General features: G+C 47.9%; 3 protein-coding genes and 1 pseudogene across 5 annotated transcripts; 2 read left to right on the plus strand and 2 right to left on the minus strand.

Annotated features, from left to right (window-relative positions):
• Nucleotides 1-11,804: 11,804 nt before the first annotated feature.
• CRYBA4 (crystallin beta A4) lies at nucleotides 11,805-34,009 on the minus strand. Of its 2 annotated transcripts, none has more exons than XM_055254070.2 (6): nucleotides 20,292-20,322; nucleotides 19,649-19,699; nucleotides 18,928-19,046; nucleotides 16,715-16,856; nucleotides 14,035-14,177; nucleotides 11,805-12,134 (listed from the first exon to the last, which is right to left on the minus strand). In XM_055254070.2, exons 1-6 carry the CDS (start codon nucleotides 20,310-20,312, stop codon nucleotides 11,987-11,989), a joined length of 624 nt encoding a protein of 207 aa, XP_055110045.2. In that variant the 5' UTR covers nucleotides 20,313-20,322; the 3' UTR covers nucleotides 11,805-11,986. The 2 variants fall into 2 exon arrangements, with proteins under 2 accessions (XP_055110045.2, XP_055110046.2); XM_055254071.2 differs by lacking the exon at nucleotides 20,292-20,322 and adding an exon at nucleotides 33,930-34,009 and having other exon boundaries at nucleotides 11,815-12,134.
• CRYBB1 (crystallin beta B1) lies at nucleotides 24,232-42,652 on the plus strand. Its single transcript, XM_055254069.2, has 6 exons — nucleotides 24,232-24,331; nucleotides 25,947-26,145; nucleotides 30,126-30,244; nucleotides 33,971-34,103; nucleotides 39,905-40,047; nucleotides 42,257-42,652. The coding sequence occupies exons 2-6, from the start codon at nucleotides 25,966-25,968 to the stop codon at nucleotides 42,438-42,440; spliced, it is 759 nt and encodes a 252-aa protein (XP_055110044.1). The 5' UTR covers nucleotides 24,232-24,331; nucleotides 25,947-25,965; the 3' UTR covers nucleotides 42,441-42,652.
• Nucleotides 42,653-51,757: 9,105 nt separating this feature from the next.
• Nucleotides 51,758-116,244, plus strand: TPST2 (tyrosylprotein sulfotransferase 2). Of its 2 annotated transcripts, XR_008652676.2 has the most exons (8): nucleotides 75,962-76,142; nucleotides 97,357-97,428; nucleotides 100,312-101,241; nucleotides 105,553-105,751; nucleotides 107,042-107,111; nucleotides 109,292-109,342; nucleotides 113,756-113,804; nucleotides 115,753-116,244. XR_008652676.2 is itself a non-coding variant. In XM_055254062.2 (7 exons), exons 3-6 carry the CDS (start codon nucleotides 100,400-100,402, stop codon nucleotides 113,795-113,797), a joined length of 1,134 nt encoding a protein of 377 aa, XP_055110037.1. In that variant the 5' UTR covers nucleotides 51,758-51,867; nucleotides 97,357-97,428; nucleotides 100,312-100,399; the 3' UTR covers nucleotides 113,798-113,804; nucleotides 115,753-116,244. The 2 variants fall into 2 exon arrangements, 1 of the variants encoding a protein (XP_055110037.1); XM_055254062.2 differs by lacking the exons at nucleotides 75,962-76,142; nucleotides 107,042-107,111 and adding an exon at nucleotides 51,758-51,867.
• LOC129468476 (high mobility group protein B1-like) lies at nucleotides 79,987-80,969 on the minus strand (annotated as a pseudogene).
• Nucleotides 116,245-126,790: the final 10,546 nt, after the last annotated feature.

Raw genomic sequence — 126,790 nt, forward strand, 5'->3', positions numbered from 1 at the left:
ATCATCACTGCTTCTGTCCTTGTTAATAATGAATAGGCATTCCATACAGCCCTCTCTCAGGGGAGCACAAACAAAAGCCTGCCAGTGCTCCTTTTCTCTCTCTTCGCTCTCCCCCCACCTCCTCTCCTTCTTTCTCTCCCCTCTCTCCCCAACCCCTTCTCTCTCCTTTCTCTCCCCCTCTCTCCCCTGTCTCCCTCTCTCTCTTTCTCTGTGTTTCTCCCCATCTTTCTCTCCCCTCTCTCCCCAACCCCTTCTCTCTCCCTCTCTCTTTCTTCCCTCTCTCCTCTGTCTCTCCCCTCTCTCTCCCTCCCTTTTTCTTTTCTCTCTCTTCTCAGTCTTTCCCCCCACCTCCTCTCTCTCCCTCTTTCTTTCTCTGGCTTCTCTCTCCCCCCTCTGACTCCCTTCCTCTTGTTCTCTCCCCTCTCTCCCTCTCTCCCTCCCTCCCTTCCTCTCATAAGCACACCCTAGATGTGTAGGATCTTCAGCTTCTCACCCCCTTTCATGCTAGGTGCTTGTGTTCCTTTCTGTCTGATGACTCCCACTGAAGTCTTTGTCACAGCTTTGCTCTTGGGGATCTCAGTGGAGCAGTAGTGAGAGTGCAGGTGGAGAAGGGGCAGGAGGAGGAACCAGGTCCTTATGTCACTTAGCATAATAGCATAATGTCCTGCAGGTTCATCCATGTTGTCACCAATGGCAGGATTAACCTTTTTTTTTTTGAGACAAAATCTCTGTAGCCCAGGCTGGAGTGCAGTGGCATGATCTGGGCTTACTGCAACCTCCTCCTCCTTCACTGGGGTAGAGGGGGCAGGAGAGGGAGCAAGGGAAGAATAAGAAAGACGTGTGTGTGTGTGTGTGTGTGTGTGTGTGTGTGTGTGTGTCTTATCTGATTGATCTGGCTAGAGGGTTGACTAAAGGTGGTGAGAGTGGTCTTCCTGATCTTAAAGGAAAAGCTTTCAGCTTTGCACCATTGAGTATGATGTTAGCTATGGGCTTGTCATATATGGCCTTTATTGTGTTGTGGTATGTTCCTTCTGTGCCTAATTTGTTGAGAGTTTTTATCAGGAAAATATGTGGAATTTTATCAAGTGCTTTTTCTCTATCTATTGAGATGATCTTATGGTTTTTGTCCTTAATTCATCAATGTAGTGATCACATATTTGTTCTGTTTTGTTTATTTTGGTTTTTGATTTTGGGTTTTTTTGAGACAGACTCTCACTCTGTCACCTAGGCTGGAGTGCAGTGGTACAATCTTGGCTCACTGCCGCCTCCCCCTCCGGGGTTCAAGCGATTCTCCCACCTCAGTGTCCAGAGTAGCTGCGACTACAGGCATGTGCCACCATGCCCGATTAAGTTTTGTATTTTTAGTAGAAATATTTTTGCCATGTGGGACAGGCTGATCTCAAATAATGGCTCCTGATCTCAGGCGATCTGCCCGCTTCGGCCTCCCAAATTGCTGGGATTACAGGCGTGAGCCACCGCACCCAGCTCACATTTATTGATTTGTCTGTGTTGACCCACCCTTGCATCCCAAGGATAAATCCCACTTGATCATGGTGAATGATCCTTTCAATGTGCTGTTGAATTTGGTTTGCTAGTATTTTGTACCTATTCTCATCAGAGATATTGGCCTGTAATTATCTTTCCTTGTGTCCTGGTCTGGCTTTGCATTCAGGATAATGCTGTAAAATAAGCTTGGAAGTATTCCTTCTTCTTTATTTTGAAAGAGTTTGGGAAGGATAAGTATTGGTTTTTCTTTAAATGTTTGATGGAATTTCACCGTGAAGCCATGTGGTCCTGGTCTTTTCTTTAGTGGGGGATTTTTTTTTCGGGCAAAGGACTTAAATAGACACTTCTCAAAAGAAGCCATACAAATGGTGAACATATATATGAAAACGTGCTCAGCATTACGAATCATCAGGGAAATGCAAACTAAAGCCACCATGGATATCTCCTCCCACCTGTTAGAATGGCCAGTATCAAAAAGACAGAAGAGAAGTGAAGGCCAGGATGTAGGAAAACGGAACCCTTATGTGCTGTTGGTGGGAATGTAAATTAGTGCAGCCATTATGGAGAACAGGATGGAGGTTCCTCAGAAAACTAAAAATAGAATTGCCATATGATCCAGCAATCCCACTGCTGGATATCTATCCAAAGGAATTGAAGTCAGTATGCTGACGAGATGCCTGCACCCCCGTGTTCACTGCAGCACTATTCACAATAGCCAAGACGTGGAATTAATCTACAGCCCATTCGCCAGTCCATCGACAGATGAATGGATTTTTAAAATGTGGTGTATATATGCACAATGGCTAAAAAAGGAGATTATTGGGAAGCCGAGGTGGGCAGATCACCTGAAGTCAAGAGTTCGAGACCAGCCTACCCAATGTAACAAAGCCCTGTCTCTACTAAAAATACAAAAATTAGCCAGGCGTGGTGGCAAGCGTCTGTAATCCCAGCTACACAGGAGGCTGAGGCAGGAGAATCGCTTGAACCCAGGCGGTGGCGGTTGCAGTGAGCCGGGATCAAGCCACTGCGCTCCAGCCTGGGCAACAGAGAGAGACTCCGTCTCAAAAAAAAAAAAGAAAAAAAGAAAAAGGAGGTTAATCCTGCCATTGGTGACAACATGGATAAACCTGGAGGACATTATGCCAAGTGAAATAAGGCAAGCACAGAAGACAAATACCTCATGATCTCACTCATATGTGGAATCTAAAGAAGTTGAACTCATCAAAGTAGAGAGTAGAACGGTGGTTACCAGAAGCTGAAGGAGGGGGTGGAGGGGGAAAGGCGAGAAAGGGGAGATGTTGATGAAAGGGTGCAAAGTTTCGGTTAAACAGGAGAAATAAACTCTAGTGATCTGTTGCACAGCATGGTGGCTATAATAAATACTAGTGCATTGTATATTTCAAAATTGCTAAGAGTAGATCTGAAATGTTTTCATCACAAAAAAATAAGTATGAGGAGGTGAATTTGTTAATTAGCCCAGTTTAATCATTCCACATTGTAAACATATATCAAAACATCACATTGTACCCTATATATGTATATAATTATTATTTGTCAATTAAAAATACAATTTTTGGCCAGATGCAGTGGCTCACACCTGTAATCCCAGCACTTTGAGGGGCTGAGGCGGGCGGATCACCTGAGGTCTGAAGTTCAAGACCAGCCTGACCAACATGATGAAACCTCATCTCTACTAAAAATACAAAATTAGTTGGGTGTGGTGGCACATGCCTGTAATGCTACTCGGGAGGCTGAGGCAGGAGAATCGTTTGAACCCGGGAGGCAGAGGTTGCAGTGAGCTGCGATTGATCACGCCATTGCACTCCAGCCTGGGCAACAAGAGCAAAACTAAGTTTCAAAAAATAAAAATAAAAATACAGTTTTTAAAAATAAATCTTTTTTTTTTAACAAAGAAAGAGAGGCGGGCACGGTGGCTCAAGCCTGTAATCCCAGCACTTTTGGAAGCCAAAATGGGCAGATCACTTGAGCCCAGGAGTTTGAGACAAGCCTGGCAAATGTAGTGAGACCTATCTCTACAAAAAGAGTTTAAAAATTACCCAGGCATGGCCCAGCTACTCAGGGGGCTGAGGTGGGAGGATCACTTGAGCCCAGGAGGTAGAGGCTGCAGTGAGCTGTGATTGTTCCTGCACTCCAGTCTTTGTGAGAGAGCAAGACCCAGTCACAAAAAAGAAAAAAAGAGAAGGCTCACATTGTGTATTATTTTCAAAGCATTTTTCCAGGTATCAACTCCTCAAACCCTCATAACAGCCTTCCTCTTTAAGAGGCGAGGAAACTGAGGCTTAGTGGGGCAAAGCAGCTCACTGAAGATCACCTTACCTGGTAAACACAGGATCCAGGATTCACACCCAGGTGTGTGCAACACCCAGTGTCTTTTCTTCTGTGCTGTATCACCTACTCACAAGTGTGAGCACCTAGGGAACAGGCTGCAAGGGGCAACATGGACAGTGCCTACTCTGTGGTCTTGGACAAGTCCCCTTCCCTCTCTGGGCAAAGAGGTTGCTGGTTTGGGATCCGCAGCCCTGGACCCTGTGTTCAGTCCTGTCGGCTGTGTGCATTGTTCCAGGTGATGGGTGTTCCATGCCTACCACTCACTTCTGACCAAATGACATCAATAATTTAAGCTCTCTTTCTTTTATAACCTAAGAAAATTGGTCCCCTGGCAAGACATGAAAAATAATTTCATCCTCTGTTATGTCCCCTCTCAAGATAGCCCCTGACGAATTGTCTCTATTGTCTGTTGCTCTAGCATCAGCTCACATTTGGGCTCCCATTTTTTATGGGTGCCAGCCTTACTCCTGGCTCTAACTGGGGTGGCTCCTGAAATGATCACCACCAAATTTCAATTTCCTTCCTTCCTTCCTTCCCTCCTTCCTCCCTCTCTCCCTCCCTTCCTTTCCTCCCTCATTCCATCCTCCCTCTCTCCCTCCCTTCCTTTCCTCCCTCCTTCTTTCCTCCCTCTTTCCCTCCCTCCTTCCTCCACTCTTTCCTTCCTTCCTTTCTTTCTTCCTTCCTGCAGCAAGTATGGCCTGCTTAGCCCCAAGGACCTGAGGCTTTCCTAAAAGAAACTCCATAGTTGTTAATACTAATGTGTGAAGGGCTTTTTTTTTTTTTTTTTTCTCCTGAGATGAAGTCTTGCTCTGTCACCCAGCCTGGAGTGCAGTGGCACCCTCTCAGCTCACTGTAACCTCTGCCTCCCGGGTTCAAGCAATTCTCCTGCCTTAGCCTCCCGAGGAGCTGGGATTACAGGTACACACCACCACGCCTGGCTAATTTTTGTATTTTTAGTAGAGACAGGGTTTCACCATGTTGGCCAGGCTGATCTCAAACTCCTGACCTCGTGTTCCGCCTGCCTTGGCCTCCCAAAGTGCTGGGATTACAGCGTGAGCCACCACACCCGGCCCCTTATTTAACTCTTTTAAGGGAGGACATGAACCCAGCAACTTATTGTTTATACATTTTATTTGTGCCCATTATCTCTTTCATCCAACCCCCAAAACCTTGCACAACCTACAGTGGGCTCAATGGTCCTGCGGGCTGGGTGGTCTCCGGCAAGTTGCTTGAATTCTCAGAGCCTCTGAGCCTCACGTCTTGCTTTAAAGAGACAATAATTGCATCAAGAAGTTACTGTGAGGTTTTTTTGTTTTTTTGTTTTGTTGTTTTTTTTTTTTGAGACGGAGTCTCGCTCTGTCCCCCAGGCTGGAGTGCAGTGGTGCGATCTCAGCTCACTGCAAGCTCCGCCTCCTGGCTTCACGCCATTCTCCTGCCTCAGCCTCCCGAGTAGCTGGGACTATAGGCGCCACCACCACCACGCTCAGCTAATTTTTTTGTATTTTTAGTAGAGACGGGGTTTCACCATGTTAGCCAGGATGGTCTCGATCTCCTGACCTCGTGATCTGCCCGCCTTGGCCTCCCAAAGTGCTGGGATTACAGGCGTGAGCCACCGTGCCTGGCCCTATAAGGTTTAAATTATATCACATGTGAAAGGGATAAACACAGTATGTATCATCGATATTATTATCATCATTATTCTGAGAAATGTATGCTTGGGTAAAGGGTTTTGGGTGGAGATGAGGGAGGAGGTCAAAGCAAAGGGACTGAGAAATGTACAGTAATACTGATAACAATATTAAGAATGATACTAACAATTTCCATCAACCTTTACTGAGAGCTTACCAAGTTCTTTGTGTGTACCCTGGGCACAGGCATATATATAATATATCATTTAACTTTTTGCAAGCAAAGAGATGAGAATTTCTCCATTAAAAGATGAGGAAACTGAGGTTACATGCTGGTAAACCCAGGATGCAAACCCAAACCTATGATGGCCTCTTCCTGGAGGCTGGTGCCAACTCAGCCTTCCTGTCAAAGTCAATCAGTGGCCTCTCTGTGGGAGGTGCAGCAGAGCCCTCTACATCCAGTGCCTTCTAGGGCCTCGGGGGCTCGGAGTGAGGAAACTTCTAGCTGGAAGATGGTAGCCAGGCCCAGCCCTCATTCTGGGCCTCAGAGTCCACAGAGATTGACTTCATGGGCCTCTCTAAATTGTCCTCACCCTGATGTCTTCCTAATCCCGTTTCCCTAGGACTGACCATGGAACCCGTTCCTGGACAGTACCCCTGCTCCTACAGCAACACTTACAACTTCCAAAGTCCATTTCATAAAGCTCGTTAGGAAACTAATTCATACTAGGCTGTGAGTGGCTATCCCAGCTAACTCTAGCATTTCCTACCTTATGTTCCACAGGCCACTCGTAATGCAAGGTGCTCCACAGAAGGGAAAGAACAAGTTCATAATTGTTCTGTGGTCAAATAAATTTGGAAAACTCTGAATATTCTATTATCCCTTCCAGAGATTCACAATACATGTTAAACTATTGTAGGCACTGAGAAGTCCTGCAGTGTGGACACCAACAATACCCAAAACTAATGCACGTGGTTTTTTTATTCAAAGAACAATGTTACAACATCTGTGTAACAGTCTGAAAAATTCTAACTGAGCAGTCATGGAGGTATAGGGGAAATATCTGTACCCTCAGACGATTATATAAATTCCCCAAGGCAAGGGATTTTATCTTTGTTCCCTATTAGATCCTGGAACCTGTAACAGTGTTTGGTACACAGCAGACATTTGATACATGTTTAATGAATGAATGAATTAATGAATGAATGAATGAACAAGTCTGTGTCTGAATCCTGGCTTTGCCTTTAACTTGCTGTATGACCTTGATCAAGTCCCCACACTTCCCTGGGTTTCCATTTCCCTACATGTTAAAAAGGGATGAAGGCCAGGTGTGGTGGCTCACGCCTGTAATCCTAACAATTTGGGAAGGTGAAGCAGGCAGATTGCTTGAGCCCAGGTATGCGAGACCAGCCAGGGCAACACAGCAAACCCCAGTCTCTACAAAAAACAAAAAACCTGGGCATGGTGTCATGTGCCTGTAGTTTAGTCCCAGCTGCTTGGGAGGCTGAGGTGGGAGGATTGCTGGAGTCTGGGAGGCAGAGGTTGCAGTAAGCCAAGAATGTGCCACTGCACTCCAGCCTGGGTGACAGAGTGAGACCCTGTCTCACACACACACACACACACACACACACGATGAGATAAAATTATGCATTCTCAATATTGTTAAGAATGTTGTTGAAGCCCCAACTGCCAGTATTTCAGTAGAACCCCCAAGAGGTGAAAATTGATCTTGGGAAGCAAAAAACACATCTTACTCTTTATGCATAAAACACAGATGTACATACAGAGTTTGTACAGACATATATTACATACTTTATATTTGTGATATTAAAACTTCATGGGCTGGGATCTGGTGTGGTGGCTCACACCTGTAATCCAAGCACTTTGGGAAGCCAGGGTGGGAAGATCACTTGAGCCCAGGAGTTCAAGACCAGCCTAGGCAACATGGTGAGACCCCATCTCTAAAAACAAAACTTGGAGGAAGGTGTAGGAAAACAACATCTAAAAAGACTCTCTAGGGGGATGACGAGGAAAGACAAAAGGTTGGGAAATGCTAGACTTGATGATCTAGAAGCGTCCTTGTTCTAGATCCAGATCTAGAAGTTCTGACGGTCTATGAATCTGGCTCTATGGGAGGAAGTTGGTGGGAAATAGCAGAGGGAAGAGTGTTCTAGGAACAGGGAACAGCACGAGTTGAAAACCTCAGATGGGAATGAGCCTGGGTTATGAGCTGGACTGTGTGCCCCTCTAGCAGCTGAAATAGCTCAGATGGGAGAGGGTTTGACCGAACTATGTCCCCCTAAAATTCATATGTTGAAGTCCCAAACCCCCAGTACCTTGAAATGTGACTGTATTTGAAGGTAAGGTGTTGAAAGAGGTGATGAAGTTTAAATGAGACCATTAGGGTGGGGCCCTAATCCAACAGGACTGGTGTCCTTATAAAAAGAGGAAGAGGCAGCCGGGATGCACGTGCATAGCAACAAGACCATGTGAAGATTCAGGAAGAGGCTGGGCAAGGTGGCTCACAACTGTAATCCCAGCACTTTGGGAGGCGAAGGCAGGCGGATCACCTGAAGTCAGGAGTTCAAGATCAGCCTGGCCAACATGGAAAAACCCTGTCTCTACTAAAAATACAAAAATTAGCCAGGCACGGTGGCACAAGCTTGTAATTCTAGCTACTCAAGAGGCTGAAGCAGGAGAATCTCTTGAACCTGGGAGGCAGAGACTGCAGTGAGCCAAGATCTCACCACTGCACTCCAGCCTGGGCAACAGAGTGAGACTCCGTCTTAATAATAATAATAATTATTATTATTATAATAACAATAATAATAATTATTATTATTATTATTATAACAATAATAATAATAACAATAAAAGAAGATGCAGGGAGAAAGGGGCCATCTACTAGCCAAGGAGAGAGGCCTCAGGAGAAACCAGCCTTGCCGACACCTCGATTTTGGGATCCAGCCTCAAGAACTATGAGAAACATTTCTGTGGTTTAAGTCACCCAGGCTGTGGTATTGTGTTATAGCAACTGGAGCAGACTCATACACTTGCCCTCTTCTTCTTCTTTGTTTTTTTAAATACAGAGACAGGGTCTTGCTATGTTGCCCAGGCTGGTCTCAAACTCCTGGGCTCAAGTGATTCTCCCACCTCAGCCTCCCAAAGTGCTGGGATTACAAGCATGAGCCACGGCACCTGGCTTTTTGTTGTTGTTCTTTCGGGGTGCTATTTTTTTTTTGATAGAGTTTCTCTCATTGCCCAGGCTGGAATGCAGTGGCATGATCATGGCTCACTTCAGCCTCAACCTCCCAGGCTTAAGTGACCCTCCCACCTCAGCCTCCCAAGTAGCTAGGGCCACAGGTGCACGCCACCAGACCTGGCTAATTTTTAAAAATATTTTATGTAGAGATGGGATCTCAGTATGTTGCCCAGGCTGGTCTTGAACTCCTGGGCTCAAAGGATCCTATCACCTTGGCATCCCAAAATGTTGAGATTACAGATGTTAGCCACTGGCATCTTTAAAGAACAACCAATACAGGGACATGAGATCAAAATAGGTTGTGGGGAGAGTGGGGAGATGCAGATGATGACAAGCTTCACAGGACTGGGAATAATACTGGGTTTTTTTGTTGTTGTTTTCTTGGCATGGTGGGGAGCATGGGAGGATTTTAAGCAGGAGTGTGACAAGATCTGCCTTACGTTTCTAGCAGGACCACTCCGGATGCTGGGCAGAGAGCATATCACTCATGGGCAAAGACAAAAGCAGAGGGACCGTGAGAAGGAGAGAGAAGAGGGTGTCTAGGACCAGAATGGCAGCAGTGGGCATGATGAGTGGGTTGGATTCTAATACATATTAAGAGTAGAGCTAGTGGTTGGGTGCCGTGGCTCACACCTATAATCCCAGCACTTTGGGAGGCTGCGGCAGGCAGATCACTTGAGGTCAGGAGGTCGAGACCAGCCTGGTCAACATGCTGAAACCCTGTCTCTACAAAAAACACAAAAACTAGCTGGGTGTGATGCACATGCCTGTAATCCTAGCTACTCGGGAGGCTGAGGCAGGAGAATCACTTGAACCCGGGAGGCAGAGGTTGCAGTAAGCCAAGATCGTGCCACTGCACTCCAGCCTGGGGACAAAGCAAGATGCAGTCTAAAAAAAAAAAAAAAAAAAAAGAGTAGAGCTAGTAGGAATTGCCAATGGATTAGAATGTGAGGTGTGAGAGAAAGAGAAGGGTTATGGATCATTCCAGACATTTAGCCTGAACAACTTGAAAAGTGTAGCTTCAGTCATGTTTGGTCCAGTTTTGTTTGAGATGTGTATTAGACGTTCACATCGAGGTGTCAAGCAAGTGGTCAGATGTTCAGGGACGGTCTGAGTAGAGGTAGGCACAAGAAGGGTCTGTCCCCCAACCCCATGCTTCCCCACCACAGCCCCTATCATAGAATATTTGCAAACAGCTCTGTACTTGTCTGCATTCATTCCCCATTAAACTGAGTGAGAGAAAAAACTTTATGTGTCATGTTTACCATTGTACGTCCCAGGCAAGTGATCTGTTGAATAAATGGTACAATACAATGAGGAGTTAAAATTTACTGAGGCGCAAATGTTCCTAAACATTCCCCTCCCCTTCCTGAGCCAGATAATGTTATCTTTTCCAGCAGACTGTTCTGGTCCCCACCCCTTCCTGTCCCCATCAGACTGATCAGGGACATTTGTGGGCAGAGGGAGATGGGCCAAGAGAGCCTGAAACAAGAGCTAGAGGGCTCATGAGAGAGGTTTAGACAACCTATAAAATGCAGAGCCAGGAGAAAGTAAGGAGGGGAGGAGAAAAAGAGAGATAGAGAGAAGAGACCAATCCTGCCACTCAGTCTGCAAGTGAAACAGGGGTTTCTTTGTTTTATAGGCTTTCTTTGGAGCATGGAGGGTGTTAAATGAGAAACTCCAGGGCAGTGTGTGTGTGAGAGAGAATTGGGAAGAGAGAAAAAAGGTATGAGAAGTTTTGCTAGGGGAGAGAACTGACTCTTTCCATGCGTGGCTTTGAAAACCACAAGCTAGGAACAATTTATCAAGAAGACATAGCAATCATAAATATATGTACACCTAACAACAGAGCATCACAATTCCTGAAGGAAAAAAAATCAGGAAGCAAAAATAGACAAAACTAAGGGAAGAAACAGATAAATCCAAATAATCAATGATTCTATGTAATTCACTAAAATTGATTTGTTAAAAATCAGCTGCAGTGAACTATGATTGTGCCATTATACTCCTGCCTGGACAACAGAATGAGATCCTGTCTCAAAAAAAAAAAAAAAAAAAAAGCAGCAAGGATATAGAAAAATCGCATCAACACTGTTAACAAATTTGATCTGACATTTACAGAACACTGTACCCAACAACTGCAGAATATAAATAGTTTTCAAGTGTACTACCAAGCCTTTCAAAGATAGACCATGTGGCCAGGAGCAGTGGCTCAGGCCTGTAATCCTGGCACTTTGGGAGGCTGAGGCAGGCAGATGTCCTGAGCTCAGGAGTTCAAGACAAGCTTGGGCAACATGGCAAACTCTGTCTCTACCAAACACAAAAATTACCAGATGTGGTGGCACACATCTGTAATCTCAGCTGCTTGTGGGGCTAAGGCAGGAGAATTGCTTGAACCTGGGAGGTCGAGGCTGCAGTGAGACGAGATTGCACCACTGCACTCCAGCCTGGGTGACAGAGTGAAACCTTATTTCATTAAAAACAAAACAAACAAACAAAAATAAAATAAAATAAAAATAAAAAGACCATGTGCTGGGCCATAAAATAAGTCTTAATTCATTTCAGAAGACTTAAATCTTACGGAGTATGTTCTCCGACCACATTGGTCTTTAAAAACACAACAATAACAATACCTAGAAAATCCTAAAACAAAACACACCTAGAAAATCCTAAAGTATTTGGAATTTAAATAACATCCCTTTAAATAACCCATAGGTCAAAAGAAAAAAAAAAACACAAGTGAAACTAGAAAATATCAAACTGAATGATAATGAAAACACATCAAATTAATATTTGTGGGAAGCAGCTAAAGCCATACTTGAAGGGAAATTTATAGCTAAATGACCATACTGGGTTGGGGAAAGAGAGGCCTAAAATTAATGACCCAAAAGTCTGCCTTAAAAAAAAGCTAGAAAAACTAAGAACAAAGTAGGCCTGAAGTAAATAGAAGAAAGGAAATACTGAAGTTAAGAGTAAAAATCAGTGGAATAATGGTAGACAACACAAGGCTAAAAACCGGTTCTTTGAAAAGATTAATAAAATTGAAAAGCACAACTAATACTGGACTTTCTCTTTTTTATTCGTCTGAGTTTTTTGTGCTGACTGTGCATGGACCAGTTCACATGGGTGCTGGGTTCACACGGGTTACAGGGGGAGGCGGAAGGAGAGAACACGCCACAGCCTCCAGAGCACCTCCATTGCAGACAAGCATGCATGCGCTCCTCCGTGTCGCGCCCCTGTTCACTGCTGGATCCTGCGGATGCTCTGCACCTGGAAGGTCGGGGCATGAGAGCCCCATTCCCGGAAATGCTTGTAGTCACCGGAATGGTGATCGCATTCCAGCACATACTGAAATCCTCGGTAGCCCGGAAACTGGGAGCAAACCCAACTGGAAAAGAGAAAAGGCAGACAGTTATTCTACAGAGACACCAGCATGGTGATCAACACAGGGGCAAAGGGATCTATGCACATGCACACAATTCCAGCCATCCTGGCCTTTCTTCAGTGCTCACAATATGCCATGCTGTCTCCCCTACCACAGGGCCTTTGATCATGCCATTCCCTTTGCCAGAAGCACCATCCCAGCCTTTCTTTTCCTAGACAAGTTGTATTTGTCCTTCATGGCTCAGCTTAATTATGAGGGCAATCTGACTCGTTCCAAATCAGCCCACAGTCCCTTATACCTTTGTAGCACTCATGTAATTCGATATTTTTCAAATTATTTGTAAAATATCAGCCTCCCCTGCCAGCAGGTAAGCTCCTGAGTGTAGGAACGTGTATGTTTTGTTCATCGTTATCACCACCTGCATAAATATATAAAAGTCTAGCACAGAAGAAGGGATCCCTAAATATTTGCTGAATAAATGAACAAGTGAAGGAATGGGAAGTCTTGTTCTTTCCCCTTTCCCCCTCCTTCCTTATCCAGAGGCACTTCCAAGAAAAAAAGCTATCATTTCAATTCATTGATTTCTTTTTTTTTTTTTTTCTGAGACAGAGTCTCGCTCTGTTGCCCAGACTGGAGTGCAGTGGCATGACCTCGGCTCACTGCAACCTCTGCCTCCTGGGTTCAAGTAATTCTGCCTCATCCGAGTGGCTGGGACTAGAGGCATAGCCACGACACCCGGCTAATTTTTTGTATTTTTAGTAGAAACGGGGTTTCACCATGTTGGCCAGGCTGGTCTCGAACTCCTGACCTCGGGTGATCTGCCCACCTCGGCCTCCCAAAGTGCTGGGATTACAGGAGTGAGCCACCGCGTCTGGCCCAATTCATTGATTTCTACTCTGTTCAGGACAAGGATTGTTGTCTGGTTTTCCAAGCCTCCGTTTCCCTTTCTGTAAAACAGGAAGTGGACTCAAGAATCACAAGGGGTCCCTCTTACTCTAAAACAACATGATTCTTTGGTGGTTCCTGAGAAAACTAAAGCCAAAAAAAGAAAAAAAAAAGATGAAAAACCCTACCTCCTATCTTTGCCCCCTGCCTACCAGGAGTCAAGGGGCACCTCAGAAAGTGTCTCTGATGTCCTCCCTAAATAAGAATCTCACAACTTAGCCTTCACCTGCCGCCTCCTGGGTGGAAAGGAAAGGGCCAGTCAGTGTTGAGTTTGAAGCTGGATTGTCACCTACCTGCTGATGGACTTTGAGAAGGTTGCTGGAGCCACACCTGTTTTTTATGGCTGGGGGCATTCATTCTCCCCTCTTCTAGCCAAAGAGCCTGTTGCCTCTCACTCTCAGCCAAGGTGAGAAAACGAAGCTGAATCTAGCAATGACCACATGACCAAACCTAGCCAATCAGAACACCCCATTCCTGTGGGCATGGTGATTGGTTCAGAGTTGAGCACAGGACCCAGCTGGACCAATGAGCACCTTTCTTGGAACCTTTAATAGAATCACTGAGCCTGGACACTGTCTTTCCCTAGGGCTGGATGTAAAGATGAAGCTGCCACCTTTGCCTTCACACAGGAAGAGCTTGTCTAAGAATATAGTAACACAGAGGCAGGCAGGGCAACAGGTTGGGGGTTGTGGGGGGAGAGAGATACCTGCTGTAGCACCTGGATCCAGCTGTGCTTGAAGCTAATTACAGGGGCCGATAAATATCTTTTGGGCTTCAACCAGTTTGATCTGGGTTTCAGTCCCTCAAATTCTGCCTGATACCTCTCTGTGCCTCAGCGTTCTCCTCTGGAATGTGGGCATCAGAGCACAAAAGTCCCCAGCACACAGTTTCCACAGGAGGTACCCCTACCCCTCCCAGTATCGCCTCCCCTGCCAGGTAGAGCCTTGAATACACTTACGCCCCAGAGTGGACGTGGAAGGACCCTACTTCATTGCCTTCCCATCCCATGGCCTGGAGGGAAGGATAGTCATCGCTCAGCTCTCCTTTCTTGCCCAGGAAGTTCTCTTGCTCGAAGATTGTCAGCCTCGAGTCACGGTAGTTCTACAGGAACAGGGAACACAGTCAGACCACCAGGCTCCCAGCTGGAAACCCAGGAGCCTCTCCTGGCCTCCACACTCCCTGCCTTTGTCTCCCAAATCAGCCTTCCTTGCAAACATTTTGGAAGGGCAATAAGGCAACAGGTACCAGAAACCTTACCATTTGCCCTTCCAGAAATTTCCACAAAGAAAATAATCATGGAATAAATAGGCTGCAAGAATGTTCATCATAACAGTTTTTTCAAAAACAAACAAAAAAAGGAGTCAATCTTTATGTCCAAAATTGGGGATCCAGTGGGTAAGCTGAGGTATTACCCTGTGGTTAAGAAAAAGGGTGTAGTGGCCGGGCGCGGTGGCTCATGCCTATAATCCCAGCATTTTGGGAGGCCAAGGAGGGTGGATCACCTGAGGTCAGGAGTTCAAGACCAGCCCGACGAACATGGTGAAACCCTGTCTCTACTAAATACAAAAAATTAGCCAAGCATGGTGGCACATGCCTGTAATCTCAGCTACTTGGGAGACTGAGGCAGGAGAATCCCTTGAACCTGGGAGGCAGAGGTTGCAGTGAGCCGAGATTGTGTCATTGCACTCCAGCCTGGACAATAAAAGTGAAAACTCCATCAAAAGAAAGAAAAAGAAAAGAAAGAGAGAGAGAGAGAGAAAGGAAAGAAAGAAAGAAAGAAAGAAAGAAAGAAAGAAAGAAAGAAAGAAAGAAAGAAAGAAAGAAAAAGAAAGAAAGAAGAAAGAAAGAAGAAAGGAAGAAAGGAAGAAAGAAGAAAGAAAGAAAGAAAGAAAGAAGGAAGGAAAGAAAGAGAGAGAGAGAAGGGGAAAGAAAGAGAGAAAGAAAAGAAAGAAAGGAGGGAGGGAGGGAGGGGAAGGGAAAAGAAAAGAAAAGAAAAAAGAAGGAAAGAAAGGGGGTGTAGAGATACAATCTCAAATCCTTCCTACCAGGAGGCAGCTGCCACTTACCAACTGACTGTGTTAGATAGGATTTCTGAGCCTCTGTTCCTGTATCTATAAAATGAAACTAACCATACCCATTTTTCAGGGTTCTTTTGAGGACTAAATGAAATCAGGAGTTGGAAACTGCTGGGAATGAGGGATTCTATCTGTTGCAGCCCACCACGGGTCTCCATATTAGCACAATATCTAGACTGTTTGCAGAATAAATGAACAAATGGGCATTCACAAAACCAAATACTATGGAGCTATGAAAAATGATGGAAGTGAGATTTAATCACCTGGACTGATGATTGTGACACATTTGCTCAGTGAGAAAAACTAGTTTTCAAGCCTTAGATTCATTATGATTCCATTTTTATGACAAAATTATGTGTACAATATAGATAAGATATATAGATTATATAGATATAGATGTAGATGTTGATTTGGATGTGTATATACATAGAGACACAAATGTATAGGTTGAACATCCCTAACCTAAAAATCCAAAATCCAAAATGCTCCAAAATCTAAAACTTTTTGAGTGACGACATGACACTCAAAGAATGCTCACTGGAGTATTTCGGATTTTGGATTTTTGGATTCAGCCTGCTCAACTGTAAGTATTACAAATATTGCAAAATCTGGGGAAAATATTCAAAATCCAAAACACTTCTGGTCCCAAGCATTTGAGAGAAGGGATACTCAACCCTGACCATAGCAGAATTTTCCTTCAGAATTTTGGATGGTAAATATGGTGACTTATGTCATTTTAAATCAATAAGAGTTGAAAAATAAAATACACTTTTTTTCTTTTTTTGAGACAGAGTCTTGCTCTGGTGCCCAGGCTGGAATGCAGTGGCGCGATCTCGGCTCACTGCAACCTCTGTCTCCCGGGTTCAGGTGATTCTCCTGCCTCAGCCTCCTGAGTAGCTGGGACCACAGGCATTTGCCACCACACTCAACTAATTTTTTTGTATTTTTAATAGAGACAGGGTTTTGCCATGTTGGCCAAGCTGATCTTGAACTCCTGGCCTCAAGTGACCCACCTGCCTTGGCCTCCCAAAGTGCTGGGATTACAGGTGTGAGCCACCATGCCCAGCTTAAAATACACCTTTCTGAGCCTCAATTTTTTCACTGGTGAGATGGGAATAATAATGCCCACCTCCACCCACACTCCAAAAACAGCAGTAAACTGTAAGATCAGAAGCACTGATACTGAATTAGGAGCAAGAAATGAAAACTTTCCTCCCCACTTGGCCCTACCATCCCTGGTACCCAGATTCTCTCAGGGTCCCTGAATCACAAAAAAAGGGGCACAAAACTGGCAGGGGCTCCTATCACAACCAGGGTTGCTGTGAGCAGAGAGTTTAAGGCAGGCTCTGGCCAGATGTTATACGTTCTTCTTCCCAATAACATTGGTACTATTGCCCCATTTCAAGATGAAGAAACCCAGGCTTGGAGAGAAAAGAGACTGAACAGCCCTTGTCACACAGCTTGAAGTGGTGACATGAGAATTTCAACTCTGGGACATTTGATTCCCAAGTGCCTATGTGAGGGGCTTGGGCCTCCCCAGGACACAGCAGTGGTAGAACTCACAGCACAGGCCACAGGCCGGAAGGAGGTGAGCCTCTCGGCGGGGTAGGCAGTATTGCCGCCCCAGGCATCCCAGCTTGGATATTCGCCCCGTTCCAGAATGTACTGCTGCCCTTGGAAGCCAGCGTGCTCGAAGCCCACCCACCTGCAGACAGAGGGTAGAGCATGCAGGAGGTAAGCATCCCCCTCACCCTGCCATTCTAGACCAGCAAATGGGTCTAAGACGAACGGTCACAATCACAACCATTCAGGGGTGATTGTGCCCCCAGGAAACACTTGACGATGCCTGGAGACATTTTTGGTTGTCACGACTAGGGGAGGGACTGCGAAGGCCATCTATCAGGTAGAGGCCAGGGATGCTGCTAAACATCCCATAATGCACAGGCCAGCCTCCCCTGCAGAGGATGATCCAGCCTGAAACATCAGTAGCGCTGGAGTTGAGGAACCCAGCTCTAGACCTGACTTGCTGTGTGTCTCATAGGTAGGGAAACTGTTTCACACAGGTGCCCTGACAACCTTGCTCCTCTGTCCATGTCCACAGAGGCCACGGAGGTGAGGCTGATCACAGACTGACCTCACCTTGGTGGAATTCCCTGTGATCCTGCCAGGGTGTGGGAGACGGGCAATCTTGCGGGGAGCTACTGCAAGGCCATCTCTCGTTTTCCTCCCTCTCTTGTGGGATGCTGCCATGAGGCAGCCCCTCATCTGCCTCTCTGGCCACTCTGAGATGTGGGGCTTTCCACCTCGCTGCCCCACAGGCGACAGCAGCAAGCTATCGTTGAAGCATGGAAGTAGCTCTTCAGCCACGGGGTTCCCACCATTCCTGCTGCCTGTCATTCAGTCGCCTTTGTTTTGGTGTCATCTCACAGGAAAAGGGACATAGGAGGCTGACACCATGTGCACTTTGCCTTTACTGTCTGTATAAGTAATAAACTGTCTGAATCTATCCGAGCTCATTGTCTGCTTACTGGCTGAGTCTGTCAGCCTGCTGGACATATCCCTAGAAAGCCTCTGTTCCCATCTGACCCCCATTCCCCACCTGCACAAATCAGAAGCTAAAAGGGTATTTACTAAAGCATGAGATGTGCAAAAATCACCCAAGATGACCTCAGGTGGCACTCACAGGCATAGCATTAAGTGACTCCAAATCTCCTATCTACTTTCTAAACTTCTACAACCTTCTATCCAATATAGTAGCTACTGGCCACATCTCCTTTCTACTTTCCAACTTTCTAGAACCTTCTATCCAATATGGTAGCTACTGGCCACATCTCCTTTCGATCTATTTTCCAACCTTCTAGAACTTTTATCCATATGGTAGCTACTGGCCATATCTCCTTTCTATTTACTTTCCAGCCTTCTAGAAACTTCTACACAATATGGTAGTTACTGGCCACATCTTTCTAACTACTTTCCAACCTTCTAGAGCCTTCTATCCAATATGGTAGCTACTGGCCACATCTCCTTTCTACCTGCTTTCCAACCTTCTAGAACCTTCTATCTAATATGGTAGCTACTGGTCACATGTAGCTAATTAAATTTAAACTTAAATAAATAAAGATTAAACAAGATTCAGTTCTCTAGTCATGCTGACTAACTTTCAAATCCTCAATGGTCACATCTGGCCAGTGGCTCTGAAATGGACAGTGCAGATGTAGAACATCTCCATCATTGCAGACAGGTCCACTGAATGGCACTGGTCTAGAAAGTCTTGGTGTGTTAGTGTGTCCTTAACACCTCTCTATGTCTCACTAATCTCTCTCTCTCACTCTCTTTTTTGTTTTTCCATTTTTTTTTTAACAAAAAAATGATTGGGCCACATGCTTAGCAACAAGACTATTTAGCTAAAAATTAATAGCATTAAAACATTTTGTTTATTTTTACAGTTACCTTCTACTTTTGGTGAGTGATGTTGGCTTTCAATTTATGGCTAGGAGGGACATTTTTAGATCCAACACTGGATTCTAAGGATCTTCTCCTGCAGAGCTGCCTCATCCAGTGAGCAGGGTCTGTGTAAATGGCACCCTCCTACTGTTGGGCAGTGTGTAACCTGCATAACCTTACATGGCAGTGCTGCACACTCCTCAGCACTTCAGGAGGGCGCAACAGTAAGAGCCTAGGAAGAGAGGACCTAGAATATCTAAAAGTCCTAGCACCCGTCTCTAGGTCCCTTCCTGTCCACCCTCTACCTCAACTCAGTATCCCCCTAGACTCACGCTCCACTCAGCACTTTCAAAGATCGCACAGTCTCGAAGCCAAGCTCCAGCACGCTGGGGCACTCAGCTGTGAACTCCTGCCGCCGGCCCTGGAAGCCGTCCTCATCCCACACCACCATCTGTGCCAGGAAAAAAAAAAAAAAGGTGGAGATCCGCATCAGAGTCCCGTGGAGGGTGAGAGGTTGGGGGCTCACCCCAGGATCTGGCAGGTAAAGCAGGGATTGCAAACTCAGATTCCTCCAGGAACCAGGAAGGCAAGGGCAGTGAGGAGTGTGAGATACTAGACAGCACAGGTGCCAGGTAAATGGGTGGCCTCTTCCCAGTGCCATCAATGGTTGCCAAGTGAGAATGCAGGCCAGACCTTCCAATTTCTCAAGACAATCACTAGATCTGGACTTTTATGTGGTTCTTCCAGGCTTTTAAAGGCTGATGACAAATCCAAAAGCTTTATAAAACAAACAAACACACACAGAGATGGTCAAAGAAATCATGCCCAAAGACTGCAACCTCTGCCAATGAGTGTAACAGGTCAACTTTGGGAACCAGAAGACCCAAGTTCACATTCATCCTCCCTGTATGTGACATACAAGTCCCTTCTTGACGCTGAGTCTTGATTGCACCTCTGTGAAATAGGCATTTATAATGTCCCCCTCCTAGGATTCATGGGGACCTGAACCCTCCCCATACCCCCTGAACACCCCCTCCCCATTCCTCTTCCTACCTTCCAGGGTCCCGCTGACTTTGTGCATTGCAGGGTCATCGTGGCCCCTTCCTACAGAAGAGAAGAACATCATAATCTTCCACCCTGACCCTCCGCTCTCCTCTTTATGGAGATGGCTGGCTTGGACCTGGTCAGGATCCACATGGGGAGTCCAGGAGAGACTGGGCTAGGGACAACGTGTGGCTTTGGCCTGTCCCTCCTTTCCATCTGTCACCAATGCCATCTTCCATCCTATCACCATCTCAAAACTCACCCTTGCTGGGTCTCATTGACTCTGAGCCCCACTCTGTATTCTCTTATCTGCTTGTTATGGGAAAATTTCTGTGGCTGCCGGTGGGTGGGTGCATCACCCCAGCGATTGCTAAAATGCTCAGCGTAAGAGAGCCCTTCCAAAGACAGCACCTAGCTCAAAGAGGTAGCTCTAATGGCGGAAATTTAGGCAATAGGGCTACAGGAATAATTTTGTTTTTAAATGAAGGAAGCAGGTGCTGGTCTTGATGGTTTGGGCTCATCCTTGGTTAGGATGAGGATGGCATTCAGGATGACACAGTGACATCCCTAGGACTGGGGACCTGGGCTCCTCGCCTCCCAGGATGCTCACTCAGAACTCTGATCCCACCCCTCCTCCAAACCTGGGACTTACCGAGATAGGCCCAGGGAACATGTCAGATCTGAGACCAGCCGAGGTCGGGCTCTTATAGGCAGGGAGGGAAGAGGGGCCCCTGGGAGACAAAGCCCCGACTCAGCAACTGGGCTGCAGAAACAAAAGCCAGCCCTGGCTGAAGAGCCAATGGCAAGCTGTCAGCAGCTCTGGCTTTAGCAGGGAGGGAATGGACCAGATCACCACCCCCAGGGATCAGCCACGAAGAAGGAGAGAGGTGGAATATTGGCCATCATCAGCCCCACAAGGTTCCTGACTAGAGCAGGAGAATGAGCACTAGATGAGGAGTCCAGAAGCATCCTTCCTAGCTATGTGAGCTTCAGCGAGTCACTTCCCCTCAATTTCTGCCTATAAAATGGGGTAGAAACAAACTATATCACAGAGTTGTTGTGAGGTTACGTAACATGCCTGGTACAGAGTAAACATTCAGGAAATGCCTATTCTTTTCCTCCTCTGTTTCCCCTTTCTCTTCCAGTTGAAGCAATCGGGATAGGCTGCCTGTTGGAGGAGGCATTTGAACTAGACTCTGAAAGATGAGGAAGATATGTACAGAGTGAGATGGAAGGAAAGGCACTCTAAGAAAAAGTTCAGAGGTGGGAACTTGGGGCACATGTACAAGAAAGAGCTGGTAGCCCAATTGGCCTGGAGCTCAGGGGACCTGAAGGGAAGTGAGGCAGGAGAAGAGGGCCAGGCCAGGACCTGCCAGGTCCACAAAGCCTGAAGATGAATCCAGATGGCACTGTGGGCAGCAAAAAGGAGCTGTTAGTTGCAAACATGCTTAGCAAACTGTAGCACACTTGCCAAATATCCAGGACTTGTGCAATTTGCTGTACGCCTCTTGTCCCGAAACCCTGCCCTCTGAATTGGCCTATGAGGGACCTCTTACATACAGGTCCCTCATACATACATACTTGTGTGTAAAATGGGTGTAACAAGCATAGGAAAACAGCATGACTGGAAACCAGATCATCTGAGATGAAATCCAGCCCTGCTTCTTACTTAACCATCTGTGTGACCTGGAGGATATCTGAGTCCTGCTCATGACCTGTAAAGTGGTCACACCAGTTTCCTTTTAAGAGGGTGAAATGCAGCTCTACCAAACGCATGACTTTAGTCTGGGCACAATGGCTCACGCCTGTAGTCTCAGCATTTTGGGAGGCCGAGGTGGGTGGATCACCTGAGGTCAGGAGTTCAAGACCAGGCTGGTCAACATGGTGAAACCCCATTTCTACTAAAAACACAAAAGTTAGCCAGCAGTAATGGTGGGTGCCTGTAATCCCAGCAACTAGGGAGGCTGAGGCAGGAGAATTGCTTGAGCCTGGAGGTAGGGGTTTCAGTGAGCCAAGATCTTGCCATTTCTCTCAAGCCTGGGTGACAGAGTAAGACTCCGTCTCAAAAAAAAAAAAAAAAAAAAAAAAATGTAATGCATGACTCTGATGAAGGGTTGGCATGAAAATTAAAGGTTAACAATGCACCCTCTACAGCCAGACTGCCTAGGTTTGCTTTCCACTCTTGCTGGCTGGGTAACTTTTAAGCATGTTACTTACTCACTCTGAGCCTCAGTTTACTTGTGTGTAAAATGGGTGTAACAAGGGAAGTTGGGATTAGCCTAAGAAACAGGGGTGTTGTGAGGAGAAATGTGAATTGCACATGAATAGCAGCTGGAATTGCTCCTGGAAACATAAAAAATATTACGGTATTTGCATCATCTTCATCATCATCATTGCTAATAAGAAAGATGAGTATTATTAATTGTTGATGAAAAAGCAGGGGTGCATAGTTTTTCAGAGCCTGGGTACATGAGTAAAGAAGATGTGAGTTCCAATGTTATTTTACATTTCCATTTTTATGAGAAAGTGGGCTGAGAGAGAGGAAGGAAAGGGAGTTGCTTCAGTTTCCTTATCTGTAATTGGGGTTAATCCCAGAAACTTCATCCTTACACTGAGGAGTACAGGAAAATGCAAAAATAATAATAATAATAATGAAAAGAAAGAAAAAAGAAAAAAAAGAAAAAAAAGAAAAAAAATTGGCTCTGTAAGTGAGCAAAAAAGAGAAAGATATAATGAAGGATACAGTAATAATAATAAATGCTCGGAGTGGAGCCATCAGCACGGTGGGCCAACCCCCTTCTCTGCCCCCACCCTCTGGCAGACAGCCCATTCCTAGGGGTTTAGGGGGGGCACGGAACTGCCCCAGATGACCTGGCTTTGAAGCCCAGACTGGTGGGTGGGCCCCCACCACAGGCATCTTGGCCCCAGTTCCAGTGGCTACCCCATCTTGCTGTTCCTGCCCACACCCCACCCACCTAGTCTTGGCCCAGGATAAAAGGCCAAGGAGAGGCTGGGAAGCGAGGGGGTGCTGGGTGGGTGGAGGGACAGAGGCAAAGCTGGCTCCAGGCCATGGAGAGCTCAAGACAGAGCTGGGCTCCACGGGGAGCCCAGACCCCCGAAGAAGAGGCAGGAGCCTATCCAGACGCTCCCTCAATACAGCCTGCCTGGGACTGGGGAGCCGACTGCAGGTGACCTAGCTGAGCAGCTCCCCAGGCTCCCTCTGACCCCAGCTCTACTGTGAGTTCCCGCCGTGTGACTGTGTTGAAGTCATTTGTTCCACCTGGGCCTCGGTTTCTCCACTTGTGAAATGAGAGGATTGGGCCCTGTGATTTCTGGCATCTGTTCTGCCGTCCTGAGGCTTGATCACCCCACCTTGACCTCTGTCTCTCCGTCTCTCGCTCCTTCACTGTCCATGTCCCCTGTGCCTCTCTGTGTCTCTATCTCCACCCCTCTCTTTGTCTGTTACTTCTATCTGCCTCCTTACTTCTCTCTCCTTGCCTTGATTTCCCTATCTCCCCCGTACCCTACCTTCTGTTCCGCTCCATCGGAACCACCATTGAGTCACCAGTTATTGACTGAGAACCCATGATGTGCCAAGCTCTACCTAGCCAGGCGCAGCTAGGTGCTGGGGCCAGTGGTGAATAAGATGTGGTGGGCATCTGGGGCTTCCCAGGGCAGGAGGCTCTGAGACAGGCAGTCATATTCCTGGCCACCAGCACTGTCCTCCGAGTCAGATAATGTGGCCTGGGTAGAGGCGGGGAACTGGGGTGGTGAGAGGGGTCACTATCGATAGGTCAGGAAAGGATGGGGCCCAATGTGGGTAAAAGAAAAAGACCCAGGTCTCCAATATCCAACCCAGCTGAGCACAGTGCGACTCCCCCATTCCCACCCCAACCTACGAAGAGGAAGTCAGGCCAGGGGGCCTCAGGCCAAGGTCAAGGCTGGACAGCAGGAGAAGGAAGCACACAGGCCCAGAGCTGGCTGGCCTGGGCTGGCTCTGACGTCTCTGTGCCTTCACTTTCCTCTTCTGTGAAATGGGCATAATGAAAGTACCAAATAAGGCAGATTGTCCTGGGGACTGACCGAGATAACACGGGTTCGGCACACAGTAAGCACTCTGTAAAAAAGGCTGTCCATATCAAACCCACATCTGCCTTTACGAAATGCTTCTACGCTCATTGTCACCTTCTTTTCTGTGCAGCATCCAATAGGGACACGTGACCACCTTATAATTGCAGACACAGAGGCCCCCCTAGAGGTAGAGACCTACCAAAAGCCACACAGCGCACAGTGGCTGAGTCAGGATTCAAACTCTGGTCTCCTGCCTCCTAGGGGCTCCCCTTTTCCCCACTCCATGTTGGCAGCCAGCAGGGACCCTTTTGGGGGCCCATCCCTGGCTGGGGTTGTTGAGAAAGGAGTCGGGGTAGGGTTGGAAGGTGAAGCTGCTGTGGCCAGGGTTTCTGCTGTGTGTGCTGGCCTCACAAAGGAAAGTGCTGCTGTCTGCAGTGATCCAGGCGAGGTCAGGGCCCCAGTCCCCCACTCCCTGCCCAGGCCTGCTGAGCCAGCTTCCCCTTTGTGCCACAGACTATAGGGCCTGATGTCTGCCAGACTATAAAATGGGGGGTCGGACTCTAGTCACTCATAGCACCTGCCCGCCTGCCTGTCCTCCAGCAGGAAGTAGCAAGTCCCCAGGTAAGAGGGAACCCACAGCGCAGCTGAGAGCTGAAGGGGAGGGGAAGAGAAAGGGGAGACAGAGAGAGTGAGGCAGAGATAGCAGTGCCGTGAGAGTCAGAGAGCAGGGCCGTGGAGATAAAGATGGAAGTGGAGAGAGGAAGAAAGGCAGGGAGAAGGAGAGGGGAGAGAGCGAGAAAAGACAGAAATAAACAGATGTAAAGATAATTAAAAAGAACAGATACAGAGATAAGCAAAGATATAATGAGGGCGAGATAGTGGGGGAGAAAGGAACAGAGAGGGGGAGAGAGAAACGACAGGAAGATAGGCAGAAAGAGGGAGAGAAGTAAGAAACAGATAGAGAGGCAAAGAGAGGGAGGAGAGGAGGAACAGAGGGAGAGGGTGAATCGGGAAGAGAGAGAAAATGAGAACATCTCCAGGAAGGCATGAGTCCAGCTGCCAGCCCTGGGGGAGTGTTTAAAGCCACAGATGTGGCCCAGATGTCTGGCCTCACCCCTGGTGAACAGGGCACCCCAGAATATGCACAACCTTCCTGGAGGAGGCTGGGGGAGGGATGTGCTTATCCCAACTAGCTCCTCCTTACAGAATGTGTTCGGGAATCAGCTTGACCAGAGGGTCTTAATCTGTGCTAGCAGGGGGTCCTCAAATACCTTAACATTGTCCCCAAGGTTAAAGGGGGCATTATTTTTGTCTGGGGACAAAGTTGAGGTATTCATCAAACATTCAAAGGAGTCCATGACCCTAAAGCAACAAGGAACCACTGGAATTGACTAAAGCCCTCTCCACCCTACTCAGTCCCAGTCCTCATTTTCAGAACCCTCAACACGCAGTAAATACATCCTCTTGGGTCCTCCCATACACCCCAGTCCCCGGCCTGTATTTGCACCCATACACCAACCCCTCAGAGGAAGCGGACTGGGAAAGGAGCTGGGAGCATGCATTCATTTATTCTCTGAAAAAATGTTAATTGGGCATCTCCTATGTGCCAGGTGCAGAGCAAGTGTTAGGGATGGACGGTGAATAAATCAGAATAAGCAAATGGCAGAGCACTTTAAGAGCTCCGTTTCCTTGAGTTGAAATCAGAGCCCTACCACTTAGTAGCTGTTTGGGCCTGAGCTGGGCCCCTTCCTTCTCCAGCCCCCTGCTGCTCAGAGGGGATCATGATAGCAGTTACTCCATGGGATTAGGGTCATTGTCAGATGGGTTAATTAATGTATGTCACAGTGCCTGGCATACCTTAAGTACTCCCAAATGGGACTTCTTGTTATTAGTCTAGGGAGGCAAATTGGAGTTGCACAAGCAAATCAGCGTGATAAGCAGTGTGGAAAATTGCAGGGGGCTAAGGAAGGACCTAGAGGGGTAATGGAGGGTGGAACAGCTGGTGGAGGGAACCGCATGGTCAAAAGCCTGGAGGAAAGATATATGTGGGATGAGCGGCCCCCAGACGAGAAGGTCTTGGCTGGGGAGTAGGGATGAAAGAAAAACTTCCAGGCTTAAACATTTCAGAAGGAGATAGGAAACGAGCTCCAAGGAGGCTGAAAGCACAGGATGTGGGGCTATGAGGGCAGGAGGCAGTTTGGGGGTGTCATCCCTGAAGGCCAAGGTTTCTTTACAGACTTTTGCAGGCGGGAACCATGTCTCAGGCTGCAAAGGCCTCGGCCTCGGCCACAGTGGCGGTGAATCCAGGGCCTGATACCAAGGGGAAGGGGGCCCCACCTGCAGGCACATCCCCTAGTCCCGGCACCACCCTGGCCCCAACAACCGTGCCCATTACCAGCGCCAAGGCGGGGGAACTGCCTCCTGGGAACTACAGGGTAAGGACCTGGGGGTGCAGTGGCTGGGTGCCATGCCTTCTCTCCTTCCTTCCCTCCTCCGCCTTCTCCTCCCTTCCCTCCTCCGCCTTCTTCTTCTCTTCCTCTTTCACCTCTTACTCCTCCATATCTCTTTCTCCTCCTTTTTCTTGGCTTATTTTCTCTCCTTTCTATTTACTCTCCCTTTTCTTCTTCTCCACCTCCCCAGACTCTCATCCTCTGTCTCTATTCTCTTTTTCCCTCACCTTGGCCTCCTCCTCCCTCCTCCTTCTGGGACACAAGTGTGGCCAGCCAATCTGGGAGCCCATAAAATAGCCAGGGGTTCTGACACACTTGGAGAAAGTGGGGCCGGGCGTGGTGGCTCATGCCTGTAATCCCAGCACTTTGGGAGGCCGAGGCAGGTGGATCACCTGAGGTCAGGAGTTTGAGACCAGCCTGGCCAACATGGTGAAACCCTGTCTCTACTAAAAATACAAAAATTAGCCAGTCATAGTGGTGGGTACCTGTAATTCCAGCTACTTGGGAGGCTGAGGCAGGAGAATCACTTGAACCCAGGAGGCGGAGGTTGCAGTGAGCTGAGATCGTGCCACTGCACTCCAGCCTGGGCAACAGAGTGAGACTCCATCAAAAAAAAAAAGAAAAGAAAAGAAAAGAAAGAAAAAGGGGACCTATTGTCGAGTTGTGCAATAACAACAACCAGAACATACCACTTCACAGCTGAAGGGACACCTGGCAATCAGGCTACACCTGCACACGCACATGCTTAGAGTTTATCGAAAGCAAGAAAAAAAAAAAAGAAGAAAAGGAAGTGGGCTGGCTCAGCAGCAGGGAACCAGCTGTCCTTGGAGGCTCACTGGGGCAGCAGGATGGCCTCAGACCCTGAAAATTGCTAGAGGTGGTCTGGGCTCAAAGGGATCCTGTAGAGCAAGGTGTCCAGTCCCCTGGGATTTGGTTTGGTGTGGTTTCAATCTCAGATCACAGAAGTAGGTTGCCATTTTGCAACCCCTAGTTCATGACATGCTCTCATGTGGTCTGTGCGTGGCAGGCTTCTATTTATGTACCTATTTAATCATTAGTTTTATTTAATTTCTAATAATGCAACATGTACCTACAAACCCACCACCCATATAAAAGCCAGGACTTTGTTAAAAACTTTCTACCTAACTCTAAGGTGTCTCCCTTGATTCCATCATTTTCCTCCCCAACTCCAGGAAATACCATCCTATCCTCAACGTGTGTCTGTAATCTGCTTGCTTGCTTTTGTATACAATTTTATGCATTATTCCTTTAAAAATGTATACACACATACACACATATATTTATCTACTTGTTTTATTTATTCATTTATTTTGAGACCGAATTATGAGACAGGGTTTTGCCATATTATCCAGGCTGGTCTCAAACTCCTAGCCTCAGCCTCCCCAAGTGCTGGAATTATAGGTGTGAGCCACTGCAACTGGCCGATTTACTTGTTTTTAACTTATTGAAATACGCAATGTGATTATTCTGGGCTTTTGTTTGTACTTTTCACTTACTATGAGATCCCTAATATCCATCCATATTGTTGTGCATGACTGCGGGCCATTCATTCTGGCTGCTGCCTGATATTTCAGAGCGTGACCATCTCTTTCCACTAAGCACGATTTCAGTGGTTGCTAGCTTTGCTCTCATGAACAGCATGGCTTGGATGTTCTTATCCCTGTCTCCTGGTATCGGGGAACCTGCCCCGATATTCACATAGGTTATTTTCTATTTTTCCTAAGCATTGGCAAGCTTGAGAAATAAAGGGACAGAGTACAAAAGACAGAAATTTTAAAGCCAGGCATCCGGGGGAGACATCACATGTCAGTAGGTTCTGTGATGCCCCACAAGCCGCAAAAACCAGCAAGTTTTTATTAGGGAGTTTCAAAAGGGGAGGGAGGGTGTGAATAGGTGTGGGTCACAGACATCAAGTACTTTACAAGGTAATAGAATATCACAAGGCAAGTGGAGGCAGGGCAAGATCATAGGACCACAGGACCAAGGCAAAATTCAAATTGCTAATGAAGTTTCGGGAACCATTGTCGTTGATAACATCTTATCAGGAGACAGCGTTTTGAAGTCAACCGGTCTGACCAAAATTTATTAGGCAGGAATTTCCTCTTCCTGATAAGCCTGGGAGCGCTATGGGAGACTGGAGTTTATTTCATCTCTGCAGCCTCGACCATAAGAGACGACCATGCCCCCGGGGGGGCCAGTTCAGAGACCTACCCCCAGGTGCGCATTCTCTTTCTCAGGGATGTTCCATGCTGAGAAAAAGAATTCAGCGATATTTCTCCCATTTGCTTTTGAAAGAAGAGAAATATGGCTCTGTTCCGCCCAGCTCACCAGTGGTCAGAGTTTAAGGTTATCTCTCTTATTCCCTGAACAATTGCTGTTATCCTGTTCTTTTTTAAGGTACCCACATTTCATATTGCTCAAACACACATGCTGTACAATTTGTGCAGTTAATGCAATTATCACACAGTCCCGAAGCGACATACATCCTCCTCAGCTGACAGGATTAAGAGATTAAAGTAAAGACAGGCATAGGAAAGCACAAGGGTATTGATTGGGGAAGTGATAAATGTCCATGAAATCTTTACAATTTATGTTTACAGATTGTAGTAAAGACAGGCATAAGAAATTACAAAAGTATTAATTTGGAGAACTAATAAATGTCCATGAAATCTTCACAATCCACGTTCTTCTGCCATGGCTTCAGCCGGTCCCTCCATTTGGGGTCCCTGACTTCCTGCAACGTCCTGGGGCACACATACAGGAGTTTCTCTTGAGCAATCAAGGATAGAGATGGAAGTGCTGGGTCATGGTTATATGAACCTCCTCCTCTTACAGCTGGGGAAACTGAGGCTCAAAGAAGGCAGATAATTATGCCTTGGTCCATGTGAATGGCAACATTGTCCCAACTTAGAATAGCAAGTGGACAAGGAACCAAACATGAGGCTTAGTGAGGAGGGAAGATTAGCTCAAGTTTTCCCCTATGTTGTGGAGGGTTGGATTTGCAAGTGTCTCCTGAGCATCAGCTCTGTGGCAGGTACTGGGGCTGGGGCTGGAGATACAGAAATTGATCAACCTCAGGCCCTGCCCTGGAGGAGCCCTTGGTCTTTGGAGGGGCTGGGTAATGGGAAAGAGGGAGTGCAGAGAGAGAGGGAGACCCCAAAGCAAAATAGCAGTGACAGTGTGGTGGGTTAGTTGTGCTGCTAATGGGGAGAGGATAGTGGGGGATGCTCAACCAAGGCCGATGGAGGAAGGGGCAATCAGGGAAGGCTTCCTGGAGAAGGTGGCACCTGAGCCTAAAACAGAATAATGAGCTGGAATATGAATTAGGGAACTTCAGTTAGGCAGTGGGAGCTCCAAGCTGGATATGTGCGATGGAGAAGGCATTCCAGGCAGGAGGAACAGCACGAAGAAAGGCCTGAAAGGGAAGTTCATAAGTTCCTAATGATGGTGCAGATCTTAGCTTCAGAATTAGGGCATGAAGCCAGGTGCAATGGCTCATGCCTGTAATCCCAACACTTTGGGAAGCCAAGGCAGGCCAATCACTTGAGCGCAGGAATTCGAGACCAGCCTGAGCAACATGGCAAAATCCTGTCTCTACAAAAAATAGCCAGGCATGGTGGTGGGTGCCTGTAATCTCAACTACTCGGAGGCTGAGGTGGGAGGATCGCTTGAGCCTGGGAGGCGGAGGTTGCAGTGAGCCATGATTGCGCCACTGCACTTCAGCTGGGGCGACAGAGTGAGACTCAGAAAAACAAACAAACAAACAAACAAAAAACAAAAAACAGTAAAGATTGGGGGATGGGAGGACAGGATCATTTCACAAACCGTGGCTGATCACACTTTTATGTGACTCCTACACTGCCGGCTTTTATTTATGTAGATACTTAATGAATTTTTGACTCCCCCCTCACTCTGCCCTCGGCATGGGGGCTTCTTTCCTGCAGCTGGTGGTCTTCGAACAGGAAAACTTCCAGGGCCGTCGAGCAGAATTCTCGGGGGAGTGCTTGAACCTGGGAGACCGTGGCTTCGACCGTGTGCGCAGCATCATTGTCTCCTCGGGACCGTGAGTGCTGGGCGGAGGAGGGGCACACTCTCTGCCACAGTAAAATGACCACACAACAGTAGCTGCCATTTCTCCAGCATCTGCTCTGTGCCTGCGGCCATTTGTACTCCTGGCACATACATTATTTCCAATCCTCATATCAAACTGAAGAGGGAGGGATTGTTCTCAATCTCATTTTACAGATGAGGAAACTGAGGCTCGGAGAGGTGATCCAATTAGCATAAGATCACACTGGCAGTAAGCCATGGTTCTGGGCTCTGGAGAAATGCTGCTTCTACTACAGCAAAAACTCTAGCCCATCACCGAGGGCAGAGAGAGGCCAAAGAGTGAAGTGTCCACTCACTGTCCCCTCTCCTGGGCGTCCAGCTGCCTGGGAGTAATGATAAGCATCTGTGGCATACCCACCAGGTGCCAGGCACTGACTCGGGACCGCACCTAGATGACTCACAGTGCTGTAGGAGGGAGAGGCTATTCTTATGCCCACTTGACAGATGGAAAGACTGAGGCTCAGAGGGGGTAAGTCTCTTGCCCAGTGTCACCTATTGGTAAGTGGCACAGCCAGGATTCAACTCAGGTTGATTGAGTTCATTCCTAAAGCTCTTAATCACCATGTTTCACTGCCTGTTCCTCTCTCTGTGGGCATCTCTGGGCCTTAGTGACTCCCATATAAAACAGGGATAGTCATCCTTGGGCAGAGTGGTTGCCCTATGTCCAGCCTGTGTGTGCTGAGGTCAGGGTGGAGGGGCAGCCCCAGGACAAGATCCACATGGCTCGTTTGCTCTTGCCTCCCCACTTTGAAAGCCTGCAAGGGTTCAGTCATCCTGTATTCTGAGCCCATTCTGAGATGAGCTTTGAGGTCAGACAAGCCTGGGTTTGAGTCCTGACTTCCCCTGTTTGCCTTGTTCAGTTTGCAAGCCTCAGTTTCCCCATCTTTGAAATGGGGAGAATGATGGCCCTTACCACTCCTCACAGGATTATGCTGAGGTCTGAGGGAGATCATACAGCATAGGCCTGTTACCTTGTGGGCACCCAAACATGGCAGGTGACTCTGATGGTCACGTACCCACCTCCCTGCCCTGTGAATTTAACCAACTTATCCCGGAGCCTACCCGGGACCGTTTCTACCTCCTGCCCCCACTGCACCCTCAGTGTGGTCAACACAGCCTCAGCTCCACCCTCAGCCCCAAAACCCAGCTGGAAGCAGAAGCTACCGGATGTGGCCAGCATGGGTTTTCAGGCTTTTTTTGGTACCAGTGACTCAAACCTAGAGTATTTCTCCTCAAACAAAGATGCAGCTGGTGTCTGACGTGTGCCTTGGAGCTGTGCCTGATGGGCATGGAAACGGTCCTGTGGTCCGGGGGCCTGGGTCTGTGTGGGTGCTGGCTGGGCCATGGGAAATAGAGAATGAAGCGGGTGAGGTAGGCATGGGGAAAGTGAGGAGGCCTGCCTGCCTGAAACCCAGGAGACTGCAGCCCGACACCTGACACCATCATGTGACCTTAGGCTGGGGACTTAACGCCTGTTAGCCTCAGTTTCCATTCTCTTATAAATTAAAATTCCTGCCCTGCCCTCTCTCCTTGCTTGCAGGTTGAAATGAGCCATGGGAGATAAGAAAAGGCATAGATATAAACATTTAAAATTTAGATCCTCACTGGTCCTGCTCAAGAAGATAGGGGAGATTTTAGGGGGACCTTGGGCATGGTGGCAAGACCACATCAGTGTCTGTTTTTCCAGAAGCCTAGAACTCCAGTTTCCTTCTCCCTTTAATCAGCAACAGTATTAATTTGGAGGCTTACTCTGTGCTGTATCTGTTCCATGCATTCCCTCTTTTAGGCCCTCATAATCTCCCAACAAGGTAGATGCAATAAAGTAGATGTATCATTTCTTCTCTGTTACTAAAGCTTAGCAGGCATAAGTACTGCCCAAATTCACGCAGCAAATGGCAAAGCTTGGATTAGAACTCAGGTCTGTCTGTTTCCAGGGTCTGTCCTCTTAACTCCTACATGAAACCACCTTCCAAGGCTCCCTTGTTATTCACCCATGCATCTATCTACCCATTTATTCATCATCCATGCATTTACCCATGCATCTACCCATTCATCTATTGATCTATCAATACACACGTCCATTCTCCATTTATACACACGTACCCCCTGTGTGTTCTCCATCACCCACCCATCCATCTATAAATCTATCCATCTACCCACCCATCCATCTACCCGTCTACCTATCCATCCATTCAACCATCCCTTCATCCATCCCTTTATCCATGCATCCATTCATCCGTCCGTCTACCCATCCACCTATCCATCTATTCAACCATCCTTTCATCCACCCATCCATTCACCCATTCATCTGTCCATCCAACCACCCATTCATCTGTCCATCCATCCATCTATTCTCCCATTTATTTCTCTTCTACTCCAGACCAGACAGGGCTGAGGCAAATGCAACTCTATTCTGGGAAGACAAACATATCTTTAATTTACACCAGTGTGGTTAACTCATCTCTCAGACAAAGACCTGAGGCTCCTGTGATGCATTCTCTCTCAGCCCACTGTGAGAGCCCATCATCCTTATCTCCTTCCGGGGAAAGCAGGGTCCCAGCAGCCCCCTGGGAGAAGATGCTAGTGTCAGTGTCCCCTCATCCATCTCTTTTTTCCTAAGAACTCTTGAACACACAGGGAGCAAAGGTCAAGGAGTTCCTTAGTCTCAGCTTTCTCATCTGTGGAATGGGGATTGTCTTATCTACCCCACCTGCACTGCCACAATCCCTGGTCCCTCTAACACAAGCTCACTTCTTATCCTTAATCAATCTTCACTGGGAAAGCCCGGAAAATCTTCCATCTAATTTCAAACTTCTAATTAGTCCATGTAAGGAACCTAGCACCTTCATATGTGCTATCATATTATATTATCATAGGTATCTGAGGGTAGATATTACCATCATTCCCTTCCCATTGCCTCATACTAGTTACTGAGTATCTCCCGAATGCCAGGCCAGTGTTTACCCAGCAAGGATGCAAACACCTGTATCAATTTTTCCCTTACCCCTGTACCTTCGAGACTGTCGTTCATTTAATATATTTCATTTAAAATGATCCTGCTAAACACAAATAAACACATTTTAAAAGAACCCTCACACCACTGTTTATAAATGGAAGGCTAGTATTATTTCCTATAAGTAAAAGGTATCCATACAAAAGTAATTGGTATTATTATGTTGCTATTACACCATTGTCTGCTGTAGGTTCTGGGCTAGTGGTCTTTTCTCTCTTTGTTACAAAAAAAAAAAAAAAGGAGAGATTAGTAAGTGTTAAAGGCACATTAACATCAAACAGAGCCTTTCTCCTAGCTGGCATCAAGTTTAAAATGTCTATGTGTTCCTTGGCTCCAAGTCCTGATAGTACTTGAAGCATCTAGAGAAACAGTGTGCTCAGATAATCACACACATTTATCTCACTTAATCCTTCACCAACTCCAAGGAAACAGGCATATGAGTGTAGATGAGAAACAAAGGCTCAGAGAGGTAAAGTCACTTGCCCATAGTCACATAGCCTGTAAGTGTCAGAGCCTAAAATCCAACCCAGACATGTTCAGCCCCCTTTGGACTTTCCTACTGGCCTCAGGGCTGCCTTGCCAGGGGAGAGAGGAAGGCAAGTAGGGAGTGGGGGCTTCTACTAACCATTTGTCTCCTGTCTGCCTCATGGTCCTTCTTGTATCCAGCTGGGTTGCCTTTGAGCAGTCTAACTTGCGTGGGGAGATGTTCATCCTGGAGAAGGGCGAGTACCCTCGCTGGAACACATGGTCAAGCAGCTACCGCAGTGATCGGCTCATGTCCTTCCGGCCCGTCAAAATGGTGAGTGGCTCTCCAGCCGGGGCTGGAGAATCAGCCAGGCGGGGCGGGGCAGGTGTAAGTCTGAGATCTGACAAGGGCAAGAAGGAGATGATGGTGGGTACGGAGGCGTGGCAGCCTCTGAGTTGTCAAAACACTGTGGATTCTTGAGTTCATCAATTCATCAGCGTCCTTAACACACTCACTACATACCCATGTAGGAACCCTGGGCAAATGATAAACACAAAAGCTTCCAAGTTAGAGCTAAAAACTTCAGCATCTTCCTTGATTCTCTTGATATCCCTGGCTGCACATTTAGACCTTACTGGGAGCTTTTTTTTTTTTTCCAAAGATGGGGTTTTGCTGTGTCCCCCAGGCTGGAGTACAGCAGTGTGATCATAGCTCACTGCAGCCTTGGACTCCTGGCCTCAAGTGATCCTCCCGCCTGGGCCTCCTAAAGTGCTAGGATTACAGCTGTGAGCCACCATGCCAGGCCTGGGGAAGCTTTTCAAATTTCAGTGCCCATTCAAAACACCAAACATGCTGGTTGCAGATCGTGCAATGGCTAGGAAGAGGGATACTGTAGCAGGGCATGGTGGCTCACGCCTGTAATCGCAGCACTTTGGGAGGCTGAGGTGGGCGGTTACGCAAGGTCAGGAGTTCAAGACCAGCCTGACCAACATGGCAAAACCCTGTCTTTACTAAAAATACAAAAATTAGCCAGGCATGGTGGCGCATGCCTGTAATCCCAGCTACTAGGGAGGCTAAGGCAGGAGAATTGCTTGAACCTGGGAGCCAGAGGTTTCAGTGAGCCGAGATCGCGCCATTGCACTCCAGCCGGGGTGACAGTGCGAGACTCCATCTCAAAAAAAAAAAAAAAAATAGAAGAGGGATACTGTAGAAACGCAGCTTGAACCTCTTAATAATAAGACAATATACTGAATTAGTTTCTTATAATATTAACTAAGTCAACTTCCAGAAGATTCAAGGTCAAAATGGTGGCGATATCTCCAAGTGATTCACAGTTTTTTCCAGAATTAAGTTGATGATGAGTCATGAACCAGCTACATCTTACTCACCAGTGTTAGTTGCTGATGGTAACCGACTTTTGTCTTCCATGATGGGAACATTTATAAGAATTTTCATGAATGTGCATTTGAGGCTATCAAGTGCCAACCACCAGCTGTTTTGACATCATCAAATTTATCTTAATGGATTATTCAAACAGATCATTCCCAATGCTTTTCACAGAATGTAAGACTGAATTATTTGCCTTCATGATGCACTCTCTGTAAGAATTCACAGATGTCTCTCCCAATCATTGAATGGTTCTTATATGCCAACCTATGTTAAGGGGTTTGTTTGGAAGAGTGATCAACCAGGCCATTTCCAGTAGCTTCTAGAAGCTTGCTATTCAACATAATAGGCACTAGCCGTATGTGGCCATTGGACACTTGAATTTTGGCTAAATGGAGATGTGTCATAAGTGTAAAATGCACATTAGGTTTTGAAAACATAGTAAAAAAAATTTTAAAGAATGTCAACAATGCATTGATATCATTATATTGGTTACATATTGAAAGTATAATATTTTAGGTACATTTGTTTAAATAAAATATGTTATTAGAAATGTTTAGAAATCTCAAAGCCTAGACCCCGCCCAGACCAATTAATTCTGAATCTCTTGGGCTGGGACTCGGGCACTGCTATCTTTTCTATGCCCTCTAAGTAGTCCGTCTGTGTGGCCAGGGCTGAGATCCAATGGTCTAATTCGGGGTGCCCAATATTTTGGCTTCCCTGGCCCACACTGGAAGAATTGTCTTGGGCTACACATAAAATACACTATCACTAATGATAGCGGATGAGCTTTAAAACAATTGCAAAAAAATCTCATAATGTTTTAAGAAAGTTCACAAATTTGTGTTGGGCCACATTCAAAGCCATCCTGAGCCACATGTGGCCTGCAGGCCGCAGGTTGAGTAAGCTTGGTCTAACCCTTCCTCTCTCTGCCCTGCCACAGTCCTGGTCCAGGCCACCGTCATCTCTGACCTGGTCAGCTTCAGCTGTCTCCCTGCTGGGTTCCCTGACTCCCTTCCAGCCCCCTGTCCTGGGAAGTTATAGGGCTCTTTTCAAAATAAAAAAATAAAAAAACCTGACCATCTTCTACTGGAACCCAGGCATTTTGGTTGGCCTGTTTCTATTTTCCCTTTTTTTTTTTTTTTTTTTGAGACACATCTAAGTCTGTCGCCCAGGCTGGAGCGTAGTGGCATGATCTGGCTCACTGCAACCTTCACCTCCCTGGGGCAAGCAATTCTCCTGCCTCAGCCTCCCAAGTAGCTGGGATTATAGGTGTGCACCACCACGCCAAGATAATTTTTGTATTTTTTGTAGAGATGGGGTTTCATCATGTTGGCCAGGATGGTCTCAAACTCCTGATCTCAAGTGATCTACCTGCCTGGGCCCCCGAAAGTGCTGGGATTACAGGCATGAGCCAGTGCGCCCAACCAGTTGGCCTGTTTCTGCCAGGCTCTGGTTCTAGGCTCTGAGTGCAAAACTGTGCATCAAACAGACTAGGTCTCTGTCTTCATGGGACTTAAGCTACCCAGGGAGGCAGCTATGGAAAACCTAATAATGGAAATCCATCTACAATTGCAAACTGTGGTAGGTGCTACACAAAGGCCGTGCAATCTAACTAGGAAAGCAGAAGCAGGAACTGGGGGCTCAGATATTGTTAGAGGTGGGAGTGGTCAGGGGGTGGTCAGGGAAGCCAGCTCCCAGAGTTTGGAAACCAACTCAGCCATGTGAAGAGCAGATGGTAAAGCCTTCCCGGGAACGGTGTGTGCAAAACTCCTGGAGCAACGATGGACTGGTGGGACCAAGAAAATTAAAGGTGGCCAACAAAGCTGCAGCAGAGGGAGTGGAGGCGAGAGGGAGGCAAGATGGGAGGGGAGGTGCTGGTGGAGGCCAGGGTCTTGTAGGGTCTCATAGGTGATGGCGAGTTTAGTCTTGACCCCTCTAGCAGTGGGGAGCCATTGACTAACAACCTTCCCAAGGCCCTCAAGACTGTAACAATAATAAGTAATCATTGTCGTACTTTTACCACTGGCTGGTAATTGCACTAAGGGCATTTGTCTTGCCATGCCCCAAAGGGTCCCCTGTGATTACATCCCTGCCTGGCACCTTGCACTTGCCTTCCTGCACCCTGGCCACACAGATATTGTTTTTGCACATTCCCACCTCCCAGCTTTTGCCTATGCCTTCTCTGCCTCAGTGCCTTCCCTCAACCCTCCTTCCCTTCTCAGCTTTGTGCACTCCTCCTTAACCTCCAAGGCCCCTCTCTAGTGTCACTTCTTCCATGAAGCCTTCCCTGATCTGCTCTCCTTTTCTCTGGAAGAATTAACAAGTTCTTTCTTCATCTATAACCTTCTACTGGAGTCTTTCACAGAAGGATGCACTTACATCCTGGGCTCTTCCTCCTAGTGGTGGTGAATAACAGTAGATAATCACAGCGCCCATTTTTAAGCACCAACTACGTACTGGGTATATTACCTGCCTTTTACATAATCCCTACAACTGTCCTATGTGACAGGCTATGATAACATGCATTTTAAAAGCAAGGAAACTGAGATTCAGAGGTAGAAAATGACTGGCCTAAGGCCACACAGCTGGGAGTTGCTGGGGCTGAGATTTGAACCCAGGTCCGTGGGTTTGAACCTAGACACTGAGGTTAGCATCACTCTGCTATTTCCTGTTCATCTCTTTGGCTCTTCAAACCCTTGGGCCTAAAACAGTGCATGATGACTTTTGAAAAGATGGATGATCCCTGCCCTCAGAAATAACAGACAAACTTTAAAAACAAGATACAGGGTCATGAAAGCATTAAAAATAAGTGCAAGCCAGAACTGAATCGTGCCCAAATTCAAGGGTGGGCCTAGTTGTTTGTTTGTTTGTTTTTTGAGACAGAGTCTTGCTCTGTCACCCAGGCTGGAGTGCAGTGATGCAATCTTGGCTCACTGCAACCTCTGCCTCCCAGGTTCAAGCGTTTCTCCTGCCTCAGCCTCCCGAGTAGCTGGGACTACAGGCGCATGCCACCACGCCCAGCTAATTTTTTTTTTTTTTTTTTTTTTTTTGTATTTTTGGTAGAGATGGGGTTTCTTCATGTTGGTCAGGCTGGTCTCGAACTCCTTGTGATCCCACCCGTCTCAGCCTCCTAAAGTGCTCGGATTATAGGCATGAGCCACCGCGCCCAGCCGGGCCTGTTTCATAGCTGGCACTCAACCGTGAGTTAAGTAGCCATGACAATCCCACAAAGCAATAGTAACCCCATTCTTTATTGTTGTTGTTGTTTGAGACAGTCTTGCTCTGTCGCCCAGGCTGGAGTGCAGTGGCACAATCTTGCCTCACTGCAACCTCTGCCTCCCAGGTTCAAGTGACTCTCCTGCCTCAGCCTCCCAAGTAGCTGGGATTACAGGCACCTGCGACTGCACCTGGCTAATTTTTGTATTTTTAGTAGAGATGGGGTTTCACCACATTGGCCAGGCTGGTCTTGGACTCCTGACCTCAGGTGATCTACCTGCCTCGGCCTCCCAAAGTGCTGGGATTACAGGTATGAGCCACCATGCCTGACAATAACCCCATTCTATAGATGGACAAACTGAGGCTCTGAAGGAGGCAGAGTAAAATGTCGAAGATCGCCAGTGCGTAAATGTCAGAGGCAGGATTTTTTTTTTTTTTTTTGAGACAGAGTCTCGCTCTGTCGCTCAGGCTGGATTGCAGTGGTGCGATCTCGGCTCACTGCAAGCTCTGCCTCCTGGGTTCACGACATTCTCCTGCCTCAGCCTCCCTAGTAGCTGGGACTACAGGCACCCACCACCATGCCCGGCTAATTTTTTTTGTATTTTTAGTGGAGACGGGGTTTCATCATGTTAGCCAGGATGGTCTTGATCTCTTGACCTCGTGATCTGCCTGCCTTGGCCTCCCAAAGTGCTGGGATTATAGGCATGAGCCACTGCGCCCGGCCTAGAGGCAGGATTTGAACCTAGATCTGTGTTCCACCAACGTTCCACGTTTCACCTGGTTTGTAAGAAGCATTTACAAAAGGGCAATTGGTTAAACTCCCGATGGCACAGGGACGCTGCTTAGGAATGAAATGTTTCTCTGAAAGGTTCTGCCCCTCCCTGGCTGTGTGATGTTGATCAATAAGCTTGACCTCTCTGAGCCTTTTTGTCCCTGATCATAATTTAAAAAATAATAAATACTTTTTTTTTTGAGACAGGGTCTTGCTCTGTCACCCAGGCTGGAGTGCAGTGGTGTAATCATAGCTCACTGCAGCCTCAACTTCCTGGGCTCAAGCAATCCTCCTGCCTCAGCCTTCCAAGTAGCTGAGACTACAGGCATGCTCCACCATGCCTGGCAAATTAAAAAAAAAAATTTTTTTTTTGAGAGACAGGATCTTGCTATGTTGCCCAGGCTGGTCTTGAACCCTTGGCCTCAAGCAATCCTCCCACCTGGGCCTCTCAAAGTGCTGGGATTATAGACATGAGCCAATAAATGCATTTATTGAGCACTTGATATATGCCAGGCATCGTGCTCAGTGCTCTATGTGGATGCACTCATTTCATCCTCACCAGGACCCTATGACGTGGGAATTGTCATCACATTTTCCTTATGTCTCCTTCGAGACTAGACAGCAGTGGTCCCCGGAGAGTCCCCCGGCAGCCTGAACAGGCTCATCTCTCTCCCTCCACACCCAGAAGGCCCCGCTAAGTTTCTTCTCTTTGTCCCATTTGTACTTCACACACCTGACCCGGCCTCTCTTTCCCCAGGACGCCCAGGAGCACAAAATCTCCCTGTTTGAAGGGGCCAACTTCAAGGGCAACACCATAGAGATCCAGGGGGACGACGCACCCAGTCTCTGGGTCTACGGCTTCAGTGACCGCGTGGGCAGCGTGAAGGTCTCCAGCGGAACGTAAGCATCCCTCCTGCCAGGTCCACATCCCCTCCTTCAAGCACAGGCAGAATCAGAGGCTGCTCCCCTTATAGGTTATAACATCAGATTCCTAGAGAAGGCCGTGGCCCCTCCCACAGTCTCCCAGTGCTGGTTTCTGGGATTCAGCCAATAGAGCTTTATTCCTCTGGGGAATAGAGTCATACTTTGAGGAATTCCAGGTCAGTGTAAACAAATCAGCTCTAAAAAGTTGTTAGATGGAGAAAATAGGAGCTGCTAAGCCTAGTTGGGGTTGAAGGAATAATCAACTAAAGGGCCGGCGCTGATGTGGATAGATGAGGCTGGATGCATCCAGGAACAGGGAATATTCAGGGAAATCAGGAGCTTCTGGGAGAATGAACAGAATGAGTTCTAAGCAGTGAATTTGCATCATAAGATGGCCCTGACCCTGCTACTGACATGCTGAGGAACTTGAGTAAGCCTAAACACTTCTCTGCCTCTCAGTGTTGCCAGCTAGGCAATGGGCACACAAAACTCCCTGATCTAAGAGTGCCCTTTCTGCTCTGAACGCTCAGGATCTGAAGCTATCAAAACAGAGTCCCATGACCTTATGTCATGAGAGTACACGGAAGGGCCGGATCAAAGGAGTCACTTTATCCATCCCCCTGCCTCCAGATGAAAATGCCAGACACCCCTGATCTCCTCTAGGTAAATGTAAGGCTCTGTCTCTCCATTCCCAGACTTGTTCTGAGCTCCTGTAACACCATCAGGGCCATGGCGTTTTTCTTGTTCCTTTCTGCCTCCCTGAAACCTATATCCCTGCCATTCAAACCATCTGAAATATACTAAGCCTTGTCTGTGAGCCAGGCACTGTGCTAGGTACACTGGGGAAAGCAGTGATGAATACAGCCAAGTTCCTACCTTCAAGGAACTTACTTGGCCTAGCAGGGGAAACCCAGATATACCTGTGAGATGGTGTCCAACAATACTAGGTAAAGAATGGGCCAGCCAGGGCAACTGTGTTGTAGGAGGTCAGAGGAGGAGAGGTTTCTAGGATTTGGCTGTGTATGTTAGGGTGGAGGGCAGGTCAAACGTTTATCTGCAGAGGCTGGAACTTAAACCAGGCTTTACAATATAGGGAGGGGGTCTGGCAGAGGCCTGGAAAGACCCTCTCAACAAAGACAATGAGAGAAGTTAGAAATTAATCACTGAAGATAACTTCTATTGAGTGCTTACTATGTACCAAGGACTGTGCTAACCACTTTAAATGAATAACTATTAAATCTTTATAACAAACCAAGGAGGTGAGTGCATTATCATCCCCATTGTACAGACAGTACACTGAGGTTCTGATACCTTATCCACCTAGATTCTCACAGCTGGTAAATCAATGGCAGAGCTAGGATTTGAACCCAGGTATGTTTGATACCAGAGTATGTGTTCCCAGCTGCTACACACCGATGCACTTACCTGCAAAGAAAACCAATTTTTTTTTTTTTTTGAGATGGAGTCTCGCTCTGTCCCCCAGGCTGGAGTACAGTGGTGCAATCTCAGCTCACTGCAAGCTCTGCCTCCTGGGTTCACGCCATTCTCCTGCCTCAGCCTCCCGAGTAGCTGGGACTACAGGCGCCCGCCACCACGCCCAGCTAATTTTTTTGTATTTTTAGTAGAGACGGGGTTTCACTGCGTTAACCAGGATGGTCTCGATCTCCTGACCTTGTGATCTGCCCGCCTCAGCCTCCCTAAGTGCTGGGATTACAGGCTTGAGCCACCGCACCGGGCCAAGAAAACCAATTTTTTGAAATAACACTTCCTCTCTTTCATTTGCTTCATTGTTAACCAGTCCCTAAGTCCTATTCTTGCTTCCTTGGATTTGTTCTCTGAGCCCTGCATCATCACGTTTAATGGGATGTGTATTCATATTCCTACCATGCACAGGCAACATGCTTAGCAAACACTTGAAGTGCATTCTCCATTTGGTCCCCCACCAACTCTCTTAATAAAACCAGGCACCGTGACCATGCTCACTTCCTAGAAAAGGAAACCGAGGCCTATCAGAGAGGCAAAGTCCTTGCCCCAGGGCACAGAGCCGGAAGGAATATAGCCAGGACAGAGGTGAAAGAGTAGCAGACTGCGGGGATCAATGAAGGACAGGCTGGTCTGGCAGGGGTCTGGGTGCCAGGCAACGAGGCAGGCTGTCTCCACTCAGTCCTTCTCACTTTCCTCTCAGATGGGTTGGCTATCAGTATCCTGGCTACCGCGGGTACCAGTACCTCCTAGAGCCTGGCGACTTCCGGCACTGGAATGAGTGGGGAGCTTTCCAGCCACAGATGCAGTCCCTGCGTCGCCTGCGTGACAAGCAGTGGCACCTCGAGGGGTCCTTCCCTGTCCTGGCCACAGAGCCCCCCAAGTGAGTTCACACCTCACTCTGCTACCTTGCCCCAACCCTTCTTCATGTTCAATTATTTCCCCCATTTTTCCCAGGCAAATAAAATTCCGTAAAGCCAAAATTTCTCCTGGATCTGTAAACAGATGTGTGCCTTGAGGTCCCCCATCGTTACTGGGATGTGACTTCCTCGCTCTTAATAATTACAACGATAATAAAAGCAGCAAACACTGAAAAGTTCTTTCTGCCTTTTATGTGAGTCTACCAAATGTGTAGGCAGAAATGAATAAGGCCAAGTTCCTGCCGTCAAGGAGGTTGCTCTGCCTAGCAGGGGAAACCCAGATACACCTGTGAGATGCTGTCCAAGGATACTAGGTAAGAGATGGTCCAGCCGGGGCATTTGTGCAGCAGGTCAGAGGAGGCAGGTTGGTTTCTGGGTCCTGAATGGATGTGTTGGGGTGGAGGACAAGTACTTGGCCTTACTCATTATGAAGACCGCACTAGGAGGTTGGTATTATACTTACTCTCATTTAACACGTGAGGAAATTGAGGTTCAGAGAGGGGAAATGATTTTCCCAAGGTGACACAGTTAGCAAGTCAAGACTTGAATTTAGGCTGTCTGGCTCCAGAGCCTGTACTCTTCAAGACAAATCTATAGATTATTTTCTAACTGTAGCCAGTTGAGCGTCCCCCTCAGGACTTTTTGCACTGTCTGCATGCCACCTGGTCTACTTTTGACAATATTTTTATTTAAATAGACTTATTTTTTGTCCTTAAATGCACTGATTTGTAAATAAATCTTTATAATGCTCCAAGAAGTGGAAAATCAGTATCATATACATAGAAAACAATCACGTAGGCCAGGCGTGGTGGCTCACCCCTGTAATCCCAACACTGTGGGAGGCTGAGGTGGGTAGTTCACTTGAAATCAGTAGTTCGAGACCAGCCTGGCCAACATGGCGAAACTCCATCTCTACAAAAATTACAAAAGTTAACCCAGCATGGTGGCGTGCGCCTATAGTCCCAGCTACTTGGGAGACTGAGGTGGCAGGATCACTTGAAGCTTCAGCTTGGGAATTCCAAGGTGCAGTGAGACATGATCATGCCACTGGACTGCAGCCTAGGCAACAGAGTGAGATCCTGTCAAAGAAAGAAAGAGAGAGAGAAGGAAGGAGAGGAGAGAGAAAGGAAGGAAGGAAGGAAGGAAGGAAGGAAGGAAGGAAGGAAGGAAGGAAGGAAGGAAGGAAGGAAGGAAGGCAATCATATAAATAAATCAAATACAATTTAAAGAAGGCCAAGTATCAAATTTCCAGCAGACACTACTGCCCGCAACCTGCTCACTCTTTGACAAAATGGGAGATTAGCCAGTGTTGAAAAGTGTGAAAGAGGGCCGGGTGCGGTGGCTCATGCCTGTAATCCCAGCACTTTGGGAGGCCGAGGCAGGCAGATCACTTGAGGTCAGGAGTTCGAGACCGCCTGGCCAACATGGTGAAACCCCATCTCTACAAAAATATAAAAAGTTAGCCAGCTGTGGTGGTGGGTGCCTGTAATCCCAGCTACTTGGGAGGCTGAGGAAGGAAAATCGCTTGAACCGGGAGGCAGAGGTTGCAGTGAGCCGAGATCGCACCACTGCACTACAGCCTGGGCGACAGAGTGAGACTCCATCTCAAAAAAAAAAAAAAAAAAAAAACTAACAAAAAAAGAAAAGTGTGAAAGATGCTTGCACCAAACTGAGACTTTTTTCCTCCTTGATTTAATCAATAAAGGTTGAAAAGAGCATCGTTTTCTTGTATCTGATTCAGTGTTATTCAATCCTGAGGCTGGGGTCCATCAAGAATCATCTCATTTGGAAATCTCTGCCAGACATTATTGTTTCCCATATCAACAGTTAATATTGATTGATGCTATTAATCATTAATCTATGCAGACAGCCTGGTGGAACGGGGTGTGGGGGTTGCTATGGATATCTTCCTGGAAGAGGGAATATCTGAAGGGGGCCTTGAAAGATGGAGCAGGAACTTGCTTGATGGAGAATAGGGGAGATGATATTCCAGGCAGAGCAAACAGCAGTGTCTCCGCTACTCCATATGGCACCTTTGTGCAAATGATAAAAAGATGCCTCTTCCTCAAGACATTTTACTGCCATCTGTTAGAAATTATTGGTATAAATCTTGGATGTCTACCATGTGAATGTGATATCCTTGTGCTGTGCCCAACATGCACAGCTGTACTTGGCAGCCCTGGAGCACCATGAACAAAGGCATAGAGGTTGAGAGAGTTGTGGTGGGCCCCAGTGAAGCTTACTGAGGTGGGAACATTAGCTTGGTGGTTGTGTGGGCAGAAGCACAGGGTGGGACGGATACACTTGTACGTCGGGAGATAAAGCTGGCAAGAAAGATAGGGCCTCATGACACCCCACCCTGTGGTTTTGCTGAGCTTCAAAGTTGAGACACCACCTCACATAATCTTGCACAGGTCTCACTCACCTTCCCTCGTCTCACTTTGATTCTCCCCACCTCAACACTCTTGGCCAGCATCTTGGACTAGAAGACAGGGCTGTCTGCGGACCAGGATTCATGGGCAGAAATCAGGAATATAAGGGTATTAACCCTGTTGTACTGTTAGAAGTTGGAAAGAACTAGGCAAATTGCTTCCATTCCCTGGGAATTGTTTTTCCCTTCTATAAAATGACAGCTCAAATACCCATCCAGCCCCAAGATTCTGAGGTTCCAAAGTTCCATGACTCTCTAAGGTTCTGATATTTATCTCTAAGCTTCTGTGATTCTCTGATTCCAAAGCCAAGCCACGTGGATCCTCATTCTAAGTTCTTAAGTTATGTAGTAAAGCTCTAAATTCTACTGCAGTGGAGTCCAGCTTCACAATGATACGAGCCCCCTGAAATTAACTTCCATAGTTCTTCACCTTCAAGGTCCTATTGTTGGTAAGATGCACTATGATTTTATAATTCCAAGAGGAAAAAGAGAAATACTACCAATCAAAATATAACACAATTGTTTTCTGATCACTCAGAATTTTTATACTTATTGAAAGAATTATTTTCAACTTATTTAGACATAACAGATTTTTTTTCAGTATATCAATCTGATAAGTCCCATAAAAGGTAAACATACTAGAAATTCATCAGTTAAGTCAGTTCTAAAACCTCTTTGCGGCCAGGCACAGTGGCTCATGCCTGTAATCCCAGCACTTTGGGAGCCCGAGGCAGGTGGATCACTTAAGGTCAGGAGTTTGAGACCAGCCTGGTCAACATGGTGAAGCCCCACCTCTATTAAAAATACAAAAAATTAGCCGGACATGGTGGTGCACACCTGTAATCCAGGTTGCTCTGGAGGCTGAGGCAGGAGAATACCTTGAATCCAGGAGGCAGAGGTTGCAGTGAGATCGTGCCGCTGCATGTCAGCTTGGGCGACAGAACAAGATTCCATCTCAAAAATAAAATAAAATAAAATCTCTTTGCATTGATAGTCCAGATTCTCGCCTGGCATGGTGGCTTATACCTATAACCCCAGCATTTTGGAAGGCTAAGGTAGGAGGATCACTTGAGCTCAGGAATTTGAGATCAGCCTGGGCAAGACGGTGAGACCTTACCTCTACAAAAAATAAAAAATAAGCTGGGTGCAGTGGTGCATGCCTGTAGTCCCAGCTACTGTGGAGGCTGAGGCAGGAGGATCCCTTGAGCCCAGGATTTCCAGGAGGCTGTGAGCTATGAATGTGCCACTGCACTCCAGTCTGGGGAACAGAGCAAGACCCTGTCTCTAAAAACAAAAAGAAGGCCATACATGGTGGCTCACGCCTGCAATCCCAGCACTTTGGGAGGCTGAGGCAGGAGGATCATTTGAGCCCAGGAGTTTGAGACCAGCCTGGGCAACACAGGGAGACTACATATCTATAAAAAATTAAAAACAAAACAGAGTCCAGGTCTTCTGGATCACTTTCATCTCACAGGCATTCTTTTTTTTTTTTTTTTGAGACGGAGTTTCACTCTTGTTGGCCAGGCTGGAGTGCAATGGCCCGATCTTGGCTCACTGCAACCTCCGCCTCCCAGGTTCAAGCGATTTTCCTGCCTCAGCCTCCTGAGTAGCTGGGATTATAGGCATGCACCACCATGCCTGGCTAATTTTTTGTATTTTCAGTAGAGACGGGGTTTCTCCATGTTGGTCAAGCTGGTCTCAAACTCCCAATCTTAGTTGATCCTCTTGCCTCGGCCTCCCAAAGTGCTGGGATTACAGGCGTAAGCCACTGCGCCTGGCCTCACAGGCATTTTAAAATGTGCATATTAGCATCACTGAAACAAGATATGTACACTTGGCAAAATAAACACCAGAAGAAAATAACAATTAAAGTCATTTTATATTTAATGTATTGTTTGCTAATGAATTTATGAATAAACAAAATGCCTTGTAATAACAAAGGAGGACATATAAAATTATAAGCAAAAAATAAAGAATAAAGACTAAAAGAAGCAAGTTAAAGAAAATAACATGTAGTAAGGCTGAGAGTGAGTGTGACTTAGGAACCATAAACCTGGTGTTCCTTCCATGGGTCCTAGTTTCAACATATCTCTCAAAACATGAGCATCTCACCACCTGGAGCAGAATTTCAGAGCTTAAAGATAAGCCACACTTTTGCCTTCAAACCAAAACTAAGGTTTCATTTCATCAGGTGCTCAACCCAAGAAATCGTGATGAGTCCAAGTCTAATATTGACGGAAACCACTGAAGCTGGACTTCCCAAGGGGCTATGTTGCCTTCAGCCTTTTTGGGGACTTCTCCAAGGCAATTTTGACTGCTCTAAATGCTGGCTTTTTATTTGTTTGTTTTTGTTTTTTGTTTTTTGTTTTTAAGCTAGAGTCTCATTCTATTGCCCAGGCTGGAGTGCAGTGGCACGATCTCAGCCCACCACAACCTCCACCTCCCGGGTTCAAGCAGGAGTGTCCCTAAACACTGGCTTTAAAATACAATGCCTGACAAAATTGGGGACTTCATATTGTTTCAAGGCTAGATAGATCCCAGCTTGTGAATCTTTCAGTCTCAGGCCTTTGGAAAGGCAAAGCATCTTGATTATGAGAGAGCGGCTCTCATTCTCATCGACAAGAGGCAACCCATAATCTTCTAGACACTGGAGCACAAGCCCAACGCCAGCAGTGTGTATATGTGGGGTGGAGGCAGGAGGATCACCCAGAGGCATTGAATGCTTTTGTGCCAGCATGAGATGCTGATAGATACACAGCAACTGGGCTCTGGGGAAAAGACACGGTTCCAGGGTGCCCTGCAGAGGTTCTAAAGAGATGAGCCTTGTTAGAGCCACATTTCCATGACAGCCAGTCGCCTGGGTCACATACTCAGGATCAATGAATGCTTTGTGAAGCCTGGATCCCCAGCTAGGAATAATACTACACCCTTCCAGCAGAAGAAAACCTGCTCACTTACTTTTACTTCCTGCCCACTGCCGAGCCACTGCCTTCTATCAGTGTACTAGAAAGGGTCAGAGAGACCTGAGTTTGCATTCCAGCTCTGACAATTACCAGCTATTATCCTTAGCCAAATCAGATTACCTGCTGGAGCCTCTGTTTCCACATCTGTAAAATGGGAGTAATGATAATAAAACACCAAAAGCTTGGAAAGGGTAAATGATCAGCTTAAATACAATAATTATAAGGTGTTTAGCATATAGCAAGCACCTGAATAAAGTGTTTTTTGTGGTTGGGCATGGTGGCTCACACCTGTAATCCCAGCACTTTGGGAGCCCAAGACAGGTGGATCACTTGAGGTCAGGAGTTGGAGACGAGCCTGGCCAACATGAAGAAATCCCATCTCTACTAAAAATACGAAAATTAGCCAGGCATATTGGCACATGCTTGTAATCCCAGATACTCAATAGGCTGAAGCAGGAGGACTGCTTGGACCCAGGAGGCGGAGGTTGCAGTGAGCCGAGATCACACCATTGTACTCCAGCCTGGGCAACAGAGTGAGACTCTGTCTCAAAAAAATAAATAAATAAAATAAAAATAAATAAAGTGGTTTTTAAAAAATTTTTAATTAAAAAAAAAGTAGAGACAAGGTCTCACCATGTTGCCCAGGCTGGTCTCAATCCACTGGGTTCAAGCTATCCTCCCTCTTCAGCCTCCCAAAGTGCTGGGATTACAGGAGTGAGCCATTGAGCCTGGCCTAAAGTGTAGTTATTGACATAGCATCAACCTCATTCTCTTGAAGTCAGAGCTGCAAAGAATTTTTGGATCAATGTGTATTATGCTACATCTATTCTTCCTGCTTTTGATAAATATTGACTGAAGACCTCTTAAGTACTGGGTTTTGCCTAGATACTGGGAAGACAGGTTGGGGGGGAAGACAGAAGAGGTGTCTGCTCTAGGTGTTCCCAGCTGAAGATGCAGACAGGAGGAATGAATTATTTTGTCTGCCTTCAAAGTCACATCAAATTCCTGGGCTGCACAGTCTGGTGTCTGGTCCACCACGATGTCCTGAGGGGCAGTTAGCCTTCCTCAAGGAGGCGACAGAGAGATTGAGACCTGGAAAGGTTCACTGAGCTAGGGGTACTGAGAGGAGAAGTCCCAACCTAGACAACGAGACGATCATTCTGATCCTCCTCCTTAGCCTCTCAACTGAGATCTGCCAATTCTTTCTTCCAAACATCTCTGGAACCAAAATGCCTCCTCCATGCCCACATCCCCTCTCTGGGTTCCTGAATTATTTCAACACCGTCCAAACCAGTTTCTGCCTGTTTCTTCTTCATGCAGCACCAGAGGGATCTTTGCAGAAAGTCAGGCTCACCATGCCCTTCCCCTGTCGAACACCCCTGTCTCTCCATCACCGCAAGAGAAAAGCCCCGACTCCTTCCCACGGCCCACAAAGCTCTGCAGCATCCAGCCCTGCAGACACCTCTGATCTCTTCTCTCACCTCCACCACATCCTGTCCACTCTGCACTTCATGCAAGGCCCCACACTCGCTTCCTTCCTGCTAGGCCTTTGCACCTGCTGGATTCTGTGACCAGTGCACTCTTCCAAGGATCCCCACCCATGCCTCTGGCATATATACACCCCTGGCCCTCCCTCCCTGGACCAGGTTAATCTCTGCTGCTCCTGCCTCATCAGTTACAGGTGCTCACTTCACTGTGAAGGCTTGTTGAAGGATCTAGCTTCCCCAACTTGGACCTTTGTCCTCCTGTTAGCTGCTGAATCTGTGCCTAGCACAGAGAGCTCAGGAAATGCCATTGCTAGAATGTTATTAAACAAATGCCCCCATTCAGACCTCTTCCTCTGATCTCCATTTTTTTCATCCACAAAAGGACATTATAAGACACCCTGCTGGTGTTTAATTTATGTGTCTATCAGATCAGTCATATGAAGTCTCTAACATGCACGCAATAAACACTATGTAATGTTGTTGTATTGTTTCCAGACCAGTAATGGCTGGCTCCATGGAGGCAGCTTTATCAGTCCCAGCATTTTCCATATGGCAAGCACTATTTATTGGACACATGAATGAATGAATGAATGACCAATGAATGAACACATGGCTGGCCATGGGCAAATTACTTAATAATATCTGTGTGCCTTAGTTTCTGTGTGTGTGTGTGTGTGTACTCACCCAGGATGGAGTGCAGTGGTGCGATCTACACTCACTGTAACCTCTGCCTCCTGGGTTCAAGCGATTCTCGTGCCTCAGCCTCCCGAGTAGGGGAAATTACAGGTGAGCAGCACCATGCCCTGCTCATTTTTTTTTCTTTTTTTTCTTTTTGAGATGGAGTCTCACTCTGTCGCCCAGCTGGGAGTGCGGTGGCGTGATCTTGGCTCACTGCAACCTCCGCCTCCTGGGTTCAAGCGATTCTCCTGCCTCAGCCTCCTGAGTAGCTGGGACTACAGGCATGCACCACCATGCCCAGCTAATTTTTGTATTTTTAGTAGAAACAGGGTTTCACCACATTGGTCAGGCTGGTCTTGGATTCCTGACTTGGTGATCCACCCACCTTGGCCTCCCAAAGTGCTGGGATTACTTTTTTTTTTTTTTTTTTGAGACGGAGTCTCACTTGTTGCCCAGGCTGGAGTGCAGTGCGATCTCAGCTCACTGCAACCCTTGCCTCCCAGGTTCAAGCGATTCTCCTGTCTCAGCCTCCTGAGCAGCTGGGACTACAGGCATGTACCACCACACCCGGCTAATTTTTGTGTTTTTAGTAGAGACAGGGTTTCGCCATGTTGGCCTGGCTGGTCTCAAACTCCTGACCTCATGTGATCCACCCATCTTGGCCTCCCAAAGTCATTTTCATATTTTTATTAGAAACAAGGTTTCACCATTTTGGCCAGGCTGGTCTTGAACCCCTAGTCTCAAGTGATCCGCCCACCTCGCCTCCCGAAGTGCTAGAATCACAGGTGTGAGCCACCGCATCTGGCCCAGAAACTTATTTTAAACAGATAATATATACATATGGCAAATAGAAAGTTAAAAGAGAACAAAGAACCAAAGTTCACAGTGAAAAGTAAGCCTGCATGCCTACCCTACCTTTTCTTCAGGTATTCAATGCACAAGCATATGATGCATAGATAGGTCTTTTATTTTTCCAATTTTACACATGAAGAAGCAGAAGCACTGAAAGGTTATAGAACTTAGACTGTGCTGAGATTTATCAGTCAGGAGTTTTGTTTCATGTGTGTATATCAGGGCTTCACAACCTTTACGCTATTCGGCACTTTTTGCCGGGTTTTTTGGGGGGCTAGTGGCAGGGCCGGGGTGGAAAGGGTGTCCTATGCACCGCAGGATGTTTAGCAGCATCCCAGGCCTTACTCACTAGATGCCAGTATCGCCTCTCCACTTCCCCAGTTATGACAACCAAAAATGTCTTCAGAGATTGCCAAATGTCGTGGTGGTGGAGGGATGTCAGGGCAAAATCCCTGATAAATGGAGAGAATGTGGTATATCCACAAACCCCCCCCCAAAACCACTGGTGTGTATGACTATACATCAGACCACCCCTTTCCTTTTTCTGTGTTTTACACAAACAGTAGCACAAATACACTCCCCCGCAGGTCTACTTTTCTTTTCTTATACCACTTTTTGGTGATCATTCCACTTCATTGCTTACAGGCAGAAAGGAACTTCTCTTAAACAGAACTGTCCGGGAGAAGTGGTGAGCTGCCCGTCCCAGGGGTAAGCCAGCGAGCAGACAGGGTCTTCCAGGGCGGCGGGGCGGGGCTCCCGGGGCGAGCCTCCGGGAAACTCCCCTGCCAGCCTCTGCTCACCTCGCGGTCGCCAGGCGCAGTGGAGGGGATGGGGCGGGGCGGGGCCGCGTATCGGGCCCGCCCCCGTACGTCACGTCGGCGCGGCCCCGCCCCCGCGCGGGCACCTCCCCCTTCCCCGGCTGGGGCGGCTGGAGAGCCGGGAGTCGCTGGGTGCGCGGGGCTGCCTCGCCGCGCCTTGCCACGGTAGGTGGCCCTGGGGCAGCAGGGGGTGGCCTCGGGCTGCAGCCGGGGGCGCGGGCTCGGGGCCGTGCGGGTCGGCCTCGGGCGCCTGGCAGCCCTCCGTCCTGGCGGCTGCCTCCGGGCCCGGCGCGACTGCTCGGGCTCCGGGGCTGGGAGCTGGGATCTGGGAGGCAGGCAGGCGGCGCGGGCGGGCGGTTCTGGGATACGCACCCGCTCGGCGTCCCGAGCGCTTTCCGCGGGGTGCGGCACCCACCGGGCCCCAGTTACCGCGCTTCCCGCTTCGGACCCAGCGCCTGGGAGACGCTCAGCGTCCGTTGGGGGGGACTGGGGGGGAGGGCGGCGCGTCCCCGCCTTCGGAGTCCCCAACCCCGCCCAGGCGCGCGGGGACCCCCAGGCGGGCGTCAGGGCGCGTGGAAGTTAACTTGCAGCAGCCGTGGAGTTGCGAGGAGCGTCAGAAGTGGAGGCGTTGGGGGCGGAAATCGTCGGCTGGGGAGGTGGGCGCTGGGAGCACGGGGTTGGGGAGCCCTAGTGAACTTGGAGGTCACTGGTGGGGAGCGGAGAGGAATTTGACCCGAGGATCCCACCCCCGCCCCCAACCTCCCGCTGTAACCTCCGCTTCTCAGTGTGAGCTGGATGGGAGGTGCCCGGAAAGCCGGGGCTGGGACGGGTAGCAGGGGACGAGGAGCATGGGCTCAGAGGCTGAGCACGCCTGACCTGGCAGAGTCGTTGTTAGATGGGACAGAGGTCGAGGTCTGGCATTCCCACTCAAAGGCCCGTTCCCTAGGGAAGGAACCATCCACGTCAGCACAGTCAGTAGAAAGCACCGTGCCTAACATCTTGCCCCGTTCCCCTTTTACAGATGGGGAGACTGAGGCTTGGAGAGGTCACCTGCCCGTGACCCTAGGACCGACAGCTAGGATGTGGCAGAGCTGAAACTCACTCACAGGCCTCCTGACTTAATGTCCTTGGGGATGTTGAGGAGGCGGGCTGTTGAACTCCTACTTATCCTAGAGAAGCCCCCTCAAGCAGCACCTCCTCCAGGAAGCCTTCCATGGCATTCTCCTGGTATTGTTGGGTGCTTCCTGTTTTGAACCCCACAGAGTTAGCCAGCCCTTTTTCTCACTTCCCAAGAGACATTCCCTTGCATGTCTGTCTGCCAGACCGGTCTGTGGGTGGACACGTCTCCCTAGCCTCCTTGTGATAACCCTTTCATCTCAGCAGGGTGGTCTGCTGGTAAGGGGAGGCTTCTGGATTTGAACAGATCTGTGACTCACACCGGATTTAGGAGTGATGTGGCCCAGGCGACCCATTTTCCTTCCGATCTAGCCTCAGTTTCCATAACTGTAAAGCTGGGTTTATTTCGTTGTCCTAAAGGAATTGTTGCGTCATTTCTGAATCCCCCCACCCCACTGAACCCCGATTGTACTATTATTTACTTAATATATATCTTTGTATCACCTGATTTTTAAAAATCTCATGCAAACTTTTGTATAACAGCTTTGTTGAGATACAGTTCACATACCATACAATTCACCCTTTTAAAGTATATGTTTCCGTAATTTTTAGGATGTTCAGAGTTGCGCAGCCATCACCACTGTCTAATTTTAGAACATTTTTATCATGCCCAAAAGAAACGCTGTTTCGTGGTCACTCCCCAATCCTTTCTTCCCCTATCTGTTGGCAACCACTTACTGACTCTCAAATTCTCTGTGAATTTGCCTGTGCTGGACATTTCATATAAATGCAGTCATATACTATGTGGCCTTTTGTATCTGATGCTTTTCACTTCAGAGAATGTTTCTAAGGTTCAGCCCCTTGCAGCCTGTATCAGTACTTCATTCCTTTTTTTTTTTTTTTTTTTAAGTACTTCGTTTCTTTTTATGGCTGAATAATACTCTATTATGTGGATATACCACATTCTGTCCATTTGTCAGTTGATGGATGTTTGGGTTGTTTCTAATTTTTGACTATTATGAATAATACTGCTATGAACATTCATGTGCAGGTCTTTGGACATACATTCTCAGTTCTCTCAGGTATATTTCTAGGAGTGGAATGATTGGATCGTAAGGTAACTTTAGGTTTCACCTTTAAATATTTTTTTAATTTGTTTTATTATTTATTTATTTATTTATTTTGTAGAGGTAGGGGGTCCCACTATGTCGCCCAGGCTGGTCTCGAACTCCTGGTCTCAAGCAATCCTCCTACCTCAGGCTCCCAAAGTGCTGGGATTATAGGTGTGAGCCACCGCACCCAGGTTTAACCTGTTGAGGACCTGCCAGACTATTTTTCCAGAACAGCTGTACCATTTTATATTCCCACCACCAGTGTATGAGGGTTCCAATAATTTTAAATACATTTAGTGTTCTCTGAAGCAGTCATAACCCTTGAGATCACTGGCTTTGATGTGTTAGTTATAAACTATTTTCAGGCGGGGCGCGGAGGCTTACGCCTCTAATCCCAGCACTTTGGGAGCTAAGGTGGGCAGATCACCTGAGGTCAGGAGTTCGAGACCAGCCTATCCAACGTGGTGAAACCCCATCTCTACTAAAAATACAAAAATTAGCCAGGTGTGGTGGCACGCACCTGTAATCCCAGCTGCTCGAGAGGCTGAGGCAGGGGAACCACTTGAACCCAGGAGGCGGAGGTTGCAGTAAGCCAAGATCAATCATACCACTGCACTCTGGCCTGAGTGACAGAGCAAGACTCTGTGAAAATACTGAAGCAAGGAGAGGCAGTGTAGGACCCAGTGGCTTACAGAGCCCACCGCAGGAGCTGGCACACAGTATTAAGAGGGAGTGAAAGGAAGGTGGAAGCTACTTGGATCTTCCCACCCCAGGCCAGCCCAGAGCCCCCTTGCCAGCTGAGGCTTTGTGGAGGCCAGGGAGACCCTCCATGGCTCTCCTAGACCATAACTGAAGGGGAAGACTTGTCCCTTGACCCCAAAACTAAGTCTAGTCCTGCTCACACCCTATCCGGACCCCCCCACGCTACTCTGAAGGTAACCTCTCTGAGTGGCCACAGGAGTGTCCTATGTGAGTTGCTGCTTATTTCAAGAGGGGCCACCCCCCAGGCCTGAGATAAGCAGTCCTGAGTTACAGACGCTTCATCTGTGAACATTCTGCACACACATCTTCCCCCTCCTCTCAGCATCTTCCCCACCCCTAGGACCCTATGTTTCTTCCTTCACGCTCTTTGCTTCAGCAAGAGGCTGCACCGGAAGAACTCAGGTCAGAACCTAGCATTTTCACAGAGGAAGAGTTCCTTGTAGGTAGTTAGTTCACCCCAGCTTGAACCTGTACTCTGCTGGTTCAGGAACTTAGACCAGCACTTATCTGCGTGTTCCTGTTTCCTGACAACTTGGTTCATCTGGGCAGCTGCTGTTTGGGAATGGTGTTAAGACCACGCCTCCCAGCCGCTGTATCTGGCACCTTGTGACTTTATTCTTTTTTCCATACTTGCCTTTGCTTGTCCTTTTAAAATCCTGAATTCCTGTGCATTAAGAAAGCAGCCTAGGCCGGGTGCATGGCTCATGCTTGTAATCCCAGCACTTTTGGAGGCTGAGGTGGGTGGATTGGTTGAGCCTAAGAGTTCGAGACCAGCCTGAATAACATAGTGAAACTCCATCTCTACAAAAAATACAAAAATTAGCCAGGCGTGGTGGTGCGCACCTGTATTCCCAGATAGTCGGGAGGCCGAGGTGGAAGGATCGCTTGAGCAGAGGTTGCAGTGAGCTGAGATCGCACCACTGCACTCCAGCCTGGGCAACAGGGCAAGACTGTAGGGTATTAGGTCAATACACAAAAATCAATTAAATATTAAAAAAAAAAAAAGGAAAGAAAGCAGCCTAGGGACATGAAGACAGAGTGGGAAGGCTCCCTAGGCAAGGAACTGCCACTCTCTGGGTCTCAGTGTATCCTACTGAGGAATGGGCATAGACCATTCAGAACTAAGATGTGGTGGTACCTTGGGATCGGTTAGGCTGTTGAAATGTATTATTATTATTATTATTATTATTATTTTTGAGACGGAGTTTCGCTCTGTTGCCCAGGCTGGAGTGCAGTGGCGTAATCTCGGCTCACTGCAAGCTCTACCTCCCGGCTTCACGCCATTCTTCTGCCTCAGCCTCCCGAGTAGCTGGGACTACAGGCGCATGCCTGACTAATTTTTTTGTATTTTTAGTGGAGACGGGGTTTCACGGTGTTAGCCAGGATGGTCTCGATCTCCTGACCTTGTGATCCGCCCGCTTCGGCCTCCCAAAGTGCTGGGATTACAGGCGTGAGCCACCACGCCTGGCCTGAAATGTATTATTGATGTGACTTTGTGGGTGTATTTGTAGCAAGAGTGGCAGATCAGATATAGCTTCACAGCCTGGGGTTGGTGACCAGAATGTACTTTTTTGGAAAAATGGGTGTGGCTTGTGTGGCTTTAATGCCCCATGTGGCACCAGGGAAGCTTCTCTGGGTAGCAGCAGCTCCTGCTCCCCGACTTGCTGCCTATTCCTATTGCTTGCAAGTCCCCGTGCTCTCTGAGGACACACATGTACCTGGTCTGGGGCCCCTCCAGAGATCTGGGATGACTATCCCCTCCCCTGTCACTTCTCAGGTCTCCCCCACCCTGGACTGCAGCTGGAGGAGGATTTGTGGGAATGATTCATTCAGAGCTGCCTGAGATCTTGGCCAAGCCCCAGAAATTGCTGGGAAGGACCTCAGAGGGCAGTGCCCACAGGCCCTAGGGAATGTCTGGGGCTGATGGCCCAGGGAGAAACGTCTTATCCTATGTGCTCAGATGGCTGGCAGCCAGCCCGTCTGCCGAGTGACTTTTTGTATCAGTAAGACTTTTGACCAGGGCTTCTGCAGCCAGAAAGCAGGCAGGCAACCCAGAAAGCAGGCAGTGTGATAGGGAGCTAGGCGCACTGGCCTGTATTAGAATCCAGGTGCTCCACATCTTTCTGGGGCTGTTGGCTGTTTCTCTATGCGTTGGTTTTCTCATCCACTGAATGCAGGTATAAGTAGGACCTATCTTCCAGGGGTGCTGGATGGAAGGGAATGGTGGTAAAGCACTTATCTTGGTACCAGGCAAAAGCTGAGGCCCTGGGGTTAAACAGGCTCTTTGGAATTTTGAACATGTTCGTTTGTGAACCTTAGTTCCTCTGTCTGTCAAAAGGCAACAATTATAAATGCAGCCAATATCAACAGGGCTTGCTGGGTGCCAGACACCGTTCTAGGCACTGTATGTGCCTTAACTCATTTAATTCCCCCAACAGCCATATGATGTGAACAGGCTGAGGCTCAGAGAGGTGAAGTAGTTTGCAGAAGGTCACCCAGCTAGGAAGTGGGAGACATAGGATTTGGATCCAGAGTCTCTCTTTTTCTTTGTTTTGTGTTTTTTTGTTTGTTTTGAGACAGGGTCTTGCTGTGTTGCCTAGGCTGGAGTGCAGTGGCACAATCATAGCTCACTATAACCTTGAACTTCTGGGCTCAAGCGATCATCCCACCTTGGCCTCGCAAGTGCTGGGGTTACAGGTGTGAGCCACCACACCCAGCCCAGACTCTGCCCTCTGAATTCTCATTCTTACCCCTCCTTGATATCCCATCTTAAGGCCTAGCACATAGAAAACGCACAGAAAATGTCAGGTGTTGTTATAACTATTCTGAATAAATATTGATCCACTCTCCATCCTTCTGTCCACACTCCTTCCCTGATGGACAGAACATGCAGGGCTCTTGGCCTGTAAAGTCCAGATTCCCACCCACTCCTCCCTACTCGCTCTGTTCCTCCCACTCCCACACTCTCATGCACAGCAGAGCTTGGAAGCAGCCAAGTCCCAACTCTTCCTCCAAATTGCTGTGTGACATTGGGCAAGGAGCTTCCCCTCTCTGAGCCCCAGTTTCCGTACATGTTAAATGGGTGAGTTTACCCTGCCGCATGTTTTTTGTTGAGCTCCCATGCTATGTGTGTGTTTTTAAAATTGAGTCAACATCCAAACATTTCTGGAGAAAAATTCTGATTTCTCATTTCTCTTGGAAACCCAGGCCAAACTGGAGTGGCCTGAAGCTGCCCCGTAGGTGGCCTGGGCTCTCCCGGTCACTGTGGTTTCCCCCACTCCCCATTGTCATGTAAGTGCGGCTCTTCAGGGGATCTGAGGATCTTTTCAGGGGACCTGAGGATGCCTCAGGCCTGCCTGGTGCCACTTGAATAAGCAGTTCCATTGCTTTAAAAACAATTTTTTTTTTTTTTTTTGAGACGAAGTCTCACTGTTGTCGCCCAGGCTGGAGTGCAATGGCATGATCTCGGTTCCTTGCAACCTCCGTCTCCTGGGTTCAAGCTATTCTCCTGCCTCAGCCTCCCAAGTAGCTGGGATTACAGGCACATGCCACCACGCCCAGCTAATTTTTGTATTTTTAATAGAGATGGGGTTTCACCATATTGGCCAGGCTGGTCTTGAACTCTTAACCTTGTGATCCGCCTGCCTTGGCCTCCCAAAGTGCTGGGATTACAGGTGTGAGCCATCGCGCATGGCCACAGTTTTTTTTTTTTTTTTTGGACGTACTCCAAGAGCCCTTCCAGCTCTGTGTTTCTAGGACATTGGAGGTTGTCTGAGGCCTCCCGATGCCCTGTCTGCCATTTTAAGCCCTCAAGGCATTTTTTTTTTTTTTTTTTTGAGATGGAGTCTTGTTCTGTCGCCCAGGCTGGAGTGCGGTGGTGTGATCTTGGCTCACTGCAACCTCTGCCTCCTCGGTTCAAGTGATTCTCCTGCCTCAGCCTCCCAAGTAGCTGGGATTACAGGTGCCTATCACCATGCCTAGCTAATTTTTGTATTTTTTTGGTAGAGACGGGGTTTCACCATGTTGGCCAGGCTGGTCTTGAACTCCTCACCTCAACTGATCTGCCCGGGTCAGCCTCCCCAAGTACTGGGATTACAGGTGTGAGCCACTGTGCCCGGCCTTTTATTTGTTTTTTTCTTTTTTTCCATTTTGAGATGGAGTCTCGCTCCGTTGCCCAAGCTAGAGTGCAGTGGCGTGATCTCGGCTCACTGCAACCTCTGCCTCCCAGGCTCAAGTGATCCTCCCACCTCAGCCTCCCAGAGTGCTGGGACTAGAGGTTGTCTCCATTGCATACTCCCTGGGTGGGGAGTTCCTGTCTCTGGGCGCCAGGGTGCCGTGCCACCTTACCTGGTACAGCTCCCTACCTAACTCTTGTTCCCCACAGTGAGATATTTGTTATTGACCACGCCATTTCCCAGAAGCCAAGGCTTGGAAATAATCACTTTCCCGAGGTCACACAGGCCTGAGATTCAGCACCAGGACTCAAAGCCTATCTGCCTAACTTCAGAGGCTGCCAGTGCAAGTCATGCCTTGATCCCAGCACCGCACGGATAGCCACTGAGTGATGTCTTCCACTAGAATAAGGACACATGAGAACCTTCAGCTGGATGTTGGGGTGCAAGATTTAAGAAGCAACGAGGTCCTAGTTGTCCTGGAGTTTACGTTCTGGTGGAGGCATCAGGCAAGAAAAAGTAACCCACATCTCCCATGTGAGATGTCAGCCTATGAAGTTGAGTACCCAGGCCTCTCAGATCTTAACATGCATACGATCCCCTTGGGGATCTTGTTAAAGTGCAGATTCTGTGTTTTTGGTTGTTTTTGGTTTTGTTTTGTTTTGTTTTGTTTTTAGATGGAGTTTCGATCTTGTTGCCCAGGCTGGAGTGCAATGGCGCAATCTCGGCTCACTGCAACCTCTGCCTCCCGGGTTCAAGCGATTCTCCTGCCTCAGCCTCCCAAGTAGCTGGGATTACAGACGCCTGCCACCATGCCCGGCTAATTTTTGTATTTTTACTGGAGACGGGATTTCACTGTGTTGGCCAGGCTGGTCTCAAACTCCTGACCTCAAGTGATCTGCCTGACTCGGCCTCCCAAAGTGCTGGGATTACAGGCGTGAGCCACCACACCCGGCTAAACTGCAGATTCTGATTAGCAGGTTTGGGGCAGAGACTAAGACCGTGTTTCTAACCAGCTTCCAGGGGCCTCCGATGTTGTTTGTCTAAAGACCACATTTGCAATAGTGAGGGCCTGGATTAGAAATTGGCAGATTACCACTCATAGGCCACATCCGGCCTACTACCTGTATTTGTAAATAAAAGTTTTATCGGAACACAGCTATGCTTATTTATTGACATTTTGTCTATAGCTGCTGTTGTGCAACAAAAGCAGAGTGTAGTAGTTGTGATAGAGACCATAGGGCCCACATTGCTGGCCTTTGAAGAGAAAGTCTGCTAGTCGCTTTTCTGATCATCTTTTGGGTCCCTACAAGTTATAAAACTTTGGTTTGGTGTTAGATGCTAATAAAAATAGTAATGATTGCAGTTAAGATTTGAGTGCTTTCTGGGTACTTAGCTCTTTACGTTTGTTTTTCTTGGCTCAATTCTATCATAGGCGATACTACTGCCTTCACTTTATAGGCGAGAAAACTGAATAGAGGCTGGGCCATTGGCCCAGAGTTTGTGGACCAGTGAGTAGGTGAGGCCAATTTGAGTCAAGTCGCCTGATTCTTACTGGACAGGAGCTTCTGCCTAGAACTTTTTCCCAGAGCACAGAGAGGGTTTTGTTTAAATTTCCTTCTGTCCCAGAGTGTTCTGGTGCCTTCATTTCTTTCTCAATCCATCCTTCTGTTTACTCAACAAGTACCTGTGCACCCTGTGCTGGAAGTTTGGGGACCATGCTAGGTTCTGAGAGGATGTGGGGACTAGGATGGGGTCCCAGCCCTGCACATTCTGTGGGGTCAGCAGGGAAGCAACACCAGAAGCCACACAGGATGCTAAGCACCTTGGGGGATACTGGTACAGGGACAGGAGGCAGTCAGGGAAGGCTTCTTGGAGGAAGGGGTACAAATGATGCCAGTAGGAGTTAGCTTTGTAGAGGAGGTCAGGAAAGGTTTTCCAAGGAGAGAGAATCACAAGTGCAAAAGTTTGGAGGTGTGAGACTCTGTGGCCTGGTATGTTTGGTAGAGTTCAGGGCACAAAGACTATAATGTGTTTGTGTGTGTGTTGAGGGTTGGGGGAATCGGTGGTGTTAAAATTGGAGGTCAGCAGGAGTTAAGTCACAACCGAGCCTCAGTGTGATGCCAAAGGACTTTAATTTTGCCCTGGAGGCTGCTGTTGCCTAGTATGAAGTGCTAAATCACAGAGCAAAAGTCTTCCTCCCCACCCTCTGATGACTTTCCGGAGAAAGCCTCCATTAGGTGCTAACGCGTCTTTAGTGCTTCTCCCCAGACTCCTCTTGTTTAACAAAGATCAGACACAGCCGGCTCCTTCGGGGATCCTTCCTTAGGCTGGCAACTGTCTCCAGCCAGAAGACATAAAAAAGCATTGCTTCCTTCGATTTTATTTTTGCATTAACTTTTTAATTAGGGCATGTTTTTAATTTAATCCAGCAGATTATAGTTTCCCTTGAAAATATGTTTTAAAAATATTGAATCCATTGAACAAAAATGAATAAGATTAAAGGGAGTTCTGGATGTAATTAACATTGGGAAGGTAGTGTTCAGCAGGTTGGAATTTGGAGAGCCCCACAACAGGTGATAGGGCTGGAGGGGGCCGGGCCAGTAGTCACCTCTCTCTTAACATTCCCCTTCTTCCCTGGAACTCCAGGGGCCTTGACTGAAGGGCAGGATGGCTGTGTAGCTAAGATGTGGGTGCAGGGATGTAGGTGCCCATTGATGGTGTAGGAGCTGAGGTTCCTGCTCCAGGCTGCTTCTGCTCCTCATCTCTCTCCTCTGTCTGGTGTTCTTACTCTGCTTTTCTTTCTTTTTTCTTTTTTTTTTTTTCTTTTTTTGAGATGGTCTTGCTCTGTTGCCCAAGCTAGAGTGCAATGGCACCATTGCAGCCTTGAACTCCTGGGCTCAAGCAATTCTCCTGCCTCAGCCTCTCGAGTAGCTGGGACTACAGGTACAGACCACCACACCTAGTTCATTTTTTATTTTTTGTAGAAATGGGGGTCTCACTATGTTGTCCAGGCTGGTCTTGAACTCCTGGGCTCAAGCAATCCACCTGCCTCAGCCTCCCAAAGTACTGGGATTACAGACGTGAGCTTCTGTACCCAACTTGTCTTGATTTCTATTTTTGTCTCCCTGCCTCTCTCTCCCTCCCACCCATCCCCCCAACTCGTGTCTTCCCGTCTCGTCACTCTTTCTGTCTTACTCCCATCTTTGCCTCTCCTTTGACTCTCTCTCCCCGTCTATCTCCTCTGTCTCTATCTCCCTCTGTCTCTGCCTCTCTCTGTTTTTGTCTCTCTGTGTCTTCTTCCGCCCCAACCTGCACCACTTCCCCCTTCCTTCCCGCTGCCGACCCCAAGCCCACACAGGTGCCAGCACGGCCCTTCCTTTCTCTCATTAGAAACTTTTCATCTCACTTGCTTTGGCTGGTGACTGACATCCTGCCACAGAACCATCCGGATCCTTGCAGAGCCTGGGGGCTCGGCCAGAAGCCCTTGGAGGTGTGAGAAAGTAGTTGTAGCTACTTGCCAGGTGGAAGACAGAGGCCCTGTGAAGTCAGGCACCTGGCAAGGCCACCCTACAAGGCCATGGTTTCCCCTCAACCCACAGCCTTTCCACGCCCCCAGGGCCCTCCCTTCCCTACCGGGCCCCAGGGCTGTGGGGAAGAAGAGGAAGCCTGGGCTAGCAGCAGGACGGCAGATACTGCTTTTGGTTTGATTTGGTTTGGGGTACTGGGGGAGTGTCGGCTACCCTGCCTCTGAGCGCTGCTGGAAGCTGCATGCAGTAGGTGCCTTTGCCCTTCATTCTGCTACGTGGTCATTCCTTGCTCAAGTGCACAGTAGAGTTTTGGGAAGAAAAACAAGGTTAGAAATTGAGTCTTGCCTCCAGGCCGGGCACGGTGGCTCACACCTATAATCCCAGCACTCTGGGAGGCCAGTGCGGGCAGATCATTTGCGTGAACTCAGGGGTTCAAGACCAGCCTGAGCAACATGGCGAAGCTCTGTCTCTACAAAAAAGTACAAAAATCAGCCGGGCATGGTGGTGCATGCTTTATTCCCAGCTACTTTGGAGGCTGAGGTGGGAGATTGTTTGAGCCTGGGAGGTCAAGGCTGCAGTGAGCCAAGATCACGCCACTGCGCTCTAGCTTGGGTGACAGAGTGAGACCCTGTCTCAAAAGAAAAAGAAAGAAAGAAAGAAATAGGGTCCAGCTTTTTCTTTTCACAGATGGGGAAACTGAGGCCCAGAGAGTTGAGGTAACTTGTTCTGGATCATGCAAATAGCTTGGAAGTAATGGGGTCTGGGTCTTCCATGCCTCAGAAGCTGGGAACAGTGTACCCCTGTGTTGAGCCGGTGGCTGCTTTGACATCCCTCAGGGGTTGTTGTGTAGACACCCACTTCTGAGAGATGGGAGATTCTGGTTCGAGGCCTGGTTTGCTCTCCTCTACCTACTGCGGGACTCTGGGCAAAATCTTCCTTCTCTGAGGACCTTGGGGTCCCCAAGCATAGTCCCCGTGGCACAGTCCTGAGGATTGCAGAGCGTGGTCAGGTTTGTGGGGTCAGAGGTTGCTGACCTTACTGTGGATGGAGGGCTTGTTCAACACAGGTTGCTGTACCCCACTTCCAGAATTCCCATTCAGCGTGGTCTCCTTGAGCCCTGATAATCTGCATTTTGTGTAGGTTCCCAAGCGCTGTTCCTGCTGGTCAGAGAACCCACGTTGAGAGCTGGGGTAGTAGAGGTGCAGCAGATGAAGCACACGGGCGCTAAAACCTGCTGTGAGATCTCAGGCAAGGACTTCACCTTTCTGTGCCTTGGCTTCCTCAGCTGTAAAATGGAATGACAGAGCACTGTCCTCATAGATTAGTTGTGAGGATTAAATGAGTGATTGGGAGGCGGAGGCGGGCGGATCACCTGAGGTCAGGAGTTCAAGACCAGCCTATATAATTGATTTTAATTGAAATTCCTTTTGGTAATTCTTAAAGATAATAATACATTTTGGTGTTTATTCATGAGTATTACTGATATTCCTTCCTCCAGCTGCATGATAATGTTTTCTCTCACTCCTGTGGGTGAGACCTAAGAAATGAAACTTGGCCGGACATGGTGGCTAATGCCTGTAATCCTAGCACTTTGGGAGATCTAGACCTCTTCCTGAGGTCGGGAGTTTGAGACCAGCCTGGCCAACATGGTGAAACCCCATTTCTACTAAAAATACAAAAATTAGCTAGGCATGGTGACACACACCTGTAATCCCAGCTACTCAGGAGGCTGAGGCAGGAGAATCACTTGAACCCGGGAGATGGAAGTTGCAGTGAGCCAAGATTGTGCCACTGCATTCCAGTCTGGGTGACAGACATGGCGAGACTCTGTCTCAAAAAAAAAAAAAAAAAAAAAAAAAAATGGCCGGGCACAGTGGCTCACACCTGTGATCCCAGCACTTTGGGAGGCCAAGGTGGGTAGATTACAAGGTCAGGAGTTCGAGACCATCCTGGCTAACACGGTGAAACCCCATCTCTACTAAAAAAGTACAAAAAATTAGCTAAGTATAGTGGCACACACTTGTAGTCCCAGCTACTACTCGGGAGGCTGAGGCAGGAGAATCGCTTGAACCCGGGAGGTGGAAGTTACAGTGAGCCAAGATAGTGCCACTGCACTTCAGCCTGGGTGACAGAGCAAGACCTTGTCTCAAAAAAAAAAAAAAAAAAAGAGCCAATATTTGTAAAGCGTGTAGAAACCCACCCCCCCCACCAGGCACACAGTAAGCACTATATGCATGTTTGCTTTTTTTTTTTTTTAAAGACAGGGTTTTGCTTTGTCACTCAGGCTGGATTGCAGTGGCATGATCATAGCTTGCTGCAGCCTTGAATTCCTGGGCTCAAGTGATCTCACCCTCCCAAGGAGCAGGGACTACAAGTATGCACCACCATGCTTGGCTAATTTAATTTTCTTTTTTGTTGTTTTTTTTTGGAACAGAGTCTCGCTCTGTCGCCCAGGCTGGAGTGCAGTGGCGCAATCTCGGCTCAGTGCAAGCGCCGCCTCCTGAGTTCACACCATTCTCCTGCCTCAGCCTCCTGAGTAGCTGAGACGATAGTCGCCTGCCACCACGCCTGGCTAATTTTTTGTATTTTTGGTAGAGACGGGGTTTCACTGTGTTAGCCAGGATGGTCTCAATCTCCTGAACTTGCGATCCGCCCACCTCAGCCTCCCAAAGAACTGGGATTACAGGTGTGAGCCACCGTGCCCGGCCTTTTTTTTTTTTTTTTTTTTTTTAAGAGACAGGGTCTTGCTATGTTGCCCAGGCTGGTCTTGAACTCCTTGTCTCAAGTGATTCTCCCACCTCAACCTCCCAAAATGCTTGGGATTATAGGCATGAGCCACTGTGCCCGGCTTTGTCTTACTATTATTGTTGTTATTCTTATTGCCATGATTATTTACCTTCCCCTCCTCCACAGAGACTATTCTGTTCACAGCGAATTCCTTGCCATTCTCCAAATTTCCAGTATGCTTTCACACTTCTGCCTTCTGCTCTAGCTGTTCCTTCTACTTGGGACGCTTCTTCTAACTTCTGCACGTGTTAAAATGCTGGCATTCTTTTAGACTCAGCTCAGATTCCTTCCTCTAATGTCCGTGATGACATGACTTGCTTCCCCTAACCAAGCTCTTATTTCATTCTGTGAATTATCCTGTTACTTGGGTGTCAATCTCCTGTGCTGACCCACAGGCTCCTATAGATCTGACTTGGGGCTTTGCTGGTACAGAGAATCTCCCAGGAATGTTACTTTCAAAGTCCAGCTTTGATGGTGTTTCAAGAAGACCAGCTCCATTGTTGTCAGTGGCAGCTGTCAGAGAAGCCTTCCAAGGCGTATGGGGTGGAGCCCCGTTTGGGACATGGGATTTCCTTAATTAGTAAGAGTGTGAACTTAGCACTCCACAGCCCTAGGTTCATGTCTGTGTTTTGCCATTTAGCGTGACGCAGCCTTGGATAATTTCCTTAATTTTTGTGTGTGTGTCCTTTGCATTTTTAATTTATTTTATTTTATTTATTTTTTTTATTATTTATTTTTTTTGAGACGGAGTCTCGCTCTGTCACCCAGGCTTGAGGGAAGTGGCATGATCTCGGCTCACTGCAACCTCCGCCTCCCGGGTTCAAGCAATTTTCCTGCCTCAGCCTCTTGAGTAGCTGGGATTACAAGCGTGCATCACCACGTCTGGCTAATTTTTTTGTATTTTTAGTAGAGACAGGGTTTCACCATGGTGGTCAGGCTGGTCTCGAACTCCTGACCTCGTGATCCGCCCGCCTTGGCCTCCCAAAGTGCTGGGATTACAGGCGTGAGCCACTGCGCCCGGCCTGCATCTTCATTTTAAAAGGATGCCATCATCACTTACAGCAGCGGGTTTTTGTGAGGATTCAGTGGGGTCTCATTTAGGCAGCGAATATGAGCACCTCCTGTGTGCCTGCTGTATGCTGGATGCCAGGAATCCAGCAGTGAGCAGGAGAGACCCCGTTCCTGCCCTGGGAGAGCTGATGTTTTAGATGGACACAAGGGGAAGTATAGAAATGATAGTGTCGCTGTCTCCGGAGGATGCAACAGGAAGGAGATGGTCTTTGAGAAGCATTCTGTACATGGTCTTGCAAGTAGGAGGCCCTTAGCAATTGGTAAGTGTGATGATTACTGTTATTGCCGTAATTATTTGGGAGAGGAGGCAAAAAGGGAAGGGAGGCATTGTGGGAAGAAGGAATAGTATCAGTACAGAGTCAAGAAGGCATTCGGTTTCAAAGTCGTAATATTCACAGCCAATGTGTATGGATGCCCTAGTGTGTGTCAGGTACTCTGCTAAGGACTTCCTAGGTGCAAATTCATCTCAACCTCCAGGGAAGTGCTGTGGTATCCCCATTTTCCAGATGAAAGACATGGGGCACGGGGGAATTGGACCACTTATCTGGGGAAGTGGAGGGGCGGGAGTCAAACCTAGATTCTTACCCCTGCATCTAGGGTGTGTGATGGGAAGTGAGACTGAGTGGGGACAGGTCCTCGTAGGGAGGGCTCAAATCTTAGAAGTCATGGACTGTGTCCTCCTGCTGGAGTCCCTTAGATGGTCTTGGGATGGACAGGGTGGGGAAGTTCATGGCATATCTCATTTTATGGTCCAGAAAGCCAGTGGCATGCCGCCCCTCCAAGAGTAGGTAGGAAAGGATGGCTCCTCCTGGACCCCTTCTAGTTGGGTTCTCCTGGTTGGTGGCAAATCCCTGGCGGGGCTGGAGTTGTGGGAGGTGATAGGCACAGTGCAACCCATGGTTGGGAGCCTACATTCTGGGTGGTGAGGATGCTGGTGGGTGCTCCTTCATTGCAAGGATGCAGTTGCTCGCTGTTGCCTTTTCCTCATTTCTGCTCTCTGAGACCCTCTCTGCTTAGGACTGGGCATGAGGGGAGCCCAGGAGAAAAGCAGATAATGAGGATCCAAGGGACTTGTATTTGTCTCCAGCCAGTCGCCTCCCGAATACCTATGGCTTGCTGGTTCCTGAGCAAACAGGTGCCTCAGGGAGTATCTTTATCTTTTGTGTGTGTGATGCCATTGGAACCTCACAGTGACCCGTGAGGCAGGCATCAAGAGGAGGCCTGTTGTTGTGGGATGATAGCAACTCTCAAGTCAGACACACTTGAGTTAGAACTCCAGCTGGCTTATGCATGAGCTCTGAGACCTTGGGCCAGACACTTCTCTGGTCCTCAGTTTCCTCATCTGTGCAACAGGGATCATAATAATGATTATTTTGTGGGTGACAGATAATAGTTATATGGCACCTAATGCATAGAAGTGCTCAGTAATTCATAGCAACAAAGATTTTGTTGTTCTTCACCCATTTTACAGATGAGGAAACTGAGGCTCAGAGAAGTTAAGGGACTCTCCCCATGGCATTTTGCTTCCTGGTAATGGCCAGGCAAGTTTGCAGATGGAAATATTTTCCATAAAACCCAGGTCCCCCAAAGCCCTGTACCATTAGGAAAAGGCTGTTCCCGAACTGTGAATCCGTCCCCCAGAACAGTGAACCATGAGATCATGCCCCTTCTGTCTCGTGGGTTTCTCCCTGTGATTTTTTAACTGTTCATACTCTGAGCAGCTCTTAAAGCCTTTGCAATTCTTCCAGTTCTTCCTGCTTCTAGGAGTGAGTGAAAATGAAGAAGATATCACAGTCTGTCCAGGAAGGAAACACAGGAGCAGGTGAATGCTCAGGAAACCGGATTCCTAGTATGCGCTACCCCAGAACTGGGGCTGACAAATTCTGCTCTTAAAACCCCCACCTAGAGCCAACTGCTGCCTCTAGTAATATGCCCAAAATATTACCAGGATGAAGACCTCATGCTTCCTGGATGAACCACAAAAAAAAAAGGTTGAGGCCATCTTGTTAAGGAACATTACATCCAGCAAGTATTTATTTATTGTTTCTTTGTTCTTGGTCAAGCCTTTTCACTTTTTGGCCATCAGCCATTGCAAAACCTCCACAACAAAGAAGTCGAAAGTCATGCAATCAGAAAAGCCATAAACTACAGTTGGGGCCAGGGGAAGAGGGAAGTTAGCTGAAGACTTTGTAAGCAAAAACATCAGGAAACCTTCTGACATGTTAATAAAGATACTCTAGAGTCACATCTTGTGTGGAAACTCAAATCCACATTGTTGGGGCGGAAGTCGGAGTCAATGACTGACCCCAACCATCACCCCGAGCCTTCAGATAAGATGGTGGAACTAGATGTGGCGCCGTGGCTCACGCCTGTCATCTTAGCACTTTGGGAGGCCGAGGAGGGTGGATCACTTTAGCCCAGGAGTTTGAGACCAGCCTGGACAACGTAGTGAGACCTCATCTCGACAAAAAATAAACAAAATTAACCAGGTGTGGTGGTGTGTACCCATGGTCCTCTCTACTCGGGGGGCTGAGGTGGGAAGATTGCTTGAGCAATCCCTGGAGGAAGAAAGTAGAGCCAGGAACTATCATTAATTAAACACTTAACCAGCTCTAATATGGTAGTAAAGCCCTTATGTGTATTTAGCTGCTCTCCCAATTCACAGATGAGAAAAATGAGGCCCAGAGAGGTTAAGTGATTTACCTGAGGTCACAAAACTAATGGGTGGGGAATTCAAACTCAGGTGCATCTTTCTGCAAAACCCATTCTTTTTTCACTACTCCCTGATATCTGAGGAAACTTACTGATGAGCAAAATGACCTCAAAAAATAAAATATGAATGCCTCTCAGTGTCAGGCTCTGTGATAAGTGTAGGAAAAAAAGAAAAAGAAGAAGAAGAAGAAAATAACCCACCAGACTGCAATGCCTCCCAGCCCGTGAGCACTCACAGTGGAATATGGGAAACAGAAGGGCAAACAGCATTTACCGTACAGAATGGTGAGTGGTAGGCAGAGGGGACTGTGAGACATAGGAGGGTAGAGCTTAATCTAGTCGGGGTATTCAAGGAAGGCTTCTTGGAGAAGGAGATACTTGAGCTGAGGAGATAACAAGCAGCCCAAGATAAGGTGGGAAGAGGGTATGGACACACCTGTTAGCTAGGACTCTTGATAAACAGAGACAGAAACTCAGCTTCCATAGCATTGAGCAAAAAGGTAAATTTATTGGATTGTGTAAGAGGTAAGCCTCAGGCATGGCTAGATCCAAGGACTCAACTAATTTCAGGGATTTATGTCTCCATCTCTTGGCTCCACCTTCCTAGGTTGGCTTTGCTCTCACGCCAGCTTTGCAGGTGGTGACTAGAGATGGCCCCACACCTCCAGCCCTATACCCTACTAGCTTAGCCTCCCCACAGAATTCTGTAAAAGTCTCCAGTTGAGTTTCATTGACCTAGATTGGGTCAAACATCCATCTTTGAACCAACACTGCAGCCTGGGAATGAAATGCTGTGATTGGCCAGGCCTAGGTTATGTGTCTGCACCAGGGGTCAAAGGTGGACTGAGAATGAAAATAAGAAAGCCAGGGATGCATAGCACCCTTGGGGCTGATAGAAGGTCCATGGGGCTGGAGAAGGGGTCTGATCATGACACCCCTCTAAGCCATGTGAAGAAATTGCATCCTGAAGACAGTGGGAAACTTTGGAAGTGTAGTGAAGGCAGGGGGTGACATGCCACCATATGGGGTCAGGCAGGGGTGGAAGCATGATCAGGTGGCAGACAGTGGGGACTTAGACTGGGCTGCTGGTGATGGAGAGAAACAGCTGGATCCTGGGGGTAGTGAGTAATGCACAGGACTCAGTGGTGATTGGATCAGGGGTTCATGGGGGAGGAGGAGGTTCATAATGATCTTGGATTTCTGGCTTGTTCCAACAGGCAAGCCTGGAAGAGAAACCAAGCTCAGGAGATCCCATTATGAGTTCAGGTTGATTGTGTTGAGTTTCAAATGCTGTCAAGCATCCAAGTGACAGGCTAGTGGAGAACTGGCCATTTCACGGTTGCTATGCTGAGAGGGGCCAGTCAGGATTCGGTGGCCTCAGGAGAAGGGGTGCAGAGTGACAACTCTATCCAGTAAATATTAATTGAGCACCTACTGAGCTGCAGTGCTCAGTAAACAGAGCATTCAAGGCCCCCAGACAATGAATGCAGAATATGTAAGTCAATCATATGATGTGTTAGAAGGCGGTGAGTGCTGGGGGAAAAAAAATCACGCAGAGCGAGGGCTTCTGGAGTGCCGTGTTGGCGGGGCAGGTTGCAGCATTAACTGGTTGATCAGAAGAGGCCTTGAAGAGGTGAGATGTGAGAGAGGACAGGAGGGTGAGAGAGTGAGCCAAGTGGATGTTTGAGGAAAGGGCATCCGGGCAGCGGGCACAGCCAGGGCACTGGCCCAGAGGAGGAAGGGTGCTTGTGTGTTTGAGGGACACCAAGGGGGCCAGCATGGCTGGAGAAGAGGCAGGGGCCAGTGGGGTTGGCGGCAGAAAGGTAAGGGGCGGGGTCAAACCTGTAAGGCAAATGAGGACTGGTTTTTCCTGAGTAAAGTGGGAGCCATGGGAGGATGCGGAGCCCAGGAGGACCATGGCCTGACTTCCGTTTTCCTAAGGTCGCTGTGGCTGCTTGCTGAAAATCAACTGATGAGACAAGGGCAGAATCAGGGAAGCTAGTGATGAGGTGGCTTGGACCAGAGTGGTAAGAAGTGAACGCCTGAAACAAACGCCTGGCAGTGCGGGTGGTGAGAAATGGCAGATTCTGGCTCTGTTTTAAAGGTGAAGTTAACAGGATTTGCTGCTGGATTGGATTAGGGTGAGAAAGAAGAATCAAAGCTGCCTTCAAGGTTTTTGGCACAAGCATGAAAGGATGGAGCTGCTACCAGCTGCAGGTGGGGTATGCTGGGGAAAGGACCAGGCTCAACACCCAGGTGCAGGGAGGAAGAGAGTGGGCAACTATGTCCAAGTGAGGGAGAGATTTGGGCTCGAGATGACAATTCAGTAGATGTCAGCCTGTGGGGAGCATCCAGGGGCGCTAGTATCTCCTGGACTTGAGGGAGGAGAGAGGGCCACAGAGACAAGTAGCCAAGTGTGACCTCCTGATACCTGTGCCAGAATGGCTGGGTTTGGCCCCGCATAAGGAAAAACCCTGTAAACTTTTTCATGGGGTGGTAGAGAAAGAGGAAGACAAGCAGACATCACCTCCTTCGCATCTGATCAAAAGCCACCGTGGCCTGGCTGCTCATTTATCGAGTGTGGGTCTGGGAGGTGTCCGTGCCAGGAGCCGGGGTGTGGGTGGCATGATCAGAGGCTGAAGCTCAATTCTCCTTGAAGTTCCTGGCGCCTGGCACTAGCCTAGCCCTGGGACAGCGCCGTCCTGCAAGTGTTGATTGAATGAATGCAAAGAGTCTTGTGTGTTCCTCTGCAGCAGCTGGGAAAGGTGTGTGGGGTGGAGTGGGGCGGGTAGCATACCCCTTCCTTCCTTCCTTCCTTCCTTCCTTCCTTCCTTCTTTTTTTTTTTTAGACAGAGTCTCGCTCTGACACCCAGGCTGGAGTGCAGCGGCATGATCTCGGCCCACTGCAACCTCCACCTCCCAGGTTCAAGCAGTTCTCCCTGCTTCAGTCTCCCGAGTAGCTGGGATTACAGCTGCCTGCAATCACGCCCACCTAACTTTTGTATTTTTTAGTAGAAACAGGGTTTTACCTTGTTGGCCAGGCTGGTCTTGAACTCCTGACCTCAGGTGATCCTCCTGCCTCAGCGTCCCAAAGTGCTGGGATTACAGGCATGAGCCATCGTGCCAGGCCATTAATTTTCTTTTTTTAAGAGACAAAGTCTCTCTGTTGCCCAGGCTGGAGTGCAGTGGTGTAACCATGGCTCATTGCAGCCTCCAGCTCTTGGCCTTGAAGTGATCCTCTTGCCTCAGCCTCCCAAAGTGTTGGTGTGAGCCACCAAGCTTGCTGAAAGTGTGATTCTTTAAGACTATTTTTATTCAAGTCTAACATGTATACAGAAAAGTGCATACTTCATATGCGCACAGCTCAATGAATTTTCAAAAGACGAATGTGTTTGTGTAACCAGCACCTGGATCAATAGCTGAACTTACATAGCACCCCTCCCTGCCCCAGGACACCTTGTTCCCCCTCCAGTTACCCCTTGCCCAACCGGGGTAACCACCATCCTGACATCTCCCCCTAGAATTTCACCTGTTTTTGTACTTTATATCCATGGAACTATTACTGGAATGGGGTCCCGATCCAGACCCCAAGAGAGGGTTCTTAGACATTGTGCAAGAAAGAATTCAGGGTAAGGCTGGGCGCAATGGCTCACACCTGTAATCCTAGCGCTTTGGGAGGCCGAGGCGGGCGGATCACGAGGTCAGGAGATCGAGACCATCCTGGCTAACATGGTGAAAGCCCGTCTCTACTAAAAATACAAAAAATTAGCCGGGCATGGTGGTGGGCACCTGTAGTCCCAGCTACTCGGGAGGCTGAGGCAGGAGAATGGCGTGAACCCAGGAGGCGGAGCTTGCAGTGAGCCGAGATCGCGCCACTGCACTCCAGCCTGGGGGACAGAGCAAGACTCTGTCTCAAAAAAAAAAAAAAAAAGAATTCCGGGTGAGTTCATAAAGTGAAAGCAAGTTTACTAAGGAAGTAAACAAACAATAGAATGGCTACTGCATAGACAGAGCCTCTCAGAGGACTGCTGGTTGGCTATATTTATGGTTATTTCTTGGTCGTATGCTAAATAAGGGGAAAGGAGTGGGCAGTTCCCAGAACTGAGGGTTCCTCACCTTTTTAGACCATATAGGGTAACTTCTGGCATTGCCATGGCATTTGTAAACTCTCATGGCACTGGTGGTGGGAGTGTCTTTTAGCATGCTTATGCATTATAATTGGCCTATAATGAGCAGTGAGGATGACCAGAGGTCACTTTTGTTGCCATCTTGGTTTTGGCAGTTTTGTCTGGCTTCTTTATTGCCATCATGTTTTATTAGTGGGGTCTTTATGACCTGTATCTTGTGAAACCAGCCCTGCTGACTTCCTGTCTCTGTGACAAAGAATGCCTGACCTCTTGGGAATGCAACCCAGCAGGTCTCAGCCTCATTTACCCAGCCCGTATTGGAGAGATGGAGTCGCTGTGGTTCCAGTGCCTCTGACAGAACCACGCGTTATGGTCTCTCTTGTGCCGACTTCTTTCGCTCATCACAGGTGTTGTTATTGCGTGAGGTTCTGGCTTGTTCTTTCTCCTGGCTGTTTAGTATATATCTATTTGTATTTACTTATTTATCCATTCTATTGCCAATGGGCATTTGGATAGTGTCCAGTTGGGGGCAATTACAATCGTGCCACCGGGAACATTTTGATATGTGCCCTTCGGTGAACTGTTGAATGCATTTCTTATGGATGTATAATCAGCAGTAGAAATGCTGGGTTGTAGAGAAGTTGCACATTCAGGCTTTGTCTCAGTTAAGCCAGAGTTTTTCGAAGGGGTTGTACCAGGTTTCCCTCGCGCCAGCCAAGTATGAAGGTTCCGGTTGCATTACATCCTTGCCAACACTCGGTATCCTTTTCTTTTTTTAGTTACTTAGTTACGTAATGATCCCACAATGTACTTTAAATTTGCATTTGTTTCCCTGATGGCTATGAGTTTGAGCACCTTTCATATGCTTATTGACCACTTAGATAACCTCTTTTATGAAGTATGTCTTCAGATGTTCCCATTTTTCTATTGTGTTGCCTGTCCTTTTTTAAATTGATTTCACGGAACTCTTTATATGTTCTCAGTATAAATATTTGATATGTATCACAAATATCTTTTTTCATGCATGACTTCATTTGATCCATAAGAGGAGGAACCAGGAATTGTAAGCCTCAAGGTCATTGGAATCCAGGACAAGCTTCACGTGTGTGAGCCTCAGTTTCCCTCTCTAAATCCTGTGGATATTAGCTCATTGCCTGGTGTATAGATGGAACTGTGACTGATATTAGCACCTTTGCTGGGATGAGGAAGCCCTGAATTAAAATGGGCAAAACTGGCCTTGCATGGCTTTCAACCTAAGTCATCCCTGTTTCTCAGGTCTGTATACCAACTTCCAGGCTAGGCCTTGAAAATACACAGTGAGCAAGGCCCATTTCCTACCCTTGGGAGGGGACTGCACCAGCGGTGAGTGCAGGGGGCTGTGGGATCCCAGCAGAAACACCAACTGGGCTAAGGCATTGTGGAAGGCCTCCTGGAAGAGGTGAGTCTCAGGGTGGAGTAAGCCTCTTCTGTTCAGGTACAGGCTTGGGCACCTTTGTGCATCAGGCACTGGACAGGTACCTGGGAGATGGAGAGAATCGGCTCAGTCTTACCCCTCTCTCACCCCGCAATAGACCAATGTTCTTGATGGGGATGACTGTACCCCCAGGGGACAGTTGGCAATGCCTGGGGACATTTTTGGTTGTCAGGACTCGGGGAGTCCTTGGTAGAGGCTGGGGATGCTGCTAAACATCCTAGAACGCACGGGACAGCCCCACCCCACACTACCACAAAGAATGATCTGGTCCAAATGTCTATAGTGCAGAGACTGAGAAACTCCAAGATGGACAATTACGATAAGATGTGAGTGGGGGAAGAGGGGAGAGCAGAGGGATTGGGAGTGTTGTCCTGGCCTTAAGGAGTTTGTTTGTTTGTTTATTTACTTACTTTGAGACAGAGTCTTACTCTGTCACCTAGGCTGGAGTGCAGTGGCTCAATCTTGGCTCATTGCAACCTCCGCCTCCCGGGTTCAAGTGATTCTCCTGCCTCAGCCTCCCAAGCAGCTGGGATTACAGGCACCTGCCACCATGCCCAGCTAATTTTTGTAGTGTTTTTTTTCTTTTCTTTCTTTTTTTTTTTTTGAGACAGAGTCTCGCTCTGTCACCAAGTTGGAGTGCAAGTGGCGTGATCTCAGCTCACTGCAACCTCTGCCTACCGGGTTCAAGTGATTCTCCTGCCTCAGCCTCCTGAGTAGCTGGGACTACAGGCGCGTGTCACCACGCCTGGCTAATTTTTGTATTTTTAGTAGAGACGGGTTTCACTCTGTTGGCCAGGATGGTCTCGATCTCTTGACCTCGTGATCTGCCTGCCTCGGCCTCCCAAAGTGCTGTGATTACAGGCGTGAGCCACTGCGCCTGGCCAGGAGTTTATTAACCTTCATGCCCACCACGGGAACCACGAACCACGTGTGGCTTCAGAGCCCTCAAAATGTGGCTGCTGTGGCTGAGGAACTGAATTTCAAGTCTTTATCTATTTTAATTTCAGAACAGATACTCATTCCCATTCTTGGAAAACTTTTAAGTGTGTGTGCAACAATTTGGGTGTGTGGATGTACTTTGTTCAACTATCAATTTTATGAAATCTCTGTACAGATTAGCTATTTCTACTGAGAATTTAGCATCCAAATTGAGATGTGCTGAAAGTAGAAGTTATACCCCGGGTTTCAGAGACCGAGTACTTAAAAAAAAAAAAAGAGTATAAACTATCTCAGTAATGTTCATATTGATTAATGATAATATTTTATATATATTGAGTTAAATAAAACGTTATTAAATTTACTTCTGTAATGTAGCTACTGGAAAACTGAGAATTTGAAGTGTGTCTCACACTGCATTTCTATTGGGTGGCGCTGTTACAAACTACAGGAAGGAGCTAGAATTCTGTGGAAGGTTTTAGGCAGGGGCTGACATCCTCTGGCCAAAATGACAACAGGGGATTCCAGAGACCAGGGCAAGTCTGGCCACAGGGAGACTGCGTGGCCTAGGAGACCTGAGCCACAGCCGCCAAGAGAAGCCCTGATTCCCCAGAGAGGAGGTGCCCGCTGCCAATCCACAGGTGAGCAACAAGACTGGATCCAGAAGAGGGAGGAGCCTTTAGGAGAGGCAGGCCCATCTCAAGGCTGACTGATCCTTCAAAGGAGCCTCCCAGCTAACAGCCAGCAGGAGAGAGACCTTGGCCACCAAGGGTCTGCCAGCTCCTGGTGGTCCCCATTCCAGACACCTGCCAGCTCGAGCCTGACCCTCGCCTCCACCCTGGCTGCTGCCTGTACCGCTCTCAGGTTTGAAACCTCATGTCTTGCTGCTTGGCTCTGCTCTCTACTACTTACCAGCTGTGTCACCTAGAGCAAGTGGCTTTCCCTCTCTGGGGGCTGCCAGCTTTGCATGGCCTGGCCCATGTTGCAGCTAGAGCTCAGGGAAGATCAGAGATGCCCACAGGTGACAAGTCTTCCTGGGCTGGGTGTCTTGGAGGTGGCATTATGAAGTCTCAGTGGGGGCTATGTAGACAGTATTCTCTGTTTGCAGATGGCTTCCCCTCTCCACTTTGTGTGTTATGTCCTCATTTCACTGCTAAGAAAGTGGAGTCTCAGAGAGGTGAAGCAGCTTGCCCAGGGCCACACAGCTCCACAGAGGCAGAATTCAGATGAGTAATGATGACTTTGCAGGTCCAAGGACACCCCTCCCATGGCTATAACTCAAGTGTTCTATCAAGGGCAGAGCACTGCACCTCTCTGGGCCTCAATTTCCCCGTCTGTCAAATGGGGAGAATAACAGTGCCAGTCGGCTGCTGTGAGGCTGTAGTAAGTTGAATAAAGTAACAGAGCACTGGCCCAAAGCAAGGCTTCAGGTGGTGGCTGCTGTTTGTTGACTGATCTGTGCATAAGTGTTCACTGCAGCCTTCTGCAGTGAGTGGTAGGAGCCCATTTTTACGGGGAGGAAACTGAGGCTAAGATGGGCAACTGGTGAGAGCAAAGTTGGGGTCTCATCTGGCTTCTTGGCCCTAGAGCACTTTCCCTCCTCTGCTCGGCCCTCCGGCGTTACCTGTTATTCATGACAGGGCAAGGCTGTGCTGTGCCCAGCCTGGTCCTCCGTCCTGCATGACTGGCCATGAAGGGGCACAGGAGCAGCCTCGCCAGTGGCGCTCACAGATGTCCAGTCCACTAAGCCTGCTCCCTCCCTCAGGAACTCTGCTTCCTTTGCTGGGTGAGCTGTAACCTTTCCTCCTTCCTGCTCCAAGCAGCTGCTGAGAGCGAGAGTGGTTGATCAGGAAGCTGGTACAAAGACACCTAGGCTGTGGCCAGATCCTAGAAGGCAGAACTGGGAGAGGCCTTAGAGGTCATTGGCCCCTGGTGCTGGTTGTCTAGACACCTCATTCAGCCTCAGTCTCCATAGTTGGAAAATGGGAGGAATCGTCAGCTTGGCAAAAACGGCAACCTCTGGCAACACAAAGTTGGTGCAGAAGGGGAACATGCAGACTGCTGGCAGGAGGGTCTTTGGGAGGGCACTTCAGCAGTATCTGCTGAAATATAAAGGGAGAGTGGCCCCTGAGCCCGCCAACCCCCTATAGGTAGCTACCTAGAGCTGTGCTTCTCAAATTGTATTGTGCATGGAAATGCCTGGGGTCTGGTTAAAATGCCGGTTCGGTACCTTCTAAGGCATGGGACTAGCAGGCTTTCAGGTGGCCTTGCTGCTTGCAAGACCCTAGTAAGGCCCTAGGGCACCTTTCATGCATGGGCACAAGGAGGCATGGTCCTTTCTGAGGGTATGTCATTGCAAGAAGATGAAAGCAGCTTACATTGTCTGTCAGAAGATCTTGACTAACTGAACGGTGTGCTGTTCCTGCCGGGATGCTCTGGAACAATTAAGAAGAGGGAGGGAGGGCTGGGCGTGGTGGCTCACACCTGTAATCCCAGCACTTTAGGAGGCTGAAGCGGGTGGATCACGAGGTTAGGAGATCGAGACCATCCTGGCTAACACGGTGAAACCCCGTCTCTACTAAAAATACAAAAAAATTAGCTGGGCGTGGTGGCAGGCGCCTGTAGTCCCAGCTACTCAGGAGGCTGAGGCAGGAGAATGGCGTGCACCCAGGAGACGGAGCTTGCAGTGAGCCGAGATCACGCCACTGCACTCCAGCCTGGGCTGGAGTGAGACTCCATTTCAAAAAAAAAAAAAAAAAGAAGAAGAAGAGGGAGGGAAGGAGGTCCATAAAGGTGTTGCATGTTGATGTGTCTTGTCTTCTGGAAAGATATCAGTGCCCTCTGGAGGCTGGGGCTTTGTCTTGTTTACTGATTTGGCCCCGGTGCTAGAACAAGGCCTGGCACACAGTGGGTGCTCAAGCAATGTTTACTGGATGGTAGAACAAACATGCTGACACGGAAAGACCTCGTGTTGAGTGAACCCAGTCAGTTTCAGGAGGCTATGTAGAATCCAGGGCTTCTTAACCTTGGCACTACTGACATTTGGGACTGGATGATTCTTTGTGCTGGGGGCTACCTGGGCATTATAAGATGTTTAGCAGCATCCGTAGGCTCTACCCATGAGATGATCCCTAATTGTAACAACCAAAACTATCTCTGGACATTACCAATGGCTCCCTGAATGGCAAAATCACCCCTGGTCCCAGCACTTGGGAGGCCGAGGTGGGCAGATCACTTGAGGTCGAGAGTTTGAGACCAGCCTGACCAACATGGTGAAACCCTGTCTGTACTCAAAGTACAAAATTAGCTGGACATGGTGGCACATGTCTGTAATCTCAGCTACTTAGGAAACTGAGGCAGGAGAATCGCTTGAACCTGGGAGGCGGAGGTTGCAGTGAGCTGAGATCGCTCCATTGCATTCCAGCCTAGGTGACCTAGTGAGAGTCAGTCTCAAAAAAAAAAAAAAGAAAAGAAAAGAAAAAGCAAATGTAGATGGCTCCCCTCCAAACTAATCAACAGTAGTTACCTCTTAGAAAAGGGGAAGAACATAGGATTGGATCTTTTATTCCAAAGAGACTTATGCCTTCTCTCTCTAGTTTTTAATACGGAGGTTGTACCTATGAGTTGAGCAATTAAGTGCATCTTAAAAGTAGAAATGGCACATGGACTGGCTTGTAGAGCTGTGAGGGTTTAGTGAAGTTACACACCTGGAGCGTCCGGCACGGTGTCTGACTCATGGTGGGGGTGCTGCCGAAGGACACCATTGTTGTTTTATTGTGTTGCATCTCTCCAGCAGCCCCTAAGCATACAGAAGCAGATAAGACCTTCTCGCATATGGGCAGACTGGAGCTCAGAGAGGGAAAGGGACTCTCCCAAGGTCACACAGCAAAGGAGGAGCTAGGCTTGCCTTCATGACTCCAAAGTAGGGACAGTTTCTCCTCTGCCACCCTGTGGCCCCCGCTGGGCCTCTGGGCCTCCTGGTCTTTGTATCTGTGGATTGAGGCTGTGTGGGCTGCTTCAAGTCCCCCAGCTTGTTGACTGCTTGGTGTTCACTAGCCCGGCTGGCACCCAGGAAGCAGACAAGGCTGGAAATGTCAGGGGGTGTAGCCTGTGGGAGTTGTGCTCTGGCTTTGCCCAGCAGCACTGGGAGGACTGCCAGGAATTTGGAGCCTGCAAGGAAGGACCTTGGCAAAGATGTTCCCTGTAGGTGGGTACTGGACTGGCTGCCAGCCCTATGCAGCTTCAAAGTCATGCTGCTCACCCACTGCGCAAACACCTGCCATGGCTCCCTAGTACCTAAGCCTAAATTTTCCTTCCTGTGCCTGCTGGGATAGCATTCCATGTCCTACAAAGGACTCTCCATGAGATGCTAGATTCCAGATACTAATAATAGTAATAATAATAATAAGACCTAGAGCACCTGCTGTTTGCTAGGCGTGGAACTAAGTGCTTCACATGCGATATCTTTTTTTTTCTAATAAAAAAATTGTATTTACTTAGAAGCATTCAGAATGTCAACAAAACAGCTGCAACTTTTTTTTTTTTTTTTTTGCAATTACAGAGTGGTATTCAGTTAACAGAAAAATTATTTCGTATAAGCTGCATCAGAGACAACTGAAGATGAAAAAACTACCATCCCCATATACTAATTTGTGCTGTGCACAAACAAGAACCCGCTTTAAATTTCCGTGCCAATTTACCACCCCCATACTGTACCAGGCAAGGTTAGTGGCTATTGAAAATACCACCAGGACAGGGCTATCTAAAGACACATTCGGTAGTGTGTTAACTGTACAAAAAAAGGCACTGTACAGTTTAAAAACAAATCTTACACAGCCTTACATTTCAGTTTTTTTCTTTAAAAGGAGTGAGTTGTGTACAGGGTGGGTTAAATGCTTTATAGACAAGAAAAAAAACTGCGCTAGAACCAACTTATTCATCATCATCATCTTCTTCATCTTCCTCCTCCTCCTCATCCTCATCTTCCTCATCTTCCTCCTCTTCCTTCTTTTTCTTGCTTTTTTCAGCCTTGACAACTCCCTTTTTTACTGCATCAGGCTTTCCTTTAGCTCGATATGCAGCAATATCCTTTTCGTGTTTTTCCTTCAGCTTCACAGCCTTCTTTTCATAAGGCTGCTTGTCATCTGCAGCAGTGTTATTCCACGTCTCTCCCAGTTTCTTCGCAACATCACCAATGGACAGGCCAGAATGTTCTTCTTTGATTTTTGGGTGATACTCAGCAGAACAGGAAGAAGGCCGAAGGAGGCCTCTTAGGTGCATTTGGATCCTTGAACTTCTTTTTTTGTCTTCCCTTTGGGAGGGATATAGGTTTTCATTTCTCTTTCATAACAGGCCTTGTCCGCCTTTGCCATATCTTCAAATTTTCCTTTCTCTTTAGCAGACATGGTCTTCCACCTCTCTGAGCACTTCTTAGAAAACTGAGAAGTTGAATGAAGCATCTGGGTGCTCCTTCTGTCCCTCCCAACAAGTTTGCACAAAAAATGCATGTGATGACATTTTGCCTCTCTGCTTCTTAGGATCTCCTTTGCCCACATTTAGTTATTTTTCCTCAGCGAGGCACAGTTGCCCATTGCCCGTCTGGCTTTCATTTGCCCCGGCGCTGTCTCTGTGGAGCTCAATGTACTGCAATGCGCAATATCTTATTTGATCCTTACAAAACTCATATGGCACTGCTGTAATATGATTCTCATTTTACAAATGAGGAACCTGATGCCCACAGAGGTTAAATGTCTTGCCCAAAGTCATGTAGCTCTGTAGCCAGCATCTGTAGCCTGACTCCGGAGCCACACTTTAACCAGGAGGCCATCCTACCTTATCTTGTTAGGAGAGCAAGCAGTACGATGCCAGCAGAGAAGGCCTCTGGGTGCATGGGAAGAAACCAGCCAGATGTTCAGGCCTGGCCGTGCCATTAAGTTGCTGTGTGTCCTTGGCCACACTCTCCTTTCTGAGCTTGCCCAGGCTTTCTCCGAGGCCACTGCTGGCTCTGCATTCCAGAGCTCAAGGACCCAAAGTTATGCATCAAATCTAGAAATCATCTTCTCTTATTTTATATCGTATTACAGCATTGATATGTATATGATACATATACATTGATATGATGTGCTCCTATACCTCGTCTGTCACACCGTGTGGATTTCCTCAGAGGCTCCTAGAAGGCCCTGCTGTCCAGGCTAGGAGGTTTCTGGCAGCCCCAAGCTCCCTGGCTCCTGGGTGAAGGTGTGAATAGAACCATGCTGTTAAGTGGGGGTTTGCAGAAACCAGCGTTTGACCTGGGAGAGCCCTAGGCAGCAGGGGATGATCAAGTGATCAAGATAATATTTTAATGCAAAATTTGAAAAATCAAAACTAATGGATGAACCTTGAACAGAGTGTGCTAAGTGGAAAAAGCTGGTCATTAAAGAACATGCTTTGTGTGATTCCATCTTTATGAAATGTTCAGAATAGGTGAATTCATAGAGACGGAAAGTAGAGTAGTGGTCTCCTGGGGCTGGGAGGAGAAGGGGGTTAGAGTTTGATACGTAAGGGTATGAGGTTTCTCTTTGGGTGATGAAAATGTTGCAAAATTGACTATAACTGTACGAAAACTCTGTGAGTGTGCTACTCTGAATATACTAGAAACCTGTGACTATACTATGTGATTATACTAAAGACCATTGAACTGTACACTTTATTTTTTTATTTTTTTTTGAGACAGAGTCTCGCTCTGTTGTCCAGGCTGGAGCGCAGTGGCGTGATCTCGGCTCACTGCAACCTCTGCCTCCCAAGTTCAAGCGATTCTCCTGCCTCAGCCTCCTGAGCAGCTGGGATTACAGGCAGCTGCCACTGCACCCTGCTAATTTTTGTATTTTTAGTAGAGACAGGGTTTCACCATGTTGGCCAGGCTGGTCATGAACTCCTGACCTCAGGTGATCGCCTGCCTCGGCCTTCCATAGTGTTGGGATTACAGGCGTGAGCCACTGCGCCCAGCCCATGAACTGTACACTTTAAATAGGTGAGTTATATGATATGTGCATTGTCCCTCAGTAAAGCTGTTATAAAACAATCTGAATGCAAAAATATCCATGAAAAACAACATATAAAAATTGTAAATAATGTCAGGATCAGTATTACTGATGTTTTTTTCTTTCTGCCTTGGTTCCAGTATAGCTTAGCACAGCACAACATCATTTGTCCTGTTTATTTAAACATTTTATTGTTTTTGTTTGTCATGGATTTTTTTCCACTAATCTAAAAAAGATTGCATTGAAACATTATTGATCTTGGTTACTGAGTTTTTTGGCACCCGCTTGAGTTTTTGTGCTCAAGGACGATGACTTGCTTACCTCACCCTGTTCCCACCCTTCCAGGCAAGCCTTTTGCTCTCCCTAGGGTGGCCAGGGTCTCCCCCACCACTCTGTCCCTTCCTTCTCTCTGTCTCCCCATCTGACAGGTGAGGCCAGCAAGCCCACCCCAAGAGAAGCTATGATTTGTCTGTCCAGCCAGTGAGTCATGTGTGAGGACCAGAGTAGGGGGCTCTCTCCACATCACATCCTCCTCCTGCTCACATTGTCTCCTTTGCTGCTTTCTCCCTTCTGTCCTCCCATCTCCCTCCTTTTTAGTTTTTTTGTTTGTTTGTTTGTTTGAGGCCAAGCACAGTGGCTCATGCCTGTAGTCGCAGCACTTTGGGAGGCCAAGGCAGGCAGATCACTTGAGGTCAGGAGTTGGAGACCAGCCTGGTCAACATGATGAAACCCTGTCTCTACTAAAAATACAAAAAATTAGCCGGTGTTATGGCACATGCCTGTAATCCCAGCTACTCAGGAGGCTGAGGCAGGAGAATCACTTGAACCTGGGAGATGGTGGTTGCAGTGAGCTGTGATTGCTCCATTGCACTCCAGCCTGGGTGACATGTGTGTGTGTGTGTGTGTGTGTGTGTGTGTGTGTGTGTGTGTGTGTATTATATATATTTTTATATAATAATTTTATAAACATATATATATTTTTGAGACGGAGCCTCCCTCTGTCAACCAGGCCAGAGTACAGTGGTGTGATCACAGCTCACTGCAGCCTTGACCTCCTGGGCCCAGTGATCCTCTGACCTCAGCCTCCCAAGTAGTTGGGACTACAGGAGCGTGCCACCACACCCGGCTAATTTTTAATTTTTTTGTAGAGATGGAGCCTTATTACATTGCCCAGGCTGGTCTTGAACTCCAGAGCTCAAGCAATCCTCCCTCCTCAGCCCCCGAAGTGCTGAGATTACAGACATGGGCCACCACACCTGACCCCATCTCTCTTCTTTGAGATGGCTCCCTGGGTCCCCCAGCAGCTATCACCTGGCCTCCAGCCCTTGTCTTTTCAGGCATCCTACACCAGAGAGAGCTTGTGTCCCCTCCCAGGTCACAACCAGACCAATGCTCACAATTTCCCACTGTCCCCAGGATAACTCCAAGCTCCTTACCTGGCATTCAAAGCCTGGCACAGTCTAGGGCTTGCCAATCTCCTTTCCCCACTTTTCCTGCTCACCACTGCTGATTTCTCGTCGGTAGATTCAGATGGGACTCACAGTTATTGAAGAGCTGCAAGGCATTAGGCACACCCCTCTGGTCTTTCCCTTATTAAGCCCCTATCTCACTTAATCCTCACAGCAGCATTGCTGGTAAGAATTATTGGGCCCATTTTACAGATGAGGAAACTCAGGCCCAGAGAGTGGAGGTGATGCTGCCAAGGGTCTGGGGTAGACGCAGGTGCACACCCAGGCTGGCTGGCAGCATGGGACTCTGACCACCTGCCTGTGCCTCCCCTTATCCACTGCGGATGTTTGCTTTCCCTCAGGGCCATGTGTACAGTGCCTGTGCCAGGGTCACCCCCACTTTGGTCCCTGTTGGCCTTCACACTGCTAACTTAGTAGCCAAGGTCACATGCCAGTGTGTGATGCCAGTGTGGAGAGGAGCCATGGTTCTTTTATAACAGTTGCCATCTCCTACCTACTTATATTTGGGGCTTGCTATGTTGATAGCCGCAGGCTGGGTCTCAAATTCCTGGGCTCAAGCTGTCTTCCTGCCTCAGCTTTGTGAGCAGCTGGGATCACAGGCATGAGCCGCTGCTCCTGGCCACTTTTACTTCTTAAAATAAAATCAGAACATGCAAACCATGCTCCACAATATGCATCAAGTGTTTCTGGTGCAAATCCCTACTGCTTTTGTGTTTGATGGTGGGGCGAGGAAACGGGCAGGAATGGGAGGGAAGGTGAGTCTAGACTCCTGAGGCAGGACCACGGCTCCCTGGCCCTAACAACCATAGATTTTGTGTCCATAACGGAGCCAGATGCTGGCAGCGATTCTTAATTGGGGTCCCAGGCTGCATTCGGGGGCCTAGGAATTTGGATGGGGGAAAATTACATCTTTATTGACCGTAGTTTAACATTTCCTCCAGGTGACAACGTAGGTGATAAATCACAGTAGTAGTGGCAGCACTTGCATCACCAGTAGAAACCACACTTTTTTTTGAGATGGAGTTTCGCTCTTGTTGCCGAGGCTAGAATGCAATGATGTGACTTCTGCTCACTGCAACTTCTGCCTCCTGGGTTCAAGTGATTCTCCTGCTTCAGCCTCCCAAGTAGCTGGGATTACAGGCACCTGCCACCATGCCTGGCTAATTTTTTTGTATTTTTAGTAGAGACGGGGTTTCACCATGTTGGCCAAGCTGGTCTTGAACTCCTGACCTCAGGTGATCCACCCGCCTTGGCCTCCCAAAGTGCTAGGATTACAGACATGAGCCACTGCGCCTGGCCCATATTTTTATATCACATTTTAGGTACCACAGATGTGTCTGCTTGCAGATGACAGTGATTATTCTGTCTGCTACTAGATCTTGTTATTGATTGCTTTAATAAAGGAGCAGATAGGTTACAGATAATATTTCACAGCAATTTTTGTAATCACATTCTTAGCCGAATTTTACTATATTGGTTTCCTTTTCATCCTCTATATTTTATTGTATTCCATTTAAAAGCATTATTCTGGGAAGGGGCCCATAGATTTCACCAGATGGTTGAAGAGATCCATGGCACAAAATGGTGGAAGAACCCATTAGACCTGGGTTTGAGTCCTGATGCTGCCCTGCACCTGCTGTGTGAGTGTGAGCAGAGTGTGAGCAGCCCATTCCACCTCTGGATTTCTTATTCATGATCCAGCCAGAGAGGGGCTGGCTCCCCCACAGGGTTGCCGTGGGAGGCCTGCAGTGGGAGTCGATGCCACTTTGCAGTGGTGCCTGTCTTATTGGGTGTTATTAGGTCTTCTGGGCAGGACGTGACACCGGGTGCTCCAGCGTGCCCTGAACGTGTTCCCACCGCCTCCTGCACACCCCAGTCTGTCTGGGCATCCATCTTACTGGGTTGCTTGTCTGCCGGCTCAATGGCCGTGACACTCATTATGGACAGGACTGTATCCGTCCTGATAAATAATGGTACAGAATTGTAGCTGATGCCTCTGAGCTCACACTCTTTGCCAGCTTCGCAACAGCTCCACGAGGTAGATGTCGTTTTCAGACTTATTTTGGAAATGTTAAACGTTATAACAGGTGAGTGAGGCTCAGAGACAAGAAGTCACTGGCTCAAGGCCACTGGTGAATGGCCACACCAAGATCGCACCCTGGGTCTGTCCAACTTTAGGTCTACACTCCTGACCCCTGCACTCCACGATGATTGCATTCCCGAGTCTGGCCCAGGTGGGCAGACAGTGAATAGTTAACTGGTGCAAAAGTAATTGCGGTCTTTGATATTACTTTCAATGGCAAAAACTGCATTACTTTTGCACCAGCCTACTAGAACGCTGAGTTCAGTGCCCTAAGCGGTATTTCATGGAGAGGGGGCAAGGGGCGGCAGCGCTTGTTAAAATGCAGGTTCCCTCGGCTCCACCTTGCCTCTTCCAAATCAGAATATTTGAGGGCAGGCCCCAGGAAATCTGCCTTTTAAGGTTTTGGGCTATTCAGAAACACACCAAAGTTTAACCACCACCCTAAAGGGAAGGAATAACAGATAGTAACAAAGCTCTGTTCTGAGTGCTTTATGTGAGTTTATTTATTTTGAAACAGAGTCATGCTGTGTCACCCAGGCTGGAGTGCAGTGGCGCCATCTTGGCTCACTGCAACCTCCTCCTCCTGGGTTCAAGCAATTCTTGTGCTTCAGCCTCCCAAGTAGCTGGGATTACAGGCATTCACCACCACACCTGGCTAATTTCTGTATTTTTAGCAGAGACGGCGTTTCACCATGTTGGCCATGCTGGTCTCGAACTCCTGACCCCAGGTGATCCGCCCGCCTTGGCCTCCCAAAGTGCTGGGATTACAGGCACGAGCCACTGCAAGTTTATTTATTTAGTCTTCACAAGTGCTAATGGCCTCCCCATTTCACAGATGAGGAAAGTGAGGCACAAAGTAGTTAGATAACACCTCCCCACTGACCCCCAACCCAGGGCTGCATTGCTGGGAATCAGCCAGGTGTGGAGGATTCCTGCCCCTGTGCTCAGTCCCCCACCTCTGACAGCTTCTGGGCAGAGGAGTACAGACGGGATCCCATGGTGGGTGAGGGTGAGGGCTCAGGAAGCACCGGTCCCTACAAGATCACGCTGGCCCTTTCCTGTTTGCCTTGTTTACCAGGCAGGGGCCCTCTGTGTTTCTGGGCAGGAAGTCCTGAGCAGGGGCTGTGCCAGGTGCCAGGGGCAAGACTAGGAGATGGTCCAGGAGTCTGAGCCAGGCACTACTCTGAGCAGCTGTCTGACCTGGGGCACATAGCTTCCCCATCTGTGTATGGGGTGGGGTTGAGATTTGGAAGAGGTAGTTAAGAGCTTGGGTTCTAGCATCAGATAGACCTGAGTTCCAGATCAAACTCAGCCACTTATCGTCTGTGTGATCTCCAACAAAGCACTTCACCTCTCTCAGCCTCAGTTTCCCCTTCTGTAAAACGTGGCTAATAATAATAGTGCCTACCCTCCAAGGCTGTCATGAGGGTCAAAATATATAGTTGGCTCTCTGTCTTCATGGGTTCTGGATACGGGGATTCAGCCAACAGTGGATCAAAAATATTCGGGAAAAAATGGGTGGTTGCATCTGTACTGAACATGAACAGGGCTTTTTTTGTCCTGTGATTGTTCTCTAAACAATACAGTGTAACAGCTACCTACATAGCATTTACATTGTATTAGGTAGTATAATTGATCTAGCACTGATTTAAAATATATGGGAGGATATGTGTAGGTTATATGCAAATATTACATCATTTTATATAAGGGACTTGATGTATACTGGTATTCAAGGGATATTCTGTAATCAATCCCCTATGATACCGAGGGGTGACTGTATATGAAACTGCCAGCCAGGTGCAGTGGCTCATGCCTGTAATCCCAGCACTTTGGGAGGTTGAGATGGGAGGATTAAACTCAGACCAGCCTGGGCAACATAGTGAGACCCCGTCTCCACAAAAATAAAAATTAACTGGGCATGGTGGCACTTGCCTGTAGTCCCAGCTACTTGGCAGGCTGGGGCAGACAGATCATTTGAGACCAGGATTTTCAAGGCTGCAGTGAACAGTGATCACTCCACTGCACTCCAGCCTTGGAGACAGAAGGAGACCCTGTCCCTTAAAAAAAAAAAAAAAAAAACTGCCAGGCATACACAAGCCTCTCTGCTAGTCCTTATGTGGCAACAGACAGGATGCTGGATGATTCCTTATGCATGAGTGTGCACTTCTTTTTCTTTTCAATCAACTATTTGTTTTCCCGAATTGTACATTTTTCTCTTACCAAAGGCTGGCCACCTGGGTCCTCCCACAGTCCCTACTGAGATAAGTCCCAGAACCAAAACTGGCTTCCACCTCGGCTCACTGTATTTGTGCTTTGTGAGTTTGCCCAGGTTGCACTGAGGGCAGGTGCTGCTGATAGTGTTTTTTGTTTGTTTGTTTGTTTTTGTTTTTTGAGATGGAGTTTCACTCTTGTCGCCCAGGTTGGAGTACAGTGGCACAATCTCAGCTCACTGTGACCTCCACCTCCTGGGTTCAAGCAATTCTCCTGCCTCAGCCTCTCCAGTAGCTGGGACTACAGGCGCCCGCCACCACACCCGGCTAATTTTTGTATTTTTAGTAGAGACGGGGTTTCACCATGTTGGCCAGGCTGGTCTCGAACTCCTGACCTCAGGTAATCTGCCTGCCTTGGCCTCCCAAAGTGCTGGGATTATAGGCATGAGCCACTGCGCCTGGCTGATAGTGTCTTTTCGTGATACAGACTAGCGGATTGGCAAACTATGCCCACGGGACAAATCTAGCTGACCGCCTGTTTTTGTAACTAGTCTTATCGGAACACAGCCACTTGCCTTCATGTCTGTGTCATCTTGGTGGTTTGCATTACAGTTGCAAAGTCGCAGCGGAGCTCTTGTGGCCCACAGAGCCAAAAGCATGGGTTTTATGACTTCACAGAAGCTTGCCTACCCCCAGGAGAGATGATAAAGCAGGGTCGTCGAAAGTTGGGGAAACAGTTTGGGTTCTGGCATCAGATAGCCTGACTTTCAGTTCAGACTCAACCAGTCACCATCTGTGTGACCTCCAACAAAGCATTTCACCTCTCTAAGCCTCAGTTTCCCGTTCGGTAAAACGTGGCTAATAATAGCGCCCACCTTCCAGGGTTGTCGTTTAGAGTCAAAATGTCCAGGGCCAACTGTGCATTTTTACTCTAACGACAAAGAACAGGGAGAAGAAGTCACTCCCGATCCCACCTGACCGGACCACACGCTCCTTAGGTTTGTGCTTATGTCCCTGCCAGTCTTTATCCATGTGCTGTAATGACTGATCCTAACATCAAAAGGCGGCCAGGCGTAGTGGCCCGTGCCTGTAATCCCAGCACTTTGAGAGGCCTAGGCAGGAGGATTACTTGAGCCCAGGAGTTTGAGACCAGCCTGGACAATGTATTAAGACCCCATTTCTACAAAAAATAAAATATTAGCTGGGCATGGTGGCGCACTAGCTACTTGGGAGGCTGAGATGGGAGAATTTGCTTGAGCCCAGGTGTTTGAGGCTGCAGCGAGCCATGGTTGCACCACTGTATTCTAGCCTGGGTGACAGAGCAAGACCCTGTCTCAAAAAAAAAAAAAGAAAGAAAGAAAAGGAAAAAAATTTAATGGTAATAGTTTTCTTGTGCTGGCTCTGCCTGGCTTGATGGAAGTTACATAGTTCCCATGGCACTCTTCCAGGTGTTATTCCTATTTCTCAGATGAGAACACTGAGGCTCAGAGAGCTGCCCCAGATTGATCCAGGACACCCAGCCTCTGAGTGGGGGAGCCAGCATGTGACCCCCAGCCTCATCAGTCCCCACCCCCGGCTAGTCCCTAACAGAGTGCTGAACTGGGCCTCTGAAGGGGAGGCTGGGACAGTGTGTGGGATCCTGATTTGATGGTTTTAGGTAAAAAGAACGCAAAGCAAGACAGGGAGGAGAGCACAGGCTCTGGAAAGAGAGAGACTTGAGTTTTCCTTCTAGCTCCCCTGCCTCCCAGCTGCATGGCCTTTGACAGGTTCCTTTACCTCTCTGAGCCCCAGGAAATGGATGGTTAATAAGGGAGGGTCAAATAGCGTCAATGGTTAAGACAAAATGCAATGTTATATGTAAAACCCTTAGTTCAGTGCCTGGTATATAATAAGGGCTCTAAGTCTGATCTAATGTTTTTTTGTTTGTTTGTTTTTTAGGCAGAATCTCTCTCTGTCACCCCAGATTGGAGTGCAGTGTTGTGACCTGGGCTCACTGCAACCTCTGCCTCCCAGGCTCAAGCCATCCTCCCACTTCATCCTCCCAAGTAGCTGGGACTATGGGTGTATATCATCACGCCCAGCTAATTTTTGTAGAGACAGGGTTTTGTCTTATTTTCCAGGCTGGTCGCAAACTCCTTTCCTGTAGCAATCCATCCCCCTCAGCCTCCCAAAGTGCCGGGATTATAGGCATGAGCCACCATGCCTGGCGTGAGCCACCGCGCCCGGCCTGAGCTAATATTCTTAAGGCCGCATGCCAGCCTCCCTGCCCTTTTTCCCTCTTGAACCACTCTGCATGCTTTTATGCTCAAGCAGTGTCCAGAGCTTCAGAATTATTTTTCCCTTACTCACACCCCATTGGAATCTGGAGGGCTTTCTTGGCTGGCTTTCCCCTGCAATAGGTCAGAGGTCCCTGATTCCCAGGGACCCTGCCCAAGAGACGTGCGTCTCCCCAGCTCTGCAGAAGGTTGGGGCGTGGTGGGTGGGAGGTGGTGTGGTCAGCGTGGTCCGGTAGGGTTGGGAAGAGCCATGGCAATGGAATGTTGGGAGCTGGTTCCCATGGGAAGGAATCGCAGGGCTGATGGCTGAGCCTGAGCACGTGGGCACTGGGCCCCGCTCCAGGGCCACTCTGTAAGTGCAGTGACCTCCTGAGCTGGCTTTGAGCACTGCCAGCTCCCTGCTGTTGTCCCCTCCCTGCCCGCCTGCCGCTTTTCTCTTGGGAACCTCCTGATCTGCTGAGCTTGGAGAAATGATGATTTAGAAAGTTCGTATAGATTTGAGCCAAAACTCAGTGTGGTCTCAATGCAAATGTCACTCCCTTCTTTCCTCCTTTAACCCCTGCGGAATGCCTCCACCTCTCATCATGGGCATTTGCTTCTGAGCCTTTATCACTGGTGTCATTGTCTCACACACTGGTTTCTTGGCTCCCCACTGGAATGTCAGCTCTATGAAGGCAGGAACCTTTGTCTGTTGCCCTTGATGTATCCCAGTATCTTGAGCAGGGCCCTGCACATGGTACTTGCTCAGTAAACATTGGTGAAATGAATGAATCTGAGTCTAAAGGGATCTCTTAGATTGATCAGCCCCCTCCCTTCCAGGGGCATTTCAGGGTCAACAGAAAGAGGGAGCAAAGTCCCCTCCCATGGTCTCCTGCTGCCCGTTTTTTTTTTTTTTTGAGATGGAGTCTCTCTCTGTCACCCTGGCTGGAGTGAAGTGGCGCGATCTCGGCTCACTGCAACCTCTGCCTCCCAGGTTCAAGCAATTCTCCTGCCTCAGCCTCCCGAGTAGCTGGGAGCTCTCAGGCGCGTTCCACCACACCCGGCTAATTTTTTTTTTTTTTTTTAAGTAGAGAGGGAGTTTCATCGTGTTAGCCAGGATGGTCTCGATCTCCTGACTTCGTGATCCACCTGCCTTGGCCTCCCAAAGTGCTGGGATTATATGTGTGAGTCACCATACCTGCTGAAATGAAACCCCGCTGTTTCCAACAACCAGCTGATTCTGGCTTAATCTGATTTTTTTTTTTTGAGATGGAGTCTTGCTCTGTCGCCCAGACTGGAGTACAGTGGCACAATCTCGGCTCACTGCAACCTCTGCCTCCTGGGTTCAAGTGATTCCCCTGCCTCAGCCTCCTGAGTAGCTGGGATTACAGCCACGGGCCACCACGCCCGGCTAATTTTTTGTATTTTAGTACAGAGGAGATTTCACTGTGCTGGCCAGGATGGTCTCGATCTCCTGACCTCGTGATCTGTCCGCCTCAGCCTCACAAAGTGCCAGGATTATAGGCGTGAGCTCCTGTGCCTGGCTGCTGCCCCTGTTTTATAAGCCGCATGACACCACGCTAGGGATGGCACCTTGGAGACAGAACCGCATTTGGAAACTGGCCTTTCCTCTTGCTTGTTGTGTGGCTTCTGCTAATCACTCCATCTCTTGGAGCTTCAATTTCTTCACTTCTCAGATGGGGATAAAAATCTCCACCATACAAGGATTTGCTGAAAACAAGAGCCAGCAGGCAGGTAGTACTCGCTCTGGGCCAGGTGCTGTTCCAACATGCCCTAATTTATTTATACCTCCCAGCACTCCTACCAGACTAGTTTCTCATTTGCACTGGGCACATTTCAAAGTGTCCTTCTAGGAGGTGTTACAGGTTGCGTATCCCTTTATCTGAAATGCTTGGGACTAGAAAGGTTTTGGATTTCAGATTTTTTTTTCTTTTGAGGCAGGGGCTCCCTCTGACACCCAGGCTGGAGTGCAGTGTCATGATCATGGCTCACTTTAGCCTTGACCTCCGGGGTTCAAGTGATCCTCCTGCCTCACCATCCCAATTAGCTGGAACTACAGGCAAGCACCACCACACCTGGCTAATTAAATTTTTTTTTTTTTTTTTTTGTAGTGATGGGGTCTCACTTTGTTGCCCAGGCTGGTCTCAAACTCCTGGGCTCAAGCGAGCCTCCTGCCTCAGCCCTCAAAGTGCTGGTATTACAGCCATGAGCTACCACACCTAGCTTGAATTTTTTCCGAGTTTGGAATATTTGCAGTATACTAATCAATTCAGCATCCCTACTCCAAAATGCTCTGATGAAATTGCTTGCTTCCTTCCTTCCTTCCTTCCTTCCTTCCTTCCTTCCTTCCTTCCTTTTTCTTTCTCTTTCTTTCTTCTCTCTTTCTCTTTCTCCTTCCTTCCTTGCTTTTCTTTTTATCTTCCTTTTTTCCTTCCTTTCTTCTTTCTTTCTTTTTCCTTTTTTCTTTCCTTTTCTTTTTCCTTTCCTTACCTTTCCCCTTCCCTTTCCTTTCCCCTTTCCCCTCCCCCTTCCCCTCCGCCTCCCCTCCCCTCGCCTCCCCTCCCCTCTCCGTCCCCTCCCCCTCCTTTCCCTCTCCCTCTCCCCTCCCCTTCCCTTTCCTTTCAAGATGGGGTCTCTCTGTATTAACAGCCCAGGCTGGTCTTGAACTCCCAAGCTTAAGTGATTCTCCCACCTCGGTTTCCCAAAGTGCTGGGATTACAGGTGTGAACCACCATGCCCCACACCCGATGAGCATTTTCTGTGAGCATCATGTTGGCACTCAACAAGTTTTGGATTTTGGAGCATTTCAGATTTTGAAATTTTGGATTAGGGCTACTTGGCCTGTATTATCATCCCCATTTTACAGATGAGAAAACCAAGTCTCAGAGAGGCTAAGTGACTTGCCAAGGTCCTTCAGCCAGTAGCTGGTGCAGCAGGATGTTGAACCCAAGCAGTCTGGGTCCATAACATGTATGGCATACAATTCAAAAATTACTAATCACATTATTATTTTATCATATGGAAAGACAATAAGATGACACCATCAAGTTATGTTTTTAGGAGAAAAATATCACCTACCACCCGAGTACCACCCCTGGTAGCAATGTTTTTTGTTTGTTTGTTTTGAGGCAGTCTCATTCTGTCATCCAAGCTGGAGTACAGTGGTTCGATCATAGCTCACTGCAGCCTCGACCTCCTGGGCTCAAGCAATCCCCCCACCTCGGCCTCCCGAGTAGCTGGGACTACAGGCGTGCACCACCCCATGCCTGGTTACCTGGTAGCAGTTGAGTCTTATTTCCTTCTTGTCTTTTTTCTTAAGTGTGGTTTCTATTTGTTGGTGATGTTGCTGTGTGGTAGAGTCATGCTCACCCTGTACCCACATGGGCCTTTCTTAGCTTAAAATGGAGAACATGGCACCACCCGCCTGATTGGGCTGATGTGAGTATGAAACCAGGTAGGGCATGGAAAGCCCTTGCTTTGGTGTTAAATTCACAGGGGTGCTGTGTATTTAATATATTCCTCCTACAAGAAAAGGAGGGGCTGGATGAAGTGGCCCACACCTGAAATCCCAGCACTTTGGGAGGCACAGGCAAGAGGATTGCTTGAGCCCAGGAGTTTGAGACCAGCCTGGGCAACATAGCAGGACTCCATCTCTACACAAAAATACAAATATTAGCCAGGCATGGTGGCATGCACCATACCTGGGAGGCTGAGATGGGAGAATCTGGGAGGATCGCTTGAGCCCAAGGAAGTCAAGGCTGCAGTGAACCAAGATCATGCCACTGCACTCCAGCCTGGGCTGGACAGAGTGAGACCCCATCTCAACAAAAAAAGAAAAAAAGGAGAGCTCCTTGACTCCCATCCCTCCCTCTCATTTGCCCTGTAATCAGCACTGCCCAGCAGAACACTCTGCAAGTGATGGGAATGTTCTAGTGCAGAGGTCAGCAAATTTCTATAAATGTCCAGATAGTAAATGTTTCAAATTTTGTGGTGTTCGTGTGGTTTCTATTGCCATTGCTCCTCCTCCTTTCTCTCCTCTTCCTCTTCCCTTCACCCTCTTCCCTTGATAAAATTTACAAATCATTCTTAATTCAAGGGTGCTTTGAAAACAGGCCCTGGGTTGGATTGGGCCATCACTGGCCCACCCCATCCTAAATGTGCACTGTCCAGTACAGTAGCCACTGGTCACGTGTGGCTTCTGGGCACTTGCAGTGTGGCTAGTGCAAATGAGAAGCTGGATTCTTAATTGTATTTAATGTTGCATAAGGTGAGTTTAAATAGTTACATGTGGCTGGTAGCTGCATGTTGGATGCACAGCTCCAAATGACTGACAGCCCTGACAACCTCGTTCCATTGCTCTGAAAGGGCCTGTGTTCCCTGGAGGGGGATGGCTGGGCTCGTGGGCCATGGGAGCTGCCTGGCTGGCAGGCCTCTTGGGCTCGCTGGCATTTCAAGAGCTGTCTGAGGGCAGCTGGGCGAGCCATCCTGCCTCTGGAAGAGCTTCAAGTGCCTGGTTCCTAACTGGTTTTATTTATTCCAAGAGAGCAGGCCTCACATCATTGGCCGCCCATGTCCCAGGAGTGCTGGGGCTTGAGTATCTGTAGTTTGGGGGTTGCCTGCTGGGGGGGTCTAGTTGCTGTGGTTACACGTTGGTTCCCTTTTCCATCTGGGTTTAGATGTCCTAATTGGCCTGATATTTCAGGAATAGGAAAATGGTATGGAGAAAAGGAGTGAGTGAATAGGAAGGAATGGAGGACCAAGAAATGCAGTCAACAGCCTGCAGCCTGTTTACTGCCATCATGGCACAAATAATAAAAGCTGAGGTTTTTTTTCTTCTTTCTTTTTTTTTTTTTTTTTTTTTGAGACACGGTCTTGCTCTGTTGCCCAGACTGTAGCGCAGTGGTGCAATCACAGCTCGCTGCAGCCTCGACCTCCTGGGCTTCAGCAATCCTCCCATCTCAGCCCCCCAAGTAGCTGGGACTATAGGCGTGTACCATCACCTGGATAATTATTTATTTTTTGTAGAGACTGGGTCTCCCCATGTTGCCCAGGCTGGTCTCGAACTCCTGGGCTCAAGCGATCCTCCTGCCTCTGCCTTCCAAAGTGCTGGGATCACAGGCGTGAGCCACCACGCCAGGCCTGGCTGAGATTTAAAAAGCTGAGATTGGCCAGGCGCGGTGACTCACGCTTGTAATCCCAGCACTTTGGGAGGCCAGGGCGAGCGGATTACGAGGTCAGGAGTTCGAGACCAGCCTGGTCAACACAGTGAAACTCCGTCTCTACTAAAGATACAAAAATTAGCTGGGCATGGTGGCGCGTGCCTGTAATCCCAGCTACTTGGGAGGGTGAGGCAGGAGAATCGCTTGAACTCAGGAGGTAGAGGTTGTGGTGAGCCGAGATCGTGCCACTGCACTCCAGCCTGGTGACAGAGCGAGACTCTGTCTCAAAAAAATAAATAAATAAAAAATAAAAATAAAAAAAATAAAAAGCTGAGATTGTAAAGTGTTGTTACCCTGGTTAAAACCTCCTGTTTACAGAATAGGAAAAGTCTCAGAGGAGTGATGTATATAGTCTAGGAGTTGGCCAACTCCAGAGCTGCATTCTAAACCGCCCACCTTCTGAAACAGGACTGAGAGGCGGGAGGTTTAGCTTCAGGCTCAGTATGTGAGTCTGTAAAATGATTTCTCCTTGTGGGCCTCAGTTGTCCCATCTATAAAATGGGGGAAGGTATGAATTGGACTAAAAATCTTCTCTACCCTAAATGGTAAGGACACAGCATTGATATATATAGATAGATATATAGAGATATAGATATATAGAGATATATAGATATATAGAGATATAGATATATAGAGATATATAGATATATAGAGATATAGATATATAGAGATATATAGATATATAGAGATATAGATATATATAGATATATAGATATATCTATAGATATATATAGAGAGATAGATATAGATAGATTTAGATATATATATGCCCTGCCCTAAAGCTACAAGGATCCCCTTGATTCCACTTTGGCTTGGTTCTGGCTACATGCCAGGACTCATCGTGGACACAGCCTCGTTCCTGTGACATGGGAGATTAAGTGTTAGGAAGGTCTTACAGATCTGGATGGTGAAACTCTTCCCATGTGTTCCTTGAGTAAGTTGCTCTTCCTCTTGGTGTCACACTTTCTCATCTGTAAAATTGGGATCATCACACTTTCCTTTTATTGGGGTTTAAATGACACAGGTATTTGCATGGTCGGCATTTGGTCAGTGTTAGGTGGTGATAGTAGGATGTTGTGTTCAATTCCAGGAAGTAGCATATTCCCTGTAGGCTGGGCCTATGGTACCATTTTGAATTGTGCAGTCCACAACCTGATCAAACATACCCAGCCATCTCAGGTGGCAATAGTGGTGTGTAGTGGTGGCTGTTGTTGCTTATTGTTACATTTACTTTTCCTGGAGTCCAAGGTCCCTAGGCCAAGAGGAGGGGAGAGGCCTGGTTGGCATAAACCAGGGGCTCCCTAAGGCAGCGGTGCCTTAGCTCAGACTTCAGCTCACACCTCTCTGCCTGAGAAGTGAGCCAGTTCATTCCCTGTGGGAGCAAGTAAGTTGAGACTCCAGCTGTGGTATCTTGAGCTGAAGCGGCCTCCCCTGCATTCCAGAGTCCTTCTCCCAAATGTCACTGTCCGGTGCTCTTGGGAGCCTGAACCCTCACTCTGCCTCTTCGAAGGGACCAGGGGCTTGGCCCCTCTCCACGGTGCCCATCCCTGATGCAATATCTCCTTTGCCTCTCCAGGGCTCTGCCAGCAGACAGCCTTGGCACACAGGCACAAGGGCTGGAGCCCAGAGATGAGAGTGCCCAAGGGAGGTAAGTGCACCTAGAAGGAACTTCCCCTCGAGTCCTGGCCCCTCCTGAGACCGCCCTCCAAAAGTCCCCTCCATGCCCCCAGCCTCCATGATTGGGCGCCTGGGCAAACTCCCCTGGCTGGTTTTCACCTTTCTATTCAGCCAGCAGGTTGGAAATCTGGTACTAGAAAAAGCTGCATCCCAGCAAGCACCATAAAGAGACGAGCATCTTCCTTGTCTCTTAGGAAGACAATTCTCCAGGTGATAGGAGAGAGAAGGCTGAGTCCCAAAGTGGGCGGGGGGCTTGCCCAGTGTCACGGAGCAGATTCAAGGCACAACCAGAACCCAAACGCTCTTGTGTCCCGTTCTGCTGATGTTAGTGTTTTGGGTGTGCTTTCTCAGCACCCCACAGGAGTTCCTTGGCCTTCTGAATAGCTTCCTTGAGAAAAGGGTACTATTATTATTCCTTTTTTGGAGAAGAAGAAGCTCAGGGAAGTGATATCTTTTGTCCAGATCACCAGCTGGCAAGTGGCAGAAGTGAGATTTGAACCTGGGAGTGTTGTACTCCAAGTTGGAAGCCCTCACCCATCATCCTCACTGCGAGGATGCCAGGACTCCTCCCTTGCCAGGGTCCAGCAGGGTGATGAGGGTGTTGGACAGGCCTGGGTCCCTGGGCTGGGCCCTCTAGCTCCTTCCACAGTGGGGTCCCTAGCTCTGGGTAACCAGGAAGCTACTTTCTGCTTTGTGGGTTGCAGGCTGCTTTCTGTGTCCCAAGTCACCCTGCTTCTTAAGCCATCATGCAGGTCATTGCTGTCTTCTGCTCACTTCTGACTTGCCTGCTTTGAGCTGTTTTCTTCAGCCTTGGCCTGGTCTGATCCAGGACTCCCACCCTGGCCGTGCAACCTTGGGCAAGCTGCTTCATCTCTTTGAGCTTAGATACTGCAGGGAAAATGCTTTAGCAGAGTTTATGCTCCATAATTGCGAACACCTTTGCTGAACATAAAATGCTGAAGCTGGCCGGGTGCGGTGGCTCACACTTGTAATCCCGGCACTTTGGGAGGCCAAGGCAGGCGGATCACCTGAGGTCAGGAGTTCGAGACCAGCCTGGCTAACATGGTGAAACCCCGTCTCTACTAAAAATACAAAAAAAAAATCAGCCAAGGTGGGGACACTGTCACTGAAATCCTAGTAACTGACAGGATTCTGGTCACAGGTCTCGGGAGAATTTCACTGAGCACCTGATGAAGACAAAGGGTCACTGCAGGGATTTCGGAATGGCTTCATGTCCTGTTCAGCCTGCCTCCCCCCAGGAAGTAGCTCTGAATTAGCTTTCCCCATCACAGACCCTGAATCGAGGGTACAAATGAAGCCCCAACCTCTTCAGGAGAACTTCATCAGCACGTTTTTCTGAAGAGAGGGAAATTATCCAATGCACAGAGAGGCCGGTGACCCCAGCTTGAGATCCATCTCTGGTTTGTCAGCTGCTTCTCATATTTTCACAGCAGCCTCTGAGGTCAGTGAATCCATCCTGATTTTGCAGCTGAAGAGACTGTGGCTAAGATGAGGGAAGTGACTCTCCCAAGCCACGTGGCCAGGAAGTCCTAGTCTCTTAGCAGTTTCCACCCCAGGCCTAAGACTGTGTTCCCTCCGCTTTGATGTTTATTTTCCACTTGCTATAGCCTAAGAAGGCCCAGGCAGCCCAAGCCCTTGCAGGTGGATAGGCCCAGCTGCAGACTGGGCCCTTGGGTGGTTTTGGGTGGAACCTCACATCCAAAGAGGCATGCTGTCTTCCCACTGGCTTCCACCAGACTCTCAGTTCACTAAGTCATTTGCAGTTCCCCAGTCGTGCTGCATCCTTTCCTGCGGGTGGCTCTGCGCTGGCTATTCCCTTTGCTGGGAACATCCTTCTTTCCCTTCTCCACCCGCCTGTTTCCTACCCACCACTCAAAATTCTGCATGAAGGCTACCTCCTGCAGGAGGCCTTCCCTCACCTACGTAGGTAGAACCCATCAGTCTCTCTCAGGCACAGGTCCATAGTAAGAGTAGACTTTGGAGGCTGAGGCTCCCAGCACATAGCAGGTGCTCATTAAATGTTGGAATAAGTAAATAACCAACGATTATGGTAGAAATCACTAATATTCTTGGGCCAGATGGGGTAACTCATGCCTGTAATCCCATCATTTTGGGAGGCTGAGGCGGGAGGATCACTTGAAGCGAGACCCTGTTTCTAAAAATTAGCCAGGTGTGGTGGTATGTGCCTGTAGTCCCAGGTACTTGGGAGGCTGAGGCAGAGGATTGCTTGAGCCCGGGGGTCTGAGGCTGCAGTGAGCTATGATCTCACCACTCAATGCACTCCGGCCTTTTTTTTTTTTTTTTTTTTTTGAGATGGAGTCTTGCTCTGTCACCCAGGCTGGAGTGCAGTGGCGCGATCTCGGCTCACTGCAAGCTCTGCCTCCCAGGTTCACGCCATTCTCCTGCCGCAGCCTCCCGAGTAGCTGGGACTACAGGTACCTGCTACCACGCCCAGCTAATTTTTTGTATTTTAGTAGAGATGGGATTTCACCGTGTTAGCCAGGATGGTCTCGATCTCCTGACCTCGTGATCCGCTGGACCGGGTGGCTCATGCCTGTAATCCCATCACTTTGGGAGACAGGTAGGAGGATCACCCAGGCCCACGAGTTTAAGAGCAGCCTGGGAAACATGGTGAGACCCCGTCTCTTTAAAAAAACAAAAAAATTTTTAAAAAGTGCCCAGTAGGGTGCCAGGCACACAGCTAGTGCTTATGAAAGGTGCCCTCTGCATTCAGGTCAGCAACCTCTTGTTTGCAGTTATAGGGCTTTGCAGTTATTGGAGAGCTCACAGCTCACAGACCTCCCTGACTATGCATGTCCCCCTCTCTCCCCAGATGTGAGCCTGGCGGGCTGCCCACTAACCTGTCGCTGAAGCCCCAGAAGCGGGCCCTCAGGCCAAGCCTGCCCCGCCTCCGGCCCAGCATGCGCCTGTCCGTGCGGAGGGTGCTGCTGGCAGCTGGCTGCGCCCTGGTCCTGGTGCTGGCGGTTCAGCTGGGGCAGCAGGTGCTAGAGTGCCGGGCGGTGCTGGCGGGCCTGCGGAGCCCCCGGGGGGCCATGCGGCCGGAGCAGGAGGAGCTGGTGATGGTGGGCACCAACCACGTGGAATACCGCTACGGCAAGGCCATGCCGCTCATCTTCGTGGGTGGCGTGCCTCGCAGTGGCACCACGTTGATGCGCGCCATGCTGGACGCCCACCCCGAGGTGCGCTGCGGCGAGGAGACCCGCATCATCCCGCGCGTGCTGGCCATGCGCCAGGCCTGGTCCAAGTCTGGCCGTGAGAAGCTGCGGCTGGACGAGGCGGGGGTGACGGATGAGGTGCTGGATGCCGCCATGCAGGCCTTCATCCTGGAGGTGATTGCCAAGCACGGAGAGCCAGCCCGCGTGCTCTGCAACAAGGACCCATTTACGCTTAAGTCTTCTGTCTACCTGTCGCGCCTGTTCCCCAACTCCAAGTTCCTGCTGATGGTGCGGGATGGCCGGGCCTCCGTGCACTCCATGATCACGCGCAAAGTCACCATCGCGGGCTTTGACCTCAGCAGCTACCGTGACTGCCTCACCAAGTGGAACAAGGCCATTGAGGTGATGTACGCCCAGTGCATGGAGGTGGGCAAGGAGAAGTGCCTGCCTGTGTATTACGAGCAGCTGGTGCTGCACCCCAGGCGCTCACTCAAGCTCATCCTCGACTTCCTCGGCATCACCTGGAGCGACGCTGTCCTCCACCATGAAGACCTCATTGGCAAGCCCGGTGGTGTCTCCCTGTCCAAGTGAGTGAAGCCCCTGATGCTTGCATTCAGACTCTGGCCCTGGAGTCAGAGGCACCAGGCAAGAAAATCAGCACTGCCTCTCTTGAGCTGTGTGGCCTTGGGCAAGTCACTATATCTCTCTGAGCCTCCGTTTCATTATCCCAAAAAATGACAACAATTACTCCTCTCCTTTCTCAGAGAATCTGCAAACTTCGTGGGCCGTTTGTTTGTTTTTTGAGGCAGTGTCTCGGTCTGTTGCCCGGCTGGGGTGGAGTGGCATGATCACAGCCCACTACAGCCTCCACCTCCCTGTTCAAGTGATCCTCCCACCTCATCTTCCTGAGTAGCTGGGACTACAGGCATACACCACCAAGCTGGGCGAATTTTTGTATTTTTGGTAGAGATGGGGTTTGCCCTGTTGCCCAGGCTGGTCTCAAACTCCTGGCCTCAAGCAATCCTTCCACCTCAGCCTCCCGGAGTCCTAGGATTACAGGCATGAGCCATCACACCCAGCCTAGAATCTGCAAACTTTGAATATGCTTTGTAATAAGGCAATAGTAGGTAAAGGTTAAGAGCACAGATTCCGGAACAAGGATGTCTGGGTTCAAACCTCAGCTCTGCCACTCCTAGCTGTGTGACCCTGGGCAAACCCCTGTGCTTCCATTGCTTCATCTGTAACATGGAAATATGATTTGCCTACCTTATAGATACCTGTGGGCATCAAATAGGTTAATACATGTTAGGTGCTATTATTACTATTTTAGTGTTGATACTGCTTTTATTGATGGAGTACTCATCCTCACCATTGTCATTTAATGAGTACCTACTGTATGGCAAGTATTGGGTTAAGCCCCCAACAAGTTTATCTCCTTTAGTCCTCACAGCAACCTGAGGACATAGGAACACCTCTTATCCACATTTTATAGACCAAAAAACTGAATCTCACAGAGGAGAAGTTACTGGCCTCAGGCTACACAGCTAACAAAGCATAGTGCTGGGACTGGAACCCAGGTCCGGTTTTTGGGGTTTTTCTTGTTTTTGTTTTTGTTTTTTTGAGACAGGGTTTCACTCTGTTGCCCAGGCTGGAGTGCAGTGGCACGATCCCAGCTCACTGCAGCCTCGACCTCTTGGGCTCAAGCGATTCTCCCACCTCAGTCTCCCAAGTAGTTGGGACTACAGGCAAGAATCTCCACACCCAGCTCATTTTTTTTTTTTCCTAGTAGAAATGAGATCTCAGTATGTCTTCCAGGCTGGTCTCCAATCCCTGAGCTCAAGCCATCCTCCTGCCTTGGCCTCCCAAAGTGCTGGGATTACAGGCGCCTGGCCTATTGTGTTCTTAAACTCCCCATGTCCGGAACTCCTCCTATCCTCCCCTTCACTCCCCCTCATCCTTTCCTTTCCTTCCTCCCTCTGTCCCTTGTTCCCTGCCTTCTTCCATTGGAAAAGCTGCTGTCCCTATCCTGAGACCCAGAGCACTTTGAACGATGCTGGAGCAGAATATGCAGTTTCCACGCTTTCCCATCCTGATCAGGCTCTGGATATCCTGAGAGCTCAGCAAAAGGGTGGTCCTTCCCATGGCTGGTCCCTGCTGGGCCCCTGCCAGGCCCAGAGCAGAGCTAGAGGCTCGCAGCTGCTCTCTGCTAGCAACAAAGTTCCTACATGCCGGGTACCCCAGCCAGTTGGTGCTGGAGCTAGGATTTTATAAATTATGACAAAAATATTAGATTACCAAAGTAATACATCTTTACTATAGAAAATTAGAAAAGATACACCAAAGAAGAATGGAGAAACAACCCATGATCTCACCACCCAGATCTTGATGTGTGGCCTACTGCACCATTTTCAGGGCCTATTGATGAAACTGGAGTCCAACGAAACATACTCCTCTGTAGCCTTTTTCCATGGTGGTGTGGGAGCCCTTGCCAGTGGCAGCCAGCACTCTTCGGTAGCAGCATTTTTGTTGTTGTTTTGTTGTTGAGACGGAGTCTCGCTCTGTCACCCAGGCTGGAGTGTAGTGGCGTGATATAGGCTCACTGCAACCTCCGCCTCCCGGGTTCAAGCAGTTCTCCCTGCCTCAGCCTCTGGAATAGCTAGGATTACAGGCACCCGCCACCACGCCCTGCTAATTTTTATATTTTTAGTAGAGATGAGGTTTCGTCATGTTGGCCAGGCTGGTCTCGAACTTGTGACCTCAGGTGATCTGCCCGCCTCAGCCTCCCCAAGTGCTGGGATTACAGGCATGAGCCACCGCGCCTGACCTGCAGCATCATTTTGAATAGCTGTGCAACAGGCTGCTACACGGATTGCCATATTTGACTTCACATTCCCTATTGGACACTTCGGTTATTTCCAGTTTTACTGATGTGTATCAAGCATTGCCCTCATTCATGTTCTGGGATGTGTCCACCTCATTTCTGCACCATAAAGTCCTAGAGACACAAGGATTTTGGCAAAAGCCATGCACATACTTGAGATTTTTGACATGTTGGGTAGAGTTGAGATTTAAATCCAGGTTTGCAGCCTCTGAATCTGTGTTCTACCCACCAGTCCACACCCTTTCACCTTGCCCCGTTCTCCTCACCTCACGCCCGGTCTTGTCTTCCTTCTGCTGCCTCTTTCTGTTCTTTGCCAAGTCACCTCCTAGTTGGGATGAAAGCATTTAGAACTAGGCCCTTGATCCTGGGGGTTCCCCACCATTCATCCTATCAGGCCCCTGAGTTATAATTGGTAAGATCTGCATCATTCAGGTGGCTTGGGAAGCCTGTTACAGGGAGAGTTAGGAAGCAGGTTGAAGATGATGGTTATTCCATGGTAGCTGTGAAAAGTTGGAAACAACCTAAATGTCTGTCTTCAGGGGAATGGAAAAATAAGTGATGGAGGAAGGCTACATAGCTGGCAAAAAGAATGAGGTATTGAGTGGGGAAAAAAACTGTAGCATATTTGTTTTACAGCTGCAGATGTGTGTGTGGGAGAGAGAGAGAGCGTGCACGCAGGAGAGAGAGCGTGCTAACCCTTATTAAAAATTTACAATGTGTTGGTCAGGCACAGTGGCTTATGTCTGGAATCCCAGCACTTTGGGAGCCTGAGGCAGGCAGATCACTTGAGGTCAGGAGTTCGAGACCAGCCTGGCCAACATGGTGAAACCCCGTCTCTTCTAAAAATACAAAAATTAGCTGGGCATGGTGGTGCATGCCTGTAGTTCCAGCTACTTGGGAGGCTGAGGCATGAGAATCGTTTGAACCCAGGAGGTGGAGGTTGCAGTGAGCCAAGATTGCACCACTGCACTTCAGCCTGGGCAACAGAGTGAGACTCCATCTCCAAAAAGAAAAAAGAACTTACAATGTGCCTATGCTCTTCTAAGCACTTTCTTTGTATTAACTCATTTACCCTTCAGACAACCCCAGTGAGGTAGGTGTTATTATCATTGCCAATTACAGAAGAGGAAACTGAGGCTCAGAGAGGTGAAGTAACTTTCCCAAGGCCACACAGCTGGGGAACAGCTGGTGTCTGAACCCAGGCAGTCTGTCTCCCTGGTTTGCTCTTAACTACCCTACAAGAAAAGGTTAGAGAGGGTGGTATGCTCCACAGTGCAAAGGCTGACTGCCTGTAGGAAGCTGATGGGCTGGCAGTGATGAACACAGTGGCTTTCAGCTTTATCATTAGTGTTTTATAACTTTTTTTAGGGACAAAATATTCATGTTAGTCATATACACTAAAAAGTGTTTCTTTTTTTTTTTTTTTTTTTTTTTTTTTTTTTTGAGACAGGGTCTTGCTCTGTTGCCCAGTCTGGAGGGCAGTGGTGCAATCACAGCTCAGGCTCACTGCTTCTTCAACCTCCCGGGCTCAAGCAATTCTCCCATCTCAGCCTCCTGAGCAGCTGCTGGGACTACAGGCACTTGTTACCATGCCCAGCTTATTTTTGTAATGGGGTTTCACCATGTTGCCCAAGTTGGTGTCAAACTCCTGAGCTCAAGTGATCCTTCTGCCTTGGCTTTCTGAAGTGCTGGGATTACAGGTGTGAGCCATTGTGCCTGACCTAAACTGTTGTTATTTTTTAAGCTGGAGAAGTCAAGAAAGCAGAATGTACGTACCAATGGTGTATACTGCTAGTACTTTCTTCTGACTTCTCACTGCATGCTGTGTTCCCATTGTACAGAGGAGGTATGAGGAGGCAAAAATGACTCACCTGCCATCTCACAGTTGATGGGGCAGAGCTGGGTGGAGGCCAAGTTTCTCCAATCTTTCCTGCTGCCCCAGAGTGGCTGAGCAGGGAACCCGCTCAGGCGCCATCTGGGTCTGCCCTACCCTCTCCAGCGTCTCCTCTCTCCCCAGGATCGAGCGGTCCACGGACCAGGTCATCAAGCCTGTTAACCTGGAAGCGCTCTCCAAGTGGACTGGCCACATCCCTGGGGACGTGGTGCGGGACATGGCCCAGATCGCCCCCATGCTGGCTCAGCTCGGCTATGACCCTTATGCAAACCCCCCCAACTATGGCAACCCTGACCCCTTCGTCATCAACAACACACAGCGGGTGAGTGTGCACCTGTACTTGTGGAAGTGTACTCTTGGGGATTTGGGGCTTCTGCAGATGTGGAAACTCCAGCCACCTGAGGAAATGTTCAGTCTCTCAATTCCTGGTCATCTGATTTGTTCCTATCTGATGGACACAGTGAACTACATGATTGCTTGTATTTCCATTTTGCCTGGGCTGCAGGGAAGCTCAAAGCCAACTGGTAGCCTGTCTCTCATACTCTAACATCTAACAGCAGGCCAGCTTGTACATTAATTTCATCTTATTTCTCTAACTTTATTTACATTTTTACCCCTATTTCCCTGGCTATTTGTTTATCTGTTTGTAAAGCACCTCAAGTCTTTGTTGAGAGGGGATATAAATAAATAAACTATTGGTTCCTTTCTTGCCTTATAAGGTTTAATGTGGATTTCTCAGACAAATGTGAGTTTAGGGCTGTTTAAATTACGTTTAAAATTCTCCTTAGTTAAGGTGATGAAGGGAAATGACTTTTTTGTTTTGTATTGTTTTGTTTGAGGCATGGTCTTGCTCTGTTGCCCAAGCTGGGTGCACTGGTGCAGTCATAGGTACTGTAGCCCCATACTTCTGGGCTTAAGCCATCCTCTCACCCAGGCTCCTGAGTAGCTAGGACTGCAGGTGCACGCCACCATGCACAGCTAATTTTATTTTTTATAAAGGCGGGGTCTCGCTATGTTGCCCAGGCTGGTCTAGAACTCCTGGCCATAAGGGATGCCCCTGCTTCACTCTCCCAAAGTGCTGAGATGACAAGTGTGAGCCTCCAGTGACTGACAAAATGCTTTTGAAGTGTTAAAGTAGGCTAACACCCACTGGGTAAAAGAACAGTTAACAAGTTGATGGCCTTATTTATACGTTGCCATTATAGCTTCTAGTTTAAGTGCTGTGTTCTAACTTCCTTATAGACAAATATTTGAAAATGGGACCCAGCCCTGAGGAAGAGCTTTCATAGCCCTTACATCATTAAGACCCAGAGTCTTTAATTTAAGCTAAGCTCAGCATTTCTGAGCGTGTGCTGATTTTAGGAAGTAAACAGTTACTGTATTGAATCACAACAGGAAAAAGTTAATCGTCTCTTAGTTCCGTAACTCTTCAGCTGGCTCAAGAAAAAGTTTCCATTTGGTGCTAACAAGTCATTAACGCCTCTCCAACACTCACTGATCCCTCTTTAACAAAGAGAGTTTACTAACACTGAGCTTTGGGGGCTGTGCCCTTGTAATTGAAGCGTAAGCTTTGTCTGTGGGTCTCATGAGTTCCTCTTCCTCTTGACATTAGTTGATTTTGCAGACATCTATTTATGGAAATACTCAGAGATTCAACGTACATACCCAGCCGACATTGACAGGTGAATAGCTGCAACCCAGATGTGGTTTGTTATTTTTATTATGAATATTATTAATTTGTATTTTATTATTATTTAATAATAGTAATCTTTAAACCCTACTTATGTGTTTTACATACTTTTATCTACCTATGGGTTGTACATGTATTATCAAAATAAAAAATTAATTAACTGGATTAAAAAGATGGTAGTGATCACACAATCCAGCCCCAGGTGCTTCTCAGAAGCAGAGGCGAGGGCCGGCTGGGGACACAGCAGTAGTGGGCTGGATGTTGCTTACTTCACTGTTCTCAGCCAAGGGCCCAGCAGTGGCTCCTTTGGGGTCTCCTTAAAAGGTGGCTGGCTGCCCCTGGCTTGCCCCAGGCTATGGGTCAGATGCTCCTGGAGTAAGACCTACCTGACATTATGTATTTTATAAAACACAAATAATTTTCATGAGCACTGGTGGTTAACATCAACTCTTTGGAGCTTTTTTGTTTGTTTATTTAAAATGGAAGCTGTCTCTCATTTTCATCCAAAGAGGTTTCTTCCCTGGGGCGGTCAACAAGTCTTGGCAAGTGCTAGATCCCTGGTTTAGTTTTTGCCATAGCTTGGCTGTTACTGCAAAGATAAGTCCCCTCACTAAGCCCTGTGAGTTTGCATGCATGCCTGTGTGCTTCTGTGTGTGCTGTGGACCTTGTGCGTTCCAATAATGGATCCTGGGGCTCAGTAAATGCAGTGGCTAAAAGGACATCTATGCTGATGAAATCGTCTCTGCCTGCAGTGTCCCATATGGTAGCCACTAGCCATGTATGGCCACTGGTTCTGTAAAGGGAGCCTAGTCCAAAGTGAGAGGTCCTGTTAGGTGTAAAATACACACTAGATTTTGAAGGCTTAGGACAAAAAAGTATGTAACATTTCTCATTAGTCACTTTTATATAAATTACATACTGAAATGTTAATATTTTACATAGGCTGGACATGATGGCTCATGTCTATAATCCTAGCACTTTTGGAGGCCAAGGCAGGCAGACTGCTTGAGCCTAGGAGTTTGAGACCAGCCTGGGTAACATGGTGAAACTTCATCTCTACTAAAAATATTGAATATTAGCCAGGCATGGTGGCACGTGCCTATAGTCCCAGCTACTCCGGAGACTGAGGTGGGAGAATCACCTGAGGCTGGGGAGTGGAGACTGCAGTGAGCTGTGATCGCACCACTGCACTCCAGCTTGGGCTATGGGAGTGAGACCCTGTCTCAATTAAAAAAAAAAAATTTTAGCTATATCAGGTTAAATAAAAGATATTATTAGAATTAATCTCCCTTGTCTCATTTTATTTTTAAATGTGACTACTAGCGGAAAGGCCTGAAATGTTCTGGTTCTAACTTCAGGGCTTTTGCTCTGTTGCCTCTGCCTGGAGGGCTTTTTCTTCTGAGCTTAGCCTACCTATTTTTCCTTGTCGTTTGGGTCTCAGCTCAAAGGTTATCTATTTCAAGAGGCCCTTTTTATTTTTATTTATTCATTTTCTTAGAGACAGGGTCTCGCTCTGTCACTCAGGCTGGAGTGGAGTGATGTGATCATACTTCACTGCAGCCTCAACCTCCCAGCCTCAACCAATCCTCCAGCTGAGAATGGAGTAGCTCCAGAGTAGCTGGGACTATAAGTGCATGCCACCATGCCCAGCTAATTTTTAATTTTTTAGAGATGGGGTTTCAGTATGTTTCCCAGGCTGATCTCAAACTCCTGGAGTCAAGTGATCCTCCTGCCTTGGCCTCCAGAAGTGCTGGGATTACAGGCATGAGTCACTGCACCTGGCCCAAGAGTCCCTTCTTGACCACCCACTCAAAAGAAGCCCCCTGGTTACTCCTAATCCCACCTCTTTACCGTACTTTCTTCACAACAGTTCCCATGGTTTGCTATGTCCTTGTTTATTTGTGTTTATTGTTTCTTGTGTGTTATCTGGTGCCCCCTCTAGAATGGTAACTCCAGGGGAACACGAATTTCCATTATCTGGTTAACATCATGTCAACCAGACACAATGCTTAGAATAATGCCTAGAAGAAGAGGAGCTTAATCAATGTTTGTTGGATGGAGGGATGGGTGGGTGGCGAGGTGGAGGGGTGGATGACTGGATGTGTTGGGAATGACTAAATTTTATTTTTTGGTCATTTTCATAATAGTGATATTTCTTTTTCTCTTCCTTAGGTCTTGAAAGGGGACTATAAAACACCAGCCAATCTGAAAGGATATTTTCAGGTTAGAAACCCCAAGGGGAGTTCCGAATTCTGTCTTTCTCAGCTATACCACCATCTGGCTGTATGCCCTTAGATGTGTCACTTCTCCATTCTGGTTGATGGTTTACCCATTATAAAAAGGGGGATGTGAGCTGGCTGCCTGTAATCCCAGCACTTTGGGAGGCCAAGGCAGGTGGATCGCGAGGTCAGGAGTTCAAGACCAGCCTGACCAAAACGGTGAAACCCCGTCTCTACTAAAAATACAAAAATTATTCAGGCATGGTGGCAGACACCTGTAATCCCAGCTACTCGGGAGGCTGAGGCAGGAGAATCGCTTGAACCTGGGAGGCAGAGGTTGCAGTGAGCTGAGATCACGCCATTGCACTCTAGCCTGGGCGACAGAGCGAGACTTCATCTCAAAAAAAAAAAAAAGGGCTGTGGGGATGCGTGCTGGACCAGAGGGTCTCTAAGCACTGATCCAGCTGGGGCCACATCTCAGTGGCCCTTCTGCCAGGAAGCAGCCTCTCACTTCGTCTTCTGGCTTGAATGCAGTTGGAGGGACTTCATGGGGACTTTTTCTTGGGCTTCCTTTCTTGTTGAGATTGGAGTGCATGGCTCACTGCAGCCTCAATCTCCTGGGCTCAAGCAGTCCTCTCACCTCAGCCCCCCAAGTAGGTGGGACTACAGACACACACCACCATGCCCGGCTAATTTTTGTGTGTTTTGTAGAGACAGGGTTTTGGCATGTTGCCCAAGCTTGAGTTGTATTATTTATAATAAACAGGTAGCAGTTAGTAAAGTGTTTTCCCTAGTGTCTTGTGAGCTGTTCTGGTGAATTATCAAACCAGAGTGGGGGTTGTGGGAACCTCCAGATTTGAAGTTGGCTGGGAAGAAGTGTGGATAGCCTGCGCACTCCATTGCAGCTGGCATCTAAAGTGGGGCAGTTGTGGAAATGGGCCCTTAATCTATGGCAGCTGATGCTAAGTAAGTCTGGGAGCCAGTGTCAGAACTGAACTGAATTGTTGAACACCCAGTTGGTATCCAGATAATCAGAGAATTGGTCACTGATATTGGAAAACACCCATAAGCCAATATCTGAAAGATTAAAACTAGGTTTGCCACACAAAGATCTGGATAGAAAAGGCTTCCCGGCAGAGGGAACTGTAAATGCCTGAAAGTGGGGAGTGTGACCGAAACCTCTGGAGCGCGTATGCGCTTTTGCATTCATTGCGATTATATTTTTGTTTGTTTCTACCCCAGTGTGATTTACAGGAATGTTCATTGCAGTTTTAATGTTCAAGCTGCCTTGTTTTGCTTTCTTAATATTTTCCTATCTTTTGAGTTTCACCGGCACCATTTTGGATGGCTACGTAGTGTTCTGTGGAATGTATGTGCTACCATTTACTAAACAGCTTCTTCAAGACCATTTCCAGTTTTTACGACATCCAGAATGACATTATGTGCACAGTGGAGGACAGTAGGGAGATGAGGGTTGGAAATAGAGGCTTGACGCAACTTATCTGCAGGGCAGCCCTCCTGAGCATGGGGGTATGCCATTCCTTCATATTTTGTTCCTAAAAGCAACGAAAACCAGTCCCAGGTCAGCTAGACATCTTGCATATGTCATACACAGCAGGCAAGTATAAAGTGGCCCAACCCTTTTGTTTTTGTTTTTGTTTTTTTTGTTTTTTTTTTGTTTTTTTGAGATGGAGATTTCCTCTTGTTGCCCAGGCTGGAGTGCAATGCCGTGATCTCGGCTCACTGCAGCCTCTGCCTCCCAGGTTCAAGCAATTCTCCTGCCTCAGCCTCTCAAGTAGCTAGGATTACAGGCATCGGCCACCATGCCTGGCTAATTTTTGTATTTTTATTAGAGAAGGGGGTTTCGCCATGTTGGCCAGGCTGGTCTCAAACTCCTGACCTCAAGTGATCCACCCACCTCGGCCTCCCAAAATGCTGGGATTATAGGCCTGAACCACTGCTCCTGACCCCAACCCTTTTGTAAAACACTTTTAGCCTTGTTGTTCAAGAGTCTTCAAAAGATCTGAACCCTTACACCTGCTGATTCCTTTTTTTTTTTTTTTTTTTTGAGATGGAGTTTCACTGTGTCACCCACGCTGGAGTGCAGTGGCGCCATCTCGGCCCACTGCAACCTCCGCCTCCCGGGTTCAAGCATGATTCCATTTTTTAAAAGTGAATTCTAAGGGAATGATTCAGTAGAGCTTCAGTACCCAACAGAGGAGAGGCAGAATCAGGATGTGATGTCATTTAAAATACTGCAAAAATTGGAACCATTCTTAGGAAAGCAGTCAGTAAATGGTGGTACATGCACTCCACAGAATATCTGTAGCCATCCAAAATGGTGCTAGTGAAACCCAAACAACGAAAAAATAGTAAGAAAACAAAACAAAGCAGCTCATACTATACAATTGCAACTAACATAAAAATGCATTTTCGGGTGGACAAAAAAAGGCAACACACAGGAGTTGGGTGCAGTGGCATGCCTGCAGTCCCAGGTTCTCAGGAGGCTGAGGCGGGAGGATCGCTGGAGCCCCTGTCTCTTAACAACAACAACAAAAATGAAGGCAACATGCAAAAATGAAAAGTTTCAGTTTGTGGATAATTCTCCTCATCCCCACTGTGTTGTCCTGCCTACATCAACTTTTTGGTTAAAACAAATACTAAATTAGTGCTCACTAATTCTGGCTACTTTCTTGACGTCGGCAAAAGATGGGTCTCTGATTCCCACAAAGGGAGTGGGACCTCTCCCCAAACAACCAGGAAATGCTCAAAAGCCATGGTCCCTAGCTCTCAGATCTCATTAATTTTTTTTTTAAATTCAAGGCCAACACAGTGAGACCCCATCTCCCTACAAAAAAGAGAAAGCCTTAGCTGGGTATGGCACATGTGGCACATGTTCGTGCCACTGCACTCTGGCCTGGGTGACAGAGTGAGACCCTGTCTCATAAAAAAGAATACAACTCAGGTACAGTCAAATGGAAGAAGCGTAGGGTGAGGTATGGAGGATGGGTCACAAAACTTCCATGCCCTTTCCAGGCATGACACCCTCCCAGCCTCTCAATGTGTTTACCAACCAGGAAGCTTTCCAAATTCTGTCATTTAGAGATTTCAGTGGAGGTTTCATCATAGAGGCATGACTGATTAAATCTTGGGTCATGGGTGATTGCCCAATCTCCAGCTCCTAGCCCCTAGCCCCTCTCCCCTCTCCCCTCTCCCCTCCCAGGAGGTCCGGGAGGGGAGAAGGCAGGTGGGGCTTAAAGTTCCAATCCTCTGGCTAGGTGTGGTGGCTCACGCCTGTAATCCTAGCACTTTGGGAGACTGAGGCAGGCAGATCACTTGAGGTCAGCAGTTCAAAACCAGCCGGGCCAACATGGTGAAACCCTGTCTCTACTAAAAATACAAAAAAAAATTAGCCGTTTGTGGTGGCACACGTCTGTAGTCCCAGCTACTTGGAAGGCTGAGGCAGGAGAACTGCTTGAGCTCAGGACGCGGAGGTTGCAGTGAACCAAGATTGCACCACCGCACTCCATCCAGCCTGGGCAACAGAGTGAGACTCCATCTCAAACAACAAAAAAAGTTCCAACCCTCTAATCATGCCTTGGTCTTTCCATGACCCCTTCTCCTAATCCTGAAGCTATCTAGGGACCCCCAGCCACCAGTCATGTCATTAGCATGCAAAAGATACCTTTTTTCTTTTTGATACCTAGTCTCTCTGTGTCACCCAGGCTGGAGTGCAGTGGCATGATCTTGGCTCACTGCAACCTCTGCCTCCTGGGTTCAAGCGATTCTCCTGCCTCAGCCTCCCGAGTAGCTGGGATTACAGGTGCCCTCCACCACACCTGGCTAATTTTTGTATTTTAGTAGAGACAGAGTTTTGCCATGTTGGCCAGGCTGGTCTCGAACTCCTGACCTCAGGTGATCCACCCACCTCGGCCTCCCAAAACGCTGGGATTACAGGTGTGAGCCATGGCGCCCAGCCAAGATACCCTTATTCCTTCAGAGATTCCAAGAGTTTGGGGAACTATGTGCCAGGAACTGGGGACAATGACCAAATATTTATTATTATACCACAGTTGAAATGCCATCTTGTAGAGTCCTTTCCTGGCCACCGTTTTTGAAGTAGCACAGATACTGATCACTCATAGCAGGCTGTCACATGGCCCAGGTTTGACATTTTCTTGCATCTGTGCATGTTCAATAGGCTTTTTATCCAACTCAAACCTAAGTTCTGTGATCCTAGGTTTGGGTCTGTCACACTCACCACGCTATCCCAGCACCTGGCTCATAGGAGATGTACAGTAAATACTCCATGAATAAGCATGTGCATGACTCAGTGATGCTGAGGGGTGACCCTCAAGACAGCGAGGCATCCCCCACCTGGCCGTGACCCCTTCTTCTGTGTATCGTCTTTCTCCAGGTGAACCAGAACAGCACCTCCTCCCACTTAGGAAGCTCGTGATTTCCAGGTAAGCCTGTGGACTTCACTGGGGGTTCCTGCTGCTTCTGGGTGGCCCCGGAGCCACTTTTCTGAAAAGCCACTTTTCTGTCCTTCCAGGGCCTCCCTGGGGGAGACATGTCCACTAGGGTGGGCTGACCCAGCCCCATCAGAGGTTTCCATGGTGACAGACTGGGGGTGCTATTTATAGAATCAAGGCTTAGTTTTCTAGCTCTGGATCAAGGACAGGGAGAGGAATTAATGCTGAACAAACCAGAAAAAGGTTTGTCTGACACTGGGGATGGGGCAGGAAGGACCACTATGATGGGGGAGGGGGAGATTCTGGAACCATTTTTGCACAGAATGCTGTCTGCCAGTCTGGCTTCTAAAAACAGCATCAGAGTTGGGCCAAAGCAATTAATGTTCTAATAACAGTCACAAGCCATTCTGTTCTAAGAATAACCCCCACGGCCATTGGGCCAGGTACTGGTCCTGTGTTACTCATTTAACCCTCAGCATCCTTGGGAGGCGGATGACATGATCATTCCATTTTACAGAAGAGAAAACCAAAGCACAGAGAAGGAAGGGCTTTGACTTGCCCAAGGCTACACAGCCACCAAGGGACAGAATTCCTCCCAGGCTTGCTTTTAGTGAATGATTTTAAGTGCACATTTATCCATCCATATTCTACTAAGGGGTGGGGAAAGGGATTTTTTGAATTTGGTAATTCAAAGATTTAAGAACTCCAGGTTTAACTTCCTTCAGCCCGTTTTCTTCATCTGGAGAATGGGGATTCATCATTGTCCACCTCTGAGGTTGGCCATGAGATGGCGTGAGCTGGCCCAGGCGGGAGTGCTTGGAAACTGTGAAGTGCTGGGCCCTCCCTGTGGACTTGGGCACTGGAGTTCAGGCTGCATGAGTGAGCTCACTTCCTTCTGTCCCCCAGCCTCTGTGATCAGGTTAAAGGAAACCTCAAGAGAGGTTATTTTACATGGAAACACAGCTTCCAGCTTGGACTCTTATTTTTAGTCTCTTTATCTATTTTTAAACAATCGGCATATGTTTTAGTTTTTCTTTCAATTTACTTTGCTTCAACCTGCAAGGGCTCTGTCATTATCAGGGTTCCCATCTTAAGTTGCACTAAGATCCCAGAGTTTTTGTTTTTGAGACAGAGTCTCACCCTGTTGCCCAGGCTGGAGTGCAGTGGCATGATCTCAGCTCACAGCAGTCTCCACCTTCTGGGGTTCAAGTGACTCTCGTGCCTCAGCCTTCCAAGTAGCTGGGGTTACAAGTGTGCGCTACCACACCCAGCTAATTTCTGTATTTTTAGTAGAGACGGGGTTTCACCATGTTGGCCAGGCTGGTCTCGAACTCCTGGCCTCAAGTGATCTGCCCGCCTCAGCCTCCCAAAGTGCTGGGATTACAGGCATGGGCCACCACACCTACCCAAGATCCCATAGTTCTATTCCAAAGAAAAGAACCCTCTCATGAAAAACAGCTTTCCTCCCTGTTCCTCACTAACTCCGTTCCCTCGCTTCCTTTCTGCAGATCATTAGTAGAATCCTGGACCTTCTCATTGACAAAAGCAGATTTGTTACTTGTTTTACTGTTTAAATGAGATACCATATAGAGGTGCTTTAGCTGATCCTGGGTACAGAGTTGGCTTTGAACAAACATGAATCCTTCTCTTGCCTCCAAGAATTCATCAGTATTTATCACATAATCACTGTCATTTGCTCTGTGTCCATAAGAAAAGTGTATATTTGAGGTCAAGTGGATGCAAGATGAGATGTGGGGAAGAACCCAGGAAACGTTTTTAAATTTAAACTCTCTCTGGCCATCTGGGATGCGTTCTTAAAACATTACATGCTTATGCGAATGGATGAAGACAGTATGTTGTGCAATCACATGTATAAATATAAATGATCTATTTCAGAATTGTTACTCTGAGCCTAACACAGTCTTCCCCCCCCTTTCAGATCTCTGCAAATGACTTCATTGCCAAGAAGAGAAGAAACTGCATTTAAGTGGAAATCGGACCTCTAATCCAAGCATATTGCTTGCTATTAATCGCCAAAACAGGACTGCTGATGAGGAATGTATTTGCATATGTTTGCAAAAGCTGAATCATTGAAAACGTACCTTGAAACTCTCTATCTTTGGACACTCCAGGGTAGAGAATGAAGGGTATGGAAGTAGTCCGGCTTTTGAAACTTAGGTATTTTATATTTTTCCCCTCAAGAACTTTTTTTTAAGAGACAGATTTGCCATCCTCCTTAATTTGCAGGACTGCCTTGGTGGCTTTGTTTGCTGGGACAAGGCCCACAACCTGTGCCTCTCCTATTGACCCTTTGAATTCAAAGAATCTATTTAAGAATTTAATATATGAGGCTTTCTTTGATTCCTCCTCCGTTCTACCTAGTTTCACAGAGAAAAAAAAATACTCTTTGAATAAAGTGAACAGAGGCTCATTTGTTTGTGCCTTACTTTACTGAATGAATAGGGTTTTTTTCTTTTTCTTTCCATATTGGATTTTGCCAGGTAGATTTGTGATGAGCAAAAAGCTGGAGAATATAGGTGCATGTAAGGCACAGCCGAATTTCTGTGTCAGGGTCCCCAGGGCCACCCCCAGGATCGATGATTGGCTAGAAGAACTCAGAATTCAGGGAGCTATTATCCTTATGGTTATGGTTTATTACAGCAAAAGGATAAACATTAAAATCAGCAAAAGAGGCCAGGTGGAGTGGCTCACGCCTGTAATCCCAGCACTTTGGGAGGCCAAGGCAGGCAGATCGCCTGAGGTCAGGAGTTCGAGACCAGCCTGGCCAACATGGTGAAACCCTGTCTCTACTAAAAATACAAAAATTACCTGGGCCACCTGTAATCCCAGCTACTCAGGAGGCTTGAACCTGGGAGGCGGAGGTTGCAGTGAGCGGAGATCGCGCCATTGTACTCCAGCCTGGGTGACAGAGCAAGACTCCATCTCAAAATAAAATCAACAAAAGAAAAAGGTGCATAGGGCAGAGTCCGGGAGAGACCAGCCTCAAGCTTCCAGTTGTCGTCTCCGGGTAGAGTCTTACAGACACACTTAATTTTCCCAGCAATGATATGGGACAACACATACTAAACATTACCAGCCAGAAAGCTCACCCTAGCCTTGGGGTCTAGGTTTTTATTGCATGTCAGTCACATAGGGCAATCACATGACTGACTTTAGTTACTTAATCACCAGCTGCTCCAGAGGTCAAAATGATACAGCATGGCCCAAGGTCCCCAAAATAAATCACATTTTTAGCACAAACTATCTGGCCTGGTATGGCCCAAGGCCTGAGGTATACAAAGACACCCCTACTTGGGAGGATATTCCAAGGACTTAGAGTTTATCTCCCAGGAGCCCATTAAGGCCAGTTTTTTCTTTGAGATGTGCTGGGTTTGGACACTTCAAGCCTGCTGAGTTAACCCTTATAGCACAGTCCCCAAATGCTGAGGGACCAACTGGGCCTACAATAAGTTTGTATCTTTAAGGGTTAAGGTGTTTTACCCATACCTCCTTGCCTTATAGCTCATGATAATATGAGGCTTTTGGAAGGCAGTGACTTATTGTGGCTTGGGGCATGGGTTTTTGGAGTCAGGCTGACCTACTGGCTGTATGGCTTGAGACTGTCTCTTCATCTGTAAAATGGGGAAGTTAAAACTTCATTGTGTGTGTGTGTGTGTGTGTGTATGTGTGTGTTTAGACAGAATCTCGCTCTGTCACTCAGGCTAGAGTACAGTGGCGTGATCATAGCTCACTGCAGCCTCGGTCTCCTAGGGTCAGGTGGTCCTCCCATCTTAGCCTACTGAGTAGCTGGGCATGTGCCACCACACCTGGCTATTTTTTAAGTTTTTTTTTGTTGTTGTTTGTTTGTTTTTTGTAGAGATGAGGTCTTTCTATGCTGTTCAGGCTGAACTTCATGGGTTTATTGGGGATGGCTAATGGATGACATTGGTGGTGGTCCTTAGTACCAGATAAGCCCTCAGTGTGAAGCAGCTCTTATCTTTCCTTGTCTTGAGATTGCTCTGGAATGGTAATTAGGCTTTTTTGAAGGTGTGACCCTTTTTGTTCATTTCTTCAGCAGTTACTTTTTATTTTTTAAATTTTTGACCCACAGTCTCTGATAAATAATCATTCACCAATCACCGATTACTCTCCTTGCTCTGTTAAGTGTGACACTGTCCCTTTGAAAATCTGGCGACAGCTATGTATCCCATCGCCACACACACCAAAAAAAAAAAATTTATGTCTGGTTCCAGGAGTTACCTTTTATGAGAAGTCCATCTGTGAAGACCCTGGATATTCAGAGAACTTCCTGGGAAAACACTGAAAGAAAATAAAGAGGCCGGGCCTGGTGGCTCATGCTTGTAATCCCAGCACTTTGGGAGGCCGAGGTGGGCAGATAACCTGAGGTCAGGAGTTCGAGACCAGCCTGGCCAATGTGGCGAAACCCCATCTACTAAAAATACAAAAATTAGCTGGGCGTCGTGGTGCATGCCTGTAGTTGCAGCTACTTGGGAGGCTGTGGCAGGAGAATTGCTTGAACCCAGGAGGCAGAGGTTGCAGTGAGCCAAGATCATGCTAGTGCACTCCAGCATGGGCAACAGAGTGAGACTCCATCTCAAAAATAAAATAAATAAAACAAAATAAAATAAATACAATTTCTGTTTCTAGCCCCCAAGTGGTAGCACTAGGTCTTGTTCCCTGAAAAAAACTAGGCTCAGAATCCACTCTCATTTCATCTCCCCTGATTTGATCTGAAAAGATTTTGTTTAGAGTACTACATGAATATATTATAAAACATGGGACAATCAGGATTGATAGTAAGAAGGCAAGTGGCTCTATTTGTACTTCCTCTCAATATCTCCTTTCTTCCCTAAAGGTAATGCTACCATTTTCTGTTTGTACATAGTCTTCCAGACTTTAAATTTTTGAACATATAAATATTATCATCTTAAAGTTGTATAAAAAAAATTTGAATAGGTTATTCCAAAATGTAATTTGACAAATTGTTTGTTTGTTTGTTTTGGAGACAGAGTCCCGCTTTGTTGCTCAGGCTGCAGTGCAGTGGCACAAACAGCTCACTGCAATCTCTAACTCCTGGGCTCAAGCAGTCCTTTCACCTCGGCCTCCTGAGTAACTGGACCTTGACACCTGGCTAACTTTTTATTTTTTGTAAAGAGGGGAATCACTATGTTGCCCAGGCTGGTCTCAAACTCCCGGGCTCGAGCAGTCCTGCCTCAGCCTCTCAAAGTGTTGGGATTACCGGCGTGAGCCACCGCACCTGGCTCCTGGAGCGTTTCTGATGTGAACATCTGCTGATCTAACACCACTCCTTTTACCAGCTGCCTGTTCTAGAGCAAACCATCTTTTTGAGCATTCCACTTTGGCTAGGCCCTTAGGCTGTTAGCAGTTTTCATTGCTACTGGCAAAGCTGCAGTGGACATTCTCCTGCACATATAACCTCTTGGTGCCACTGTATGAGTGAGTCGCTGCAAAATGAGAAGTAGAATTGCTGGGGTGAAAGGCATACATATTAACTTTTTTGATTAATTCCACCCATGTACCCTGATTTGGGCAGAATTTTAATCTCAGAGCTTTGTTCTAGAGCCTTTCTTGGGGGTTCCGTGGAGCAGTGGGTCAGCCATCACTTGTGCCGTGGCCCATCCTCTGTCCAGCTTGGGCAGCATGCATCATCCATTCTGATTCCTTAATTTGCCATATGTGAAAACATGGTAATCTATACATTACTTGGGTGCTATTATTATATATAACTAGCTTTGGAGTCAGAATCAGCGTCTCATCCTGGCTTTACCACTTTCCAACTGTGTGACTGTGGCCAAGTGACTCCACTTCTCTGAGCCTCAGTTTTCCTCTTCTGTAAAATGGGGGTAAAGGGATAAGAACTGTAGGGGGATCTCAGGGGATGGTTAAGAGAAATCCCTGAGATAAGCAAACACATTATCTAGTTTAGTAAAGCTAAGCAATGAAGATTTACAGCCCCATGGTGAAGGCTTCATAAATGGTAGCTATAATGATTACTATTAATATTGTGAAATAAAAGATAGGTTGTGATGAACCAACCATATCTTCTCATCGGGATGTATGTTTGTCCAACTGATAGCCAGCCATTTGTAGTCATGATCTGGGGTTGGAGAACAGTCTTCTGCACATGTGCCAGATGGACTGAATATAGATCTTCACTCTCGTTAGCAGCCGCCAACCTGGTTGAGACATCAGGGCCTCCAAAGGGCTTGGCAATTTTTCATTGAAAACAAAAACAGAAACAAAAAAACTCTTAATCTATGTCTACCCAAAGAATAAATCCTCTACCCTTCCAGGGTAAGGGATGGACAGCTGATGGAATTACAGACCCAGGAAGCTCATGGTGGCCAGTCATTGGGTAGCAGAGGACATCCAGTCTCATTCATTGTTCCACTCATCTCTTGCGGCCCAACCAAGCAGCCCCAAGCTGAATGACTTAAAACAACTTGTTTTTTTGTTTGTTTGTTTGTATTTTTTTTGAGACAGTTTCACTCTTGTCACCCAGGCTGGAGTGCAATGGCGTGATCTTGGCTCACTGCAACCTCCGCCTCCTGGGTTCAAGCAATTCTCCTGCCTCAGCCTCCAGAATAGCTGGGATTACAGGCACCCGCCACCGCACCTGGCTAATTTTTGTATTTTTAGTAAAGATGGGGTTTCATCATGTTGGCCAGGCTGGTCTCAAACTCCTGACCTCAGGTGATTCACCTGCCTCGGCCTCCCAAAGTGCTGGGATTACATGCGTGAGCCACCGCGCCTGGCCACAACTTGTTAAATCTCTCAGTTCTAGCCAGGTGCAGTGGCTCATGCCTGTAATCCCAGTAAGTTGGGAGGCCAAGGCAGGAGGATCACTTGAGCCCAGAAATTCAAGACCAGCCTGTGCAACATGGTGAAACCCTGGTCTCTAGAAAAAAAAAAAAATGGCATGGCGGCATGTGCCTGTAATCCCAGCTACTGGGGAGGCTGAGGTAGAATCACTTGAGCCTGGGAAGTGGAGGTTGCAGTGAGCTGTGATTACGCCACTGCACTCCAGCCTGGGGGACAGAGTGAAACCCTGTGTGAAAAAAAAAAAACTCTCAGTTTTGGGAATTAATTAGAGTGAGCTGGTGGTTCTCTAATTAGATGGCAGCTGAAGGTTTCTTCATTCATTTGTCTAGTACTTGGGCTGGGATGGTTGGGGCGTCTAGAGGCTTAGTGGGGTATCTCTTATCCATGTAGTCTCTCCGCATGGCTAGACTGGGCTTCTTCAGGACATGGCCATCTCAGGGTGGTTAAACTTCATACATGGTGTTGGCTTCCCCTTGAACAAATGTCACAAGAGTCCAGGAGTTCGAGACCAGCCTGGGCAAAATAATGAGACTTTGTCTCTATAAAAAGTTTAAAAAATTAGCTCGAGCTGGGTGTGGTGGCTCATGCCTGTAATCCCAGCACTTTGGGAGGCTGAGGCTGGCGGATCACCGGAGGTCAGGAATTCGAGATCAGCCTGGCCAACATGGTAAAAACTCATCTCTACTAAAAATACAAAAAAAAGAAAAAATTAGCGGGGGGCTGGGTGTGGTGGCTCACACCTGTAATCCCAGCACTTTGGGAGACCAAGGCGGGTGGATCATCTTGAGGTCAGGAGTTCAGGACCAGCCTGGCCAACATGGTGAAATCTCTCTATTAAAAATACAAAAAAATTAGCTGGGTGGTAGTGGCGCATGCCTGTAATCCCAGCTACTCAGGAGGCTGAGACAGGAGAAGCGCTTGAGCCTGGGAGGCAGAGGTGGTGGTAAGCCAAGATTGAGGCATTGCACTCCAATCTGGGTGACAGAGTGAGACCCTGTCTCACAAGAAAACAAAACAAAAAAATTAGCCGAGCGTGGTGGCTCACGCCTGTATCCCAGCTACTCGGGAGGCTGAGGCAGGAGAATTACTTGAGCCTGGGAGGCAAAGGTTGCAGTGAGCCGAGATTGTGCCACTGCACTCCGGCCTGGGCGACAGAGTGAGACTCCATCTCAAAAAAATAAATACATACCCAGCAGGAAAATAAACACAAAACCTTAACGATTATAAAAGTGCTTCAGAGAGAAATAGCTGGGCATGGTGGCAAGCACCTGTAGTCCCAGCTACTTGGGTGGCTGAGGTGGGAGGACCACTTAAGCCCAGCAGGACAAGGCTGCAGTGAGCCTTGACTGTGCCACTGCCTGCACTCCAGCCTGGGTTGACAGAGCGAGACCCTGTCTCAAAAAACAGAAAACAAACCACAACAACAACAGAAAACCCATCAACAATTGGCCACAGTTATCCTTAAAAAACAATTGATCAGCCTCAATTGTGGGTCAGCAAATGGCTTTCAGATCTCTGGGATACACCAATGTCACCAGAATGTTCCCTTTCTTCATTTTGGGGTAGAAAATGAAAACATTTCTTTCATCTACTATTTAAATTAAGAGGCTAGGTCACCAAAAAACCCAGGCTTCTTTGAGGGTTTCCCCAGCCTCTTCCTTGGGACGAGGGACAACTGGTCCTACCAATGGAAGTGTTCCAGGCCTCTCTGGACCCCACATCTGGGCCCAGAATCAGGAGGACACCTCTTACCCCTATCCTCAAAGTTGGCCTCATTCTGTGTTCTAAACCAACACTGCTCAGGATAATTAACAATAAGAATTCCATTCCTGCTGGGCATGGTGGTTCACACCTGTAATGCCAGCACTTTGGGAGACCTAGGTGGGCGGATCACCTGAGGTAGGGAGTTCGAGACCAGCCTGACCAACATGGAGAAAGCCCGTCTCTACTAAAAACACAAAATTAGCTGAGCGTGGTGGCCCATGCCTGTAATCCCAGCTACTCGGGAGGCTGAGGCAGGAGAATGGCTTGAACCCGGGAAGTGGAGGTTGCAGTGAGCTGAGATTGTACCATTGCACTCCAGCCTGGGCAACAAGAGCAAAACACCATCTCAAAAAAAAAGAATTCGATTTATTCAGACAGAACCCCTGGCTCCACCCATCAGGCTCTCCTCCAGCCCTTTCATGAATTTGGATCTTTTTTTTTTTTATATATACTGAGTCTTGCTCTATCACAGCTAGAGTGCAGTGGCGAGATCTCAGGTCACTGCAACCTCTGCCTCCTGGATTCAAGCAACTTTCCAGTCTCAGTCCCCCGAGTAGCTGGGACTACAGGCACATGCCACGACGCCCAGTTAATTTTTCTATTTTTGGTGGAGATGGGGTTTCGCCATATTGGTCAGGCTGGTCTTGAACTCCTGACTGCAGGTGATCCACCCATCTCGGCCTCCCAAAGTGCTGGGATTATAGGCATGAGCCACCGCACCCCGCCAAGTCTGGATTATTTTGATCTAACCTTGTTTCCATTTCCAAACAACAGCTGCTTTTTTTTTTTAATGGGTTGTTTATTAACTTTTTATTTTGAAATAATTATAGACTTACGTGAAGTGGAAAAAGTGGTGCAAAGGGTTCCATGTGTCCTTCACCTGGCTTCCCCCAATGCTGATATCTGATGCAACTGTAGTGCAATAGCAAAACCAGGAAATTCGCATTAGTAAAACCTGTTAACTAGACTACAGACCCTATTCAGTTGTCGCCTTGTTTACGTGCATTCATTTGTGTGTGCTTATGGATTTTGCTAAGGTTCAAAACCTTGCATTTCAGGGTTTTATTTCCTTTTAGCAACAGAGCCCTCCATATACCCCTTATATGCCCATAGAGACAAATCAAATCACATGTAAAAACTCAAATCTATAAAGCAAAAGTGGGCTAGGTGAGGTGTTTCACGCCTATAATCCCAGCATTTTGGGAGCCCAAGGTGGATCACTTGAAGCCAGGAGTTCAAGACCAGCCTGGGCACATAGCAAGCCCTCGTCGCTACAAAAAGATCTTTTTTTTTTTTTTTTTTGAGACGAGTCTCGCTCTGTCGCCCAGGCTGGAGTGCAGTGGCGCGATCTTGGCTCACTGCAACCTCCGCCTCCCGGGTTCAAGCAATTCTCTGCCTCAGCCTCCTGAGTGGCTGGGATTACAGGTGCCCACCACCAAGCCCGGCTTATTTTTTTGTATTTTTAGTAGAGACGAGGTTTCACCATCTTGGCCAGGCTGGTCTTGAACTCCTGACCTTGTGATCCACCCACCTCAGCCTCCCAAAGCGCTGGGATTACAGGCATAAGCCACCACGCCCAGCCCAAAAAGATCTTTAAAAATTAGCTGAGTTTGGCTACTGCAGCCTGTAGCCCAAGCTACTCGAAAGGCTGAGGGAGGAGAATTACTTAAGCCCAGGAGGTTGAGGCTGCAGTGAGCTATGATTATGCCACTGCACTCCAGCCTGGGAGACAGAGCAAGACCCTGTCTCAAAAAAAAAAAAAAAAAAAAGAAAAAGTGGCTATTTTGATGAGGACCCCATCACTGTCCCAATCATCAGCTATTTCTCTCTGAACCACTTTCATAATCGTTAAGGTTTTGTATTTATTTTCCTGCTGGGTTGATTGAAGTTGATTTTATTCAACAGGCTACAAACTGCATGAGAACAGGAATCATTTTTTCATTGTTTACCATTTATCCCCATAGTCTACCATGCCCAGCATGTTAAGGTTGTAGAAGCCAGCTTCCAAGATGGCCCCCAATGAACCTGGCCTCCTGGTATTCACACCCACTTTGGCATGTTTTTCCTTTGTGCACTGAATAGGGTTAGGGTTCCAGATTAAATACAGTATGGTGGTTAAATTTGAAATTCAGATAATTATTTAGTATTTCGCAATATTTTACGAGACATACACATACTATTATTCATTGTTTTATCTAAACTTCAAGTTTAATTGGGCATCCTGTATTTTTATCTATTACATCTGGCAACCCTATATAGGGCTGAATGTGTAACCAATAAGATATTGCAAAAATGGGCCAGGCGTGGCCGGGTGCGGTGGCTCACGCCTGTAATACCAGCACTTTGCGAGGCCGAGGTGGGTGGATCACGAGGTCAAGAGATCGAAGACCATCCTGGCCAACATGGTGAAACCCCCATCTCTACTAAAAATATAAAAATTAGCTAGGCATGGTGATGCACACCTGTAGTCCCAGCTACTCAGGAGGCCGAGGCAGAAGAATCGCTTGAATCCGGGAGGTGGAGGTTGCAGTGAGCTGAGATTGTGTCACTGCACTCCAGCCAGGTGACAGAGCAAGACTCCGTCTCAAAAAAAATAAATAAAAAATAAAGAAATGGGCGAGGCGTGGTGCCCTATGCCTGTAATCCCAGCACTTTGGGAGGCCGAGGCAGGTGGATCGCCTGAGGTCAGGAATTCAAGACCAGCCTGACCAATATGGTGAAACCCCGTCTCTAACAAAAATACAAAAATTAGCCGGGTGGGGTGGCATGTGCCTGTAGTCCCACCTACTCAGGACAGGAGAATTGCCTGAACCTGGGAGGCAGAAGTTGCAGTGAGCCAAGATTGCGCCACTGTACCACAGCCTAGGTGACAGAGCAAAACTCAAAAAAAAAAAAAAAAAAAAAAGATATTGCAGAAATGACAATGTGACTCCAAGACTAGGCCATAAAAGACCTTGTGGCTTCTGCCTTGCTCTCTCTTGCTTTGCTCATTTTGAGGGAAGCTAGCCACTATGTCATAACGACACTTGGTAACCATATGTAGAGGCTCACATGGCGAGAAACCGAAACCTGCCAACAACCAGCACCAGTTTGCCAGCTATGTGAGAGAAGCACCTTGGAAGTTGGTCATCCAGCCCTGGTCAAGCTTTCAGATGGCTGCAACCCCATGAAAGACCCTGAGTCAGAACCACCCAGCTAAGCCACTCTCAAATTCCTACCAAAAGAAATTAAGTGAGATAATGTTTACTGGTGTTGCAAGCTGCTACGTTTGGAGGTAATTGTTACACTGCAATAGATAACACATAGGTACTCATTAAATATTTGTTAATGACTAAATGAATAAATGAATGATGAAGGCTGTGGTTTCTCCCCTTACTGTGTTTTGCGGATATTTAATTTACAGATAACACCCCGAGCCTAAGGAACCTCATGTTCCAGCTTTCCATACAAGGATAGAGTCTTCACGAATTCTCGAAAGATAAGTAGGGTAGAAACCATCTGTAAGAAACATTTAGAGGGAAATCAAATTGCTAATCTCAGCTGATCTGGGTTCTCAATTCTGCCAAGTTCAGGACACCATATATATTTTTGGGACAAAATGCAAAATAAGAATAAGCCATGTGCAAGTGTATAATGTCACTGTCCTAGAAAAAGTACATGTGCTAGTCTTTAAATATATCAGCTTTGAAATGCCACTTATGGATTGTTTCTATGGTACCAACCTATTTAAAGTTGTAACTGAGCAAGGATTTTTTATTTCCCAAATCTTTTGTAGGCAATATGGAAAGTGTGCTGTATGGCAGAGGCTGTAGAAATAAGAGGTTAGGAATGTGGACTCGGGGGTTGTAACAAACTACCTTAGAAGGTTGAAGAATCAAAGACGTGATGTCTGCAGAGTTTGGCTCTGTGGCCCTGAACACACAGGAATCATGATGTGGGACCCTATGCATGGTTTTGCAAAGTAAGCACCTGCCTGGGAGTTTGAGCTCCTGGGTTTCAGCCCTGGCCCTGTCCTTAAACTCACTGTGTGGTGCTGGCACCTCCCCTCTGCCAGGGGCTCCCCCACTGCCTCAGCTGTGAAAGGAGAGGTATAGACCCATAAGTGCTGGAGGGCCCTGCCAGACTCCTTCTGCCCAAGGAGCCTTGTTGCTTGGCAACCCCTTCTGCGAAGGCCACATGTCTGAGCACCTCATTGGGAATGTGGAAATGAGTGTGGATGTTCCCAAATCTCAAAGCAACGTTTTTGTTTTGTTTTCCCCTCTGGGAAATGACAGGAGATCATGACAGATATGAGACCTTGAACCTAAAGCTCTGGTTGCCTTGTAAAAACTTTTCCTTGTTTTTCAAAG

This window comes from Symphalangus syndactylus, chromosome 18 (genome assembly GCF_028878055.3).
Source record: "Symphalangus syndactylus isolate Jambi chromosome 18, NHGRI_mSymSyn1-v2.1_pri, whole genome shotgun sequence".
NCBI lineage: Eukaryota > Metazoa > Chordata > Mammalia > Primates > Hylobatidae > Symphalangus > Symphalangus syndactylus.

Bases quoted from the DNA above. Each gene is read 5' to 3' on its own strand.
- CRYBA4 (XM_055254070.2), bottom strand. From the start codon at position 20,312: ATGTTCCCTGGGCCTATCTCG. The intron at 16,857-18,927 runs GTGAGTCTAGGG...CTCTGTCTGCAG, and splicing joins TTGAAAGTGCTGAGTGGAGC to GTGGGTGGGCTTCGAGCACG. The intron at 12,135-14,034 runs GTAAGTGTATTC...TCTCTTTTCCAG, and splicing joins TTCCACGTCCACTCTGGGGC to TTGGGTTTGCTCCCAGTTTC.
- CRYBB1 (XM_055254069.2), top strand. From the start codon at position 25,966: ATGTCTCAGGCTGCAAAGGCCTCGGCCTCGGCCACAGTGGCGGTGAAT. The intron at 34,104-39,904 runs GTGAGTGGCTCT...CTCTTTCCCCAG, and splicing joins CCTTCCGGCCCGTCAAAATG to GACGCCCAGGAGCACAAAAT. The intron at 40,048-42,256 runs GTAAGCATCCCT...CTTTCCTCTCAG, and splicing joins GTGAAGGTCTCCAGCGGAAC to ATGGGTTGGCTATCAGTATC.
- TPST2 (XM_055254062.2), top strand. From the start codon at position 100,400: ATGCGCCTGTCCGTGCGGAGGGTGCTGCTGGCAGCTGGCTGCGCCCTG. The intron at 101,242-105,552 runs GTGAGTGAAGCC...CTCTCTCCCCAG, and splicing joins GGTGGTGTCTCCCTGTCCAA to GATCGAGCGGTCCACGGACC. The intron at 109,343-113,755 runs GTTAGAAACCCC...GTCTTTCTCCAG, and splicing joins ATCTGAAAGGATATTTTCAG to GTGAACCAGAACAGCACCTC.